Source organism: Columba livia, chromosome 5 (assembly GCF_036013475.1).
Source record: "Columba livia isolate bColLiv1 breed racing homer chromosome 5, bColLiv1.pat.W.v2, whole genome shotgun sequence".
NCBI lineage: Eukaryota > Metazoa > Chordata > Aves > Columbiformes > Columbidae > Columba > Columba livia.
Window position 1 is genome coordinate 9841120 of NC_088606.1, and position 144179 is coordinate 9985298.

The 144179-nt window shown below is 43.9% G+C and overlaps 2 protein-coding genes and 1 long non-coding RNA gene across 10 annotated transcripts; 1 reads left to right on the top strand and 2 right to left on the bottom strand.

The window, feature by feature from the left end:
- Positions 1-4613: 4613 nt before the first annotated feature.
- Positions 4614-32171, bottom strand: LOC106145774 (inverted formin-2). 2 transcript variants are annotated; one of them, XM_065063334.1, is made up of 13 exons: positions 25245-32171; positions 24454-24952; positions 22917-23059; positions 22361-22422; positions 20832-20934; positions 20141-20226; positions 19002-19102; positions 17693-17763; positions 17491-17598; positions 16832-16902; positions 15096-15216; positions 14199-14363; positions 4614-9843 (listed from the first exon to the last, which is right to left on the bottom strand). In XM_065063334.1, exons 1-13 carry the CDS (start codon positions 25275-25277, stop codon positions 9721-9723), a joined length of 1686 nt encoding a protein of 561 aa, XP_064919406.1. In that variant the 5' UTR covers positions 25278-32171; the 3' UTR covers positions 4614-9720. The 2 variants fall into 2 exon arrangements, with proteins under 2 accessions (XP_064919406.1, XP_064919407.1); XM_065063335.1 differs by lacking the exon at positions 25245-32171 and having other exon boundaries at positions 23514-24596.
- Positions 24737-62951, top strand: LOC135579525 (uncharacterized). The gene is made up of 2 exons (XR_010472727.1): positions 24737-25059; positions 62758-62951. It is a non-coding gene; the product is annotated as an uncharacterized LOC135579525 (long non-coding RNA).
- Positions 33537-75550, bottom strand: LOC102095455 (inverted formin 2). 7 transcript variants are annotated; one of them, XM_065063328.1, is made up of 24 exons: positions 75389-75501; positions 73478-73624; positions 55939-56347; positions 54306-54421; positions 53609-53768; positions 51265-51298; positions 50107-50248; positions 49862-50003; positions 48408-49337; positions 47079-47224; positions 46931-46992; positions 46223-46325; positions 46053-46138; positions 45775-45875; positions 44419-44489; positions 44198-44305; positions 43150-43220; positions 42396-42516; positions 41664-41828; positions 40874-40976; positions 39854-40012; positions 38654-39415; positions 37141-37200; positions 33537-34840 (listed from the first exon to the last, which is right to left on the bottom strand). In XM_065063328.1, exons 3-23 carry the CDS (start codon positions 56330-56332, stop codon positions 37142-37144), a joined length of 4035 nt encoding a protein of 1344 aa, XP_064919400.1. In that variant the 5' UTR covers positions 56333-56347; positions 73478-73624; positions 75389-75501; the 3' UTR covers positions 33537-34840; position 37141. The 7 variants fall into 7 exon arrangements, with proteins under 7 accessions (XP_064919400.1, XP_064919403.1, XP_064919402.1 ...); XM_065063331.1 differs by lacking the exon at positions 73478-73624 and having other exon boundaries at positions 75389-75550; XM_065063330.1 differs by lacking the exons at positions 73478-73624; positions 75389-75501 and adding an exon at positions 75243-75260.
- Positions 75551-144179: the final 68629 nt, after the last annotated feature.

Consider the following 144179-nt stretch of genomic DNA (forward strand, 5'->3'; position numbering starts at 1 on the left):
TGGCCTGACACACACAGATGTGCACTCAGAGGGAGAAGGGCAGGCACACAAGCTGCTCTGGCACACACAGATCATGAGACACAAACATCCACCCGCTGGCCCAAGAATTACGGGCAGGCGCACTTGCATTTGACAGACATGCTAGCGCCTAAAATACATATGACTGTTGTTACTTGCCTGGCACAGACCCCGCTGACAGGCACATACATACCCTGTCCTGGTGGCCTGAGACACCCGAGCCTGTTTTGGCGAGGTACATGTGCACACCCACACATACCCTCACACACTGACCTGAAAAAACAGGACTGTCACTGCGACACAAACAAGCGAGGCATGTGGAGCTGTGTCACAGGGAGAGATTTATGTGCCTGCTTCCCTGCTGCGACAGGCAAACAGACCGTGCCTGGCACCCATAACCCCCTCCCCATGCATGAGCTGTGCTCTACGCTTGACTTCTGTAATGCACATCCTTTAGCTCCAGACATGTGGCACCACGTCCTTAAAAAAGCAATTTGGAAAGTGTGAGCTTAACAGACTGGTCTGAGGCCCATGGAGCTGCATTAGTATGAGGTGTATATATATATATTTATATGCACGTACATGTCTGTGCACATGCGCTCGCACAGAAGCAATGCACCAGCAGAAAATACCAGGTTGCAGCTTCAGACAGGAGGAGCTGCACCAGCCAATGCATGCATGTGGTTCCCAGCGAGAAAAGAAGTGACAGAAACTCAGCGTTTTCCAGTGACGTATTTCTTCTCTTACAGGGTGGCTTGGGTGAGATGCCATGATACACACGAGATCACACAAACATGTTGTGAATGCAGGGGCCAAAATGAAGAAATGTGCTCACACAATCTGTTACTCTGCTATAAGGATGAAAAGAAAGTACTGGAATACTTGGATGAACTACTGAGAAATAGAAATATAGCAGCATATACAGCCCATTTCAAACGTGCTGTGTGGGCTCTGTATGTGTGCATGTGTGCATATACACAAGCATCTACCCGTACATATACATATACATACACATATACATATACATATATGGTTTACATATGTGAATGTAGAGAAATAGTATAGAACATATTCCAGACTCCAGCACCTTGTAAGCATTCATGGTGACAAACAAAGCAGACATTTCCTCTACTAGCATTTGCAATGTTTCCTCTAGGAAAAAGAGATAGGGAAGATTTAATACTCTGTATGCTCCAGCTGAGTGTTTAGCATGGATCAGTGGATATGATAAATACAGAAGACTGGAAGGGAGCTCCCGGTGTTCATCCTTGTTTCCCCCACTACTACAGTTAAGTAAGTCATAGAATCATAGAATCATAGAATCATTTTGGTTGGAAGAGACCCTCAAGATCATTGACTCTGACTGTTAACCCAACACTGGCACTAAACCATGTCCGTAAAAACCTCATCTATACGTTTTTTAAACACCTCCAGGGATGGTGACTCCACCACTGCCCTGGGCAGCCTGTTCCAATGGCTGGCAACCCTTTTTCCAAATATCCAATCTGAACCTCCCCTGGTGCAACTAGAGGCCATTTCCTCTTGTCCTATCACTTACTACTTGGGAGAAGAGACCAACACCCCCCATGCTACAACCTTCTTTCAGGTAGTTGTAGAAAGCCGATAAGTCATACCACACCTCGCTGTTCCTATGATATAACTGTTCCGGAGCTGTTATAGTTGGAAACATCCACTAATTTCCAGCCTTCTGGCCAATTTATACCCATATGTTCTGTGCTGACATTGCCATTTAGTTTAAATGCTTCTTCCTCCCCCTTTCCGTGCCTGTATTTATAGGAGGAATTACATTGAGTCTCTGGCTTTGTTTTGCTCTGCAGAAAAATACAAGTTTTGCTCTTCACTAAAAACTGGCTCTCAGTTCGCTAGTCATTCTCATCTGCCTTCCCTTCACCTGTTCTGAATTCAGTTCATGTTTCTCAAATATGGGCAGCTAGAATTGTACATGGTGGTCGGCGTCAAGTTCCTTAGTACCCTCTACATGGGAATTAATGTCTTCTCCTTTCAGCTGGAAATATGTCACCTAAGACATTCCTGGACTTGTCAAGTTTCACATACCTGGCAGAAGTCAGCTCCTCTCCCACTCTTCTGCTGGTACCTGACACACTGATATGCCGCTGCCTCTTTCCACCGTTGATTCTTCACATGCACGATACAGCTACTTGGCATTTCATGTATATATTCACAGCCAGATGCCACGTGTGATCTAACATGGCCTGAAAGACAAGCCTCCAGCTCAGGTTTCAGAATTTTGCGTCACAGAATTTTAACCTTTACTTTTATTTTGACCATTGTTTCCGTTGTAGGAATGGAAGGTTACTGTGAAGACTTCTAAGACTTTTGGTTCCCCGGTTTAATACACACCAAATATCGGACCACAGCTCCTCAAGCACAGGCAGGCTTTATGCCAAACTCTGGGCTTCTTGCCCTGGTACCAGCCAGTTTAGAGCTGCCCTGCGTCCCAGACCAGCTGAGCTTGAACTTGTTCCACCTGGCATGGGAACAGCCATCACTGGCCGTGTTTCTCTTCCCCGTCACACACTGACAGCACATGGATGTCACCTGAAAAACTTCTGCGCTGCTCTATCATCTCCTCAACCATTTGCAGCCAGCCTGGTCCCGCTATGCAACAGAAATTCTTGTTAATGACTTAAAATTCTCTTTACCTGATATTTTGGCCCCATTTGTAATTGTACTCGCCTCATACTCAGTGTCACGGTGAGTGTCTTAGTGAAGTCCATGTCTACTGCATTTGGTCTATCTTGATAGCTGGCAAAGGAAGCTGATATCAGGGTGATGTGTTTCTACTTTTGTTTGCCCTTTTTGTATTTTATCTCAGTTTCATTCCCCTCCCAGCTTTTACTTTCTTTCAAAATTTCCTCTAAAGCTTTCCTTACTGTCCCATCAAATCTTTCAGGTCTTTTTTGCCAAATTTATTATTTAACGGACAAAATAATTTTGTCTATTAAACAATAAAAACTGTGTCTTCGCGTTGTGGAATAAGTATTTTTTGGGCATTATGTTTACAGTTGTTTTTACAACTTGAAAACACAAGCACCAAGTACAGGAAAATATAGCAGTGGTTTCACTCAGTTCCCTCACTCACACGCTAATTTGCCTCAAAATTGACAGCTTGCAGGTCAGCGCCACACAGCTAGAATATAAAAATACCCTTTGCTGCAAGAAATACGTGTTCTTGGTGCCATTCATCTGCAGGAGAAGCTGTATACAGCTACATTTCGAAGTCAGAGAGGATCCCAGAGTCATAACTTTTTATTGATTTTTACAGCATTTAACATTGCCATTCTTGCTTGCATTTTTTTCTTCTCTTTACGATTGTCTACACCTATTAGCATAGGAACTCAAATATTTTCCCAGAGTAATGTTATTGCTGTTCTTTTGTTTGCTTGGCTGGTTTTTGGTTATGCTTCGTCTGTTTTTTTAAAAGCCAGTCATCCTGGCATGACTGTATGTAAATTCCCCTGCTTAAGTACAGAATCTACCCTTTTAAACAGGTGATGACAACGTTTCCAGCTATTTGTTCTTTGTGGCTCTCAGCCAGTTGTATGTTAATAACTTTAATGACTGACTTGGTGGAAAATTCCACACTTTTTGTGCAAATAAAGGTGCAGTTTCTCTGCTCTTAACAGGCAAAAAGTATTCTCAAGTATTCTTGATTTTTCTTTTTATGTTATTTCAGATTTAGCAAATATGAAGATTTTTTTGGACATTTTCTTAAGTATTTCTGTAGTCAGATCCACTGTCATTCTGAGATGGACAGAAACTCCAGTTGCATTTTATTTCCAGTGCCAACAATATCAAACCTTCCATATGAAATTTGGAATATCTTTCTTTCATAGGAAAGAAATACTGAACACTTGGCAACAAAAAAGAGTTGACCAGGGGAACAGTTCTCTTCATAGAAGTTCAAAACATATCTCAGCATAGAAATAATATCAAGCAACTGATAACTTGAATTGAATAATTCTTCTTCTCAAACCAATTTGAAAACTAACTCAAGTCCATTGAAATCAATAGATTTAAATCCATTTTGATGTGCAAGATCAAAAAAAAAAAAATCAAACCTTCAAGGTAGGTTTTGCTCAGTTAAAAGCAAATGTTTGGCTGTTAAACTGAGTAATACATGAATTAACAGTGAGGTTGTGCAGGGTGACATGTGACGTGCAAGGCTGCAGGTTTGCAGTGTCCCTGTCCCCTGCTTGTCACCCGGTGCTGGGCACCGTCAAGGGAATGAACCCAGTATCAGTATCTTGGTATCTCAGGTCTTTTCCATTAAAACCAATTCACCTGACAATGCTTGACCTTTGCAATTTCGCATAAAAACTTTCAAGAATTTGCCTTCGTAGATAAAAAAACACAGTGCATTTTACTTCAGGGCAACTAACAGGAGAAAAATATGTCCACATGATTAAAGCACTACACTTTAGATTTACTGTAGAATAAATTAACCAAAACTACATTGTTTCTTTGCAGAACTACATTTTTACCAAACACTTGTTTGTTCACAGCTTGATAAAACAGTAAATTGGTGCAAAAGCACAGGAATAACTGTACTCTGAGAGTAGTAAAGAATGATTTATTTGGACAAAGCACACATCAAATCATAAGGGCTGTTTGTGGTTCCATTTTTTTTTTCTATCGCCATGAAAGATTTGGGAGTGTGCAATAGAGAGTGCACTTTTGAATGTGCACATGGAATGAAGCTGGAAGCAACAAGAATCCTGCTGGAGACCAGGATGTTTCTCTGAATAGGAGTCAAAATGTTGTATGGTTGCAAAAGAAGTCAAACATCATGCTGAGATGGAAGAACAACCTGTAAGATGCAGGAAAATGGCCTTTCACTCTTCTCAGCCCTGCTCAACCACCCAGATGGAGATCCAGCACTGTGCTGGGAGGAAGAGGAGATCCAGTTGAAGAAAATCTGGAAGAGAGCCACAAGTACATGAATACAGATTTTGAAAAGCCTAGGATGAAAAAACTAGGAAAGCTCCAGAATGAGGAACTGAAAGAGCTGGGGTTGTTGAGTCTAGGAAGAACAAGACCAGAGGTGACAGGATAACAGCCGCCAAATATGTAAAAGGCTGCTGCAAACTGAAATGGAGTGGTGTTGTGTCTTCTCTGCAGTGAACAGGATGAAATGAAGAGTTTGCATCTTTTGTTAGGCCAAACCAACTGATCTGGTAAACATGGACAAACTTGAAGGCATATAAAACATTATTAAGCTTGAAACAGAAGCTGTGAATAAGACCAACTTTGCTTCAATGCTACTTCTCAGGATGGCATTTTAGCACAGCAGCATTTTATAGAATCATGGAATCATTTCAGTTGGAGGAGACCCTCAGGATCAAGTCCAACCATAACCTAGCTTAACTCTAGCACTAAACCATGTCCCTAAGAACCTCGTCTAAACGCCTTTTAGACACCTCCAGGGTTGGTGACTCCACCATTGCCCTGGGCAGCCTGTTCCAATGCCTGACAACCCTTTCTGTGAAGAATTTTTTCCTAATATCCAATCTAAACCTCCCCTGGTGATACTTGAGGCCATTTCCTCTTGTCCTATAACTTGCTACTTGGGAGAAAAGACCAACACCAACATTTTAGCACCATCCTAGCAGAGCAGCAGCTTGTCCAGGCAGCAGGATTCCTGTGTCCTTGAGCATTTTTTGAGAAAAGATTAGGCAAAAATGATTCAGCATTAACTGCTTTGAGTTAGACCAGCTTTACTAAGTAAGTCCCAGTCCTGTAGGTCTTTTATGAAGATGTTGGCCCAAACTCTCAAAAGTTCATATCCATCTGTTTAGATGCCCAGGTTGAATACTTCAGCAACAATCAAAAGGCTGCTCAGCTGCCACCCAATTCTGTAATCACTGTGGGTGGGAACAGGAAATTTATTTCACATTTCACCTTGTGTCAAGCTATGAGAGGAGTCTCACATCACGTGTTCTGCTTTGCTACGAGGTCCCTCCCTTATGAACAGTGAATGTAACAGACCAGAGCAATTGTCCCTGAAAGTTGTATTTGGACTATCCCCACAGACTGGCTGAGGAGTTAAGGGTCTCAGCTGTGATGTGACAGGCACTGACTGGTTCAAATCTGTGCATTTTCCCCTGACTAGAGATGTGAACAGAAATGTTAGTCTCAGGCATCCTACGGTGAGCCCTCTAATAGCTGAATTATGCAGCATCTTTCTCTGGCTAATAAATAATGAAGCTGATACCAAAACTGGAGGCTTATTCACAATATTTCAGCTGGTTGAGTAAATATCATGCAAAGAAATAAGATTGCATAAAACCTATGGAAAGATCTTAAAACACATTTGAATGAAATGAGCTCAATTTGAGTCACCTCTCCAGGCAATGTAATGAGTTGGACATTCTATGAGGTGATTTATATTTAAAAAAAGAACTGTGAAAGAACTGTGGCAAACTCATTGAGCTCCAGGGCTCAGGGTCAGAATTAAAAACAAAACAAAACAAATCTTTGCAATTTTCTAGAATTCATGTGGAATTAATCTAACTGTTTAACAGTTTTATATTGCCAGATGCAGCTAAGAAGCTTTTTCTCATTTATTCACCATCTTATTTAGGAGATTAAGATCCAGATAGTCTATCTTTGCCCTTGTGCTTAAAAAGAAATAAAACAAAAACTCTGCAACCGCATTCACAATCAGCCCAAGAAACACAGTAGCTCAGAATCTTATTTGCTAGTATATGATTTAAAACCACAACTAACAAGCCTCACAGATTCAGATACATTTGTTTCACTCTGTTTACTAAAATGAACGTATACAAATACGAAATACATCCTGGATTACAAGTACATACTAGAGTACAATGCAGTTGTGAGTAAACTCTGCACTGAAGGTTGGACTTGTCCTAAATACAGAGTTTTTAAACCATTATGACATATTTTTAAAAAGCAAATTCAAGCAATACAACACTAACCCACTAAGCAGTAAATTTTTAGCAGCAGAACATTTGCTTATTTCCCCGGCTCTTGAAGACTTGATGCTTTTACTATTGCAAGACCAATTTATGCGGATAACATTTTATCATATATTGGTTTGTTACTTATAGCCACATGAATAAGTCCTGTGTAAGTAGAAACAATAAGGATTTTGCCAGAGAAAAGCTCTTGTATTTGGTGCTGCATGCATCAACACAAGAAACTGGACTGGGGGGATCTGCTTTTGCAGTTGTTTTCTATACGCAATGGTGGTAAATATGCTGTGAGACTCCTATACTGTTCATCAAAATTTACTTGCTCTTCATCTTTTGATAACATTTCATTTTCTGCTGCAGTTACGGTATTAGAGCTGCATATAAAATTCTCACCAGATATTTAACTGCACATTTTCACTCTCTGTTCTGAAGTGGTTTTGTTCTGTTGCTTACTGTAGTCATTAGCTGTGCCCCCAAATTTGCATTAGAAGCAGCTAATTTTTCCACTTGTTTAGCTAAAGAAACCTCTACATGTTATTTCTCTTGAAATAATCTTTGCAACTATCTGATATAATTGTCTTGAAGAATTTAACTGCTCAGTAATGGAAGCTGCTGCAAGAGAAGCTGAAGATAATAAAGCAGGATAATTGCTTAATCCAACATAAAGCATGGAAAAAACCCTTCATGTAAATACATATATAAACTAGTTCAGAGGAGCGAAAAAATCCCTAGATGTCTGAGTCTCTGGAATCAGCAGAAGCCTGTCACCAAAGTTTTTTTAGGGAAGCATAACTTAAAATTTATTCACAGGAAAGCTGTTTTTAATACATAGAATCAAATAGGATATTGCTCTGTTCTCTTAATCGTGCCATACATTTGAATTTTGGTAACAATTTCTGACTCAGCAATTTTCAGCAGCTGCAAGCCTTCCCTTGCAATCTGTCAATAAAATAACAGTGATGGGTGCTTGTGTCTTCACCTCTTCTGTTTGAACTCGGGAGAGCGAGACTATCGCCTGCCCTGAGAAACTTCACTGCTCTGTGCTCTGATCTGTCAGCTGCAGAGAAATGATCCTCAGACAACTGGATAAAGCAGATATTGACACTGACAGAGCACGTGCCTGGAGATAAGGTCAGAGATTCAAAGACATAGGATTTGGGCCTTTTAAGATTTATGCACAGGATTACCCCGTGTGCTGGATATCACCGGCCTCAAGGGAGATACCTGCGAAGTTAAAGTTGCTCTTGAGTCTTTGTGGAACCAGGCTCTGATAATCGTGCAAGCACATGATAATAGCGTTTTACCAGATTTACTGTCTTTTCATTCCCTCCTTATAAATAATTACTTAACTTGCTAAATATATAATAAAAAAAGGAAAAAGGTTTAACATAGGCAGAAGAATATTAAGATGGGCTCCAACATCCTGCCACGCCAGATCTGATACCCTCTATAATTTGTCAGCACCCCCCGATGGAGATTAAAATAGATTAAAAAAATGCCCAGTTCTCTTTGTCACTAGTGCTATGCACAGTTTTCTAAAATGAGTACTGAAAAATAATTCAGAGTCTAAATGGTCTCTCTCATATTTAAGTTTATACCCCAATAATTAAATCTACCTTCTCACAAGGGATCAAAAGCAACCATCTAAATTGCATGTTGGAAGTGCAGAAGGTTCTTCTGGTCTCTCCATGTCTTCACAGTGTAGAAGCACACCTTTAATCCTTACAGCTGCTGAATATCACTTTATAATTTTATTTTACCGTATACTAAGATACTGTTCTGTATTTACAGCAAGAAGGTTTTAATCTACATCTTTACGTTAAGCATGTTATAATTGCAAAGTACATAAAACCTTTGCACTGCAGCTTGTCACTTGTCAAGACAATACTGACAAGTTTGTTTTTGTCAGTTTTCAATGAATTTTATGTATTTTAAAAATTTATTTCTACAGATGAGTAACTGTAAAAGAGGAGCTTAAACAAGGCCATTTAAACACCAGATAAAAGGAAAAACACAGTCATCCAAGGGGTGAGCATCTAGCGTAATATTTACACGAACTCCACTCAGATTTCCTGATGCCATTATTGCAGTGGCTCTCTAAAGAATCAAGAATCAAACCCAAATGTTATTGGCAGAAATCTTCAAGAAAAGTGGATGAAAAGTATTTCCCAATATAAAACTTTTAAATATACACATGCCAGCGTTAGCACTAGAAATGCTTCACACCCAGGTAGATCCAGCACAGCAAATACTTTTCTGCATTTATGTCAATCAGCTGTTCTTCAGCAGAGCACAGACACTCCTTTAAGCACACGTAGAACCGCTTTAAGGAATCAGATCTCTAATCAGAAAAAAGCAAATGTTGCGGTAACAGTAACATTTGACACAACTCGCCTACCATAGTGACACAGCGCAGCTTGAAATTCAAGTATGTGCAACTTTCTGTACCCCTAAAAGTCTTCCAGTAACTGTTCAGACCACCAGCAGGATATCATTCACCTCCTAGCAAAATGGTAGTAACTTGCTCATCAGGAGTGATATTTTTTTCTAACATCCCCATCATGATTTCTTCCAAGCATTCACACACACTTGAAAATCGATATCTTACTATACTATCTGCTTGGACCATCCATGGCTAAATCACTGTCATTGTATTAGATCAGCCACAGCTAAACAGATAGTTTCCTCCTAATTAACAAAAGACTAGCTAGTAAAAGCAGAATTAATTTTTGTTAAATGTTATGCTCTTTCCATACTCTCCCTTTAGCCTCTTTGCATCTTCTCCTTTAAGCTGTTTCTTCCTTTTCTCAGTCTTTGCACCTTGCTTCTTCCTTTCTTCATTTTCCTGCATTCAGACAGAATAACAAATAAAAAAAGAAAAAGAAGAGTTACTGAAGGAAAAGCTGGTTAAGAAACTTCCAGTTTGCAATGAAGAGCTGTTGTGAATATGATCTATGCACACTTAAAAGTCTCAGCCTCCGGGGTTTGAGGGTAAATAGCAGAACAGAGCTTCTCTGTCAATCCCTTTGGCCTTCTCCATATGGTGATGTTACCAGCAAACTATTTCTTGAGCTTTAACTACAACGTTTGACTATGGAGTGAAAGACATTCTTCTTAATTAGTCCTTTTGTCAACAAAACAGAACGTTAGTTTAGCTTAATTTGCATTCTAGAGATTTATCCCATAGCAACCTTGATTTTATATTGTTTGTATTCAGGGATTTCAACCAAAAATTTCAGGAACTTTTTGGCTGTATTAAACAGGAATTCACAGCTTCTCTTCAGGCACCTGTTAAATTTGCAGCTGTATTTCTGCACTGGTGTTCAGTGGCAGCATCTGTTGGTACCAGTCAGACAACTGCCAGGATGGCATAAATCCTGCTGGGATTTACGCAGACAGGCAGGACTCTGGTTTCCACAGAGCTGCTGGTAGCATGTTGATAAGATTAAGAGAAAGAAATTGAAGAGAAATAAATCGAATGATTACTCCTGGTAGAGGAAGAACTTTACTCTAGGTTTTGACAAGTAGCACAATTGTAGGAGAGGGTGGTTCTGAACAACTGGGATAAGTGTAGCAGAACATCAGATGACAAAACCCATTTCCTTGAAAGGTTATGCAGTCCTTGTTCCAGAGCTGCAATCATCGCCAGAACATTGCCATCACCACCTGGAAGCTTGCCTACTTGTGACTGCAACCAGCCTGTAGCTAATCTACGTGTTATAGGTAGATCAGTAGGTGTTGGGCCTGCTGTCATAGAGATTTGTGACGTTAACAGTAACGTGCTGCTGTGTCATATTACAAAATTTAATAATGTCCAGGAAGATGTTGATGATGTGGTGAGTTAGGATTCTTGATGAGACATGTCTGGTCTCCCTTGCAGAGAGTCTGGCAGCAGAAGAGACATTTTCTCATTATAGTGATAGATTTGGTTAATTGCTATGGATCATCTGCTGCTATTTCCATAAAATGGGCTGAAGAAGTTCTCAGAAACATGCACAAGTTTCTTAAAGCCTTTCTAGAAATTTAAAGCCTAGGATTCTTTGGTCCAAAGACATTTCCAGGCAAATAAAGAAAACATGTGAACATTAATAGAATTAGTCTTTCTGAAATATAGCAGCATTATAGGCTCAAGGTTATGGGGACCTTCACTGAATACATAGAAAAGGAGAGAAAAATGGTGTACTTGTGACAAAGAAAGAAAAGGATATATTTTCCCTGAATGGAGGGTGCTTCTGAAAGAAGGAGGTCCAGGAAATGAAGTCTTATGGAGAGGCTAAAAGCCTTTCATCACTGTATGCCTCCTACATGCTTGCCTGATAATTCCCACTGTGCCTTAGGGTAATGTCTTTGAGATGTTCCGGCTGCTGAGGGACTTGCAGATCTGTGGGCCCTGGGAGAACGTCTCTATGTCATGTGCCACAAGAAATAAAGGAGGTGAATTCAGGGATACATTGTTATGCTACTCAAGCAGCACACAATGTACTGAAAACAAACCCAAATATATCAGGAATGAATTTATGTATTGAGGAAGCCTGAACCAAATTGTTCAGAGAAAATTAAAAAACAAAAACGACAACAACAACAACAAAAAAAACCCCAACAAACAAACAGAAGTAAAACCATAATTCAATGCAACCACACTTTTCAATATGAGAAAGCCCAACAAGGTAAAGGCAGAGGAGTTAATATTTATAATCCCTTCTCAATCTCCTGGATTACTGAAGGCAGCTGTATGGATGAGATTAAATCAAAGAGGGGTATCACTTCAGATTTGAACTTTGTGGGATGTTAGATACTTGTGTGACCTTTGAACTGAAGGATGCTCCATGACAACTGTTTATGCCCACACTATCTAAAGCACATCCCGTTCCAGCACCATGTGCACCCTGCGGAGGAACAGCTGCTCCAGCTCAGTTATCCCAGGGGAGCCCTCAGAAGAGCCATCCCCACGCAGAGCTGTCTATGTAACCTCCCTCATCAAATGAGTATTTCCTTCCTAGAGCAGATTTTGTTTAACATTTTTCAACCCTATAATCATACAGTGTTTCTTTTCCACACAATTTTACAACTCAGTTCTCAGTGTATCTCCAGTACTGTTTTTTTTTTTTTTCATCTTTGATCTAGGAAGCTATTTTCTCCCTTTCTCCTTCCTCCTACCATCTGCTCCTTTTATTTTTTGAGAACTGGCAAAGCAGTCGCCAGCCCCGGGTGATGAACTAGCTCCTTTTCACTCTGTCAGTTTTGGGGATTGTTTGGCTGTTTTAAAAGCCTGTTTTTTTTTTTTTTTTCCTTCACCTCTTCAAGTAGACGGAGAGGAAGAAGGTAGATTCTTGTTAAAGCAATTTCATTTGTGTAGCTCAGCTTTTGTTACCTGAAGGATGAGAAAGCAGAAAGAACCCTCAGGGAATGGAAAAGGATTTCGCTTAAATGAAGAAGTAACAAAATCAAAATCTCTCTAGGTAAGCTTAGGAGCCATGAAGAGTCACTATTTATCAAAATTATTTCCCTTCTTATTTCATGTGAGAATGGAAAGATAGCACTAATGGTTTTGGTAGTGCTAAGAGACCTGCTTTACACAGAAGACTCATCTCAAAATAAAAGTTACACCTTAGCCTTAAAGCTTCTGTCAAATTGCACTACAAAGAGATGATGCATGTGGCTGATTCCAATGTAAAAATCAAAATCACAGAACAATTAAATACTCTGAAAATTTAAACCTTCAGCTTTTCAGCATGGTGCTGTTTCAAGCACAGAGAGTATCTTTACTACAGTGACAGAGAGAAAGCAAGGCAAGACAGAGAGGAGTTTGCATTACAGGTCTGCAGTGGAGGTAACAGGGAAGCACACGATATGGCTAATGGCCGTGGTACCTTTAAGGTGAGGTGCTGCTGAGAAATGGAACAAAAATAAGGATGAAAGGGAGTCTACATGTTGGGTAGATAAAAATAAGCTTCTTGCTAGTTGCTCCAGCCTAGCTGTGAGCAAACAGCACCCAAAAAAGTAGTTCAAATTTACTGCAGCTGTACTAGGACACAACATAACCTTTATTGGGACTGTTTCTTCAAAAAAATTTGTTGGATTTACCCTTCACAGCAATTTTCCAGTGTAGCTCTCCACAGCTGCTGAGCCATGTTGTTCTTGACTCTTAATTCTTTCCTTCCTGCCTATATTTTTAGGAACTCTGAGGGTCAAGTATGTCATCAAATGATCCTTGGTTTGTTGGGTTTATTTCCCAGGCTATTTATGGCGCTATCACATCATTTTGGAGACTGTGTAGCTGTACTGTTGTGAAATTGAAGGCCAGGGCCTCACAGGAGAAGCCGTGGGAATATTACAGGATATATTTTTCATCTTCCAACACTTCGGAAGCTCCTTTGTTTTCATCTGAAACTGCAATCTGCCTTTAAACACTCCTTAAGCCTCTTTTGCCTTGACATTGCCCAGCAGAGTTGCCTGTGTTCCTGCAACACATCTTGTGACGTGGATGGTTCCCCGGGCAGAAGGCGCATCCAGTCTGGGGCTTTCCTGGAGTCAGCACTGGAGTGGGTGGGTGATTGTTGCTGTTAAAATATATAAATGTGCAGCCACTCTCACCTGGTATTAAGAAAACCCTAGAGGAAGTTCAATAGTTCAGGCGTGAAGTAGGTAGCAGGGGATGCGAAATGAAGGTTTACTGGAGGCTTACTAATTAGAAGGTGCTCTACACAACTTTTATGGTGAAGTTGCTCTTTTCTTGCTCCTTATTGCTTGCAAGTGAAGTCTTATAAATTAATAAAGTGCCAAACATAATCTCTTGGGAGATTCAAAGTTTTACAGGGGGCAAAAAACAAACTGTTTTGAGCTAACTAGTAAAATGAAATACCTATATGTAAACATATTTTCCGATTAGGCTTTGCCTATAGGAAAAATTATGTTTTGCCTATTGGCAAAGCCTATAAAGCATGTCAGGTTGCTCCTTCTTTCACACACCACTAAGCTCTGATTGCATTGAAGCCCGATTAATAATTTTACAGTGGGAACAACAACTTGGAGGGTTCTGCACAGAAAAAAAATTAAAAAAAAAAAATAATCACATTTTATGTTTGCCCACATAAATAGTTACTTTCAGTAACCCAGCTTGGAGAAGAAGAAAACAACTTCTTGTTTGCTTAACAATAAAAGTTCTCAATCTATTTCTAAAGAGTCACAAATGCAAACCACCTGTAAGGCCTTGAGGAAGAGCTCTCTGAAGGTTTTCATTGTGTTGAACACATCTTCTAAAGACAATTTTTTTCGGTCTTCACAAAGATAATCAGCAAGTTCTTCCTTCTTCTTTTCAATGGTGGCAAACTCCTTCTGCAGGTCCTTTGAAGCATCGAGACTGCCCTGAGACACAGTTTGCAATACAATTCATGCATATTAAGAAGTAGCTTATTCTGAGCTGCCCAGAAGACTCAAGCCACTTAACACAGAGCAATCAGTTTTTAAAAAACCTGACAATTAAGACTGTTTCACAATATGGGATATTTTCCTCTTAATTGAACTGTCTACCTAACGTATTCCCTGGTTTCATTTGCCCCAAAGCAGCTCATTGCTTGTTGACACTTTCATCACAAAACCACGTGGAAATTTGGTACAACCTGGGATGACTGATCAAGGAAGATACAACACCAGGATTTCTGCCTTTTAGCTTTAGTTAAATTACCCTGTTCTCAGAACATGAAAAGCTAGGATGTCTGGAAATATATGGGGGAAAAAAAGAGCATATTGCAAATCTGTTCACTTCCCCCCCGCCCAAAGAACAGTGAGACAAACCATGTTTCTGTACTGCGCTGCATGCATTTATAGTTGCATCCTACGTTTCATTTTTAGGGCTTTCTTTTCTTTTGCCCACGCACAAACTGACTGCTCCTCTGCTGTTTCCTTATCAAGATACCACCAGAAGTGGAGCAAAATCTGGGATGCTCCTTCCAGCAGGGCACAGGGGAAGAATGTAGTTATGTCCCCTTTCCCATAGAGCTCTATGTCCTTTTGCAACCTGAATTACAGTGCCGTTGAGAAGACATTTAAAGTGGTTAGGAAGAAAGATAGGAAGTGCATCACACCCACGTTACCTACTTGAACAGATTTTGCATGCTGTATTTTTAAATCGTCTGTCGACAGAAACAAACGCTTCTCTATTTCTAACAGTTTCTTCAAATTGGCACTTGCCTCGGCCCGCAAAACGTCCAAGCGGATTCTGAAAGGTCCACAAAAGGGGCAGTACATTGAAGGGGTATTTTGTTTTCATTAAGTTAAAATATTATTATAAATGATATAATCTGTGCAAATGAATGTAGAGTTAATCATCCAACCCAGGCCCTGCCTTTGCAGGTAGTTCTCTATATAAATCCTTTTCTATGTGCTTCAACCCTTCACTAAGAAAGAATCTGTACTTCTGCCCTCACTACCTCCCTGGACAGACTATGGAAGAACCTCGCTGTCACAGTTTTCAAAAAAACTCCAAAATTTCCTGCCTATTTTTATTCACAGGCAACACACATTCATCTCCCTTGTGCCAATACTGTGGTTACTTAGCTGGCTCTTTTTTCTCCTTGCCTTTTCTCCCTAATCTAATTATAGTCCAAAATCACATCTCTTTTCAGAGTTCATTTGTTAATAGCTCATGTGGAGACTCAAACACGTTACCCTGCCGAACCAACATCATCTGTGGTTCTGACCAGCTCTTTGTGCCAGACAGAAAATACTGAATTGGCAAAACCTGACACGGTGCATCCAGATGTGAGCAGCACTAGAACAGTCCCTTGCAGGATTTGCATTGTAAACAGTTCTCCACAGGTTGATTAGCAAATCGATTTTGGAAGTTTGAGAGTTGGATTAAACTGGAGGCCAATTACTTTATAAAAATGAACATATACCATCATTTATACCATCACCACCATTTATACCATCAACAGCAAGATTTAGTTTTAGATGACAAAAGTATTTCTGTTATCACACAAACCCAAAAGAAATTCATGTTTCAAAACAACATCCAAATTAAATTCTGCACAGATAACTCACAAAACTGTAATACTTTGTTATAGTAATGAATAAAAATACTTTTATATTCGATTATTTAACAGTTACTTAACAATGTCAGTCCATCTCCAGATTACCCCTACTTCTAGATAAAAGCAAAACTAAAATACTGAGGGTTCCTATGAATTCATAATAGGATTAAAAAAGGTTAATCCTCATGCTAAAGATCTGGATTCTGATTAGTGTAATTTAACATATCACCATGTGATTCTTTTGAGCTAAACAGAATAAGCTGTCATTAGACTCACGAGGCTTTCAGGCACATGGAAAAAAAGTCTGCAGAAACTGATTTTTTTCTTTCTACCCAAATACATTGGAAACTTGAGCTGATACTCAACTCAGAGACTCCTGAGATCCCCCAATTGCCAGTAAATCACCCCAATCATTCCCTCCTTACACCATCTCTGCACATGTACCTCCTGATGAGCTTACACATGAATATCACTGAGAAATGTCAGGGAAGATTTGTTTCTATTGCAATATGTGGAAGGAGAACCTTGTCCTTGAAAATGAGGGAGTTCACTATTCACACAGTTTTACTTTTAGGTAGTACTGGAGCTTCAGAAAGAAAAATCCCACTGAGCTCCACATAAAAAAGCCTTAACTAGGTTGATTTATAAATCTCAAAACTGTCTGGTGTTAGGAGGGAACTTCTCTCCCACAGCAGACAAGTCCTGTGACCTTATTACACTACCATAAAATGACTCAGCCCCTTGTTGGCTTTAAAGAGGTTGGCAATTCATACACAACATAAACAAACAATAATGTCCTACCCTGCTGCCTTGGAAACAAAGTCAAGATCTCTGGGAAGCTGCAGCAAATCTGTGTGATTTTTTTCAATCTCCTAAAATTGAAGTGAAAAATAGTTATCCTGCACAGTCAGTCAAAGAGTATGAAAGATTTTCAGCTGGACAACATCAGGACCAAAAAATTTACACATCAGTTTTCATTCTTATAAGCATGGGGGTAAATTTAGTCTTGTTAATTATTTTTCTCATGTTGGGACCCATAGGGAGTTAAAGATAGCAAAGGATTGTGTTAATTACTCAGGCTTACATCCTATATGCTGCCACAGTGCACAAGCTGACCTGAGATTTTTGTCTTCAAGCCACTAAAATGAATTTATTTTGACAGATGTGTTTGGGAGGCATGTCAACACCAGAGAGCAGTTGGAGAAGAGAAAGAAACAGCAAGCAGACATGTGAAAAAAGCTTGAGAAAGGAAAGCTAGTGTTAACTTTCTAAATATTACTGCATATTGATTTGATCCCATTTCACAGAGAACAGTGGAAAAATTTTCATTGTATTTCAGGCAGAGCCACTCAATCTCCAGATACCTACAGTGGGGTGCTACTGAGGTCAAAGCCCCTTAGTTTCTGGACCATTAGTATTTTAGGATAATGCATACAGAAATAATTTCAGTTTTGTTGTACCTCCAAAATATGGTGAAGCAGAGTAATGTGGCTTTGGTTTGCTTTTGTTTCTGTTAGTCTGAGCAAGGCACTAATTTTAAAACCTCCAGCATCTCCAGTGTGATGCCCCTAGAAGAAGAAAGTTCCTTCAGTTTCCAAGTCTTGCATTTGTATTTTCTGTTATCTTTAGAAATACAGCGATGAAAGAAAACAGTTTACTTACATAGTTCAAAAAGTTTCCAACTTTAAGAATCAATTGGCAGAAAACCAGCAGTCGGTGACTGGTAAGAAGCACTGAAGAATAAACAGAGAGACATTTTCAATAGATTAAATTAAATGATCTGAAATAGGATTTCCCTTAGGTTTGACAGTGAGGCTAAGAAAATTATCATCCAAGAGTATGTCAAACCATTGTTATGGATTTGGAAATACACCAGTACAGGAATAAATCAGCTGAATGGAAGTGGAATGAGTAAGTTTCTATTGAAGTCTCTTCTCTACAAACTAGTTTTCCCATCAAGTTTGGAGTATAGATGTGTCATCCCTACAGCCGCTTAGGAAGGAGAACTGCACATGGGAAAGTCTATAAACTTGTGAAAGACAATAGCTCAAATTTCCAGCACATATTATTCTAGGTTAAGAAAAGCAAAAGGTTTTTTGCCTCATTATCATCCTTAGTGAGAGTGATAACCAGACGTTGTGTGTGTTTTGCTGGAGAATCTGGAGTAAGATGAAAGTTTTTGTCAAAACTGGAACAGAAACTCTGACCCATGCAATGGGATGGAGCGGGGACAGGGACGACAGGGTGAGACTGCAGAGAGCTGTTGATTGCAACACAGTGAAGAGAGATTATGGCACTGACATCAGATAGCCAGGTATAGCCAAGTTTTATGTGCAACCATAAACAGAAGTTTTGCAGTTTAACTCTTCAACATGAGGTCAATGACTTTCTTAAAATTATTGAACTGAAGTGCAACTTCATGAACAAGTCAATTTAAAACTAAAACCAAGGCTAATTTTATGTGGAGGGGGTTCCTGAAGCGCTGGTGAACACCATCTAGGACGTCCACTTTGTAAGCCAAACCAAATTCTGGTAGGTCACTGTGGACTGCTCCACTGCAGAGCTAAGCTGGGCAGCAACCAGTGTGTACTAGAGGACAAACTGGGACTGATTCACTGTTACGGACAAAAATCTTCACTGCATACAGAAAAAAACTAGCCTGTGTTCAAACAGAATCTGTCACTGACATAAAGGAAATTTCTTCTCTGCAGAACCACTGATATGAGAGAGGTTTGTGTTATTCATGTTGACAGAAGCTCCACTTCAGAACGGCCAGCACAAATTGCAGTTCTAGAGAATGAATTCTAGAAGCAGGAATTTGCAGAATAATTTTGACATTCAGTACATATTCAGCAATTAAAAGGTTAATTTTGATTAAATTATTGCATATGCTACTACTTATGCTATTCAAGTAGGAAAGAGGCTTCCTATAGACTGAGCCTGGGCACAGGCAGTAGACTGATGTACTTACTTTCACAGGCTGTCCTGATGGCTTGTGCTTTTGGCCACAGACACTCCAGCAGAATTTTTGTTTCCTCACAAATCAGCATACATTCAATCCGCAACTGGTAGCTAAAAGAAATCAGTGGAAAAAAAAACCCAACAAACACCACAAAAACAAAACTCTCAAGCCTGATTAATTGTCTTGTGTCCAACAAGAGAATCACCCATTTTAGGCAAAGCTCAGTACCAGCATTGTTATGCTCGCTTTAATGCTCTGACACGAGAACTGGATTATAAATAAATCAAACACTTGGATATTTCCAAAGATGTCCTAGAAACAATTATGATCTCCTCTTTCAGAAAGCAATGTTGCACTGACATCTGGCAGTGACTTCCCAGCATAATGAGGCCATAATTTTTGACAGTTCCTGGGCAGCACTAGTCAGGATTTTCATTCTTCCCTTTAACTTCCCATACAGAAATTCTAAATATTTTTGCAGTGATGTCCTTTAATTATCTTTATGCCCCACTATGGATTAATGTTGTGGAAGAGCTATGAAAACATTTTCTAAAGTACTTTTAAAGCTGGCTATAAGCTTGAGAAAATGAAAAGACACATTTTCAAAAACATGTCTCAGTCTGTGGCATGGCAACTGATCAGATTTATGGAGAGCTGTTCCTATGAATTACGACACATCACCATGTTTTTATGGACAGCATAAAGAGTCCTCTGTGCTCACCTCCTCTGACTTGGTAAAAATCAGGGAGGTGGTGAAAACACCAGCACTGCTGTGATTCAGCAATGGCTTTGTGGGCTCCCATTGGAGCTGGAATCTCTAAACCAGGGGTGGAGTGAATCAGCAGCCTGGTGGCAGGATTCAGTCTGCAGCTTCATGCCATACAGATAGTAGCTCTTACAAGAGCCAAGAGTTTTCTCACTAACTTATTAATTTATCTGTGGTTTGCCAAAGGTGTCTGAAAGCCCCTTTGGCCTTTAAGAGGGAAAAATTTCTCAAACCAGCTCTACAAATAGTAGTCAGATGATTTACCCTGAAGGCTGAATGTCAGGAACATCTCTTTAGCACGGGAAACAGAGGCCTTAATTCTTATGGATAAATCTGATAAGAACCACACTCATGGGTTGAAGACAAGGAAAATTTTGCTTACCTAGGAACTTCCAAGAGATGAAGATAAAACTGATCTGCATCTGCTAGCTCTGATTTTTCTTCTTTGCAAGATTTGAGGCCATTTATCTAATGGGGAATGAAACAGTAAAATACTCGCACAAATATTTCTGCTTCCAATTCACTTCACTGGCTTTTCTGAACTTGCTGTGTGACTAGGCAATGGGGCTGAGGCAGATGAACAATATATTGTGTATATAAACTGATTTGCAAGGGCTAACGTAACTTGAAACTCATATTCATTTGTACAACACCTTGATGTTGAATCCTTGATCCTCAGGCTGGACTTCAGCAAGCCACAATGCATCCAAGCCTAGCAACCCCTTTAAAAAGATGAGTCCTTTCTCCTCATTGAAACCTTCTCTGAAAGGCTCTTTATTCACCTAAGTACATAAATGCTAATTTACATCATCCATCTAATTAAAATAACAGGAATAGAGAGCAGCAGTTGGTCTACACCTGTGTTGAGTCTCCCAACATGCTGTTGCCCAACCTTTCTATGAAGAGCCCAGACCATTGCTGGGGCACATCCCACCACCCTACCTTGGAAAGTCATTGACTGAGATGGTGCAGGAGGATGTGGGATCTGGTCACAGGTTTATGGTTTAGCAGTGCGAGTGTTTCAAGCTGAGTCTAAAACACACTGAACTCCATCAGAACAACACAATATGTACCTCATGGTCATCAGGCAGCAGTTTAAGTAGCTGCTTCAATCTCTCAGCATCCAACTTGGATCTGTCCCCTTTCTGAATCATAGCAACAATCTCTTCATTAGAGCTGTAGGACAGAGAGAGGTGCTGTAGAGCAACAGCATAGGGAGGAGTAACATGATGAACAGACGAGACCTCAGTCTCTCAGCTAGCACTGTAGGAGTAAATGAAATAATTCTTCCTGTACTTGCCTCCCATTACATTTTGGATTTTAGTCATCAGAAGTACAGTGGAGATGTGAAAAAGCAAAGTATTTTTTTAAGCCTAAAGCAATATTCTTTATAATTTAGATGTGTTTCTGGGCTTTGTTCATCTTTACACAACAAACCCTGAAGGTTCTCCTTTTACTGCAGGTGTCTAGTGTCACTGAAGAGAGATTTCCTTTGAAATTCTCTACTACTTGCAGCAAAGCCAAGGCTAAACGAAATAGCTCTCCTCCTCCTGAGAAGTATTTATAAAGATCCCAGAAGATTTTACCCAAAATCCTTCCCTGAAACTTTGGCAGACAACGTCTTTGAAATTAGTCCAGACTGCTCTGGTTTAGGCTCTGGGGAGCTTGGGTCCCTCCAGCCACCAGCATGAATATAAGCAGGACCTGGCTGCAGAGCAGCCTCATCCCTCACGAGTGCAAAAGGAGCTCAGCTCTGGGGTCCCACAGCTGCTGACCGCTCCCAGGAGAGGTTAACCACTGCTCAGGGATTCATCTGGAGAGAGGAAATAGCAACTGGATGGGGCTATGCACAGCCCTTCCCCACTGAGAAGCAGTTTGCAATGGAAGAAATAAAGTAATGATAATAATTAATTAAAAAAAAAAATCCTCTGACTGATTCCGATTTATTCCTAACACAAAGGAACTTCTAAGCTGAGTTTCTTTTTGAAGCCCTTGTAACATGGGCAGGGAGAGCAAAAAATCTGTCTTTATCCTGCAGTAGCTTCAGGGAATCTAAGTGTAAAGTTAACTTGCAGTTTGCCAAAAAACTAGTACAGATTCATTTCTTTTGCTTCCTTACCCACCCCTTAAAGACTTGGTAAATTTCCATTTGTTTAATTATCAAAACTGTTTCCTATTTATAGAAAAACTGTGAATAAAAATTATATATAATTTTGGATCCAAATTCCTGAAGATATGGCTTTAAAGTCAATAAAGTAATTAGAAACTTTCAATCAAGAATCTTCACTAACAGATGCTGCCAACAATTGATATTTATGTCAATAATACCAAAGAAAAATATGTTTACACATGATTTTGCTATCATTGATGAATACTGTTGCTTTAGGAACTAGTGGTGGTGAGTCTTAGGTTTATCAGTTTGCAACATGATATGGCCTCGAAAAATACTGCCACACCTCATTAATTAAAAAAAAATAATGACTTCTCACTGAAGAAAGATAGTCATTGTAAAGTATTTCTGCTAGATTTGTTTCGTGCGACGACGGAATAAACACATACACACATCAAATAAATAATTCAGATGGTAGTCTCCAAATCTTACCACTTAAATTGCTTCAGAAATATACTCAGAAGAAGGCTTTTCTTTGGACCTACAAATGTGATCTGTCGAAAGACGAAGAAAAAGAGGAGCCGGCTAGAAACACATTTACCTTGACTTTAACAGAAATTTTACAGCTTTTGTTTGTTGGGCCAGATTCATTCTCCTCTAGTAATAACATTATCAACAATATTCATTGATCAAACTTAGAGGAATTTACAACAGTACAGGACATTAGATCTACTACAGAAAGAGAAAGAGACAAAGTAGTAGAGAAGGGAACTGATTTGTCCAAAATATTCCAATTTATACGAATTAGTACTGAAATTCCCACAGCCTCCCTCTCTCAAAATAAGACCTATACGTCAGCAGAGTCACTTCAACATGTTTAATTCTAAACCTCTTCTGTGCTTTTTTTAAGGCAGGCTTAGGCAATGGATATCAAAAACCCCCAAACTTTATACCTCTTTGTAATAAGATTGACAACAATAAAGACTGAATAAGCTTGTTACTTCAAAGAATTATGCCAGGCTCTACAAAGAGTGAGCAGTCCAAGTACCTCTTTTGATTTCTTCATTTTTGGCCCTGGTTTCTCCTTAGGTGTTGTTGGTGGGACACAGAAAAGAAGCTCCAAGCTTGCGTAGTCAGGCTCTACGAGGTCCTTGCTGCTGCTTGGCATCACAGCCCACATGGAGTGGCTTTCTGGAAGAGAAAAACACTTCAAGATGGACCATGGAAGTTGAGGAGCACTTTCAAGGTAGCATGATTTGTGGAAGGGAAAACACTTTAGAAAATGAATGAAATATGACTCTCATTATTCTTAGACAAATGTTAATTATTTAAGAATTGCAGCTCCCGCAGACAGTATCCCAAAGGTTTGAAGGCTAATTAAACCTGGAAAACTACCACATCATTAATTCCACTGAACTGAGACAGCAGAGAAACTTAATGGACTACTCCAGATTCTTTTTGCTATTGCTGACCAAACATTGGAGAATTGTGGTACCCAAACACAGGATATTGCATCTGATTAGGTAAACAAGGACTCCCAAGCCCAGCATTATCACCAAAATCATTAGGAGCCATCCAAATAACACATGGCACTTCAAAACATGGCTTTGTTTACAACACTGGAATTTTTAACAAAGGATCTCACCTCTTCTTGCTTTAGGAGACGTTGCAACATTTGCACTGAAGACATTGGTTCTGAGTCTAAATGTCTATCTCTGCCCAAGAAGGCAGAATGTGGCTCAGACTGATTTTCTCCATGCATGTTTATGTATTTTACCACAGCAACAAGTTCTTGCCACCTGGAGTGTCCCCTTTGTCGGAGCTAAGCACAAAGTAGAACACCTAAGAGTTCTATGTTGTGTGAACTGAGTGTGAAAAGCTGCAGTATGAATGGAAACGTGTTGACAGTCTCCTTGCTGAAGGTTGAACAGGCCTTGCAGTCTCCTTTGGCAGACCACATGTTAACCGCAGACCTTAGTGTTATTTTGTGGGGGGGAAAAACCCACAGAATCCACGTGGCCATGGTCAGTATGAAATGAAGTTGGAGGCCTCAGCCTACCCTGAGGATACACGTTCCCTAGCCCTGCTGACAAGAGTTTTCAGTCTTGAATCTTGGCTGATGTATCTTCTGGCTGTGCAAGGAAATGAAAGTCAAAGCTTCAGCTGAGAAGACACTCCCCAGTGATGTGCCAGGAGCTCATGAGGAAGAACCATGGAGCCTGAGTATTAAAGAGATCCTCCCACTCAACACAATCAGAGTGTTTGGCAAACTTTAATTAGTGCAGACTCACAACATCACTTTAACAAGTAACAAAGACTGAAAGGTTAGAAGAAGATAATTTTATCAGCCATAAAGCTTCAGTTCAGTGCTTCCCCCAAATTACCCTTTCCTCCATTTATTGGCAAAGGCCCAGCTTTCCATAGTTATTTGTGATTACTAATTTTTTGTAGGACTGAGAGGAAGCAATGGAACCACCTGTGTGACCTGACTTACTGAGTCAAGGCCTAGTGCCCCAACATGAGCATCTTTGTTTGGACGCAAAGTAAATGAACCAGTCAGCCCGGTGTTACAAACAAGCACGTACGTCTCACCACATCAGAAGGGAGCTTCTGCCAGTGAAACAACTTCATCCTCAGTGTTGGCATCTTCTTAGGTTGGGGCTGCTCCCCACATCCACAGGTAAGATGTTTGCACTGGGGATTACTGCATGGCTGAGCAGGTGGGAGTGACAGGACATTTATGCCAGGCATGGGAAGGGGTGGAGGAGGCACCTTACACCCAGGGGGTAGGGGTGGAGGAGCTGGTGGCAGAGCTGGCATAGCAAACTGTCCTTGGGAGGGTGAAGAAACACTTTGCTGGGAAGGTGACACGTTCCCTGGGGACTGCTGCAGCTTCCTGGAAAGGCTGGATGTTGGAGAAAGGCTCAGGTCTGCACTGGGGTTCCCCTCTTCCAAGTCCATATCAGCTTGAATACATTTGTTCACCTTTTGAACAGATCTTCTGGATGCTGCTTTGTGGTGATTCGGGCATTGCATGTTTGATAGCAGGTCCTCTGTATCTTGCCCCAGTCCCATTTTCCTGCTCTACAAGACAAGGAGGAGGTGCATGAATTAGCAAAGTTCCCCACAACCGCCAGCTACTGCCGGCTCCCACAGAGAAACAGAGAAGTAACAATGACCTTCCCACTAAGGTAAAAATCAGAAACATTTCTATCTGCTCTACGAGAGACATTTCATGGTAGTTTCAGCTTTGTGAGTCAGGAGCAAAGCAGTACTGCTGGCCATAAGACTCCTTTTTACCTCTTCTTGATCCTTCTACCTTCTTGTTATGACACATAAAGGAAAAGTAAATGCTATCAGCATAGTAAGTCTCTACCTGGTTGTTTTTTTCCCCTTGTTGCTCAGCCATTCACTGGAATTTTTCTTTTGATGGGACAAATGGATAGCTCCTATGGAAGCTGCTACAGGTGCTCTACAAAGGGGACTTCTGAGACAGTAGGAAGACAGTTGCTTATTCCTGAGAAACCATTCTACCACAAACTTACCTTGAGTGCAGAGAAGGGTGGGGATTTTGAGAGAAGCTTGCAGAATAGCCTAATGAATAAAACAAGCTACAGCTGAGGAAGACTTGGCCTGAGCTGCTTTGGGATCTGTGACTATACAGAGAATTGACTGGTAAGCATTAAAATGAATAAGATGGTTTTACTTTGCCCTTTTTAACCAGATTTTAATCTAGGATGAATCTTTACATTTGCCCTGAGAATATACAGTTTCACTCAGAGCTTTATGCAAGAAACTATGCAGAAGTCCCCGTCTGTATCTGTGCCCACTTTTAAACATGGAAGTGGACCTACCCAAATCAGCAGAGCTACTTGTTGGCTTAGGACTTGGCTTTGTTTGCCAGATTGAGTGAACCTTTCTTTTGCAAATACTTGCATCTCTTGTGGATGAACGGTGTGCTGGCACACTTACTTCCAGTAGCAGTGGCTGTTTTGTGATTTCTCTCTTTAGCTGACTTCTATAGCAATGTTCATCAACAACAGTAGGAACATGTTAAAGAAGGAGAGATGAGTAGACAAGCAGTGCTCTAGCAATGACACAGGAGATGCAGCCTTTCTAGGGACTGCATGCAGAGAGAAACTATGTCCCCAGTCATCCGAGCCCTTACACGTCTTTAACAAAATGTACATTAGTAGCATCAGCAGTTTTAAGGGAGTTATCTGGGAGGGTACTTTGATTTTTATGTTTAATGCAGGATCAGGGACTTACTTGATACATGCACCATGTTTATGTTCCCAAAGGACTAAATTAATACTTACGAATGACCATTTTCCTCATCACACAGCAATTTTAACTAATGAGTTAGACAGAACACTGAAAGGGAGCTGCATTAAAATCTACAATTGATGCATCTTCAATCCATAGTACAGCTCTGAAGTGTCTCCTATAATTTGAAACAGTTTGACTTCGAAACGTAGCAGTCCGTACTGATGATAGCACCCAGATCTTACAATAGCCTAAGTAAAATTTTGAACCTGTGGATCCAAGGCAAAAGAAAGCAATAAAACTTTTGATTTGTGTTTTAAATCTTATTTTAGTAAGAATGACTTACATTAAAAATGTTAAATGTTAACTCAACCAGAAAATCACACTTGATTTACATATAACACTTGATTTACATACAAAATGGAAGCGGTTAAAATAGCTAAGCCAAAGGCCTATAGTAGAAAATGAGAATTAACTATATTTGCTGTTTACTTGAATTAATTTGCTGTTGGTTTTGATATTTTTTTTTTTTTTCACAAATAAGCTCTAACACTTTCCCAAAGGTAAAACAGGCTTACATTTAATTTATGTAAACAACTTAATGTATCCCCTTTAGGACTTCACAGTCTCTGTGCTAAACTTACACAGATGTCTATAATTGCCCTAGCAGGACAAGTGAGGGATTCAGCACTCTGAAAGAGCCTAATGAGAAATAAGCCACTTTCTGCTAGACATATGAGGACTAAAATGAGCTGATTAAAAAAAAAAAAGTCTTATTAGAAATAATCATGTTAAAATTCTGCTGCTTTGTTGTTTTAATTAAGCTATTGGAGGAACCCGTAAAAGACTATTAATTAGGAAGCTCATTTTTTTTAATCAGAGTGCTCATCTGAGTTGCTACAGGGTTTGTGTAGTGGAAAATGTTGTTTTTTAAAAATTCTAATAAACAAGGAATACTACACAAGAAACAGCTAATATGCTTTGAATGATAAATAGGCTTATAATAATGTACCTCCAAAGATTATACTTTTGAGGCTGTGTAGAGAAATCCATGCTCTCTAGGAAGATTAAAGCTTCAGTATAACTTCAAGGCAGCTGTAACTTACATTGCTGACACTGTTCAAATAGGCTTGTGGGTACATAAAAAAAAAAAAATAAAAACCTCTATGTGAAATTTCTCCTTAGAAAGTGCAAAAATCCACCTCTGGTAAATATACGCATGTATAGACACACATCTCAATGCAACCAGACAAGGGCTGGCATGCTGTAGAAAGCTCCCAAAGCTCAGAAATTGGCTGGCAGCATTTGGGCAGGGAACAGAGGCTGACTCAATACATCAGCCCAACTCTGGTGATCCAGTTGAAATCAATTAACTTGCAATTAACTCAGAAGCTGTTTTCAGTGCTCTGCTACTCTAGCTTTTGTTTCAGTGGGAAAAATGCTGATGTATTGTGGCAGTCCTCAAACAGGCTTTTGTTTTCATCTGCTTAATGACATGCTAAAAATAGGCACACTTCTCATTAGCCTAGAAAAATAAATTGTGTTTTGATGGCATTGGGTTTAGATTTTTAAGTTAGATCCACCAAAACATCTTACCTCTGTGTCTTGGGCCACATAAGCATTCTCATTTTTTTGCTTCTAGTGTTGCTGATGGGCTGATATGGGGCTGTGGTATTTTTGTAAAACTTGATTGTCTTCCTAGCTGAAAGTTCATTTGTTGGTCATTATTATGTTAGAAACAAGGATTTCAATGAATGCTTCAGAAAACCTGTTATTTCCCCTTGTGCGCTATTCCCAAAGGCTGGGGATTTTTTGCAGGGGATGGAGGAGGGTTGAAGTTGGTTAAAAACTGTGTTCCTAGGCTCTTTCAAGGTAACCTACAAAAGCGTAAGCACAAGAGTTAATATCTGCAATGCAAGATATCTTCAAGGGTAAGATGTGCTGCTAGCCAGATGGCTGGAAGGGAGCTACAGTGAGAGGGTTAGTGCCTTTGTTATGCAGAAAGATGGTCCCTCACTAATACAGAGCTACTGTTTGTTGCCTCCCAATGGACTACACTTGGTGTGGTTTGGATTCAGGGACCTGCTGGCATGAAGAGGCTCCCAGTGTGATATTTTTCACTGCTGACTGTTCAACAGGTGTAATTGATTTTCAATGTTCATGATTCTTACAAGGATAAAAATAAGAAGTAGAAGATATGAGAGGTCTTAATCCTTCCTTGCACAAGCAAACTTGTTGCTATAAGGGTCACTGACTTCCTTTCAGATACATTCCTAGGGGTTTCCAAGGATTTTCTGCAATCTTGGTTCAGAGAGGTCTTCAGGAAACAGTAGTTCCTTGAAAGTTTCCCTCTTCCTTTTGTTTTGACTCTAATATGACTGCAAATGTGTGTTATGATGTCAGAAAAAATAAAAAGAAAATAATTATTTATTTTTTCTTATTGCTAACATTTCTTTTGTGGTGTTTTTCATCAACAGTTGTCAAAGCCTTTCAAAGCATACCATTGCCTGCATTTTGCAGATGTGGAAACTGAGGCGCGGAGAAATGGCTTGCCCACAGCCAGTCAAGAAGCCAGTGGCACAAAATGAGTTATCCCAGTAGCCCAAGTCTCCGGCATTTTGTTTCAGTGCTCTGGCAGTAAAAACCTGTATAGTCTTTGCAATCTACCCACCTCTCCTTTATTAAGATCCAGCTACTGCTCTACCTTAATTTTCTCATACCAAAAAGCTGGAAGCAGTTTGAAACAAAGCAAAAATGTATACTTTTCACTCTTTTACTGCCCCTGCTGCTGTCTGGAGCATGGCTGTGAAGTCTACATGCTTCATGCTTATGGGCTCAATCCTAGCGATGGAGTGAATGAAAAAGCCCTCTAAGGAAACTGGCTGAGCTTTTTGGCAGCTGGTGAGAAGGCAGGAGCCTTGTTGTCTGCTGGAGATGGAGCCTGGACCAGCAGCAGCAGCTGTGGGTGGCAGACATTGGGGAGACTGCTGCTAAGACCCCTTTACTGGTCTTTGTGCCCTGCAGCAGAGCGGTGAGGGAGCTCAACCAAGGAACCGTGCAAAGGTGTATGTAGGATACAGGGATGGGCTGTGAAAGGTAGGAGGCTGGAGGAGGTGGACTGTAGGACTAACTAAGGGCTTTGTAGAGAGTAGGGATGAACTCTTCAAAATGGATTGTCCCACTGTACTCGTGAGGCCCCACCCTGAACCCTGTGTTCAGTTTTGGGCCCTTCACTACAGGAAAGACATTGAGGTGCTGGAGAGAGTTCAGAGGAGGGTGGTGAAGCTGGTGAGGGGCCTGGAGCACAAGTCTGATGAGGAGCAGTTGAGGGAACTGGGGCTCTTTATCCTGGAGAAATAGATGCTGAGGAGAGACCTTATTGCTGTCTACAACTACTTGAAAGGAGGTTGTAGCATGGAGGGTATTGGTCTCTTTTCCCAAGTAGCAAATGATGGGGCGAGAGGAAATGGCCTCAGGTTGTGCCAGGGGAGGTTCAGATTGGATATTAGGAAAAAATTATTCCTGGAAAGGGTTGTGAAGCATTAGAACAGGCTGCTCAGGGAAGCAGTTGAGTCACCATCCCTGGAGGTGTTTCAAATACATATAGATGCGGTTCTTAGGGACATGGTTCAGTGCGAGAGTTAGGTTATGGTTGGACTCGATGATCTTGAGTTTCTCATCCAACCTAAATGATTCTTATCATTCTATGAATTTCAGCAGTTACTTTAATTAGGGCTGGTATAGCTGAAGGAATTAGTGACAAGATATAATAGCTTTAATCTTTGCATGTTTGCTAGGCTTGAGATAGGTGATGGTTTGGAAGAGATTACCATGTTGGCTGTCACTTCACTGATATGCAGTTATATTGTGGTCTACACGCAGACTCTGCAGGCAGCTGTATGTGTCACAGAAATTGCCTTTTAGAGGTTAGGGTCACTCCTCTGTCCTCTAGACATCTGCAAGTGAAGAAGGGCAGCTGAAAGTTCCTGGAGGGAGAAAAACTCTTCTGTTCTCCCTGGGCTCTCTCCAATCAAGGAGGTATTTTAGAAAAGCAAACTATTTGTCTGTGATTCAGGATGGGTTTGTAGACTGCTGCTATGGTGAATGTAGTCACTACTCCTGGGGCATATTCTGAGTGTATGGTACCAGTTCACCAAAGAGGTTTAATGTATACACCTGAAAGGGTTTCTGAACTTCTACTACGCTTGTCTTTTCTGAACTACTCTGCTTTTCTTGTGTCTGGTTCTTGCTGAACAGAGGATCATAGGAATGTTCGTTGGGAGGGACCTTGGAAATGGTCTTGTCCAAGCTTCCCTTTGGAGGACTATCACCACCACTATATATCAGATGAGCTATGGTTTTGCCTAATTGAGCTGTGAAAAAAATAATGAAGACTACAAAACAAGGCAAAGTGTATTTAAAAAAGTCTGCTGGCCTCAAAGGATCACTCCTGGAAATTGTGTACTGCTGGGGGTTTCATTTAGATGACCAAATTGAGTAGCATGTTGCAAAGGAACATAGCAGTAGACATAGATCTGTTACCCCTTTTGCCTGTGCTACCTCTTCATTGGGCAAACCTTATCTTTCTGTGGTACCTCTGACTTTATCTATTCTGACTGATTGGTTTAGTAGTTACTTGTCACCCATTTATAACTAAACTCATTGCAGATTATGTTGTGTGAAGCTGTTTAAGTATTAAATAGACACATCAGGTTCTGCCTGACCAGAGCAGGACAAGCCAACCATAGCCATAATGTTGGTGTCATCGCTAATCCTAGAAAAAAGCTACTTTTACAGGCTGGGAGTGTATCTAAACTGACTTGATAGGAGCTGACTGTCACAGGGTGATTGTTGTCTTCTGACTTTGTGTAATGTTAGCTGAGTCTGCATAAAGTCTCCGTTAGGGAAGAGCAGAGCTCCTGCTAATTCCTACCAACACCTGGCTCTCTATGAATTGTCACACACAGATCTCGCAAGAGTTGCTCATGCTGCAGCACAGAGAGTGCTGGAGAGTCCCTAATGTGATTTAAGTGCTAGCACAGCACAGATGATGGAGTGAGATACACTTATAATACTCAGTATGCTGGTGAACTTGCAGTGGTCAAATTCTCCACTGGTATTGAAGGTCTGGTACCTGCTCTACACTAACGAGTTGGAAACATTTTTCTTTACTATGGACCTGCATTGCCATTGCAAATCCTGCAAACAATGCAGGTATTCTGAAACATTGTCACTGTGTAGTAGTTGCAAACAGGCAGCAAGGTCCCTTAAGTGTCACTCCTCATTTTTAACCCTCTGCAGTCACTCTTCTAGACATGGAAAAGCTGTTTTTCATATCCTGCCCACAGCTTGGTTGTGAGATGACCAAACAAAACATGGTCTGTGATGGAGTTGGCTCATGACTGTATTTGTTTCCAGATGCAATGTGAATGTAACGCCATGACTAAGGTGTTCCTCCACATTTCATGGCTGTGACTATTACCGCATAGATAGAAAGAGTGAGCTAGGATTGGTACAGTACCGACTTCTGGTTTTGGTAAGCTTGTGTGTTGTACTCAGTTGACCACTGTGGACAGAAAAGCAGAAATACAAAGCTGTAGATCCAGGCTTTATGTTTAAAGAGAATGAAAACTGGTTACTTTTGCTGAAACAGGCTCATGCATTTGTCTTTTATTTCAATTTATCCTCTTCTGTTCTGGTTCGAAAGAATTTCTCAGCCCTCTCTGCTCTACCAAATGTAAGAGAGGAACAAATGGTACACTCAAAGTGAAAGGTACTGGCATAACTTTGGACACAGAGATTTCAGCCATGCCCTAACTACAGTGCATCACTGTGGTGGTGCTCAGGTACTAGATATAGCTCCATTTATCCACCTCTGTTTCTTTGAGAAAAGATAATGGATAATTGTTACTAAGCATACACAACAATGATATGCTCAGTTGCTTTATAAACTACATGGAATATACAGGACTTTGATGGACATATTCTGGTGAATCACAGGCCTTCTCCATGCCCACAAGAGAAAGCAAATTTGTCAAGTACTTATTTTATTCTAAACTTTGAAATACTCAAAAAACCCAGCAAAAAACAAACCCTGAAAATCCATCCCATTAAACATATCTGAATTCTGATGTTAAATACTTGGAAAAGATTTCTGCTGATTTCTTTCATAACTTCATTTTATCACATAGCCAGTTCTTAACTAAGTAATATGCAGGTACTTGGCAGCAATATAGTGTTGACAGGCTGGTTTACATACTGGACTCTATGTGCAGTTGCTGTAATATACCACAAGAATTCTTTTTTGAGGTCCAAACTCACTGTTGGCTTAAATGACCACAAATCTGCTGAAGTAGCTGCAAGTGACATTGTTTTTACTAGCAATTAAATTGGCCTTGCAACCACTGAAAAATCTTCATGATCATGAGCTTTATTTCAAGGTCGCAAATGGAGCAAATCTGCACATCCCAGTTGAACATCTTTCTTTGAACTGCTCTGGTTCTGTCTCCCTGTTCTTCTTAAATAATCACTGTAATGGAAGCAGAGTCACTCTGGAGTAATAAATTATAAATGCTGTGCTTCAGCCTGCTTATTGGGATGTGATTGTATAGATAATTTAATATAGTTTTCACAGATGACTATGGAACAAAGAGCCAGCAGTGGCTCAAAATAACCCATTTCTCCATACAGTCTTGATGGCAGTCGAAAGATAATGCCCAATGCCCCCTCTTTGAAGACCAAGGTAAGAATGCAGAGTGATAAAACCTCTGGCTCTGTGAAAAGAACTGCTCTCTCTAGGCAGAAATGGGGGCAGCTGAAAGACCCAGACCCTGAACTGGACACTTGCTGCAGCATCTGAAGAGAGCAGCCTGCGGGGCATCAGCAGGTAAAGTACTACCCAGAAAGTCTGCTCCTGAGTCCCGAATCTGCAAATGATGTTGTTCCTATTGATAAAGCAGTAGAGTGGGGAGGAAGAGGCTGGTTGCTCATTGCTGGCCTGGGCTGCGGACTTTTGCTGGAAACAGGGAGGTTGCAATGCTGCTGGGAAAATGTGTTTGATAGTCAGATTTTTGTAGTCTGGGGGTCTAATCTGAAAGCAGAGAAGCTGAATTAAAGAGAAAAAGGGCTGATGCTTGGGCGATTTGCTCTGAGACTGGAAAAGAGGAGGAAAACAGCAAGAGGAAACCTGTAAATGTGACAGAGACAGTCCTGCAAGTCAAACGTGGGGTGGGTGATGTGGTTCTGCAGGAATCAGTGGGCTCTGCCTCTTTTGTCCAGCTGGGGACAGGGTTTCAGCTGCAATGGGGCTGTGCTACTCTGCAGGGTCCCCTGAACTGAAGCTGCCCACTCATCTCTCATCTTTGCTTTTGTTAACCGATTCTCAATATGCTCATAGCAATACTTTGGTTAAAATAAACCAGTGATTTAATTCTTGGTTTAACTTCTGACTTAGTCCAGCGAAGTTTTCAGTACGACAAGGACATTACAAGTCCTGTTAAGCGAAGTAAAATAAGCTTTAACCTGAATATTAGTCTAGTCACTGTGAGTTACCATATAAAGGCATAATTCTTAAATGCACTCAGTCTTCCATTTGATTCATGTTACAGCAAAATATCACACCATAGATTTAACAAACATAGATCATTTTAAATGGACAGCTATGTACAAAACTATGATACAATATTATTATAAAACTTGAGAAATAAAGCTCTGAATTTTAAAAACACAATACTGCACATTCCAAATTTTAAAGCAAAAGTAACACAAATTGACACCTTCTGCAGCTTGAACACAGAGGCTTTTGAGTGCAAGCAGCTGACAACAGAATTCAAACCCAGAGATTTACTAAAGGATGAGCTGAAAAGAAAATGTGTCCGATAGAGCATTCTGGATAAATCTCTTTCGTTTGCTTTAATAAGAGGAACTGGGGCCTTGAGTCTCCAAAAGCGGGTGGATGCATCTGTGCATGTGAGAAGATTGCTGCAAGGCTACTGACATGCTTCAACTTAATTGCACATAAGCATGATGTAGGAACTGGACACTGTTTATATGGCCATATGCTCACTAAAATACATACTTAAAAAAAAAAAAAACAACCCACAACATTTTTTTCCCCCTGTAACCAGTTTCCCTTGCTTTAAATGACTGAGAATAAAAATACATATGTCTGATTTTGGTCTTGGACCTGGTCCAATATGAATCGTCAGTGGGTGATGTGAAGAGGGAGTAACAAACTTCCACTTATGATGACACAGCCACTGCTTAATTTATACCTTAATTTAGTTGAGGCACTGCTATTTTTAAAATTTCTCTGAGGGCTACACACTGCAGTCCTTTCTTGGGCCACACTCAGCTGTCATTTCAAGTGGAGTTTGGCCTAAGAGCAAGTGGAAAGACTTAGCTCTGAGGACAGCAGGTGGCAGGTCTGACCCTTTCAGGCCACCAGAGGCAAAACTGTGCCTGTCCCCACAGGCACCTGGCGTAAGGTACAGGCTGAGGGGGCCAAAGTCTCCAGGGACGCTCTTTGCGTCGTGGGGAGGGGAGCGAAAGGCTATGGGAGGAGAAGCGGTGTGTCCTGGTGAGGCAGAGGTGGCCGCGGTGGTGTTTTGGCGATGCAGAACCCGGCTTCTGAGAAGCTGGCAGCGCTTCACGGATGCGGGAGAGGTTTGCTGGGTCTCCATTATATCTTCTGCCTCGCCGTGACACCTGCAGGAGAAGGGAGAAATGCAAACTATTTACAGCTATAAAACAGAAGTGTTGTTTTTTTGCATGTGTATGTATCTAACGTTTGGGGTGCTACCAGAGAAACAAGTTGCATATTCTTCAGACAACCTGAAAACAGGTAAAGCTAAATCTTTATGTACTTAACAAAGAACTCATGTTTCCAGAACTGATCCTGATGTTCAAGCATTTGGGCAACTTTTCTTTTAAGCTGGGTGCCAGTTCAGTCCTATAAGATGAGTCTTGCATTTTCTAAGAAGAATACCAGAATACGATTCTAGATATTACCTTGCTGAATTTACCAAATCCTGGTGGATTTATCAGGACTGTCAGAAAGTCGGGGCAGCACACTGTCATTTTCAAGATCCTATCCCACTCCACAACCAAAGCAAGTACCATTCTAATGACAGACATGAAGGTAAGGACACCAGGCTGCTGTCTTCGAGCACTGACCTATGCTCCTGGTTTGGTTTGTTCTTTTGTTTTCTAGGGAATAAATCAGGTACACCTGTGAGCAGGGAAATGGCCAAAGCCTGGTTGCTTATGGACTTATGCTTTCAAGACTTTTCTTTCCCCTAACTTTTCCAAGTGACACAAAGACAGGAGCAGAGGAAAAAGGAAATTAATTTCAGGTTTCAAGGTGCAGCTCTTCTCTGCCCTGGTGCTGAGGCACAGCTGGGCACTGCTGGTGTGATGCAGCTGTGCCACACGCTGCGTTTCCAAGGATGCACTGAAACTCCAGCCTGACTCGGTCACTCCATAAAGATACTGCTTTTCCATGCTTTCCTCTGTATTGCTTTTATATGTCTTCTAAGGTGAATTCAAGTCTGTCTGAGCCTCTAATTTTTTTCAAATATGACTTTTTTTAAGCCTGCATGCTGGAATCCCTGTGCTTAAAACATACATAATCCGAGTTACACTTAACTTTCAGCAGCCCTCCCTGTGCAGCGCAACGACTGGTCCTGACATATTCCTTACTCGTGCCTCACTGCTACAATTTTCTGCTCTTGCTGTAAATCTTCCTTAGTATTTTTAAACCAACAGAGCTACTTCTCTTTTCCACTTGATGTAATCCCATGGCACAGCACGGAAAGAACCAAGAGGGGGGGCAGGAGCAGTCAGGACTACCAATTCATATCTCCTTTTCTCTTGCTAGCAATGATGCTTCAGGTACAGGAACAAAAGCAACCCTGTATGGAAATCCTGCAGAGATTCCTCTGTTCTGCCACCCCAGGGGCTGGGACTCCTGGGCTGTGTGGGACCAGGGCTCCTGGCTGGGCTCCCAGCCCCAGGCACTGGGGATACTGGAGAATAAATACATTCCTTTCAGGAAATGAGACAGTGAGAGATTTGACATTATTGATTCAGTTCATAAGAGATACTCATCAGCACGGAAAGGACAATGTGTAACTATGCAATTTCAGTACAGTGGGTGTTTCAGTTGTTTCTTTTTCTTGCTTTTCTTCCCACTTGCTGTAAAAACATGCAAAGTTTTGCAAATGAAGGTCCCATCCTGAAGTGCCTTAAGTTTTCTTTTGAGGGTCAACTGTATGTTGCCAGCATCCATGAAGGATGCAGGGAAGTCGGTACACAGTTTATCTAGAAGTTAGGCTTACCTGTATTATTTTTTCGGCGGACAAAAGCCAAATTACACCTCATCGCCCCCATCCCAGAAAGCTGTATGAATGCTCATAAGTATGCACCGTCTGTTTGCACAATGTGAAACTTTGCGTTCAACACTGGAATTGAATTTGACTTTGAGCTGGAGCTGCTATGTTGCCCCAATTAATACTCCTCCCCAGGTCCAGTGTTTTATTCCCTTTTCCAGATACCTATATTTAAATGGTGCTGTAGGACCTGGCTAAAAGCAAGCAAAACAAACGTTGTTCTTTGCATAAAGTAGGTACTGAAATTGCATTTTTACAGTTTTTGAGAAAATAATGGTATCAAAGCAAGGACTTTGTTTATCACATGAAGCTGGATTCACTTGGTTAGAATAATGACTTTTAATTGTCTGCAGGAAAGGAGGTTTGGCGGCTGCTGCTGACACAGAACACAGACATGAGGGCTGCGACCTTGTGTCAAAGGGAGATCAGCACTGACTCCACTCAACACAAGATCAACACCCTGGAGAGTAAAAATCAGAGTAACAAATTTATTTTACATGTATTTGTGATTAGACACAAAGACAAAAAGCTTAGCTGATATGCTGAATACTGATTAGGTCTGTAAAGTCCCAATGCTGTGGTTAGTTCACATAGAAACACCTTTGTGAGTTTACATACCTCATTGTACCACACAACCTTTTTTTGTTTTATTATCTCCAGTATCAGTCTCAACCTCTGCTTTTAAACAAAAGAGAGACACTAAATATAGCTGATCATAGCAAGGCAAATTTAACAACAGGGAACTTTTTACGATGTAAACATTGTCTAGTAGCAGAGAGGTTTCAATGATGCCACTCCAGGATGCCCCAGGGAGCCTCATGGCTTTTGTGGGGGGTCAGTTCTCTAAGCCAGAAATACTAATTTCAGGTGTGAGGAGAGCATCACCATGGCTGGGAGCATGGGGTGCTCCCAGTGATGCAGCTGCTCCTGCTGCCTCCTGGGAAGCAAGTTTGGGAACCACTGCTCTGGGAAACCACTTCTGGTTTGTGGCTTGGTTTTTGACTAGGGAAAAGTGGTATGTTTAGAAATGTAAATAACTATGGCCCCAGGGTGTGCCAGCATTATAAGGGTAAGTCCCTCATGGAAGATGCTCAGCCCATGCTGCCTTTCTCAGCAGTGGGTATTCAAAACCTCCTTTCATCTCTCCTCCACTTTCCTTAGAAGGAAAAACATTAACCATTGATCAAAACAGACTTCCATCACATTCCTGCCCATTTTCTTGACCCCAGGATCTTGCAAAAAAACAGGCTTTGGACAGTATTTTGCACCTTTCTAAAGGCTGACAGACTCCTGTGCCTTCCCTATGAGGCACATCTAGTTTGGGATTAAAGTACCCACCCAAGTGTGGCTTCAGCTCGGGAGAGCACTTCCCAGGCTTGGGACCAGCTGTGGACATTCACCATGAGGCAGAGACCTGGGTGGCTCCACACCCCTGGCCAAGCTCTCTCCCAGCACCAGCCCAGTGTGAGGGACCAATTCATGCAGTCAAATATGATCCTTTGCAAAAGCATCAGCAAGGTGCTCTTTTTTTAATTGTTGGCTTTCTCTCCTCACTCTGCAGTGATGGCTCCAGGGCCTGATGTTCAGAAGCCACCTCAAGTATCCCTGGGGCAGGCTGTCAAGTTACTGCAGGACACATGCTCTTGAAAGGAGGCTTAGGAGGGAAAACCAAACAACCCTAAGGCAGTGCTGATGTTGCTGGTTTTATGTGTTTATAAGTAGTTGAGACCGGGTGATTGCTGATTAAGTACCCAGTATTAACTGCTCTTAATCACTGCTCTGGAGTCCTAATGGAACTCTTGTTTGCACATAACCATGCCTTGTAGCTGTCCTTAGCACACTTGACAGATGTGCTTATTGCCATCTTTACTGCATATGTGTAATGGACTTTTTAATTATTGATTCATCATTACCCCTTTATAAACTACTTACAAATGTCAAGAGAACAAACAATGCTACTGTTTTTCTTTTTACATCTCTTTCGGGTTTAAAAAATGACAGCTCCATGAAACAGTGTGGCTCTAAGGGCAGGGGGCATTGGACCTCAAAGTGGGGAGAAAGAGACACAAATATATGAGGAAGCCTACCCAGTTTAACTCAGTTCCCAAGGACTACATACAAAATAGGCTACCTGAGTAGTTTTTGCTGTGCCTCTTCTTCTTCCTCCGTTTTCCAGGTGGCCTCTGCTTTTCCCTGTCGGTGTGAGTGTGCTCCGGGGGGAGTGTTGCTGAACACGAGGAGTCAGTGGCTGGTTCCTCTGAGAAGGACTTCTCTTGAGAGGTGTCCAACAGTGAGTCTGTTCCAGGGTCTTCATTTTCCTTCGCCATCTCTTTCAACTCTGCTTGATGATCCTCATCACAGGGAGCAGACTGAGCACTGCCAGAGTCAACTCCAGCCTTGCTCAGCTGGGTTTCTGGCTCCTGCACCATCCTGTCGCTCTCTGACCCATCAGCTGGGTATTCCTTGTCCTGCCCTTCTAGGATGGATCCATTGAGTTGGTCTTTTAGAGCAGCACCTGAGCCACTGCTCACAAACCTTATCCCGGTGCCTACATTAACAGCAGAGAAGGCAATGGATCCGCTCTTTGTGCTCGGCTGGAGGCTTGCCCAGCTCTCTGCCTGCTCCATCCTGGCACTCCGCATGGGCTGACTGGTCCCATCAGCTTCCACCAAACTTACTGAGGGGATTTCCATCTGGGACTCTGGTGGCAAATTTCCTCCAGCTTTGTTTTTAGATAACACATGGTTTGAAGCTGAGGCATTTGTAACTTCACCCATCTCCATCAGGGCAGTGGTTGAGGTGGGAATGCTTTCTGAGGGATGACCATTATCATTTGGTTTGACCTTATCATCAGTCTGCTTTTCTGCTGCTTGTGGATCCTTAATGCTCTTTCCTTTAAACAAAAAACATGCAATTAGCCACAGCTGCAGAGTTGCAGCTGGGATCCACCAAGGTGTTTCTGCCACTGGGAGAGGTTACAAGCAAGCAGGTGCCTGTGGAGGGACAAATGACCCTAAAGTGGCTATGCCAAGGCAGCACCATTTTATCCACCTTATGCTTCCCCTCCTCATACCCCATGTGGTCACCACAGGTGGACTCCAACCTCCAGCCCAACCTCCTGCTCTGTTTTCAGCAGGTGTTCATGTGTCTTTGCTGCCAACCATCTGACTTCCATGGAAGTCCTCAGACTTGCAAGGGTGCCTGAAAACCTATGGCAGGAGAAAGGAACCCACCTGTAAAGTCCTGAACCAGCTGGGATTGCTGGCTTGGCTCAGACTCAGAGGCAGATGGGAAAGTCTAACTTCAGGTACAGTCGGGTCTGTGTCCTTACCAGACTGGTTCTCCTCCGGGCTCTCTGCAGGCAAGGTTTTAGGAATTGCGTCTGACTCGTGTCTGTTCTTTGTCTTTCTCAGCGTGAACCCTTTCCTGATGTCGGCTAGCAGTGCATCGATGACACACACCTCCTCCTGCTTCACCATCCCCTTCTTAACTGGGATAGAGAGAGATGGGTGTTAAATCTGCCCAGAAGATGGGGCAGAAGGACACTTTGCAGTGAGGCTATAGCTTGGGGGTGGGTACTGCTGTCCCACTGAAAGCAACCACTGGGCAAAAGCCAGGCTCAGATGCCGGGCCTGGGGGCAGCCCATGCTCCCTGGCCCCACAGCAGCATGTTCTGGCTGAAGTCAAAGGATTTACCCCAAAGTCTGGTGCTACGGGCTGGCATGAGTGGCACCAGCTCTGCCCAGACTTGCACCTGTTTGTACCATGACCTTGAAACAGCTCCTGTTTGCTGTCCATGTTGGTGGAGGCCTTTTTTTGCGGTGGGGGGGTAGGGATAGAGGGGAAAAAAATGCTTTCGTCTCATCTTCTTTCAACTGTACTTTTTAGTTGTGCCTTTCATCTTGATCTAGAGAAAGGCAGACTGAAGTTATCTGCAAGATTTTTGAGACATCAGAAGTCTGTGGTAAAGAGCAACTATTCAAGTGTATAGAGGGATTTTGGAGAGCAGGGAGAAGTCAAATGTTGCTTGTTAGATTTGGGATTCAAAAGCTATGTTTAGAAACTGAAAAAGTTAACAGAAATGTTTCAATTTGATTTTTGTTTCTCTGCTGTTCAGTCAGCAAACCTAAAATTAACTTCTCTGCCCAGCTGCAACTGTGAAAAGTCCATCTGAGCTATGGCTGTGAGACATCTAAAAGCCTTTAGTCAGCCAACACCTGGAAACCCACAAAATAAATTACCACTACTGGTCCATTAAAGCAGGGTGAGCCAAGAGCTCCTGTCAGCTCTCCCAGCCAATTTGGAATTGGAAGTTCATCTCCCTTTTTTTGAAGCCCTTTCATATACTCACTGACTTTTCCATTTTCTCCCTTCTGTCTCTTTCCCTCTTCCTCTTCCAGCTGCTTCTTCCTCTTCTCTGCTTTGGCAGCTTGCTCCTTTCTGTCCTTGTTTTCCTGCGATGAGGTAACAGGGACATAACAAAGTTGGCTAAATGTCTGCTAGAAAAGTCAATGAAGAGAAACATGATCTACAGATGGTTGCAAAGCAGGAAGAGAAATTCTGGCCTTATCCTGTGCAATAAAAAAAAGTGGTATGGGGAAAAAGGCCTGTCTTGCCAAGAGGGTGAGAGGGAGACCGCTGGCTTGGGCAGGACTCTGCCACGTCCCAGTAGGAGGTGGCAGCAGTGATCCGCCTAACACAGCTGCTACCAGTGTGCAGATCTGCCTGACCTTTAGTGAGGCAAAAATGGAAGGTTTTGAAGCCACGACTTCCTCCAAACTGGTGGCTTTTTTACTATCCATCCCTTTTCTGAGCCTGTTTGTTCAGGTTGGAATGAAGGGTTAAGTTTTGTAAGCCAGTTCCTCTAAAACTTATGAACTTGACTCCAAAGCATCTTTGCAACTCTGCACTGAAATAGCAAATCTGGACCAGGCCAGAAGCACCAGCACTGCATAAGGATGCAGTGGAGCAGGGATCAGACACCCCTTCCCCAGGTGACCTCTTGCCAAGTGCTGAAAGGAGAAGGCCATAACCAGCACCTTTCCCCCACCAAATCTGGGTGCCTGTCCCACTCCTGTCTATCAGAACAGAGGTGTGCACCAGAACTAGGGATGCTCGTTGTCATGTGTGCAGACACCAACCTTCAGGGCACGGATGAAGAGGTCTCTGAAGGTCTTCATGGTGCTGAATATGTCCTCTAAGGACAACTTGCTTGGATCTTCACAGAGATAATTTGCAAGTTCTTCTCTCTTCCTCTCAATAGTTTCAAATTCTTCTTCCAGCTTTCTGGAGGCATCAATGCTATCCTGAAATGCATTTGGTAAACACAGTAAAGCACCATCCAGAGGACAATGAGGGAAGTACAAATAAAGAAAAAAGGATATCAACATTGAGAGCTTGGAGCAAGACCCTGGGTCCTGGTTTTTAACTGCAGCAGAGCTTATAAGGTGGGAAGAAACTGTTTTGCAGATGACTTTTGCTCCTGGTGACTATGCTGTGCCAGTTTACAGGGGTGGCTTGAGCAAGACATGGAAAGCTCAATGCAAAGCTTAATCCTGAGAGAAGGGCTTTACTCTGGTGATTCACACAGAGGGTGAACATCTTCACTTAAAGTAAGGAGTCACACAACAGCGTCGAGAGAGCAGTTGGGACAGGGGCCTTAAGAAATGGCCCTGACAATGGTAACTAGGTTTGGGGTGGAGGTGGCAAACAAACACTGATGAGCTGTGTGGCATCACAGTCTATTTCCAAATCTGAGAGCATGTTTTGTGGCAATGTTTTCCACCCCCTCATGAGCCTCCCCACCTGCATATGTACCATGCACTGCCTCTGTGTGTGCAATGTGGGAGACATGAGGGAGCTCCATTACTGACCTGTATAGACTTCTCATACTGTTGTTTCACATTGTCGCTTGATGATAAGACTTTTCGCTGAAGCTCCAGCAGCTTCTTTAAATTGGTGCTGGACTCTGTGCGTATAATATCAAGATTAATTCTGAAATGACACAGAACCTCCCGTTAGTTGACACTCCAGCATCCCGTGCTGACCAAAGAGAGGACAAGTCTGAGCTGCTGTTTCATTGTCCCTCTGCTTCCCACCACTGCACTGAACTGAAACCTGAGTTCTGAACTCCGTACAGTGCAAGCTCATGAAAAACAGCATTCTTCACGGGGCTTCTGAAAAAGTGGCCAGGTCTACCTACAACTTTGTGTATTGAGTAGAAGAATGCCCCCCACCTCAAAAGTCTGCTCATTCAGAAGGCTCATTCACCATCAGAGCTCAGCATTAGCTTATTTCCCCTGGTTGAAGGCCCTTCAGGAATGCTTTTGGGTAGCTGGCTGTCAGGAGCTCCTGCTACCACAAAGGCAGTGCAGATTTTGGAAGGGCCTGGGAGGCAGAATTAACTGAATGTTCTGCAAGTTTCAGCCCTAAGTGTTGCCAGCTGTAGTAGAACTATTATATATTAAAGGGGTTTCAATATTCATCAACCAAATCTTTTTGGTTAAAACTAAATAAAATGCCATCTTGTTAATATGCTATACCAGCTGCGCGTGTCCTAATTTCTGGTACATTGTTGATGTGTATGGGATTTATTTTTAATTCGAAGGAAATGACACACAATTTTACCCTGCTGCTTTTGATACATATTCAAGATCCTTTGGCAGTTCCAGTAGGTCCGTGTGTCTGTTTTCTACTTCCTGAAGTGGAAGAGAGAAAGAAGCGTTATTTGCTGGGTGGCAGGAGCTGAGAAAGGAAGCTGGGGGGAAAAGAGATGGGCAGAAATGCCTGGGCAGGATGACTGTGCCACGTCCTGCTGCTGCCACCCCTCTGCAGTTTGCTTTGCCTTGCACAGCCAAGCTGCATTCAAAACAGGACTGCACATTCCGAAAGGGAAGGCATTGCTCCAGGCTATAAAAACATACAAGAGCGCTCAATATTGAGAAACAGTTCAAAACAAAGTTGACCTGCTGCTGAGCTCTTCTTACCCTCTTCTGAGACACCTACTCCCGGCCATGGGAGGAGGCAGGACTGTGTTTTGATGCAGTCTGACAATTCCTATGGTCCCAGGAGGGTATCAAAATGGCTTGAATCTTATTTGCATAATTTACTTTCATGGTTGTGCTTGCTGAAGCTGCTGCCAGCTAAAGCAGGGCTTGAACATGTATAACTGGAATGGAGAGACCTTGGTGAATGAAAGTGGAGGCATGGAGGAAAAAAGGAAAAAACCCCAGCATTTCATGGAAGAAGAAAGCAATGGGGGCTTGGAGAAGAGCATGAAAAGCTCAAGCATAGTCTAGTGGAAAAGGGAGAGGCCATGGAAAGGCAGAAAGGCTGAATGGGTACAGACCAGCCAGGACAGCTTTGGTAGCTCTGTGGTTTGCAGCTGATGATGTGCAGGTTGCACAAATACGAAAAAAGGACATTCCAGCCACTGTGGGAAAAGATGCCAGAGGAAAACAGAACAAGCCTTCAAATAAAGAGCTCCCTGAGTAGTGCCCACAAGCAGCCTACATCAGCCCAAGTGAATCAGAGGCTCCCAACTTGTGACACTCTGCAGCTGGCCAGGGAGAACAGGAATACTCGTGTGGCATTAACCAAGAGTAGAGCAAGAGAAATAGTTAATCCATGATAAAATCCTCCCCGTTCCCTATCACCCAGGGCTTGGCAGTGGTACCTCCAGTATGTGATGGAGCAGCGTAATGCGGGTTTGGTTTGCTTTGGTTTCTGTTAGTTTGAGTAAAGTGCTGATTTTAAACCCATCGGCATCGCCCGTGTGACTTCCCTACAAGACAGAAAGAAAGCAGATGTAACTCCCATGTCCACCCAAATTAAAACCCTAAAGGAGATCATCCACATACTGTAATGACAGGAGAACATGACAAAAGAAGTCCTTACATAGTTCAGAAAGTTTCCAACTTTGAGTATCAGTTGACAAAAAAGCGGCAGGCGATGACTGTTCAGAAGATCTGAAAAATATAAAGGACTTTTAAACAAAAGCCTCTGTTACCCCAGAACATTTCCTAAACTGCACTGAAATTGGGATTCTGAATTCCAACAAACCAAACCTGATTTTTCAGCTTTGGACTCAGTGGCTCAACCTGCAGAGAAATTGATTCTACATACAGTTAGTTCCACAAGTTGTAAAAGTTTTTGTTGACTTATGCTTCTTTCTTTCTTTACATCTAGACTCATTCCTAATGGAAAAAAACGTGGAGTTGGACTTGCTAAAAGCCACTAAGTCATTGCTTTCCTTAGAAGTACTGATTTACCCCGGTGTGGGTGAGGGTAACGGGGCTGTAATTTTAATTTTGCAGAGACTGTTCAGCTGTGCAGTGAAGCCAGTTCTGACAGCCCTGTGATTACCTGCCAGCTGCTAAAACCAGACATGCTCACCCTGTTCCTGGTCTCGCATGGTGGAGGTGATCATCAGGGCATGAAGGGCACAGTCCCTGTCCTTGCTCTTACAAGAGGGTGCTGCAGTGATGTGCTTTCTGAAGCACTCAGATTTGAGGCCCGAATAGCTTCAAAAAGACAAGCGGGCTGCTGGGAAGACACTTATTGGTGGAAGTTTCAATTAATTGCAGCAGGCAGTTGTAATTCCATCTGGAGAAACCCCAGCAGGAGTTGGGAGAACCACCTCTTTAGGACAGGTGCCACTTGACAATTCTAAGAAGAGCATCCCGATCTCAGCAAAGTGGGACCTGAGGTTTCTTTCACAGGAAGCTGAAACCTATTGCATAATCTCTCCACGTACTCATAAAATCAGAGCATCAGCGATTTATAGCCCATAATAAAAAACTTTCTCTTCTGGTTCCATTTGTAGGCAGGGAAAATCTAAAGCATCACTACTTTCTGGAGGAAGTTTGGGGCACGCTTTTCTGGCAGCAAATTGCTGTGAGAAGGTCTTAATGTGGCAAATAATGCTGTATGAATTAGCTAGAACAGGGCCAGCTCTGCTGCCTAAATTCAGCTCCTTTGAAAGGGCTGACAAGCTTCCAGTGCTTTACCATTGGAAGTGTTTCAGAGGAATACAGCTGCCACAGAAAAAGAGGCCTGAGGGTGAGGGAAAATGATCTCCAGTCCCACGAAGGGCTCTGACCATCAGTGGAGATACCTAGAGCTGCAGCCCATATTCTGCAGGGGAAGATTCTAGGGGCTGGGTAGACTCATTGCAGAAGTCCAAGGGAGTTTTCTGTCGATTTACAGCTTCCTATTATAAATAAGATCCAGAAATCAGGACAAGTAATTTACCTTCACAGGCTCTCCGGATGGCTTCAGCTTTTGGCTGAATCATGTCCAGCACAACGGTGGTCTCTTCGCAGATCAGCATACATTCAATGCGCAGCTGGTAGCTAAGGATAGAGATTGATTCAAAGCTTAAAGGCATTGTGATCTTGGCAGGTACAGCAGCCCTCTTCCCACATCACCATGAAGTCTGTCAACCCCACAACATCACTAAAATGAACTTAAACTTCTCAGAGGTAAACCAAGAAAAAGATCGGGCTGAACTTCATGACCAACACACTTACCTGGGAATCTGAAGGAGGAGAAGATAAAACTGGTCTGCATTTGCTAGCTTGGATTTCTCTTCTTTGAAGGCCTTCAGGTTTTCTATCTAATGAGAAATAAAGAATCAAGGCTGCAGGACTGCACCGCATGTTCTGCTCTGTGAACCAAGGGTATCATTTTTCCTCCTGACCTCATGCTTTTCAGGCAGCAGCTTCAGCAATTGCTTGAGAACCTCAACATCGAATTTGGTCCGGTCTCCATTCTGCACCATGGCAACTACCTCTTCGTTGGAGCTGCAGGGAGAAGAAGCACAATCAGCCATCGCCCAAAAGACCCCTCTTTCACAATCCTATGGTACCAAGATTTATCTGTGCAATTGCTCCATGCTTTCTGCAGTGAGAGCCACCATAACCCAAAAGGAAAGAGGTGTCCCCATGACTAACCCAGAATTGGGACCAGGATCCTTGCTATGGCCCAAATTTTGTTTCTGGCCACGGTCAAATTACTCAAGGCCAGAGATCAATCCTGCAACTTAGATAACTGTCTCTGCACATCTGATTGATTATTTAATTCTTAACTCCTCCACTGGCCCTGTTTTGAGGAGGGGTTCAACCTCCAGAGGTATCTCACAACCTAAGTCACCTTAAGAGTTTGTGCCACAACTTCATCTGTAATACGGAGATGTAATGCTTTTTCCAACTTACAGGGATGTTGTAGGTAAAATACTAAACCCAGTATTTTAAAGACAGTATAGGACAAACTGGGAATATTCAGATGTTTCAGTAACACAGATCACCAAAGCAGATTGGCTAGAATAGATTTCATTAGGACCTTCCAGACACTATACAAAACCTGCTCAAAGTTTTGTCAACTGTCACAAAAATTTGCCAGATCTTACCATTTAAATTGCTTCAAAAATATGTTCAAATTGAGACTTTTCTTGGAGTCCAAAAATGTGATCTTCATTAAAGAAAAAGAAGATATCTCATATTAGATGAGCTGTCTGCAGCGATCTTTATTCGAAAGAACGGGAGGGACCTCCTCACCTCCTTGGGTTCTGCCTTCACTGGTGCAGCCATTTTCTCCTTGGGGGTAGGTTGTGGAAAGCAAAACAGCTGCTCAATGCTTGTGTAATTGGGCTCTATAGTTTCCTCACTGCTGCTGCTCACTGAAGCCCACATTGAGTGACTTTCTGAAAAAAAGACACAGAGTTCAGGCTGGCTACAGGGATGGCTGAAAGCTCCTGGCTTTTGGGGCAATGTGAGTTGCTCAACGGGACACTTCTCAGATGGATGAAATAAGAAAAGACATATAAGTCCTGGACAAATGATAATTAGAAGGAACAAGTCCCACAGGCAGGATCCAAAGGGCCCGAAGAGTAATTAAACCTGATGCTTTACCCCAAGATGTGCTGGAAAGGGGATGCAACACTGGGCACACAGAGGTCGTCTAGCCCCATTCATCCCTATACAACTGCATTCTCCCCTGGAGCAGGCAAAATGGACCTCGGCCTTTTCTAGTCCCATGGCTGAGGTGATTTTTACTTCCTTGCATCCTAGCTGAAAGACTGGCCACAACCTGGACATTTTCTGACATTGGCCTTCCTCTATTTTTCATTTTATAACCAAGCATCCTTGTATAATGCTGGCTATAGGACTCCCTGACTTAATTACCACTGCACTTTTTTAAACATCTTTTTAAAACAAACAAACAAAAAAAATCACCCAAACATGCCTGTAAAAGTCTCTGCTGAAATAATCCCAACAATTAACTGTTCTTGTGACTGAAAACAAGCCTTATTTAGACTCCGCCTGTGCCAGCTTCCGTGCAGTGGATGCATGGAAGGACAAAGCTGACATTGCCTGTCCTGGCTTCTCCTCACATTTCATGCTGCTCTTTGGATTCACTAGGAGATGGAAATGTGATCCAAAAATCAAGAGACAAATCAATGATTCTCATGGCTTCCCAATTCTTTCAATGTCCTTGGACTGTGATGTGATCCTTACTCATTACTTTAATATAGACAGATGCAAGTATAGATGAACTAGGGAATTGAAGTTTGAGGAACCCAGATCAGAGCCTGTTGAGAACTCAAGCCTAAGGCATGTCAGGTGGATTAGGGTAATATTCCCTTCTTTTAATTTCAAATAATTTTAGTTATAAACAAGATATTCCTAACTACTGAGTTGGAATGGTTATTATATTAATAGTTTTGTGTTACTATTACTCATTTAAGGTCTGCAGGTCAGATGTAATAGAAATCAGGGAAGTTCTGTATCTGAATGGAGTCAACCACACTTGACAAATTCAGAGAGAGTGTTCCTTGCCCTGGATCACCCCTAAAGCAGCAGTGACATTATGCCAGAAGCACCCACCTCTCACCACGTTGGAGGGCAGCTTCTGCCAGTTCAGCTTCTTCATTCTCAGCGTTGGTGTCTTCACTGCCTTACGGGGAGGTCTGCCCAAGCCGAGAGGGCAGCTGACCTGGGAGGCCACTACGGCTTCTATATGGTCTCCTGCCATGCTGGGCAGGAGGGGTGGGGGAGGAGGGATGCCCCCCATACCAGGCAATGGGGGTGGAGGGGGAGGGATGCCCCCCATACCAGGCAATGGGGGTGGAGGGGGTGGGATGCCCCCCATGCCAGGCAATGGGGGTGGAGGAGGAGGGATACCCACCATGCCAGGCAATGGGGGTGGAGGAGGAGGGATACCCACCATGCCAGGCAATGGGGGTGGAGGAGGAGGGATACCCACCACGCCAGGCAATGGGGGTGGAGGGGGAGGGATACCCACCATGCCAGGCAATGGGGGTAGAGGAGGAGGGATGCCTCCCATGCTGGGCAAGGGGGGTGGAGGTGGGGGGATACCTGCCATGCTGGGCAATGGGGCTGGGGGTAGAGGGATGCCAGGGAGTGGAGGGGTTGGAGGTGCATTTATCATGGGAGATGTGGGGGTCACAACTGCTGTGCCAGAGGGAGGGGGTGGAGGTGGTGCAGGTGGAGGTGCCTGGGTGGGAGCAGCATTCAGTGGAGGGTTAGATGTCTCTGGCAAAACAGAGCAGCCTGTGAACTGGGAGGATGAGATCTTCTTTTCATTGGCAGGTGGCCCTGAGGAAGGTGCTGGTGTCTTGGTGGGGTTTGATGATCCTGCTGGGGTCCGAGATGTACGTAGACATGGCTCCAGCTCAGCCTGGATGCTTCCATTTGCACTCCCGGACAGCTGGTTTTCAGCTCGCTTTTGCTTGTTTGGATGTTTCTTGATAGACAGCAGCCTCTCGATGACTTCTTCAACTGTATTTGCTTGGACTAGAGAAACAAGCCAGTGTCAGAGAAGGGGATGGGGCCCAAAGGTTGATTCATGCTATTTGACACCCACCAAGGAGCAGATCTGGAGCCATAGTGCCCACTCCCTGGTGTCACTTTACACAACTGCACTTTTAGCTTCCAGGCAATATCCTTCCCACAGTCTTGGCCCATCAATGCTGCTTTGAGCATGCCTGCCCCTAAGACTAGCCAGCACCAGTGTCAGGATGCCAATGAGAACGGATTCCCACTACCCAAAGCTCAGGACTCAACCCTCAAAGTAAGATAAATGGTGAATCCTGAGCCCACTTCTAAATGACCGGCTCCCACTGGCATCTGCATGGCTGGAGTTTTGCATCAAGACTTGACCCTGTGCAGCAGGTGTAGCTATGTCCCAGATTTTGTTCAGCTCTTAGAAAGTCCCACAGGTTATTTCTTGTGCATTTGGGAAGGACTTTTGCGGGCTCTGGGTGGGATGAAGGGAAAGAAGAGGAGAGTGCAAGACTGGATGAAAATGTAATTCTTACTGTCATTTGCAAGCAAAAGGGCTCTGTTCACTACTGCGTCCAAGGACTCCCACAGCAGGAGGCTGGAGTGATGAGATGGTTCCAAGTGCAGCAGGCTCTGGAGGATGGACAGCAGCTGGATGGAGACCGGAGACCGGCTCACCTGGAAGACAGGGCAGCTTTCCATCATCGCAAGGCTGGTTCCAAGCAAAGTGTGTTAACTTTGCCATTGCATGACTTTGCGCCCCACATGAGGGCCTGCTTACTTTATTGAAGAGAGATGAAAAGACTTCATGGTGATCGTTCATGTTTATCCCATCACATATCTTTAATAATTCCTCATCATCTTCTATCTTGAACTCCTCAAATGTGTCACACTGGATAAGCAGATCCTCCTCCTCTATGTCTCTGCAATATTACAGCATTCATTTTCATTATTTTTTTTTAAATGGCTTTTATCTCTTTGCCTCTCAGACTCAGCCAGTCAGTGTTGAAAGTACCCCAACTCTACCTTACTTATAATGGATCAAATACCATCAGTGCATGCTTTCTTGAACTGAATATACCCCTTTACAGTCAGCACATACAAATGAATGGGACCTTTCAAGGCATAACCTGGCCCAGTATATACTTTGTATCAACTTTTCCCTGGAGCTGAAGCAACAGAGTGGCATTTCCACCTTTTGAAACTGGGCCACCTTCTCTTTTTTAAGGTCAGACAAATTGAAAGCTTTCCAGTGATGTTTCTGTTTGAAAAACTTCCTTCTCTGTTACTCAAAATTGGATTAAAAAACCCCAAACACCCTAAAGCAAAATTTTTCAGCACTCTCGAGATCACTCGGTACAGGAACTCTGCCCTTGCTAGTTGGCTGTATTGAAAGATCTTCTTTTCCCTAATTATATGGGGTTGAATGAAGCAATTCCAGTTATACGGAAAACTGCAACTCACATATAATGCATTCTAGAATTTATCATGGGTATTTCTGACAGAATATATTTTTTTAAATTAAGAAACTGAAAAAACAGGTATGTCCACATATGCATTAGTAAAGTGTCTTAGCTGGATGCTTCTGGGACCAACACCAGCAGTGAAGGGGTTTGGATACAGCAAATTGCTCAGTGATCCCACAGCATCACTTCAGGCTCAGTCTAAAAAGCAGCCTCAGTGAGGATGTTGCTGAGCCTTGCTCCATCTGTGCTCAGGGCCTTTGTCAGTGACATCTGCACCCGTGACACTGTGGTTGGTGAGAGTATCTTAATGCTGGCCTGATGCCTCCGATTCCTGTGTAATGGGTGCACACTAGCATGGTCTACCCCACCCGCGTACACTTCATACAACTGACACCTGATAAGTATTAAGTTTCCGTGAATTTCACATTAACATGAATGTCATTTATAAAGAAAAATTAAACAGTGATCCTTACCTTAGCTTGTCTAAAATATCCAACAACTGAAGTCCTAGAAGAACAACAACAAAATATTAGCATTGTGATGTACTTGGCACTGATTTATTATGATCTCAGACATAGGTTTCTGGGGCTGGATGGGATTCATCCAAGGGTTCTGAGGGAGCTGTCGGAGCTCCTCACCAAGCCACGTTCCATCATTTATCAGCAGTCCTGGCTAACTGGGGAGGTCCCAGTAGACTGGAGGCTGGCAAATGTGATGCCCATCTACACAAAGGTTTGGAAGGAGGGTCAGGGGAACTACAGGCCTGTCAGTCTGACCTTGGTGCCAGGGAAGGTCATGGAGCAGGTGATCTCAAGTGCCATCAAATGGCACATACAGGACAACCAGGCGATCAAGCCCAATCACCATTGGTTTATGAAAGGTGGGTCCTGCTTGACTAACCTGATCTCCTTCTATGACAAGGTGACCTGCTTAGTGGATGAGGGAAAGGCTGTGGATGTTGTTGACCTGGACTTCAGTAAAGGCTTTGATAACATTTCCCATAGCATTCTCCTGGAGAAGCTGGCAGCTCATGGTCTGGGTGGGTGTACTCTGTGATGGATAAAGAACTGGCTGGATGGCCAGGCACAAAGAGATGTGGTGAATGGAGACTAATCCAGTTGGTGGCCTGTCATGAGTGGTGCTCCCCAGGGCTCAGTATTGGGGCCAGTTCTGTTTACTCTCTTTATCAATGATCTGGATGAAGGGATCGATTACACCCTTGGTAAGTTTGCAGACGACACCAAATTGGGTGGGACTGTTGATCTGCTGGAAGGTAGGAAGGCCACACAGAGGGATCTGGACCAGCTGGATTGTTGGGCTGAGGCCAGTTGTATGAGGTTTAACAAGGCCAAGTTCTGCCTTCACTTGGGTCCCAACAACCCTGGCAGAAAGGGATCTGGGGTTGTTGATTGACAGTCGGCTGTACATGAACCAGCAGTGTGCCCAGGTGGCCAAAAAGCCCAAGAGCATCCTGGCTTGTATCAGGAATAGTGTGACCAGAAGAACTAGAGAAGTGATTGTACCACTGTACTCGGTGCTGGTGAGGCCCCACCTTGAATCCTGTGTTCAGTTTTGTGCCCCTCACTACAAAAAAGACATTGAGGTGCTGGAGAGAGTGCAGAGAAGGGCAATGAAGGTGGTGAAGGGTCTGGAGCACAAGGCTGATGAGGAGTGGCTGAGGGAACTAGGTCTGTTTATCCTGGAGAAAAGGAGGCTGAGGGGAGACTTTATCGCTGTCTACAACTACCTGAAGGGAGGTTGTAGCATGGAGGGTGTTGATCTCTGCTCCCAAGTAACAAGTGACAGGGCAAGAGAAAATGGCTTCAAGTTACACCAGGGGGTGTTTAGATTGGATATTAGGAAAAAATTATTCACAGAGAAGGTTTGTCAAGCATAGGAGCTGGCTGCCCAGGGAAGTGGTTGAGTCACCATCCCTGGAAGTGTTTAAAAGATGTGTAGGTGTGGTGCTTAGGGACATGATTTAGTGGTGGACTTGAAAGTTCTAGGTTAATGGCTGCACTCAATCTTAAAGGTCTTTTCCAAGCTAAATAATTGTATGATCCTATAATTTATATGTTAATCACATACATCCTTTTTCTTCCAGATCTAAAAAGTGAAAGTATCCTCAGATGGATCTGTCAAAGTGGGTAGCATCATTTGGTAAGAGAGCCATAGTACACATGTCTGCAGCTGCATGAGCCAGTGAGCATCCCCCTGGAGTTACTGAGGGACACAGGCACTTTTGGAGCATGATTCACCTCATTCCAAATTAGACATCTAAAACCAAAATCAGTCAGATGAACAGTGAGGTCAGAGGTCCCTTGCTTTCCACAGAAGAAATGGAGCCCCAGCTCGCCAGCTCAGGTGTGCACAACACATCAGGTGATTTCTAACAACAGTACTTAGGATCCTGGTATTCAAGTATTGGAAAGTATTTTTGAATCACAGGGCAGCTTCTGTGGCTCAACTGAGTAGATGCAGGGCAAAAAAACCTTATCTGCTCTTATAAGGAGTTGCTTCATAACGAAATGTGGCTACGTAGGATGGTTGGTTATATAAATGTATTGAACAAGTTCAAGGGATACAAAGCTGCTGACATTCCAGAAAGGATCAAAGCTATGGGGAGGCAGTAAAGTGAAATAACTCTAGTTACAGAAAGGTTGTTGAAGAGAATAGAGACCAAAAGAAAAAAAACACTTTAACATTTGCAGTTTTGCACCCCAGTTCTCTTTAGTCACCTTACAGATACATCTGAAAATAAAACTTCTTGACAACTGATTTTCTCCAGGGAAAGTTAAGTGCAACAACCATTCTTACCTATGAACTCGTTTCTGATTTGTGTCCTTGTTCTTAGTTCTTCTTTCCCCAGTATGATGGCATTGATAGCACTCAGCAGTGTCACCATGTACGGCACGTTATCTGTGTTGGAGAGCTCGTTCATTATGACGCTGAATCGATACTGCTGGTTTTTCACACTCTGTTAACAACACAAGCAATATTTCTGTTCAGACAGTTCAGCAATGTCTACCACTTTGGTGCAGTCTCAGATGGAATTAGCATCTTAAAACCACTCAGTTTATCCCATTGTGCACAAGACAGGATGACACAGGTAAAAGCAGCACTCCTCCATTACAGAACAGTGTCTGGTTGGCAGAGAAGTCAGTGAAACTCCTCTTGGATCCCTTTACGCTTTCTGATAACTGATGCACCTACCTGAGCTTGTGGCCAGTGAAACCCACAGATGTGGCATCATCTGTTTTCCTAATCTGGTAGTGCTTTTCCTGCCAGAAATGACCTTGTGGCTGGCAGTCATCTGTCCAGACAACTCACAGAGCAGTATCGTGGACTTACGCTTATCAGGCCAAATTTCCTGCAGTTTTCACCTTATAAATCCCTGCCTCTCTTATCAAAATGATGCAAAATGACCATCATTCCCAGTCCTTTTCTGTGGCACATGGATCTACCTGCATAGAGCAGAGCAGAGCTGTACCTCCTGCTGAAGCCCTACACTTGCCTTGTAATGGTCCAGGGCATCCAAAGCCAAAGCGTGGCCATCTGATGAGTAAATGCACAGCGCAGCCAGGAGCTCAAATACTTGCTTTTTGACCATGACATTAGTTGTGTCGAGTGCTGGAGGACAAAACAAAACAAGATTTTATAATTACATTAATGTTCTAAATTTCAGTGTCTGCTGCTACAAAGCTTATGACCAGTGTTAAAAAAAAGACTGAAGGAGTGAAGCCACTACATGGAAGATGGAAAGCAAAATATCCCAATGTAGATACCCCATCCTGATAGCACTATGTGACAGTAACTTCTTGTGGGAACAGTAAATGCTACAGGTACCCTATTGGCATTTTGGTGCTGCTTGGAGTTGTTAATCTCTTCCAGGTAGCAGTGGCATGCTGCAAGAGCAGCACAGTCACACATTTTATTTCCCATTTACACATATGGATATTTTCTAGAACAGCAGATGAACCATTTTGCTCAATTAATGGGTCTTATTTTTAGTGCAGAAACATCCGATGTGCATATTAAGTACTCACATTGTTCTAACCCATCCTCATATATTCTCTTTTTTCCTTTACTCTTTCTCTGTGAGCCCTGGGAGCTGGGAGGGAGTGGATTAGACCATCTTAGTTTTCCTTTATTAGTGCATAAAGGAGCTTGACCACTGAAAAGCCCTGAGTGCGCCACTGTTTTTCACAGCACAAAAATGCCAGCTCTGTATTTCACCCTGGTTAAGAAAATACAGGGTGGAGAGGAAGGAAGAGGACTTCAAAACTGAAGAGGGGAGCAAGCTAGCCTTCAAACTAAATGCCTTTTAAAGAGTAATTAACAAGGGTTTCTGAGCACAACTGTGATCTCAGCTCTGTGGAGCAGCAGTTATCCTACCAGCCCCACCATCATTAAGTGATGCACAATAAGTCTTAGGAGATGCCCTGACAAGTGTCGTACCTAACAAAGAGCCAAGTGAATGGCAAGAGAAAGTGACTGTTATTACCCACCATCTTCTAGAAGGAACAGACAGAGCAACACAGAGAACAGGCTCTTGAGTCTAAAACATGTCACCTTCCCTCCTCTTTACAGGCTACAACTCTCCAAGCCCTTTAAATTCCTCTCCCACTGTCCTTGAAGCTCAAAAAGACTAAATAGCAAATGCCTGCTGACAACTGGAGGGTCAAGAGCTTCTCATGCCCACGTATGGCTAAGGCTGGGTTTATCCCTGGCCTCTCAGTGAACTATGAAAACATTTGTGTGGAGATCACAGAATCACAGAATGTTAGGGATTGGAAGGGTCCTCAAAAGATCATTCCGCCCAATCCCCCTGCCGGAGCAGGAACACCTAGATGAGGCTACACAGGAATGTGTCCAGGCAGGTTTTGAATGTCTCCAGAGTAGCATTCTCCACAACCCCCCTGGGCAGCCTGTTCCTGTGTTCTGTTACCCTAAATAGCATCTAAATAGCATCAAGTGGCAAAGGCAAAGCCATTTCTAAGCAATATGATTTTAAAGAATAAAATTATCTTTTTCATTAATCAATTGTGATCAACAACTTGCAAGGAGCATGGTTTAGGAGGACAAACAATGGGAAAGTCCCCCACCATGCTGCATGTGATGGGTGAAGCAGGAAGATGTCTTCTCACCTTGGAATAGTTTCCTGACATAGCCCTCGTTGCTCACAATGTATTCGATGCCTTTGTGTGAGTTCATGACCGCTCGCACACAGTTAATGCAGGTGAGCTGAAGCAAGGCATCAGAAATCCTGGCCACTCCTCGCCCAGACAGCCTGTCCAGGGCCTCCAGGAGGAGGTCCAGACCACACAGCTCCAGGAACTGGACCATCCAGGTATCATCACTGTTCTCCAGCCGCTTCTTCAGCCCAGAGTAATTCACCACTGATGGCATTTGCAGGAGACGGATGCACAGCTCTGGTTCTGCATTTTCCAGGTTGGCCTCTGACTGGTCAGTCTCCTGGGGTCCAAGTTTTTCCTTTAGGGCAGCCCACTTCTTGTGGGCACCTTCCTTTTTGACTGACATTGTGAATGATTTGTCCTAAGAGGAAAACAGAAAGTGAGAAGTTTGTCCAGACTGACCAACAACTCTTCAGCAGTCCTGTTTTTTCTCCCAGCGATTAGGATGTAAAGTTCAACTGCAGGAGGTCCCCAGCTCTCCAGCACGTACGGCACACACTGGAACCAGTCCCCTGCTGAAGTTACTCAATACATTCCCTCCTTAACCACACGCATTACATTCAGGCCTAGAAAACTCTGTAGTGGGACTTTTACCACATCTAAGCCAGAAAATACAGCTTTAAAAGTAGCCAATTTAGACCAGTCAATAGCCACTACCTATTTTCATGCAGCAAAAGGATAAGGTTGGAAGTGGCATTATCGGCTCTGAACTCTTTATGCCCATTAAACCACTTTAAAATCTCACTGCACTGGAGAGGCTGTGCAGTTTCTAAGCATTTGTAATGGGTCAGAGAAGTCATTTTGAGCATATCCTGCTCATAAGAGCATCCAATTACCCTGCTAACTTTTGCCTCTGTTTCTTTTGACTGATGTGAAGGTTAGTTTTATAGCACTCACTTAATCTCTTCCTGTCTGCTGTAATAGCAAATACGCTTGCAAAATGCAGTGCTTGTGCGTGACAACATGAGAGCCTGACAAGGCTGCAAGTGGAGGGACAGCAGCAAGAGGCTGTGGAAACAGCGGTGCATCCTTTTGGAGATGGGGAGCATGTCTTCAAGGCCATTCTCCCTGGAGGACACCGCTCGTCTCAGCCATGCTGTTAGCAGCAAGGGGTGCGAGGAGATGATTCAGCACAGAGAAACAGAAAAGCAAAGTCTAATTAATACCTGGTGCCAAATTTTATGTTTTTAGGCAGGATTACTATTTTTCAGACCCACAGTGATTAAGTTATCCAATGTAAGTCCTTTTCAAAGTTGAATGCAATCGTTTTAAAGCTGAATTGCTCCCAGCGAGGCCAGTTTGTCCCACAAAAGGGGGATAAACCTGCCAGACTCAAAGCCAGCCACTAACATTACCTGCCCTCCCTGCCATGCCACCAAGACCTCTGCTTCCCTGGGCTGGCGAGCCCACACGAGGCTCTAACTAACCTGGGGGCTAGTTGAACCACAAAACCAAGCACTTGGGGGACTGAAGAAACTATAGGAGAGTCTCACTTTCCCTCACCAGCTCCAGCACAAGGATTTCTAGCCCTGCAGCACACAAGGAAAAGGCTTGAAAAATTAAAACTGAGAAATCTCTGAAAGTTTTTTATGCCAGAAAGTCAAAATAAAGGACAGACCATTTTCAATGGTTGGAAATAATCTTGTTATTTTAAAGCCTGCCTCATGATTTTTCCTGTGGGCTGCACTGTTGAGAAAGGTCCTGGCTGCTTTACCAGAGCAGACCTGCATAGTTTCTGGTTTACTCGAAAGTCTCATTTTGGCAGTCACCCCTTGGCAAATATACAGCCAAAAAGTTGATTCATTAATTTGTGGTAGGCATGATAGTATAGGACTAAACATGACTCTTGGAAAGACGCAAAAAAGGATGGGGTATTTGAGAGAACTCGAACAATTCTGCTGGGAAAAGGTGATGGTGGAACTCTCTGGCAAGGCCACTCAGGTCCTAGCTCACAGCATCACAGACTGTGCTGAGTAAGGGTCAGAGGGGTGGTGGAGTCAGTGGAATATGGTCACAGAAAATCCTTTTAGAGAGCTCTGGGGAAGCCCTCTTGCAGAATCTCCCTTTGTTTCAATGGGAAAGAGCTGGCCAAGTGCCCAGTTGTTCACTGTCCTGTTATCTGAAAAAATGATGGTCACTATAAAAAACCATGAAAGTGCGAATCTGTGTCTGAGAACACACTGTACAGCTGAAAAGTAATAAAAAGGACGATATAAAAAAATCCAAAACCCAAACAACAAACCCTCCTGTTAAAGAAGAGCCTTGAGTTCTAAGATTTGTCATCACTGTCTGCAGCCCAGAACTGCTACTCCCTTCTGGTAAAATTCTTGTTGGAGTTAGTCACTCTTAGTCGTTCTGCTGCACCCAAGCCCAGGAATTTGGGTTAGGCTCAATGTAAAGGAGAAAAGAAATCCTCCCTCCCCAGAGAGGTAGAAGTGAAAGTGTCCTGTTCTGGGGTCATAGCCCTGGAGATGGGGCAGTGTCCCACACTCTCACCTCACCAAATTTACAGTCATGGGACTGAGAGGCATTTCTAAGGAGCTGTGGTCAAATCCTGCCCCATGCTGCGCACTGAACCCAGAGGTCCTCTTCCAGTGCCTGGGGTCAAGGCCAGACCTTCAGCCTGGGGCAGTGCTGAGGACCACCCAACCTTGCTGGGACCCATCCCTCCTCTTGGCTCTGCTGTAGCCCAGACTCTTTCCCCTCCCCAAAGTGAAAGTGTGCACCAGGCACAGAATCTGGTTCGTGGCCCTGTGTGTGCACAGAAGAGCCTGGTGGTCCCTCCAGGTGAGAAACCCGCAGGAGTGGCCATTAGAGGAGGATGGTGATCCCAGCTCACAGCCGGGCTCTGCCCTGCCCAGAGCTGTGCTAGGGCTCATGTTGCTCAGCCGAGGGGCTGCAGAAGCGGCTGCTGACTGCAACCTCCCTCTCTCTTGATGTGACTTTTTATACTCAACAAATCACTTTTTTTATTTGCATATGACTAAAACGCTTCTTATCAAACCAGATAACAAAGCAGGCTGGCTTTTTGCTCCCAGTTGTACAAATACTTTATTATATATCATATCAGCTATGGAAAGTCAGAGAGATTATGATAGCATTATTGACTTTAGACTTAGCTGATTTCTGAAAATTAAGCTTAACCAGTGCAACAGGAGACAGGAAATACCGACAGGGCATCCTGTTTACTGCTGGCTTTGCTCTGAATTATTCTTTCCTCCCCACCTGTTCCGTACAGATGTGAAGAGATGAGAAACAAACCCAGGCAGGTACCTCTCCAAACAGTAGCAGCTCGTGTTTTTATGCACTAAGCTGAGCAAATTGGATTGATTAAATATTCTTTGTCACAGTGAGTGCACTCTTTCTGTAAGAAAGAAGAAAAGATGGCTAATGTATCTAATTGTAAAAAGGGAATAAAATAAATCAGAGCTGTACTATATAAATGGAAAGGGAATAAATATGGAGGAGACTGCAGTACAATTCTGCAGATGGTGTGATAAATCTGTTTACAAACACAGATATGAGTGATAAATTATGAATGCAACATCTTTCCATATTTTCCATAAAGCACGGTGTTGCAAAGCCACTCAGACACATCCTGAAAGGGCTTGTAGTTTCACCTTTTATCTCTAAGCACAGGAGCTTATTAGCAGGTAAATAATCTTGGCAGAGTGAGATACATAAGGGATTAAAATGGAACACATTTATCTGGCTGTCTCATAGAGGCCATTTAGACCATACTGGCTGAGGAAAGTCCCCTGACAAAAACAGACAAGGTGTTAGAGCTAAAAGGCTGAATACATCTTGTCTCATCCTGGCAGAGGAGCATGGGGAGCTTTGGATTTGCTGCCCAGATCACAGAGAAGAAATGTCCCCAGTCTCTGTGTCTGACTGTGCTTGCAGCACCCATGGTCTGCCCTCCCCAGCTACATGCTCAGCATCAGTGCTGGGTGCTGCTCTCCGGGGCACATCCTGAAAGTGCATCTGTGCTTCTTGCCATGGGGACACCCACAGCCAGTAACACTCATTATGGTCAATGCAACCTTCTCCTCATCTTGCTTCTCACCCTCAGAGGTTGGTTAGGTCTGATGGGGAATGACAATTAAAGAAGTATCAGTATAAAAATACTCTTAATTTGAAGAGATTCCCTTGGGAAGCATAAAGGCATCATAAAGTCTTGTCCTCTTGCACCTGACCACAGCAACATTGTGGTTCATGGTGCTAACTTTTTGGATCATTGAGTTTGCGAAGCTATGATGTTCCCTGCAGCCATCCAACCCAGTTTATAAAATTTCCTCCTCCTTTGTTTTTGATTCAATTTTCTGTGCCCCTCTGTCCTTCAAATCAGCTCCTAGGGAGATGACATCTGTGGGAGATAAATCAGGGCACATCAATACTTTCTCCATCCTGTGAAGCTGTGAAGAACAGAGCTGCACAGCACAGCTTTCAGTCTAAGTTATTACATGCCTCCAGGATGACATGGATCACAGCAAGAACCTGGGACGACACGTAAAAGGAGATTTCTCAGGGCAGCTAAGTATAACTAAGTGAAACCAAAAGGGAAAACAATTACAGGTCAAAACTATCCTGATTTTTTGGGAGCAGACCCGCTGCCCATGCTGCAGGATGGAGGGGTGTGAGGGGAAACAGCAGTTCCTTGCTGTCCTTTGAGGGATTCTGATTGCTCTCGCAGCCCTCTGCTTCCCTCCACAAGGCTGCTGAGGCACACTGCTGGGCCCTAAGAAAACCTCTTTTTGGCTGCTCAGCCGCTCCTCCCTTCTGTGCCCGTTCCTGGCACTCCAGAGCCTGTTCTGCTGGACTGACAGCTAACGACAGGTTTTGCTTCTGGGTAGTTCCAGTTTTCACTCTGCTGCTGGGAATACACCAAGCCTTTGTATTTTGCAACATGTCAGACTACTCATTCACTAAAAAGAAACAACATCCTGGCTTCGTGCTTTCCAAAACCACTTCAAGAAGTGTGATGGGTTTGTTCCTCCCTTCCTCTTGCTTTCTTTTGTAGTATTGTGTTTTCCTGTGCAGCGTCTGAACAGCTCATGTACATACAGGCTAGTGAAATCATCCTCCCACACACAGAAAGAACTGAGTGGGAGACTACAAATCTCTTTTTTAGAAACCAACCTGACCTATTGGTGCAGGCCCATGTGTGCTGGTAGGAACGGGCAGTGTACTCAGTGTCCCAGGGGCGCTGACAGTAAGGATATGGTGGGAAATAGAGGTGCACAAACAAAAGGCACAGTTTGCCCGACAGACCCTGCCTCAGTGCACAAACCAGCTGCTGCTCCATCCTTGTACTGCCACAGCCAGTAGCCTCAGCTGCCTTCAGATATAGTTATTCTTGATCCTCAGCTGTATCAGAGGCTAGAAGGAGTGATTTATGATTAAAAAATTAAAACGGCTTGGAATAAGCACCCAACCTTGTTCTGCATTACTGAAGAAGTTAACTAAGTCTCCGGCACATGCTCTGCTTTGGCGCTGCCCACATGTGAGGCAAATGGGAGCACCCACAAAGCAGCCTGAGTGGGCTGTGTCCTCAGAGGTACCACATCATTACAGGGAGCATTTAGTCCTTAGCAAATGAGGGAGCATGGACACGCAGCCCACTGTGGCCAGCGTACAGGACCTGTGCCACGGCTTCTTCTGGCAGCGAACTCCCAAAAAAGAACTTCAGTGAACTGACTAAAAGGACCATGGCAATATTGGTATAAATGTATATGCACTATGCCAGTATAACTTATTCTTTTGCAAAGAAAGGAAAAAGGTGTTGTCTTGTTTCAGGCCCATGAACCTCTATTAGGATGCTGTGTGCCAGCACAGCTTCTCCGTCCTGTGCAAAAATAAGCCTTGATATCGAGTCATATCTTGCACAAGTGGTAAATGTGTCCATTCAATATGCATTGGTAGCAGTGGAGTAACACCATGATTAACTACACTAGTAAAAATAATGACCAGTGCCTTATTCCTCGTCAGTAAATAAACAAGTAAATAAATCATCAGGCTGCTACAGGTACTACATACAAATCAAGCTCAAGTGAGATGCTCAAGGATGTTTCTGTTAGGATCTTCAGTGGCATCTGAAGCCTAAAGGCTGCATTAGCTTAGCTTTAAATAAGTTTAAAAACACTCTTCACTGCAACAGTAACAGTCTGAGATGCTCAATAACCCATCTACCTTAACCTGGTAAGCCAGGTTTAAGTCATGTTGGTGCTGCTGTCAGACCTTCACTTCAGAAAAGGCCACTGCCACTGGAGAGACCTGGCCAGAAGCAAGTAACCAGCCTTCCCTATCTGAGTGCCCAATCAGCTGAACCAATGTAAAAAGCTTTCCACAGTGGCTACGAGCCCCGTGGCATCCTCGTGTGCTACCACAGGCCTGTAGAGGCACGGCAGAATTTGGGCTGGAGGGACACCAGGCGGTAGCCAGCACTCACCCCATGCAGAGGGTGCCTGCTCCCAACCGCACGGCAGCAAATAGAGCTGCAAACCCTTGGCCCTGGTCTCACCAGAGCTCCCTCCCTGCCATCATTAGCAGACCCATGGGCATCCCAGCCAGGCATCATGACCCCAGCCAGATTTGAGGGTTACACAAGAAGCAGAAATTGTTACCCAGCAACATGGACAGTGGGGTGGTTGGTAACTTTCTAAGACCCTCTCTGTTCCCACTCAGTGGGAAGCTGTCACATAAACAGATATTATCAGTGCCAAAACCCTTTTATTGTTTGTTTTGTTTGTTTGTTTTTAAACACCTCCACAGGATGCCAAGAAGACAGAGAAAATGGGCAGAGGGAAGAATTCGTACCTTGGAGCTGAAGCCAAATTATTCCCTTGTCTCTCTCACATGGAAGGATCCTTCTCGACCAGCTGTATGAGCCTTCACTTCCCCCAGCCAGCTAATTTTCTCCTTCTCTGCCAAGCAGCCTTCAGTCAATAAAAGTCTAAATCCCCAAATGAGCGTGTCTGCAAATCACACACTCTAAGAAAGTTCAACAGGATGTCGGCATCTAATAGTATGTAAATACCAGTCTTCGGAAAAGTGCAAAGAAGTGGCTTTCCTGTAGCCTCCAGGGAAGGCATTTGCATGTCATTTGTCACCCTTTTCATTCACTCTGCGCTGGCTGCTGGGAGGGTGACACTTCCCCATGGGCTGGGAGGGACGAAGCCTTGCACTGCACGGCACATCCATCTGCCAGCATGAGAAAGCAGTCCTGGCATGGGGTGACTCAGAGCAGGGAAATGATCTGGCAGAGGAAATGAAAAAAAAAAAAAAGAAAAAAAAGGAAAGAAAAAAAGAGGAAGAAGGGTGGCCCGGGGTGGGTGGGATGGAGAGCGTGGGGGTGGCAGGCAGTGGAGACAGCCCCTTGCACCTTGTGTCAGCCGCATGGGGATTTTTGGCTTTGTGGCACTGGGGCTTTAAACACTGCAAGATCTCAGAGGTCTTTGAAATGCTGGGAGAGCCAGGACAGCTTAAAATAATGAGTATGTTTGACCCAAGCCTGCCTACCCTGGGATGGGCAGGTAGGAGAGGGATGGCACAGCAAAGGCTGGAGGCTCAGGCAGCGTCCCCTGGGCAGGAACTCTGTGATGGGGATACTGCTCTCACCAGGGCACCCCTAAGGTCTGCTGATCTTCAGTCCAGCCTGTCTTTTAAGGGCTGAGCAGGCTCTGAAGACTTCAAAAAGCTCTTTTTAACAGGAAACATCTCTGCACGTTTCTGGTTGAGATTTCACGTGGAAACTAGCATCCATTCAGCCTCTCAGGAGGTGTTAACTGAAAGTCAGTTATTAAATTGTGAATATTTCAACATTGCCCATTTTAGCAGAGGCTTCCTGGCTGGCTCAGGATAGCAGTTAGACTTCAAATACTGGGTTTTTTTTCTTACTCCATAAGGCCTCTACCCTGAATTGAACCCCTTAGATCAAAAGTTGGAGCCCATGGCAAGGGTTTTCCTGCCTTAGTGGGAAACTCAACCCTTGTGTACATGACCACAGCTCCACCAATATTAGAAATACACTGATCTGTCTGCCTTTTAGTCCAAATTCAGCTAGTATTTAAGAGATGAACTTGCCCACATGCTTACTAATTAAGGCAGTTTGACCATAACAATTCAAAATCCAGGGAAATGACTTTGCACAGATCCCCATCCTGTTGTAGGAAGCTTCTGAGGGCGTGTTTATACAATCCAAGACAAACACTAATTCATGACAGGTTTTACATCAGCAAATGAATTTCACTTTACATTACGTGCACTCCTGACGTGTAATCCTCAGGTCCTCAAAAGGTTAGTTGCTAATCTGGTTCTTGGGAGCAGAATGGGGCTCACAGCAGGTTTTGGGGGAAAAATAAAAAGTTAAGAGAAAAAAAAAATCCTGCAAAGAAAGGATTGTTGCTGTTGTAAATTCCTGTCCTTGCAGCCATGGAAGAAATTTAAAGGGCTATCAGCTCCCGTCAGGTTTCATCTGAAGCCTGGATCTGTGAGATATACCAGAAATGTTTGTGTTCTTAGAAAGGCTGCATCGTCTCCCAAAAAAAAAAAAAAGAAAGCATAGAAATGGGCCTAAAAAGCAGAAAAACCAGCCATAGGGCTGCAGTGTCCCTCTGTGGGCCACACAGCACAAGAACAGCAGCAGCAATGGGCAGCAGCTCAGAAGAATGAGGGCATTTGGATCCTAGCTCCTGCATCACTCGTGCTGCTTCCAGGTGTGTCAGCCCTGCCTGCCTGCTGCAGGCAGCTGCCTGCAACACTCGCCATGCTCTGACTCCAGCCTGAGCAGGAATGGATGGATGGATCTTTCTGCATCCTACCAAGCTCAGCCCCCAGCCAAGGTCCATCAGCCCAACTATCCATAACTTGGCCCTAGCAAAGGTGTTTGATTTCCACAGCACAACCAGAAAGAGTCCACACATGGGCTGTGTCCGCAACCAAATGTTCTGGGCATCGCTTGGGGGGAGAGGGTTTCCTTGGCACCCCTGGCTTCCTCCTTCTCTGGAGGAAGCAGCGGCAGCCCCATGCAGATGTGCTTGGAGAGGGAACCATCTCTTCACATCTGAGCTTCTGTCCCAGCAACTTTGCTTTCAGGTTGCTCAGAAAGGGCTAATGGTTTTTCCCCAGTAAACCAGCCCTGTTTTACCCCAGTTTTCTAGCAGATGATTCTATAATCCTCTCAACAGTAATTATATCAAAAATCTGACAGATTAAATCAAGAACTGAAAGTTTAGTCCTACATTAGGAAGAGCTGAGAACCTCTACGGATCCAGCATCGCACAGCTGCCTCTGGATCACAGTGTGGTGGCTCCACTGCCCAAACAGAGAGTCAACAAAATGCAGGAATCCAATTAAACAGAAATAAATACATACCATTGCCCATAGGAATTAGATTATTCTTAATTACAGCAATCAGCATTTTCTCACTGCTCTACCTTTATGCGACAAATCAGCTCCCATGCCCATGGCTTTTCTTGTAAGTTGTGTCAAGGATTTTGGAAAGGAGACACCCAGTTCATTTCTGGCTGGCAGGGAGAGGTGCCAGCCAGAAGTCTGCTGTGATGGCTTTTTTTAGGTGATCCTGTCTAAAACGCCTAGTATTACCAGCTACTAAATTACTAAACATCAGCACAGTCAGTATTCAAGAATTACAGGTGTAATATTCACCTCCCCATCTCTGTGATCAGCTTGTTGGTTGGGTAATGCAGCTCCAAAGGAGCCAGAGAAGACAACCACATGTTTATAGGGCAAAAACTAAGGCGCTGGGAAGAAATCTGGATAATTCAATGACACTCCTTCATTCACCTGAGAACTGAAGTCTTTGTTAACCAGAAGGATCAGCGTCTAAGAGTGCTGCAAGGACACTAAAAGAGAGATTGGTCAGGTGAAGACATGCAAATTTAAGGGGAGAGGTGCCTACAGCCTGTGGACCTCCTGCATCGTAGTGGCTTTTAGGGAAGAGCTATTCCCTGCCTGAAGATCTTCATCCTTGTGCAAGTGAGGAGGGTTTGTGCCTATGCCAGAGGAGTACAGGTAAAACCTGCACAGGAGCTGCTTGCCTCTCCCTCTGGGGCAAGGCTCAAAAGGTCTTTTTTCTGTAATTACATCTTCTCATTAGTGCAGCACCCCATGCCCACAAGGAAGGGAAGGCATCTGGCCTTTGCAGCCTGACTTTGTGCCACAGGGATGGCAGAAGATGCCAAAATAACTGCTGGGGAGCAATTGGGATGGACCAGTGATGACCTTCCCAGATGCTGGGAGAACACAGTGAACACAGCCAGTTTGGCCGCTCCTTGGGGAGCAGAGACATCTGAGCATCCTCAGGAAGTCGTGGGAGCAAGACTAGAGTTGCAAAGCTGCCTGCTGGCTCTGCTGCTTACTGAATTTCTCTGCCCTCATCGGGCAGTCGGAGACTGACTCCTCTCCAGCCCTCTGGTAGCAGATCAGCTCTCTGACTGCTTTTCTGCTGGGTACGTTCCCTTTAGTCATAAGGAGAAAAAAAAAAGCCTTCTGAAGTAGTCTTTATCTGATGGATACTTCAGATGATGAAAATAAAGGACTCTGCTGCTGCCAGCGCATGCATATTTCCGGGAAGTTTGCATTTAATGGGGTCAATCTACTTTGTACCTCCAAAACATTCATTTTGCAGCTCCTCTGGTAGGAAGTTTCTGCAACAAAAGAACATCCTGTTCTGGGGAGGGTGCTTCCAGCTGGGGAGATTAAACCATTAACTGTGGGGAATTCAGTGCTTTCTTTGGAGAGGTGATGACAAAATTCTCTGCCAAAACCCCAGACTGCACCAGCAGTTCTACCCAGAGCAAAGGGCACAGACCTATGCACGGGTTTCTAAAGGATGTATGTGCTCCTAAGCACAGGCTGAGTAAAGAGCCTGATATTTATTCAGTTTATTTATCCTGCATACATATATTACATCCATGCTATGGTTGCAGGGTTCCTCTTAGGAATTGCCAGGATGAAGGCTGCCGAGGCAGCTGAACTCTGTTCCATTGCACACTCGCTGGTGCTGCACTAATGAGAAGATGTAATTACAGAAAAAAGACCTTTTGAGCCTTGCCCCAGAGGGAGAGGCAGGCAGCTCCTGTGCAGGTTTTACCTGTACTCCTCTGGCATAGGCACAAACCCTCCTCACTTGCACAAGGATGAAGATCTTCAGGCAGGGAATAGCTCTTCCCTAAAAGCCACTACGATGCAGGAGGTCCACAGGCTGTAGGCACCAGTAAGCTAAATTACTACTCAGATCCACATTATCATTTATGGATGTCCCTGCTGAAAAAAGCTACCGAGACACCAGAATGGTACATAGAGAAGCAGCGTTTTCCCAGCTGTTCTCCAAATAGGCTGCAGACATGACTCTCTCCTACGAAGATCAGCTTCTACATTCAGCTGCTGATGAATCATGGTAGCTGGCATCTCACCTGGTGAACGGCCCCAGAGCAAACATCCTGAACATTTTTGTTGAGATAAGGCTAAGCATAGCTAGGATTCCTAATGGCACAGGCAAAGTACATACTGCACATGTTAAGGAGAACAGACCCAGATACTGCCAGGTACTTTATTGCGAGTTTGTCTGAATATGAATGTTACTAAGAGTAACCAGAGATCATGCTCATCTGCTAATTCAAGAAGTCAAGCTTTCGAGATGTTTCCAATAAGTTCTTGCAGAAGAGTGGTTTAGCATTATTTCAGAACTAATCCACTCCAAAGTCTTCAGACTATTTTCTCTACTGCTGGGTGAAAAATATTGAAGTCCCTATTTTATGACACAGTAATCCCAGAACATTTGACCATCTTAACCCTTCACATTCCTACAGTTCTTGGTCCAGCTGTTTCTAGAGGACCTAAAGTTGTCCTCCTAGATATTGGGCCCCTCATCATAAGAAGGACACTGAAATACTGGAGAGAGTGCAGAGGAGGGTGATGAAGCTGGTGAGGGACCTGGAGCACAAGTGTGATGAGGAGCAGTTGAGGGCACTGGGGCTGTTCAGCCTGGAGAAGAGGAGGCTGAGGGGAGACCTTATCGCTGTCTACAACTACCTGAAAGGAGGTTGTAGCATGGAGGGTGTTGGTCTCTTCTCCCAAGTAGCAAGTGATAGGACAAGAGGAAATGGCCTCAAATTGCTCCAGGGAAGGTTCAGATTGGATATTAGGAAAAAAATTCTTCACAGAAAGGGTTGTTGGACATTGGAACGGGCTACCCAGGTCAGTGGTGGAGACACCATCCCTGGAGGTGTTTAAAAGGCATTTAGAAGAGGTTCTGAGGGATGTGGTTTAGTGTCAGAGTTAGGTTAGGTTATGGTTGGACTCAGTGATCCTGAGGGCCTCTTCCAACTGAAATGGTTCTATGATTCTACGATTATATTTCCAGTTCTAACTCAGTCTTGGAATAAATGTGAAGCGATTTTAACACGGCTTGACCAGCTGGAGGTTTATGATGGAAAATTCTCACGCTGGGGCAAAATGATCTTCCTATACTTAGGTCCAACTTACATGCAGGATATCTTATACCAACACTTTGACCTCTTTTAGTTTTTCCTGCATGATAATTTAAATCACTTTAGAAACAAGTAGTTGATATTGTTTTTTTTCTTTGCAAAGAAATCAGTTGTTCAGTCATATCCTCAGGTTTTCATAGTCTGAAGAGCTGCAGTGCTTTATGCCAGCTGAGCGTGTGGCTGTCATTGATCTTAAAGAGGAAAATCACTATATTTATCTGATAAATAAATATAAAACTAATATTAGGATATCATTTTATAAGTGATTCATCTCTACACATATGGCTTGCTCCAACACTTGCTTACAAGTGTTATCAGACCAGAGGTTTGGGAATTACATGCTTGTAAATCAATTTAGCTTTGTGACAGTCCTTTCCCCTTCCTTTCTTCTAGATAAATAGAGGCCATATTTAGGGCTTGGTAATGGCTGTGGAAGTTCAGTACATTTCCAGTAATGGAAATAACAAAACCCAGAATTTATCCCCAGGCTTATAAAAGAAGCCTCAGGACTCAGTAAATACAAAATAACTTATGAATATTGGACAGCTTGTTCTGAAATGTGGAACTACAGCCCATCAGTGCATAAACAAGTGAGAAAAGCCAAGCAGGCTGGAAAGCAGCTTTCCGAGGAAGAAATGGAAGTAATGGAGCTGCTCAGCCAGGCTTTGGATGCAAGCTACTCAGGGAGCCGGGTGCCACATCAGCATGATGTAAACCAGAAAGGAAATGAGTTATACAACGTATCGGGGAATAAAATATTTGTTCCCCAGTTCACCTTCATGGCGGGCTCAAATTTGCACCACTTGTCACGTAAGTCAATAACAAGACACATTCATGAATACTTCCTAAACTGCAGAACCCACCGCTGAATTGCCAGCTGTATAACACAACCCGCATTTACTTTTTCCATGCAAACTTTTTTGCCCTGGCTCAGAGCACATTTGGTTTACTGTATTGTACACGCAGCTGAAAGTTAAGCCGACCAACTCGAAAGGATTTTTTTTTTTTTTTTTTTTTTTAATAGCAGAAGTAATTAATCTGCTTCAGAGAATGAATCAGCCTTTTCTGAACTAGAAACACACAAAGGAGGAGATTGTGGCTGTTTCTGGGGCGGGCGGGAGGCTTACTCACACAACCACCGCGGTGGAGGCAGCTGCCTGGGTACAACAGCTGTGGGCAACAAAAGGGGAAAGGCCCCAAAGCCGGACCCTAGAACCCCCAGTGCCACCTTGTACACCTGAGGGACCCCCTGCACCCAAGGGAATGACCTCGGCGTTGGGCAGCAGAGCTGTGTTGTGGCTGGAGGAGACAGGCCAGCACAAAACCAATGGTACAGGGAGGGCTGTGTGGCTTTGCCTTTCCTCCTGCAGCCCCCTGGGTCCTGCATCCAGCCCATGGTGGGTACACCCACTCCTCAGAGTAAACTCTTTGGCAGTGGAGACCTTCCTTTTATTGAGGTGAAGTACCTTGATCTGCGCCAGGTGGTGGAAAGAGCTGTTTTGCCATGGCTTGGTTTCTTGGCAGGTGGTGGGAAGAAAAGCATCGCTCACAAAAAGCTGCTACTTTGTCCTATGGGAACCTCTGTTTTCACCTGGGGCCACTGTCAGAAAATAATGCTAATTCTTAGCTCGCTGCTTTTGGTGAACGCTATGCAATGACTTAACAGAAAAGCAGGATGCTCGAGGAGCAGACAGTTCCCAGATAGGGGAAACCAGCACAACAGAAGCAGCACAGAGATAGCCGTCTTATTAAAAATAATGCAATTCAACTGACAGAGCAGAGGGTAACAAAGTTATTCCTTAGCTACACCAACACAAACAAAGCCGCTCACCACAGTTATAAATAAATAAACAGAAATTATGCCATCCTCATTCATTGATTTGGGGAGAGGAACGGAGATCTGCTGCTATTGCTTCCCTCCCTTGACCCGCTCACCAGGGCAGTTGCAGAGGGGCCGTGTCTCCAGCAATGGTGGAGCTCACTGAGCAGCCCCTGGGACAGGTACCGGGACAGGGCTGGCATGTGTCCCCGTCATGGCACCAGCCCTGCCAGGAGGCAAGGGGGAGCAGGTGGCCCCAGCTCCCCATGGAGGGACTCGCTGCAGAGCAGACGGGAGTGGAGCAGACCCACGGCTCTCCAAATCCATCTGACCTCCGCAAAGGCAAAATCACCAACATTTTCCATTTTGAACTACAACTAAATTTAGAGGGTTTATAGTTGCAGAGTGCCTGTTTTCCCACACTTTCCTGGAGTGATATCTGAATTCCTCTGCTGTGCTCACTCGTTAAAATGTGACTCAGCCCTCCCAGCTGCAAAAGTGGAGACCAACACAGTCCCAAGGTTGCCTGCTGTCATTAGATGTGTCCTGCATCGGCATTAACCATCAGCTCGAGATAGGCAGAGGCAACAGAAGGCTTTGCATGCTGGATTTGGGAAGAAATCAGTGTTAGTGAACCTGTGGATACTCTGTGAGCAGCTACACAACCTATCAACTAGGTTTTCTCTCATGTCCTTTTTGGGGAAGTCCAAGGTTTTGGACTTAGCACCAAGGATTGACCAAGGACACCCGCACAATAGACTTTAATGGAGTAGCACAGCAAAGAGCAAATTCTTCCTCTGCCCTCAGACATTCCCCCAAATTAAAGCCACACATACCTCAGCTGAGGCAAAATAATGGCCATGGTAAGAAAAACAAATGGGAAGTCAATGCAAAATAGCACCCATCTGGTGACACCTACGATAACCATGCCAAATTGAACACTATGCCCTCCCAACTACAAAATTTGGCAGCTCTTCACTTCCTTTTGTTTTTTTTTTTAATTGGACATAGTGCTGGAATGATGTCTCTTGTGAAGCGAGCTGTTACTTTTAGGGTATTTAAACATTTTGGAATTGGCTGAATGACCCCAGTGCTGGGATGAGGACTTCATCTGCTGGCTCTCAGTCCTCATTCTGCCTTTGCCCAGGCTCCTTTATCAGTTCAGTACGTTTCCCAGAGCACCTTGATGTACACCGTCAAATCCTACAGAGCTTTTTGCAAACACTACTGCTTGCTTAAGATTTTCATTGATCTGTGGCTTCAGCATTCCCAGCACTTTTGAAATGTCAGCTCAGGTATCAAACTAGCAGAAACAGCTGAATCTGTGAACAATAACTGTTCGTTATATTGAATAGAAAAACCATCATGCTGTTAGACCCTCTCCTGATGCTTTCTGCAGATGTGAAAGGCTAGGTTGACAAAATGGCAACAAACGTTCACCTGCCAAATTGTACAACCACTTACTTTTAACTGCAGCCACTTTTGTAGATGCCAGGCTATGACTCAGGGGCTCATGAGCCCCACGCACCCTCTTCCTATTTGTTTCTACATTCAGTTCCATAGAACTGTCTCCTCATCTACCACTGATGACATCTGGTAGCAATCACAAGGCTCAGCTGTTGCTCACTAGTTATTTTTTCCCTAGGAAAAAGAAACCAGACGATACTTGCCCTTGATGAGGATCCTGAGTGCCACTGAAAAGTCACGCAAACATAGAGACCCCCTTTTTGAAGCATTCAAAAAGCGCTTTGCTCCAGTTCGTACAGCATGCCTGCAGAACTAGAACAACTGGAATGCTGCGACAATCCCAGACCAGACCTACCAGCACAATGCCACCCTCCATTAGAAGTAGGAACCCAAGGCCTGAAATTGGATGTAACTTTTTTCCTTCTCCCAATTTGGTCTTAGCATCTCGGTTAACAGCATGGGACCCAAGAACCCCCTGTATAACTAAAATACAGATTTTTCACCTGTTCTATTGTAGCACTTGGTGCTCTCAGTGCTTTTTTTGGCCTCTGGGAGATGAAGGCAGCCTAGGCAGTGCAACACTCACAACCACTGTATAATGAACTGCTGCACACACAATGCCGAGAAACACTGGAATAAACTTGAGTTTGGTGGATAATACCAAAGTGATTATAATATATTAGGTCAGAAGCAGGTAGTCATTCTCGAGCCTCCCTCCTGCACTGAACACCAGGGGTTATCACACTGCATGTACAACGTTAATGAACGGAACAGGGATAACTCCTGGTGATCTGTTTGTCCGCACCTACTAGCTGCAGTATTTTGCACCAAGCAGAGCTGGATTTGTTCTGTGCCACTGTGTGATCCTATGAGCCAACTTTGTTGATTCAGTGGGTGGTATTTCCTCTGAATCATTATTGATAGACCTTATTGCAAATATTAAGAGCAAGGATATCCAACTGGGAGTTCAATCTGAGCTCAGACACGAGCACTGAGTTTGTCTGAAGTTCCCCCAACTGTTTCAGCTCTATGAATATTGTTCGCTGTCTAATCTATGGCATTGTGTTATTACCCACAGCTGAATTACTCCCATCTTCTACTCATGGCTGGTTATGGCACAATGGTGGGATTAAAAATCCCTCATCAACAGAATAATCATTGCAGAAAAAAAAATAGCTGAAGACATGGAAGTAGATGGGGGGGTGGAGGGGAGGGGGAAGGGGGAAGGACAAAATATAACTTAGTTTGCTTTCATAAGAACAATTTTCTACTCAGTTGCTCTGGAAAACCTATCCATCACATCTGGCACATGAGAACGGGGTAGAATTCAGCTTCCAACACATCTGAAGTGCAGGAACTTGCTCCGTGAAACCAGGAGTTAAGACACAAAAGATGAAAATTTGTAATAAATTGGGTATAGACCTGAAAGGATCAGACAGCCAGTCCCGTGGAAGGGGCCAGTCTGAGTTTGGCAGGGCTCACAACCGAAAGTGAGGGAGACCCCATCCTACTTGACATCTTCCTTCACAACAGAGTGACTTGGAGAAAACTGGGAGAATATTGTGCCAGCACAGAGCAGAAGGATATGTGATAAAAATGGGATTGGATGGACACCTGGGAGTGAAAATCCCAGTTTCCCACCCCCATCACAGGACAGGAGGAGTCTGAGGAGGAGGTTAATAGCAGCACCTACCAGGTGAGGTGTTTATTTCTAGGTGTGGTGTCAAAACACGGGAGGCACTGGATGGACCTTTGAGCCTTGCAGCTCTGCTCATCCACAGGGAAGCTGGAGGGCAAGAAGCTCAGTGCAGGACTGCTGGGGATCAGCAGAATCCGGAGCCTGCTTCACGAAAGCAGACAGCAAGTTCTAGCTTGTTTTGCATTGCAAAGTGAAGAAACAAGCATGCAACTCCTATTTCTATACTGATAAGAGAGAAAAGCATCAGACTGGGAGAACTAAGCAATCATACTGCAAATACAAAGGAAGAGAAAGCCGTATATTGAAGAAAAAAAGAACTATAATATCAGTTCAGTAACATTCTGAAACTTCCCCTTCCCAGGAGTCCAGGAACAAATGAATTACAGTGGTGTGCAATAAGGCGTAATGTCATTCGGTGCTTAGATTTGCTGATCTGCCAGGTCCCTTCCTGTCCTACATTTAGATTTCTTTTACACAATGGGTCTTGCACACTGCTTGCATTTTTGAAGCAAAATTCTTGGACAACCGCCTAGAATGGGATTATTAACTTACAACAGGACAAAAAAAATCACATATGCTCATAGGTTCCTGCAATCCGCCATCCCACCCCCCCGCCCCCAATTTTGGCAGCCACTGCTCCTCTGTGTAGTGGAAAACCAAGCTAAGTGGATGGAAGAGAAATGAGATTAGTGGCCAGACAGCCCAAATTCTGAGCAAGTTCAGCAGGACAATTGCAACCTTACTGTAACTCTGCTGACTACAACTTTTCTTTTAACTGACTTGGGCCAGAAGTTTGCTCGTACTCTACCGGGGAGCCTGACGTGTTTCGCAGCCTGCAGCACATTTACTCAGAGAAATTCCCCAGTCTTAGGGATCCGAGAAAAACAACGTACAGTTCACAATGCTGATCTGGTACGGGGAGGGAGGACCATGAACACCATTTGGGGGCATTTCTCCTAAGATCAGTGTATCTGGGCACTCCTTCCCCACCCCCAAGCTCTGGAATTCAGCTCTGGGTGCTGATGTTGCAAGAAGCCACTTCATCATTGCAGTGCTATTGAGCAAAAGGGAGGATGAGGCACGAGAGAAGTATGCAAGTAAACCCTGGCAGGACTTGGGAGACTTTGTCCAAAAAACACTGGATAACAGAATCTTTCAAAATAAAAGTCTGAGAGTGGCCCAGCCCCAGGAGCAGACACATCAGTCATACGTTGCATGCTAGCAGATGGGCTGTCACATCCAGGCACAGCAGGACCACATCCTGCCTGCACATCACACCGTCACACCTGCAATCTGGACCATGTTTCACCTACACATCAACTGCAACTGCAGCAAAGCCTATGTCACACCTATACATTACATAGTTGCACCTGTGACCAGAACCACATCTAGCTCGTACATAGCATCTTCGCAACTGCAACCCGGACCAACTCCCACCTGTATGTTGCATCGTCGCACTTGCAATCTGGACCTTGTCCCACCTATACATTGTACTGTTGCATCTGCAATCTGGACCGACTCCCACCTACCCGATGTTCTGTCAAACCAGCAGTCAGGACCATGTCCCAGTGATGCGCTGTACTGTCACACCCGCAGTCCAGCCCAGGTCCCACCTGCGCCTCCCCACCCTGGCACCTGCCACCCCCCTGCCGCTCAGCCAGCACCTCTCTGCAGCGCCCGGCAATTCCGAGCAGCCCGCGGAGCGGCGGGCTGGACTCCGGTGGGGATCTTCCCTCCCCTGACATCAACCCCATCTCACCGCCTGGGAGCGGGGCAAAGCCGGAGGGAGGATGCCCAGCCGGGCTGCCACTCCAGTACGGAGTGGGGCCGGGCGGGGCAAGATTCAGCCCAACTTCTCCCGACGGAGACCACCCCGCGATCGGCCCCGGTGGGGCTCGGCCTTACCGCGGCGGCCTCCTGCGGGCGGGGGGCGGCGAGGCACGGCACGGCACGGCACGGCACGGCACGGCACGGCACGGCACGGCGGGCAGCGACCCTCCGCCGGCGCCCGCAGCCGCCGGGTCTGCCCGCCCGCAGGAGCCGCGCCCGGTTCCGGGGCGGAGCGCGGGCGGGGCGGCGGGGCGGGGGGTCCGGCCCGGCCCCACCGGGGAAGTTTCTCCCCACCCGGTAAATGGGTCCTGCTGTGCCGCATCCTGCCTCGGCGCCCAGCCGGGGGCAGCCCCAGCGGCGGCCCCGGGCCCCTCCACCGGGCTCGCCCTAGCAGAGGTCCGGGCGGAGTCTCCGCGTAGGAAGGGCCCTGCCCGGAGGCTACATGCAGGTTCCCCCTCTCTGGAGAGAGGTCTTGCCCCCCACCGAAGGGGATTCCTCTTCCTTTTGTCCCCTGTGGGCATCCTGGAGGCCAGCGCTGCAAAAGCTGCTCATTGCCCTACCTGTGCACCCCGCGCCCGGTCTAGGGTCCCTCTCTATCCACGGCCCGGGGCTGGGAGGTGAGCGGGGTGTCACAAAAGCTGGGGACAGGCTACCCAGGCGGTCAGAGATTCAAAGCAGCTGCGCCCTCTTCCAGGGACCCTGAGCCCTGGTCTCTGCAATTTAAGCGCTTCACTTTCTGCATCTTTCTGAAAAGACGAGAGGAATGGCTTTGCCTTTTGCAAAAAATGTCAGCTCTGCAGTGAAATGATGGAGCTAAGTCTACATATTATCAGTCAAGTGGGGACAGTTTGGTGGAAAAGTTTCTTTCCCTTCATGGGTCAGGAGTGCCGTCTCCTATAGGTGTTAGGGGCCAGACTCGGTTTTAGTTTCAGACAGAGCCGCTTGGCTTCGCCATCCGGAGAGAAAACCTGACAGGGAAAATCATGGGTGGGGGAGAGGGGAATAGCTGATGTAGGAATCATGATAAAATGTTTTGCAAAGGGCTGCTGCAAGCTGTTGAGAGCCGATCTGAGGCCACCGAGTGTTGTTACAGGACATTTGCAGGATAGTTACTGGGTAGGAATGCAGTGCCGAGCATCTCTGAGACTTCAAATTGGAAAATGAGTCCTGAGATTTTACTGCTTACTTGTGAAACACTCCTCTGTTTTTAGGGGAAAAGGAAAGGAATGGAAGAAGATCGCATGTCTCAGGGATGGCAGTTAACCAGTGTGGCTGATCAGCTTTTCTTTTACTCAAAATAAATGTTTCTAATTGGTATCTTATGCAATACTAAGGTGGGTACATAATTTGTTTTACAAATCTACATAGAAGGAAAAATGGATGTCTTCTCTGGAATTTTCCTCTGAGGATATAAACCTGATTTTGAATGAGCTATTTTTTTTTTTTTTTATTTTTATTTTTTTTTAGGAAATAGCAATTGTGTTTTATGCTGCTGGTTTATTTTAGCCTTTTCCCCTTCTCTGCAAGTTTTTGCCACTTTGGTGTGTAAAGAGGAACAGAAAACCCAAATCTTTTCTACTTGAATGCATTTTTCTTCGTCTTTGCGTTTGTCGGTTCCCTTTTCATCCTGGGGCAGCCCTGGCACCTGGGCAGGGTTGGCCGTGTGGAAAGCAGATAGGACACCTTGCTCCTGGCCATGTGGGTATCCATGGGGCTTCCCCTTGTGCTGCCTCACGAATAAGCCCATTTCAGGCATTTTCATTTCCCACTTGGTGACTCTTTGCTGGGGTGGTTGGCCAGTGGATCCTTTAATCTATGTCATATAACAGCTATGTCCATAGGACCATGGGGTAGCAGGAAGGCTGGGGATCTGTGTGATTTGCAGGGCACATGCACCTCGCTGTGACCTTGTACTTGGGGCAGATAAAAGACAGCAAGGGAGCTCTTCCCCTTCCTTCATTTTTCACTGCTTTACTCATCCTTACCCTAATGCTTGACGCTTGTCAGTCATGCTGCCTGACCTTGATATGAGTGGGATAGTACACATGGTCCTAAAAATTGCTTATGGAAGATAAATTAACTGCTGGGCTATGAAGGCTCTTAGCATCATGTAGGAGTAAGGAGCAAAGCTCAGCAAAGACAGGGCAAGTAAAGAAAATGAAATTCTGTGTAAATGCCCCTCATTTTCACCCAGATCCCTTTTGACCAAAGCAGATATGAGCGTGGGGGTGAACAGTGAACACACAAATGCTTCTTTGTTGGGATAAAGCCACATTGTGCATGTGTGTCCAGAGCTGGATGCACACGTGATGTGGCTGAGGGGACGCAGGAGCTGATTTTCTTCCCTGGACCTGTGTCTGCAGTGGGCTTTGCACACACCTTGCCTCCTCAAAAAGCAGGCTCAGCTCTCCCTGGGCTCTTCATCTGCCTGCCTGAAGGGGGTGTAATCACTGAAGGTGCTGTTGAATGTCTGAATTGCCATTCCTGTTTGGTGTGATCACTGCCAATTATACCAGAAATGTGTAAATGAAAGTCCACCAGATGGACCAAACTCTTTGGATACATCATGAGCCACTTTTTCTCCTCTAATCCACAGCTGGCCACTTTTTTGTTCTGGTTTAGGTGAAAAAGCTGATGGCGAGTCTGTTTATTTCAACACCACCCTTGTGCTGCTCCTTGGTTGCTCAGTCCCACAGCAGATGGGATGGAAAGAAACATTGCTGCAGCTGGAAGATGGGGGTTTGAATTTTGGTGGAAATGCTTCTCTGTCTGGGTTGAGCTCTTGAAAAGCAACTTTTCCAGTGGAACAAGCTACTTCCAAATCACTCTTAGCTTGTACTAGTCTATGTTGTCACTACCTTCACTAATATAGAATAGAATATTTCATTTGGAATGGTCCTACAATGATCATCTAGTCCAAATGCCAAATATTTGGATCAAAGTTTGTTTCTTCTGATCTCTTTTTTTTTTTCCTGTCCTGGAATTGGGATCCACATCAGGTTCCTGATATTTTACCTACAGTTGTGCCCTGCCCCTCAGGGGGACTGAAAAACCTTTATTTGCGGCTTATGACACAAAGGCAGAGCTGCAGTAGAGCTCAGGAATGTCTGAGAGACATGACTGTTTGTGTAGACATTCCTCTTCCTACCAATTAGCTGGGGTTTAGATAGAGATCTGCCATGCTGAGAATGTCATTACTGCACAGCTGCAGTAATTGTTGTCCCAAGGTCTGATGACGAGAGCTGGTTTTGTGTTTGTCCCTGCTTGGATTAAATCAGGACTCGTTTCCAGCAGTGGTGGAGGTGAAGGGCATGTACTGCACAGAAGGATTCCTGATCTTTTGTTTCTTCACTTCAGCCCTTTGCAATGCTTACAGTGAAGGTCAGAACACAGAAGGAAAGTGCTTTTTAGTTTTGAGCCACAAAACGCTAGCAGCAGTTGAATTTTCCTGAGGGAGGGGTCCCGAGAGAGTTAAGAACCTCAAAGATGAAGATATTATCTGTAATATCAAATGCACAATCATGTTTGTGCTTTAGTGTTCCCTGAACCACAGGAGATTAAGTAAGAACACTGGGGAGCAATCTAGCGTTTGTAAGTCAGTAATGGTGCGTACGTATATGAGGATTCAGACACACATTTTCAGTTGTTGTAATCGGAAGAAGATTAAAAAAAATATATATGAAGCCTAGAGACATGGAATGGGTGAAATGCCTCAGACTGTGTAATTTAGATAAAGACTCGCTGATGTCCTATTATATAATGCAGCTGAGCACAGTCAATTTTTCTAAGATGTTTTCAGTCTCTCTGCCTCATATTTTGTTTTGTTAGAGACAACACTTGGAAAGCAAGAGAGTCCTTTGTTTCATAAAGGCTCATCTGCTCCTCTTGCCTACTTCCCACTTGAGAGTGTTTTTTTCTTCATGTGCCATCGTGTTTATTTCCCCAGCAACAGTGATTGCATCTCAAACACAATTTCAAAGATGCTAAAAGCTTCCAAAACAAACATCCACTGCATTTAAAGAAGAAGCTGAAGTCTCCTTACCCTCACACGCAGATTTCTACCTAATCGCAATGTAAGATTAATGGCTGTGTTTTCTGTGTAATTGATTTTTAAAGCACTGTAGTTCTTGTGCTGATTATTCAGGCACACTCAAAGCATGGACTAACGGGACGTAATTTTGTACTGATTCAGTGCTCTGGATTTTCTATCAATCTCTCGCTCCTCGGTCTGCCTGCTGCTCTTCCAGGTACACAGCAAAGCCACACTTGCTGTCCCTTGCCATGGAGAAAGGAACCGGTTACAAACTCAGGAGAGAATATTAATCCAGGTATCGTGTTCAGTGGTGGGATAAACATCTGTCAGCCAGACTGGGGGTACATGTGACATGTGGCTCCCTGCCCCTATCTCCTGTCCAGATGGTGAGAAGATTTCTAAGTCTGCCAGAGCTTGGAAATGTTTCCAGCTCTGGCAGGAAAGCCTTCTGCTTTTATGTCCAACTTGCTTGAGTTCAGGTCCCCACTGCTAATAACTCAGCTAGGAGCATCCTTTGAAATGCTGTGTGCAATTCTCAATAATTCCCAGAATGATGGATTTAAAGTGGAACAGATGCTGAGAAGGGGAATGCTAGTGGTGGTTTACAGCGTGAGATTAAAAGACTTTGGCTGACATAGCGTAACAAAATGAGGGTTAAGCGGGGATGTGGTTGTCTCTGAGTATTTCAGGAAAGGTGTCAGTGCCACATAGAAGCAAAATCCACCAAGCTGTTTAAGCGTGTGAACTATACTAACACAAGAACAAATGGGTGTTAATGAAAAATGAACACATTTACATGGAAGAAAACAGGTTTTTTAATGGTCAAAAAAGTCACATCTCTGTCAGGAGATGAAAGACCAAAAATCCTAGGCTGAGTTAAAAGGCACCAGCATTGCTTTATGAAAAGTGATTGAAGAGGGGTTTTCCTGCAATAGCAGATTCCAGTTGTAGTGACCACAAAAGGGGTTTGGTCCTAAATTCTCCTTTCCTTTTACTTAAACATCTTTCTGTAGACTGAAGGAATGAAGAAAGGTTGTGATAGACAGGTTTGCCCTCCCATTTTGGGTAGTGATCAGGGATAACTGCTCTCACAGTGTAGGGTGGGGTGCTTTTGGACAGGTCCCTCTCCTATAGTTCCCTCCTCGTTCCTCAGATAATCACATCAGGCTTAGCCTACATCTCACGCCTTGGTTGTGGTTCACTGGTGGCTTCCTCCCTTCACACCCTGGATGCCTGGTGCATTTCATGTACTTTGAGGTTTGTAGGTTTGATTGTCTTCTGTAATGGAAAATCCTTCATCAATCTTTGGATGACCACAGACACAGCAATAAAGAGCATCCAACTTAAGATGTGTGTTACAGGGACTAGTTATAGCCAAATTACTACATTAATGACACAACTCCTACCTCTTCCCCTTCCTCGGAATACTGGAGATTCAAAATAAAAATAAATACAGTTACATTTCTGGGAAAGAATTTTTACAAATACTTGGGCCCTACATGTTGTTGGGCACTATGACTGGATCCTGCAAAACACAATACAGCTTTTTAGTGACTTCTCCAGCAAAAGAATTAGAACCTTAGAAAAAAATAGTAGGGGAAAAGTTCAGGGCAAATAGCAAGAGATTATTCCTCACACCATGTGATATAAGTTGTGGAACTCCCTGCTGCAAGATGTTATGGACATTAAAAATCATAGGGACAAATTAATGGAAGAAAAATAGACTGAGGGCAATGAAGATAATACTTCCGGCTCTGGAAGTTCCTCAGATGCAAAATGCTGGAGGCTGAGGAGGTGTTGTGGGTGGATGTCATTATATGCTGCACTTAGACAGGACTGGCAACAGTGAGACATCTGATTTGGCCACTTACAAAGATGAAATGTGGGGCTAGTTGGATGAAGACTATGGTATGGCCCAGTACAGATGATCTTATGTTTTTGGGCTTTCTTCTGCCCTGCTCCTCATAGGTAGAGGGAGCTCTCCATGATCTGCAGAGCTCAGTTCACTATCCATTCTTTGAAACAATGTCTGCAAAAGTCTTAGCTAAGTGACTTAGTCAAAGACTAATTAAAAAGATATGACATCTGCAAAAGTCTGTCTTGCTTCTTTCCAGAAGGTTGTTGTTCTGGCTTTGAGCAAAGCACAGGATTTTTTTGTTTGCAGGGTCAATTTGCGGCTAAACTTCTAGTGATTTAGCCAACTTGCTTGAGCTGGTGGAAGGATGGAAGTGGCATGGCAGGGCAAGGCATGGCTCCTTCTTTAGGATCATCCCTAGCCGTCCGAGAAGCAGCATTTTCTGCATGTTAAGTATCAACATGGCAACAAATTTCATGCACAGTTTAGATAAATAAGACCTGTGTTCTTAGCAAAGGCACCAAGACAGAGCCCTTTTGTGACAGTGAGACTTAGACCTAGTGTGCGCCTCTGGGAGAAATGCAGAATTCATTTGGGGAGGGGAACTGATACAAACAGCAGCCCATTTTCCTGGACAAAGGCTCTCTTTCAAAGCTGTTTCTGCATGCAGCAGAACAAAGGCTGATACCCTAGTCTGTACTCAACAGTAGCTTGGGATATTTGATAATTTGGCTATTGTACATGCATACATCATGTTTGGCTGTAAATAAATAGGGCCATGGTTGGATCCACTATGAGGATATAGTCAACCTGTCTCCCATTACCATTCTGGTTTCAAGGAAATGCTTCTTTTGCATTTCTGCCTTGTTCTGGTCAACCTAAGTCCATCTTGCTACAGAGACCAAAGGGCCTCAATTTCAAGCTCAGTAGCAAAGACACAAAAGATTTTGCCACCATTTTAGAGGAAAGTCCTTTAGTGATGAGAAACTGATTAATCACTTCTGTATCTTAACTCTGTAACTTCTATTTCTCTTGAGAACCTTTTTTTTGGCTGAATTCATGGCCAACAAACAAGTAGTGCAAAAAGAACTTGGGCCTTATAAGTAAATTGAGACCCATGCTGTGATAAAGGTGTAGACTAACTCTCTGCACTTCTGTTCCTCATGTGTAAAAGGAGGAAGATAAAACTTCTAAAGCCGATCCTCAGATGCCTGAGATACTCTGAAAACAGAATAGTGACACTTGCTCAAGCATGTAAAACTGGTAGTATACAGATTAGTGATAGTTTTTATAAGTTGTCCTCAAAGTTCTGTGGCAATGTAACATATTTGCTCAGTTCAATTTGTGGTTACGCTTATAATGCAAGGAAAAATTGAGTTGCTGTACTGGAAACATAAAAAATCACTGACTTAAACCACAGTGTGTTTGCAATGTAAACATTTGAGCCTTTGTTAATGTAATTGACTAACTGGAGAGGAAAGCAACCAGAATGAGACTTTTGCAGAGTCATCAGTTTTTTACTGGGCGAAACAATTTTTACTTGGACATTTTGATCACATTTAGTTCATTGATTAGCATTAGGCAAGGGTTTTTTGCAGTGGCAGTTTTCAGAGCTTGGCGTGAATGATTCATATCCTATGGCATAATGTCACATGGCATAACAACACATAAACATTTTCTAATAACATCAAAATCTTTGTGTATGTTTCAGTATTGAGGCCAAGAACACAGAGATCTGTTCCAGCAGAAGAGCTAGTGGCATGTGTGACTCAGTACATGGCATTACCTCTAAATACATAAACACTTGACTACCAGCAGCTTTTACTCTGAGGCTTTGTGACATTCCTATATTTTTTTTTTTTCTTTACTATTTACATTCCTCAAGTATTGTGAAGACACATGGTGATGAAGGGGCAGATATTCTGGAGAACTCAGCAGCCAGGTCCCTTAGGATGGAGATCTAGAAAAGTATAGGAAATCTACATGGGAAACTTCAGACCATCCTTGGAAAATTAGCAGAAAAAAATAACAGAAGACTAAATTACTGGTAAAAGTGGTAAATATAAAAGGAACAATCAACCAACCTATTAAAAGAAGCTGCTTCCATTGATTAATGACTCATTAAAGCAAATGAAAGAAAAACATTTCACAACTGAAAGGAATGGACTAATAGACTGCTATAGTGATTTATCTTTGGTTGCTTTTCTGTGTATTCATAAGTGATCTGGAAGAGGAATGAATAAGGAAGTGACAGCAGTTCCTGATGATACAGAGTTTACTGAGAATAATAAAAATTAAAACTGACAGGAAAGATTAACAGAAGGATCTCATAATGATTATTGGCTGAATGGTAGAATAGCAGATGCAATTCATGTACTTAAGGAAAACAAAACAATCTTAACCATGCACAGTGGTGAGGTCTAAAATTAGCTATTGCCACTCATAAAGAAGAGCTTAGACTCATCGTGTATAAGTCTATGAAAATGTCAACTCAATGCTCAGCAGAGGGAAGTGGCAAATCAGCAGTTAGGTATTGTTCAAACAGGAAAAGAGCATAAAAGAGAAAACGTAACAAGCTACTCTAGAAATGTTTTGTACTCATGGCTGGGATGCCACACACCCAGAGGAGCGTATGTGGTTCTTAACTACCTTGCTGAAAAAAAAACATAAGCTGAAGTAAAAAGGATGTGGAGAAAGGCAAAAGGAACAGTAAAAGGAATGTAACTGCTTCTCATGAGAAGACGTTTTACTGACTAGGAAGAGGGATGATTGAAAGAGTCTGTGATTGAGGCTGCAGCGTCACTAGTGCAATGGAGAAGGTGAAGAGAAAGCAAAATTCACTTTTGCACCCCAAGTGAGCACCTGGGGTCTTAAAATGAACTCATTTTTTTCAGTAATGCAGTTTTTAAACAAACAAAATAAAGTACTTTTTTTACACAGTCTGGCATTAAACTGCATAGCTCACTGTTCTGGTGTAGATGCGAAAGAATAAAGGGCTTTAAAAAGTGATTAGAGAAATTCAAGGGAGAAAAGGCCATTGAGGCTATTCATCATAAAGATCCAATACAGACTGTGGATCAGAAAGCCCATAAATTGCACATGGATTAGAAAAGTATTTGGATTAGCATGTCATGTCCTTATCGCTGCTTAAGTGTTCACTGCTGTCAAAGGTGAGATATGGTCCCATTACCATAGCTGGGGCATGTGTGGTCCCATAACAAGTGTTCTTGCATTTTTTTCTCCCTAAGCTGTAAGGAATTTAGTAAACTGAGTGCCATGCCTCTTCAGAAAACTGACCTTCAGATTTGTACTAGGCCTTGAAACTCCAACTTTTCCAAGGTTACAGAGGGAGATGGCAACAGATGACTCAAATGTCCCGTGTCCCCATGGGATTATGTACCACGGGACGAGGCAAACCAGCCCTCTTCCTCATGTACAGTTCTGCTTCTCTTCTTTGCAACTGAGGTACCAATCATCTCCTAGCATTTTCAAAACATTTGTCCCCTGCCACTGACAGGTTTTGAGCTAATTGTGGTACAGAGAAGCTGCTTTTTTGAAAACATCTGAAGACAACAGTCACAAAGCTGATGTGACAGGGAGTTTCCATGCCTTGCTCTCGCTGCACAAAGGTTTGCTTCTTATGACTCAACCACTGGTCTGACTTGGTTACTCATCAGAAAGCTACCTGAAGAAAAGACTAATTTTGAGTTGAATTTGATTAAAGGTCTGAATGGTGAAGCTGGGGTTGAGGCTCAGAGATGAGGTTAGTGGTAAGATGGGGTAAGGAGAACTGCCAGCTTTCTGCACGGTGCTGGTGCGAGCTTCTGCTTTCATAATAAACCTGTCCCTCCTTCCAACCACACAACAGCTGCACTGAGCCCCAAGGGATTGTGTTCACCTCAGAAAGCAGTGTATTCAGCCCTGGAGCCTGCTCAAGGGACCCTGCCTGTCTGTGTCCTCAACCATGTGTGGACTGACATGTTCCCTCCTGTGGCTAGGTGGGCTGTGTGAGGAACAGGCCATGTCTCCACCCCATGTCTATGGGCACAGGCAGCTGGGCCAGCATGGGAAAGGCTGTTATTTAACATTGCCAGGGGCCAGCAGTAAATGCTGCTGTCTGTTGAAGGAGGAAACCAGAAAGGGAGTGGTGATTCATGGTGAACCTCTGAGTCATGAGGCTTGCACGGGTTATATTAGGGTAGGGCAGGATATACCCTACCCCTTACTTCATGGCAAGACTTCAAGTCCCTGCCTAGCTGTCATTACTCTGCCATTAAGAGTCTGTGCTACCTTGTGCTTGTTTCATTTGTGCTGTATTGTCTTGTCCTTCATGCCACTGTTTTGATAAAGAGTGAAAATCATGTTGGTGGCCTTGGTGTTTCTTCAAGGCTGGACAAATCAGTCCTGTTCCCGCAAGGTCAGGCTCAGAATGAAAGATGGTTCATTGCAGGGGGCTCTTGTCAGCAACTGCAAAGCCAAAGCAGTGCTGGCACTTGTGTGCCCAGAGAAACTCATTGCAGATACAATGAAGATCTATGGGTCTGGCTCTCCTGATCTCTTCTTAATAAAATGTTTAGTTCTCCCTTTCTCCTGAGTGTCCAGCAGACATGGACCACCAGAGAGGACCTGAAAACAGGAGGGAGTAGTATGGCTGTGGACACTGAGGGAGCTTTGCACCTTGCCTCACCAGCAGTAGGAGATGGATTAGAGGGAAAGCTGGAGAAAAATAACTCTTCCCCAGAGCAGAGGAAGACCTGAATCCCGAAGGCCATCCTGTAGGAAGTCAGACGAGATCCTGCCGATGCTGCTGAAAGCTGCCACAGACTCCCTGAATATTCATGCAGCAAAGCATTTTTGTAGCTGTGATGCTCTAAGGATGTAAGCAGTATGAGACAGGCAGAGAGAGATATCTTTTGTTATATTGACTTCAGTTTTCTTTTATTTATTAAGAAATCTGTGCAGGGCTTAGGAAAACTGGTCTTTAAATCTGTCATCAGCTTTTGAAAAGATGAGCCCAAAAGCTTCAGCTTGGCATCGTCTGACAAATTTGTAAGAGGGAGGTATGTAGGTGCTGAGCTCCATTTTCCAGCTCCATGAATGGAGCTGTAAATGAACAGGGAAAGGGCAGCTCACATCTCCTACCCGCATCAACAGCTCTGCCAGAAAATGGACTGTTTCTCCCCTGTGCTCACCCTACTAGAGGTGGTTAGAACAGCACATTTGTCTGATCTCACATGCTGAACATGGAATTTACTCATTTGACTTCTTCTTTACATTCCCTCACTTGCAGATGCAACATGGTCATGGGCAGTATTGTACTGTGGTAGCTCCTCTGTGTTGGGATCCCATGTGCCTGATGCAGCTCCTCCACTTGAATTCCCCATCAAATGTGTAGAGGAGATCCCAGATAGGAAGATAGAAGGAGGCAAATTCCCTTGCAAATGCCTTGCATTCATCTTTCACTCCACAAAGTCCAGATGAGCCTTGGAGTGGTTTCTTATAGATTAGCATGTTTGCCTGAAAATGAGGAGCCTTTTCTCATTTCCAGAAGCAGTGTAATAAATATTTTCACTTCAATATGTTTCTTTTTTTCGTTTTTTTTTTTTTTTTTTTTTTTTTTCCTGGGAATCACTTTCATTTAGCTTCTTATCACAGTGACTTAGGGGCTAAGAATAACTAGAGTCTAGCAGCTCCTAGCTGGTGAGACATATATTTTGAGAGCTGAATTTAAACTTGCATTACTCATGACTAAAGAGGCAAAAGCCGCTCCTGCACTGAGCTCAGCTTCCTGTGGGCCTGCGAGAAAGAAGAAAAAGATAATTTTCTTTTACCTCATCAAAATTAAGGCCATCAGGAACATGCAACTACTGCAGTCCCTTTGCACTAAAGGAACTTGATAACAAGCTGGCAGTGATAGCTGCCTTCAGCCTTCTGGCTGGAAATAGCTGGTATTTCCCAGGTAGCCACTGCTGGAGATATCCATGCAAAGCTTCTTACTGAGGTGCTGGCTTTTGTTCTGAAGGTTTGTGAAAATGCTCCATGTTCATGTGCAGAGAAGCCCTTTGCAGCTGGCAGGTTTGCAGTTAGCTGGGAGCATGGCCTGACCCTCTGCCCAAGTGAGACAGCTGGAAGCTTCCCCAGGCAAGGGGGCTGCCTTGGACCCTTGGACAGCCACCCTACACCAGTGCAGCAGTGTGCAAACATGCCTATCTACACTGGCCAGCTTTTGTCATCTAGTGGCAGTCAAGTGAGCTGTGAAGACACAGCGAGGCACTGTCCACAGAGCACAAGCCAGATGAAGTGTGGGATCTGATGGCTTGGCTGTGGGGTGAGCTGCTTCCTCAGAAAGCTGGATTAAAGCTGGTGGAGGTCTCTGGGTTGATGTCTCACCTCTGTTTTACAAGGATGATCTCCAAGTTGATACCTTTGATTGGTCTTGGAGGTTTTTTTGTGGGATCTTCTGATGGTCAAAGGAGGGAGTAGGGAGAGAAGGCAAATGATCTTTGATTACAGGAGCTCAGCAGGGTTCTGTGTGCTCTGAGTACCCAGCATGGAGGCAACAGGGTTTTGGCTGGGAGCTGTTATGTGTGTCCTGGAGCTCCATGGCTGGGGGGTTGGAAAGCCTCAGGACCAGAGGTGGAGGCTGTGCTTTTTTGATGGAGAAAGGAGAGTCTTGCCTTTCCCTCTGGGAGCAGATGAAGACAGCGCAGAAAGGTCCGGGTCGCCTGTAACGTGGGAGGTGAGCAGAAATGCCCGAGGAGTCAGGCACTTGGAATGGGAGGGGGCAGATAAAGCCCGTGGGATTGCCCGCGAGGAGCGGGAGGCAGTGTGGGAGGCTTCACTGCCACCCCAGGGTCAGGGGAATTGTAGAGGGTTCCAGTTTTCAGCTTGGAGGTAGAATCATGGACCTCAATCCTTTTTGCCTTCTTCAGGCCAAAAAAAAATTCTTTTCAATTTTTTTTTTTTTTTTTCCCTGAAACCCACATTTTAGTGTGAACAGGGCATAGAAAAAAAAATTAATTTGTGTCAAATAAAAAAAAAAAAAAAGGAAGCAGAAGCAAAGATGTATGCCAAAGTTTCTGAAACATGGTATGCAATGAATGTTTGGAGTTACTACTGGGTAAAGGCAGTGTCATTGCACTGAGGTTGATGAGGTTTATTAGATTTCTCTGCCATGGCTGAGATTATACCCCCAAGAAACCAAAAAGGAAGCTATGAATCTTGACCACTTTAGAATCAGAAGTAAGTATAGGGAGAAGGAAATTTGGGCTTTGATTAAAACCAGGGAATTGCAGAGCCTGTGGGACCAGGGACTCACTTAGTGCAACACTCAGGTACGTGACACGCTGGTGACCCAGAGATAGGGGTATGATGGGATGCTCTTGAAATGAGTGCACTGCCAGCAAGCTGTGGTGCTCTCTGAGAGGGTGTAAGAAAACACCGATAGTGATCAAAAGCAGAGAAGTCTAAGAAGTTTTTCAAGGTTTTCACCTTGTGTGCAGGAAGCGCTATCACACTCCTTCATGTAGTAGGTATTAGCGTGGTGCAACCACTGCGGAAATGATGGGTACAACCAGGAAACAACTCAGGGAGTCAACATCTGGCCATACTTTGTACCTGGATGGCAGTGTAACTCTGGTTTCAGAGCCTGTTATGTGCCTAAAAGCCTTTGGAGATGTGTATCTTTGTCCCCATGCCCTTCCATTAAAGAGGGACATTCTGTTTGCCTCTGTTAAATGCTTTGAGATCTTCTGGGCTGTTAAGCTCTGGCTTATGATCCCTGCCAGCTTCTCTGTGGGATGTGAAAGGGTCTTGTTTGAGACTGTGACCACTCTGCTCAAGCCATCACTGGCCCTGGGAGAGTGCGAGCATCTATCCCTGCCAAACCAGGCACCAGGCACTGGTGTAAAGATCACAGAGAGCAGTGCACTTTGGACAAATGAATGAGTATTATTTCCAGGAAGATATAAAAGGGTTGCTGGCAGTTACAAAATAAACAGCTATGAGTTGTGGTATCAGGAGGCCTGAGAAGATGTCTGCACAATTTTTTTATTGTTTATTTTATTTTATTTTATTTTATTTTATTTTATTTTATTTTATTTTATTTTATTTTATTTTTTATTTTTTCCCCTTCATGTTTAGTAAATGCTAGTTAGGGAGAGCTTAAGCAACACCTTCAGCCTCTGCACTGTGCAGGTCAGAGATGGAGTTGATGGAATCAGCAGAGACTCCACTGAATTCCCCTCTGAGATCAATCTGAAAGCAGCAGGAACCCCAGCCATGCTGGTTAGCCTCAGGCCAGATGGGAATTTCTTGACACAGGTGGAAAAGTGAGCTTGGGAAGAGCTGGGCCATCCTTTTGATCTGAGAAGCAAGAACATGAACTTATTGTGCCTTTAACTGGATGTGAGCTCCCTTCTTGAATTCATGCTGATTTAGAGGAAAAAAGCCCCTCCTCTTGCTGTCCTCAATGAACAAGATGAAAATGTGTTTTGCCAGCTGATTTATCTCTTGCGTGGGGTTGGAGGTGAGCAGGCAGCTGTGTCCTCTCTGCTTCCAGGTCTCTGCTGCTCCGCAAAGCTCCGCAAGTACTGTGGGCAGCTGAGGAGACAGGGAAACCACAAGGCAGCCCCAGGTGCTGGGGAATGGGGCCCAGAAGCACATGATTCATGCACAGGTTTGGGTGCTTTGCTGGAGGGGTGAGTGAAGGTGAGAAGGTGCTGAGTGAGTTACACCAAACTGTGCCTGTCTTTGGGTACTCATGGTTCAGGTTTATGCCTTTCCTGAGGCCAGATCCAGTGTGTATGGGGCTGGGCTGGAGGTGAGGTCACTGCAGCATGTGTAGGCTGGCATGGGACACCCAGGGCTCTTGTTCAGCACAGGTAAACCTGGCCGGGCTCAGAAACCTCCAGACAGAGATGTGCAGATGCTCATTCCCCACTCTCCTACCCATCTGTGCTCTAGTGACCACAGACCAAGTGCTTTCTTTCTACTTCCCATTTTTGCAACTGTGGTTTGATTTCTCATGCAGGGCTGACCTTGCTGTGGGCTACGAGCACCCTGAGAAGATCCAGCTGCCCTTTAGGAAGGGCACCTGGAGTCAGAGCTGCAGGAGGAGTCTGTCCTTATGTAGCTGGCAAGAAGGGCCATATCTCTCACTTTTGGGTGAAAACTCTTCCTTCCCCGAGGATGGGGATGAAGGACGGGGTGCCTTAGGCCTGAATGGGAATGACTGAACACTTGCCTGTGATGCTGACGGTGTGACAGCACCACCTCCTTGGCCTGGGTAGAACCGTGCATAGGCTTTCTCATCAAAATTATGTCCCATGGGACAATTAATTTGCCTGGAAAGGCTCAGACATTCAACTAGGTAAGACGAAAGCCTGGTCCTGTGGAAGCCTTGGTGCTGCTCTGTGGTCTGGATCACTGTCACCTCAAAGCACTATGGGACAAACCAGCCACAGCCCTATTTCATTTCCCCATTTTCTGAGAAAGGACCAAGTGAGGTCCCTTAACCCTGGGCAACAGTCAAAAAAAGCACTGCTGTTCTCTGCTGCTGGGGCAGTGCTCTGCAGGGCAGCTGGGTTTCGGTTTGACTGTCTCCCCTCACGTCTGCAGCGATGTGGCTGTGCAGGTGTGAGGGGACTGGGGTAGTGCCAGAGGGATGGGAGCCCCGATCCCACTCACCAGCAAACACTGAGGATAATCAGGATGAACACTTGGACTAAAAGGGTCATGAAATCACTGTCTAAATCACCCACTTGCCATTTAGGGCACATCTAGAGCTCCACAAGGCAGTCGGGGCCAGGACATCTTGTGCTGCATGGAGAGACACGGCACTTGGGGGTTTCAGGATTTTCAGATGATTTTCTGTCACCAAGTAACAGCCCCACTTCCAAAATATTCCTCTAGATCCTGAAAATCACCTAAGTCCCTTTGAGACCCACGAACAAGTAAAACATGAGGCCTCAGCTTAACTTCAGCCTCATGGTTAATTGTCATACCTGTGAGTTGGAGTGTTTTGCTGAAGATAAGAAGGAAGTCTTCTAAAAATATGGCACTTTTGCACAAATTGTGATCTCTGGTAAACATCTCTTCCAGACATTTCACTAAGTAGAGCTGACAGATGAGGACCTGCCCATATTAAGTGTGCCTCGACTTGTCCAGCCCTTCTTTGTGTCAACAAGTGGGTGCCTACATCATTTTCCACACTGCTGGTGTCCCCGTTGATGTAGTGCAGCGCTCTCGCTGGGTACCATACTGGAGTACATCTTCCTTCTCTCTCATTTGCAAAGGAGTTATTTATTGCCCCCAGACTGCAAGATGGTGAAATGGCTTGTGGCAGCCATGTATTAATAAAATGGCTTACAGATCATTGATTGCCACAGATGAGAAGACAGCAATTACACTATTTACACCACAGTTGTTTTGTTTTACAGCCTGATTCTTGTTCATTTCCCTGCAACAAACTCACAAAGAAAAAGCACCCATTCATTGGTGTTACTCATCTGTATAATTAAACAGTAAGTGCCTGGTCTGTCAAATAGATAGAGGCTCATTCAGGTTTTGCTTGCCATGTGTTTGTTCCGTGGAAGGGTGGAACCCCTCAAAATTGGCACAGATCCATTAAACTCAGCTCTGTTAAAGTGATGAATGGAGGTCTAGGTAGTTACCCAGGCTTCTGTTACAATGGGCTAGAGTGCTGATTTCAGACAAGATGATGTTTCCTTAGGTTTTGGGCTGTATTAACACCCCCAGACTTCCCAGGTTGAGTGGGCTGAGCATTCAAGAACCAAGTGTGTCCCTCATCTCCAGACCATCTCCCTTTCCCAGAGTGCTGCAGAGCATGTAGGTGAGGATGACCTCTTCCCTTCTTAAATCAAAACTGGACAGTTTCAAAATAGGAATATCTTGTAACAGACCTTTACCGTCTATATCCTTTGCACTTGGATGGTGCATGGGGAGCGAATTACGCCGATCACACTAGATGACACTGCTGTTTGATATTCTAGTTTATAATTGACTTGCATTTCCTAGTTGCCATGTACTCTTTGCTCTTTATAGGGAAATCGCGTGGTGGAGCCATGGGGGAACAGCTCCGTTTCCGATCACCCTGTCTGTGAAATGACCTCATTGGAGACTGCATTGCTCTGACCACGTCTTTGTGGCTTCCTCTGAATCCCAAGGAGATGCAGCTATGAGGCTCTAATCCCTGCTGGCCTGCCTTGCAGTGGCTGATTTATCAGTGTTGCATGAGCTTTGCCTGCCTGTCTTGCATTGAGTGTCTGCATCCCCAACTGAGACTGAGATCCCTTTTAAGCAAGGCTTGTAACACTTATTCTGCCTCTTCTCAGGCCATTTGGATGACAATGAACTCACCATAACCATGCAAGACCATATACTCCTTATAATGATCAGAACGTTCCTCCTTTACACTACTTAGTCCAGCCACTGTGTTTACCTTTTCTGCACTTCATCCTGTTGCTTGATTTCACCAGGCCAAATCCTCTGAAGAGACACAAATCAGGCTACGCTGAAGAGTATTTGCACTGGCAGAAGACCAAGCTTTCAGCTTTGTAAGGGCCTTCCAAGGGAGGCTTATGGAACAGGCAGTGTCTATCAGATGCAAGGGATGTGCCTTTTGCAGACAAACAGAGCAGGAGCTGTGAGCACTGCATTTGTCATTTTGCATTTATCTAGAAATACTAAATGAACGCGCACTGAAAGCTGGGCCTCTGGAAAATAGCATTTCCTTCCTAGAATATGAAAACAGGAACATTCCGTTTTTTTTCAGAGTCCTCACTTGTTGTTGCTCAAGCTTCAGACTTTTTTGTGTTTGGGCATTGACAGTGTAAATGTCCTTGACAAGGGTGAATGAAAAGCCTGTAGATCCGTGTCAGGTTCTGCTCTGGGCTGTGCGTGGGTGAGTCTGGTGACCAGCCTTTGCTGTGAGTCAGCCTGGTGACAAAACGCCACCTTCATATTGCACAGTTCTGGTTCCATGTTTTATTTGATTTTTTTTTTTTTTTTTTTTGTTTTGTTTGTTTTCTTGAGAATCACAGATATAGCTCTGTGTTCTTTGGTGGTTTTCAGAGAAGTGATACCTTCGAACTAAATGTCCTTCCTGTGCAGGCAGCACTGGGGACAATTGATATTCACTTGAAATAGGTATGAATCAGACCTGATCTGCACTCCTCCGAACACAGAAGGAGGAACTAAAGGCACCAGAGATGGATCAGTCCTCCCTGTGTTACCCACATGCATCCTCCAAACTCTCCCCCATTTTGGTGCATGTACCCTTAGTGCAACAAATATATGAACTTCAGTAAGGAGGTATTTTACATGTGTATATATCTTTACATTTCTGTCTTTTCTACCAGAAACTGATCGGCAGCAAGAAGGCATATGCTCAGCTTTTAGATTAGATTCCTAATAAAACATTGGCTTGGGTGCCCAGCTTGTGTAAACTAAGCTTTCAGTTGCTTGGGGAGACATTTTTCCTACTTGTAAATATGGATTAGTGGGGTAAATAAACTGCATTTTTCTGGGGGGTGAGAGGAAAAGATCTGGTCGCTGATTGCTCTTGCTAATAGCTCCTACTTTGTAGACTTCCCTGTCTCTTTGCTTCTTTGATATCCCAAACCTCTCAGGGTTGCTTAAACTGAGGGTAACAGCTCACTGCGAGTGCTTGGGCAATTAATTCAGATTCTCCCCTCTGTCTGCAGTAATAACATTTCCTCAGCTTTCTGCTATGTCTCCTCTTTGAACAGAAATACCTCCTAAATGTATGGAGATTGCAGAGATTTCGGGTCTTTAATCTGCTTGCTTTCTTCCAGATCCCTACAGACCATCCTGCCAATTTGGATCTTTTTAGCCAGGAACTTAGGTTTCATCCATCCAGCAGTGTCTGCATCTTCAATTAGGGTTTAAGAAGCTCTAAGGGCAAGCAATGAATAGTTCTGGGATAAGGCCAGTGACCTGGAGGATTTCCCCAGGGAAGCCAGCAACCTGTTGATAGGCAGGACAAGACTTCACTGCCATTACCCTGCAAAGTCAGCCTAGTGCTCCTTTTCTCACTGATTTGCCCTTAATAACCTAGGCCACTCTGTGGTCGGCTTGTGAATCTGGGAGCTTAATTTAGGCTGAAATTCCCTCTGGACAGCAGGTTGCTTAGAGTGAGGGACTACAATGTTGAGTGAGGAAAGGCTGAATGGCTAGGGAGGCTTGGAGATTAAAACCTCTCATTTTTGAGTTTCCAATGCAAGATGCTCAGAGGCAGCTGTCTGCAAGGATCCTGCTGTTGGAAGCGTGTCTGTGCTTGGAGGGCAGCCTGGCAGCCAGCTGGGCTGTTTGGTGTTGCTGCAGAGCACAGCTGGGAGCATTCGGCTCTTCTGCCCATCAGGCTCCAGGGTCCCCAGGCAGCACCCGGAAAAGAAGGGATGTGCAGTTAGTGACTACTCATTGAAAGCTTTGCTTCAGTGGCCTAGCATGGCTAGGGCAGGGAGAAAAGCTAATTCCTGGGAACAGTGTTCAAATGCTTAATGAGGGGCGGCCCTCTCTCCTCCTGCAGTCTCTTTGTCCTTCTGCAAGCAGCAGCAAAGTCAGGAGGTAACCTGTGAACCAGCTAATCTGTGTGGGTTTTCATGGGTCTACAAAAACCTGTTTACAACTCAGAAGTTACTTCACCATCCCGAAACCATGTGAGAAAGAAAATTTTGGGTTTGTTGCATGGGTAAAGCAACATTTCCTCCACCTTAGCCTTGTTGTTGGAGAGTGATAAATCCCTTTCTGCCATGTTTCTGAAAACTAGACCAACTCCCCAGATGATCAGCCTAAACTGTGTACACAGTTCAGCCCAAACAACAGAGATTTGAACAGTTATAAGGAACAAACCCGAGGTAAGCACAGAGTGACGTTCCTCAAACCAGTCCTACCTAGCTGGTCAGTCCATGGCAAAGTGTTTCTCAATGTTCTTTCATCTGGTGTTCTTGGGGTAGGCACTACTCCACTTATGTGATTAGATAGTCTATATCTGCAGATCCTACTAAACACACATTTAACCAGAAGGTATCTTAAAAGGGGGAGGTTTATCTCAGTTCTCAGGCAATCTCTTTCTCCGTGTTCTTATCTTCTGTGATTTAAGATGTGACAGCAGGGAAATAAGCCACCAGAGTTGTTAAATTTAAACGTAAGTATCACTTCTCTGCTGTGATTATTGAGTAGAGGAAACCCAAAAAGAAACCCTAAGAAAATACTTCCTTAAAAGCTAAAACTAAGGAAGTAGAAACTAGGATATTTCTAATATACACCATGTGTCTGATGATCTCTGTATTTCTGTTGTTGACAAAGTTTACTGAAGTTGACTCTGTTCTCACTGAAATCTCTAAGAAGATTTCTGTTGACCTGAGGGGGATTTGATCCAGACCCCACACAGAAAATCAAGCAAAATAGTCCAAGAGTCAGCTTGTTACACCCAGTATCTTGCATCCCTCCCCTCCTCCTGCCCTCGAGAGGTGTCTAAGGCTGCAGGTCATACTCTAGCTGTTTCATTGTTCCAGGGTCTTGGGCCACTTGTCCACACTTGTTCCCTCTTGCAGCTTGTTCTGGCCTACAACTGACATGTTTTTCTTGTGAAGCAGAGTGTGTTGGTTAAGGGAGGGAATAGCACAGCTCTGATAGCAAACTGGGAAGTGGCTGCAATCTCAGAGCTCCCAGATACCTCAGCTTAGATTTATCATGAAAGTATACATGCAAGTCAGTTAAGGACTGCACTATTGCTCCTGCATTGAAAGTAAGCCAACACAGCCATGCTGATTTGTGTACCTTAAAAAACAGAGAAAGCAAAGAGAGAACTCTACCAGAAACCTGCCTTGCAGTGCCTCTGGAAAGGGAAAAGGTTATTACACTCAGTGTTGCCAAAATGGGAGAAGAGCCTAAGTTGGAGCTGCGATAAATTCACCATCCCTTGAGGTCCTTGAACCATGGGAAGGGCATTTGGGGGAGACCTGCTACAGCTTAGACAGCAATGGCAGATATTTTGAGGTGATGTTACCTGCAACAGTCCAGGAGTTTATAACGATAATTAACTCTTCTTCTCTGAAGGAACTTCAGGCAGGTGGCAGGTGTGACGTTGTTCATACTGAGCCTAAAGTGCATTTTGGAGGTACATCTGAGCAAAAGGGCTTTTTGATGACCACATCCTTCCCTTTCCCTTTTCCCTACTTATGCCTCAACCAAGATCTACACCTGTCTGTGTTGCAGCCTTCAGGAGCTCCCTGTCCCGAGGAGCTGATACAAGGGGCATAGACAGTCTGGGGAAGATGGCAGGGGCATGTCCTGCCAGAAGCAGCAGAGTAGCACCCTGCTTTTATGTCTCCGCTCATGGTGTCCTGCCAAGTGGACATTCGTCTTGACTTCTCCAGCAGAGAAACAGCATTTCAGTGCAAGGAGCTGGACTGGACCAGCAAGATAGCTGGGTCATGCTGGCAGTAAGAAACAAGGAGGAGGACCGCTTTGCTTCCTCGGCTGCACGCTGTGAGTGCTAGGCTGTTGTAAATACCCAAACCTCCTCCATGGCCACTCTCTGGCTTGGAGATGGTGCTCTGCTGGGCTGGGCACGCAAGCTCTGGGGCTGAGCCTGCTCTGGCAGAGCTGAGTGAAACACCGGGTTGCTCAGTCCTGACAAGCCCGAGCACTGAGGCTGAGTGCTGGTGCCTTAGAAGTGCCAAAGAAGAAAGTCTGGGTGTTTCTGTGGTCAGGTAATAACTGAATGGAAGCTTTCCTGAGCTGAAACCTTGGCTTTGCATCAAAATTTGGTTTCAATCCAGTTGTTGTATCAGTTCCTCAGTTATGATCACAGTTTAGCTCCCTGTCTTTGCTACATGTTAATATTTTCATACTTCTTGGAAATGCATGACATTTTCTTCATTATTTATCTAGTCTGACTCATTGCCTGGGTGTTATGTCTGTTCCTTGTTTGGGACCTTCCCCCTTGTGTGATGACAGCCTGAATACTTCTGGCTTGAATGTTTCAGTGAATACAAGTTCTCACCAGCTTTTGCGACACTTAATGTGTGCCAACATGCAGGGAAAGTGTGAAGCTGAGGTAGCAAATGCTTTGAACCAAATCTCATGAAGAAGGTTGTAGGAGATGTTTGTATCTGCCTCTAGTTTATCCAAACATCTGTTGGGAGAATGGGACTCTCCAAAAGCAGACATGATTATTAGTGAAAGTTGGTATTTGTGTGTGTTAGCCAAATTTCACACCTCACTCCAAGTAGTGGGGAAAAATAGTTATGCCTGATAATAAGAGTAATGAATACATCTGGTTTTTAAGAAGACATGCACAGCCACAGGTTGTAAATCGATCCCCTTTTTAAAACAAAAGGTGTTTTAGAAGAGTACAAACTATTTCAGTAGTTTAGTACTACTGGTCCTAAGATACTGTCTGAAATGCCAGTTCATCTGTGCTCCCGCAAGGCTTTTGCTTAGAGGATGCAAGAAACAGCATCCAGTGTTTGTTTTTTCTCTGACCTACTGCTGAGTAATTGAATCATCCCAAGCACCAAGCTAATGTTTTTCCTCCCTAGGAGAACATAATGTTAACAGGAAAAGGAGAGGAGGAAAAAAAATAAAAAGGCAGCTGCAGGTGTTTACTCCAAATGCCATACAATGTGGATCTGAGACCAGGAAAGAGATTTTGTAGCTGAAGAAAATATTCAAAAAGGCAAATGGTGATGATGATGCTGAATGGTGCTGAGCCCCTGAATCCAGTGGGGTCTAGGAGGGTAGAGCAGACCTGGCTCATGGCATGTACATGCAGATAGGAGAAGACAAAAATGTAGAACCTTATTTCTGGCATGTTTTTCAACATTCTCAGAGTAGATACCTGAATTATAGGTGTTCAGTGCTTCCACAGCACCAGCTCAACAGACTGGCTATTTCCACCCAGCAAACGAGATCCTGAGAGAGGACAACCAGGGCTCACTTTGACTCTTTGTGAGTACCCCAAAAAGTATCCATCTCCCAATGGTGTGAGTGGGCTATCTACTTTGGGCCAGGACCTGTTGCTGGTAAGTTTTTAATTCACTTGTGTATCACCATCCTGTGGGCAGGCAGAGAAACTGGGCAGAGACTCCTGCTCCACTGTTCTGGACAGAGGCTGGCAAACTCGCCACAGCTATTGTTGCTATCACCTAGTAGGTGCTAAGAGATAAAAAAAAAACATTTCTTTGTCATTCTGTGTTGTGGCCTTCCTGCCTTCAGGAGGAAATAGGCACTTACTGAAAGGAAATAATTTTTTCCAAGTAGTGTTGTCACACAAGAGCAGGAACTCTGGGGAGAAGGATCAAGAGGGAGCTACCAAACTGTTGAGCTGCATCAGCAAGAGCTAATGTGTGCATTAGAGAGCTTGTGCATGAGATCCAGAGATGTTACTGTTATACGGAGACTTTAGTTGTCCAAAAGACCCTACAGGGCAGAGAGACAACACTAACAGACAGGAAGCCTGGCAACTTCCAATTCACAGATAGGGCACGTCTGTGGCATTTGGACTCCATCACAAGCACATCCTCCCTTGGAGAATACAGAAGAAAGAGGAAATAAATGAAATTATTTGAATAAAGCAAGTGTTTCCTGCATGTCTGCTGTTTGCTGCTTCTATGGACAGGGTGCTGGGGCTGCATGAAAACTTCCAGCAAAGAATTTTTTATTTTGCAAAGGGAAACTGGGTTTTGCACAGAATGGGCATCTTTTGAGTGTCCGATTTCTGTAAAAAGATTAAATTGTGTGGTTTTTTTTCAATAGCTGAAATGTGTCCATGGGGTTTGATTGAAGTGCTGCCATTTTTTTTTGTGACTGGAAAGTGTCCCTGCTCAAAGCCTCATCCAGGAGGAGCCACCCCCGCGGCTGCTGGCTGGCAGTGGTGCCATGCTCAAGGAAGTCCCATGTCACTCAGCTCCTACACCCTGAACAGCATTCAGAGGTGATCCAAGTGGGCATGTATTTGCCCTCCTCTGTCATAACTGCTTCGCAAAGGGAGGATTTCAGCTCTCAGATGTGTCATTTCTGCCTTGTTCGTGAGCAGTCGTCTCAGCTAAAGGTATTAGTGTCATCTCAGAAGTTGTATTACTGTGGCCACCTGTGATTTCAGCTCAGCTGCAGCATCCCAAGAAAGCAGACTTCTCTGGGTTTCCAATTGCATTAGAGCACCAGCAAACAGTGCATATGGTAGTTGCGATGGCGGAGGGGGGTGCACATTACTGTCTCCATTACGTGGGTGTGGAGCAGAAGCAACTCAGCTGAGGCTGGTGCAATTATACACGCACAGATTGGATAAAGATCCAACCCTTGACATTAAACAGCCCTCTGATTTTATTTATTATTTTTTTTCCCAAACCCCAAGATTTGTTTCAGGATAATGAGATGAGCGTGCTAAATAAAGAGTTTTAATAGAAAAACATTGCAAAGATGCAATTTCCTGCTGCCAGTTTTTCAGTGCATATACATTTCAGAAGCATTTCAGATTTATTAAGGGTCCAGATGTAATTTGTTCACTGAATTGACAACCTGCTGGCACTCCTGGCAGGGACATGGGGACTTTCCATTTCTTCAGACCTCTTGTGTCCTGTGATTTGAAGATTTGGCAAATTCAGCTTTAAGGTTCCTGGTACCAGAACAAAAATACCACTATCCCATGCCATAAAGTGTTGTTGATGTTGCATAAACTCCTTCTGCCATCCAAGCCGTGTGCTGAAGGCATTGCTGGTGTGGCACTGTGCAGATGTGCTTTGTGTCACATCAGTTGTCACCTGCCTTCCTGCAGCAGGAGAAACAACAGACCAGGCTCTGACTTGTGCTTTCTGGCTATCTGGAGTCATCAGATGCCTGTGCCTGGTGCAGATTTACTTTGCTGAGTGCTGAGATGCAGTTTGGCTGCCTGGGCAGCTGCATCCAGAGCTGCAGACCTGGCCTCTGGCTGAGACTTGCCTAAAAACAGGCAGCGCAGCTCCACTCTGTGGGAAAGAAGGGAAGCAGCCGGGGAGGTGGCGCAGGGGTTTGCTCTGCTCACTGGCACCTCATCCTCTGCTGGGATGCTGAGGGGGATCTGCCAGCTCTCCACATCCTCAGGTGTCCCCCTGTCCCTCTGCAGTGCGGGGCTTGGAGCTTCACCCTTCCTCAGCCTGCTTTGGAAATCTCCCCTGGGATGCACTGCAGCTTTTTCCACTTGACTTTTTTTTGTTTGTTTGGTTGGTTGGTTGGTGTTTTTTGCACTTACAGGATTGGAAAAAAATGCAGATGACTTTGGAAGATTGAATATGGGACAAACGAAGCCCCATGGAGGACTTTGCTTTCCATCTTCAAAGGTGTGTTCCTGCTCACAGGGGTTGTCTGTGGCAAAATTCCCCTTGCCTCCATGGGGAGGCCTTGAGTCAGGGTTAATCTTCACTTGCTTCACCTGCTGCTGCCAAAACCACCTCTTGCAGGTGAGATACCCAGCCTTTATGATGGGGTGCCCACTTGCCAATGTGGCTCATAGAAATCTTTACTACCATGCTGCTGGGGCTGGCTCTGATTAAAACTCCCTGGGGTGCTGATAAGGTCTTGAGCATCCCTGGTCCTGGGCATTGCTGTCCCTGGCAGAGGGTCAGCTGGGTGAGGGGTGAACCGTAAGGACTAATTGCTGGTGACAAGGCCAGTTCATGGTGGCAAGCTGGGGCTGCCCGCTGTCTGTTAATGGGAATAAGTAGGCTGGGTACTGCCAAAAGACCTGTTTGATGCAATATTCCTGGTGAGCTGGGGAGTGTGGCAAAGGCACGCTTGTTATGGGATCATTTAGGCTTGGCTCCAGCAGGGATAACTCACAAGGCTGACCTGAACAAGTCACTGCTCCATGTGCCCATTTGAGGAGTGAGTGCTGAGAGTGTTTTGGGACATCCTGCAGTGGTTAGTCAATGACCTTTAGCAGCTGATTTCTCCTTGAGCAGTTTTGCCCTGGGTTGAAATTCTCCCAGCCTGCCCTTGGAAGATCACCAAGTGAATAGTGCAGCAATGTACAGTTTCAGCTTGGTATTATCCAATGGGTCCAATTGCTTCTCTGTTATTTTGGCTGACAAAGCCAGTTGTACCATTTAACTGTCACAGCTACCAGCAAGCTGTCTGCTCATCTCTACCCCTAAATGTCATCGGCAGTGACATGGATTCCTGAGAGTCTTGTTAGTGCATCTTGCTGGCGGCACCTCTACTTTGGATCCCAAATGACAGTCTGAGCCATCTGTACTTCGATCCTGGTGCTCAAAACAAGGCAAGGAAGCTGCTTTCCTTGCCTAGTAGCTTGTGCCAATCTCCATTACTGGCATCCAGTGCTGGGGATATCTTTTCCTTTTGCCAAGTCAGGTAAGGTTTCTTTGGTGGTAGGCACTTGGATGGAGTGTTCAGTGCTTGCTTGGATCTGTTCAAATGCACAGTTTGTTTTGCTGCTTGATAACTGTGCCAAGGCTGGAGACTCTGCTGTGAGCTGACTTTTGCCATTCATTGTTTTATTCTCCTTTTATTATCTCTTAACATGCCATGTAGTCAGAGAGGTACCTGCTGACTAATCACATACTTGAAGTCTGGAATCTTTGAGTAGAGTCTCTTAGTGGCTTGGATATGTGGAGACTGGGGATGTAGTTGGCTCCAGTTGCATGTTTTTATTCTGCTCATGCTTTTACCATATGAATATTTCACCCCAGGTTTGGCCTCCCTTTGGCCTCCCAAATCCTTTGGATTACAAAAATGAACAATTCTACTGAAGCTGTGACTGATGTGTCCAATACCAACGGCAGCGCTATTGCTTCTTTCTCTCTGCTCAGGCTTGTCATGTCCCAAAGCTGGAACTCAGTCATCGAGCTTCTGCTTGATGCCCTGTGGCAGCTGTCTCTCAGGCAGCTATTCAGCATGTTGTGACACCTCTCCAGGCCCTTCTCACCCACAGTGACACATCCAGTTTCCTCACCTGCTGCCAGAGAAGGTACTTGAGGGTCTGAACATCTTGGGTGTAATTTAGAATCTCCTCAGGGGTGTTTGGATCCCGCAAGCTTTAATTTTACTTTGTTTAATTGCAGGTTTGGTTTCTTTTCTGTGAGATGCTGAGAAATGCCTGGGAATCAAACCTGCTTACTGTTGATTCCTTTACTTGTTTGCTTTCTGCTTTGTTTTTGATCCTTATAACGTCAAATCAGTAGTACTTTTTTTTCCTCCTCTTTCCTGAAGCTTTGACGTAATGATTTCTCTTGCAGTAATTACTGTTGATGACCTTGTGTGTCATTTGCTGATATACCCTGCCCTTCACCATTGAGAAGTGAAGCACTCACAGTGCATTTTTTTTGCACCAGATTTTCCTCCTCTGCTTTGTCCTTTGTCCTCCTCTGCATTTCCTTGTAAATAGCTTCTGGTGCTGTTTTTCCATTTTCTGGGCTTTTCCAGGCTTGCTTAGTGAACCAGCTCTGTGTTTGCTTCATGCAGGCTGCCTTTGGAGGGGCTATTGTTAATTATGTCTCTGCACATATCCAACTCTTGCATGACAAATGGAGTCTCTCTGAGCATTTCTGAGCACTGCCCTGGCATCTCAGCATTGTCATTGCTGTCTGTCAAGGACAGGCTCTTTCTCTTCTGCTGTGAGCCCACAGACCCTACAGGTTTCTCAGCCAGTGCCTGAATTTGACCTGGCCGTGGATTGTGCCTTATCCATGTCCCAGGAGCACGTTTTCATGGTGCTCTTGTGCAGGTGCCAGTTTTGTGTGCGGCGGAGGAGCTGCAGCGTGTCCTTCTGCACGTAGCCACCTCTGCACGCAGCCATGCACAGCTGGCAGCTGCTCCCCCTTCTCCTAGATGTGACTCCAAGCAGGGACTTCAGTCACTGGCCTTAGGAGAGAGCAGGGCTGACTGGAGAGAGGCGTGAAGCTCTTCACAACACCAGGATGCTGCTGGAATCAGGTGTTGCAGTGCTGGAAAGCAGATGTGAACATGATTGTGGTTGCAGCACTCCTGAGATGTACACATCAGAGTTACGGGTAAGCTAGACCAAAACGCAGACCCAAATGCCACCAGTCACTCTTAGACAGGATGGGATGCTCTGTTGTAGGCAGAGCAGTGCAATGGGTCTTGGGTTCAGCTCTGCTACCACCTTGTTAAGTGCCTTTAAGTCTTGTCAATCCGCTCTCCAGACCAGGATTTCTCTGTTACATGGGGATTTGTGGCTTTTTAGGGTATTTTAAAATTAGTAGATTGTCAGCTGTACAAAAGATAAAAGCCTTATTCTTGTGTCAACATGTTTCCTTTATCAGGGCTAAACCTAAGCTAATCACTGATCCAGACACTCTTGGAATCAATGGGGGGTTTATACATCAGCTCCTTGCTGACCTGGCATCAAGTCCAAATGGTGATTTATTATGCCAATGCTCTCTCAACACCTTTCTAATTTTTTAGTAAAGATACTTTTGTAAAGTATTTATCTTCAGGACCAGCTTTATTAATGTATGTAAGGTATAAACAGATTAACTGAGGGAGCAATAGCTGTTTAGTGACTGCATGGTGTAGAAAGAAAACCTGTCTCCTCTGCAGATACCCCAGGTGGGGGAGTCAGGAAGGCAGAACAGCAGATTAGTAACCGCTCTGCTGATCTCTTCTTACTACATCAACAGTATATTGGCAAGGAAATTGCAAGCTTCCCGCTTTGACATAGTTATGGTGATAAATTAGGTATACAGAACAGCTAATGATGAAATTAAATGGAGTTATGAATATATATTAGAACTCTTTCCCAAGGTCAACTCTGGATGACACAGCAAAGATATTATAATAACAGGTAAGCGTTAGGCACTGATGGACAGTATGTTGCTGAAGCCTGGACTCTGATGTTTATTAAGGATGTACAAAGAGAAGGGAGAAGATAGGAGCTTTCAAGTTCATGGTATCTCACGCTGCTCTCGATGGAGCCCTGCTCTTTTTAATAGCCAATTTTACCTGTTGCTACCCTGATGATAAACTAGCTGGAACGCCCCTTACACTAATGTGCTCTGTTAGGAAGTTAGGAAGCTGTGTGGATTCAGGACTCAAGAGCCTGGTGCTGGGTGCTGCAGACACATGTCCTGTGGGGACGTCCAGAGTCCTAAAGGATGGAGACCGAGGCTTTTCAGATGATCCTCAGAAATTCAGAGGGCAGTTCAGTTTGCTTGGTGTCATCCCATTCTCTCCTGTATAACCCAGGGCAAATCATTTGGGTCCACATTTCAACAATGACTGGTGATTTTTTTTTTTAAGCACCTTTATGTTTGATTGTTTAAATTGGGGCCACTAAACTGGATTCAGGCCAAAGCTACCAGCCTCATGTCTGCAAGTAGGGTTCTCTCAAGTAACATATTTCAAATACAGGACTCAGAATTGCCAGTTGCTTCTGAAAAACCTGTCCTTACTTCCTCTGTCCCCCAGTTCCCTGTGGTATGCACAGAGGTTACTTCTTCCTTTGCCTCCAGGAATGCTGAGGGCATGGACACATGGACACAACAAAAGCAGAAGGGCACTCTCCAACTCAAGGGGATCAAAAAAGCATCTTAAATATATATATATATATATAAATATATTTTAGATTTTATTCCATTTCCAAAGTCTTTGTAATTACTAACATACAGAAGTCATACAGATCTTCAGGCTTTGCCCAAATACTGTCTGCTACGTCGTTGCAGAGGAGCTGCACACCCTGCAGGGAAACACTTTGTGAAGTGGTTCTTGAGAGACATCCCTGTGCTTTCTAAGTCATACGAGAAGTTTTATTTACATTTCACCAAGTGACCTTGCCCAGAGCTGCCTCTCTGAAGTAAAGTCTCTACAACTCTGCAAGTTGTGTGTATGCAGCAGATTTTTGTCTCTACTGTTTTTTAGGTGAGGATGTTCTTTTCTAAGGTGAGGGTATTAAACTGATCAGTTTTCACGCCATTTCCATTTGTACTTTGTAGAATAAATGGAAATGAGCTGGATTTGCTTTTAATTGGTGAACAAATGTGTCTGGTTTCTACCCCAATAGCAAACGGAGGGGATGTATGTTCCCGGAGGGGTAGGTGCCTGGGTTGTCCCAGGGAGGTGCCTGGGCTGTCCCACGCTCTTCCAGCTCTACGGGAGCTGGGAACTGCTGCTTCACAGGAAAGAAATTTTACAAACCAGTTCCATCTCATGTCAGGGCTCTGAAGTCCAGCCTTGGAGGAATCAGGGGTGGGGAGTGCTGGCAGTGATGTAGGGTGGTCTTGTGTGCATGCCGTTGCAGATAAGCTCTGCTTCCCTGGGCTGAGCTTAAGCTGGCACAACACTGTGGGCAAGTGTGAGCAGGTCATGCAGCCACCCAGCAAATGGTTGGGATGGGGATATCACAGGCCTGTATGCCAGACCAGACACTGACCTCTATTTCTCTCGTCCTCCCGAGTACTTTGTGACAGATGTATTGGGTTTTGTTTATTCCCTTAATTTCCAGCCCTTGAAAAGGCGCTTGGAAAGCTCTTCCCGTTGGGGATGCTCCTCTCCTCGTCATCTCTGATGTCTGTGTCTGCATGTGCTGAAAACCTCCCGAACCCTAGCAAAGCCGCACTTGCGGCAGTAGTCTCTTTGTGACAGCAGAGGGGGACAAAGGGCCGGGCGAGGGGCCGGCACAGCGAGGCCGGAGCTCAGTGCCCGGCGGTGCCCGGCGTTCGGTGCGGGATCCCCGGCTGCGTGAGCCGCCGCTGCCCGGGGCAGCGGCTCGACGTGGGTCAGGGCACACTGAGTGTCCCGCTGGGGCTTTCCTGACTCAATCATGGTCATTTTCACTCTTTCCTGGTGTGCACAGCTTTCCCAACAGCACGTTGCAGTTTGGGGACTAGTCTCAGGTTTTGTGACCTGTTTTCTGGATGCTGGCTCTGTACTGGCACGGTACGAACCTGCTGCTCCCCTGTCTCTGCTGGGCACACAGAGCTGGGGGTAGACAGCAAAGTATTCACTTTTTAGGGTAGCATATGATACCCTAATAGTAATTTCTGTCTCCTATCGAGCCAACCCACAAGCCATTAGCTGGATGAGGTGGGGAGGCATATGAAGATGTACCGGAATTTCAGGAATGGACTCCCTTCTACTTGTCTCTAGTGCCAAGTGTCATCTACATGGACATTTTACCAGGTAGGGAAATACAGTGTTTGCAATGTTATATAGAGTATTGATATTACTAGCCCAGTGAGAGGCAAATTCTGAGGCAGAACAAGTTTCAAGCCTGCTGATCCCAGGAGGTAGTGCTCCTGTGGATCAAGAGAAAAAAAAAAAAAAAAAAAAAAAAAAAGGAGAGCTAAAGGAAAACAAAGAAAAAAAAAGGGGAAAAAAAAAAGAAAAAAAAGGAAAAAAAAAAAAAGAAAAAATAAGGAGGAACAAGAAGCCAGTAGCTGCTGATTAAGAGATCACAGCACAGCCAGCAAAACTGAGAAACCACATCCTTGTAACACTGGCTTTGCAGTCAAGAAGGAAAGAGGTGCCTTGGTGCTCTCTGCAGATTTTCCAATCCCCTAGAAAGAGTTTTGCAGCCCCTCAAAACCCCAACTAGCAGGTGCATGCTGCTGCAGGCTGGTGCAGTCACATCCCTTGTCTTAGGGACACAATGTTCCTGTGAGGTGCAGTGAAGCTCCAACTGTTGTCAGCCCACATGAAATCCCAGATGAATGTTGCCTCTCTGCAGTAATGGGGGATTTCTTTAAATGTCTCAATAACGCTACAGCTTTGCTATCTCCCCCTCTGTAATATATAAACTCTTTCACAGACCTAGATGGAATTTCTTTGATATCTCCTTGAATTGCATTGTTTTAAGGTACTTTTGCATTTTTATTGGCAACCTAGTCGTAATAGAGGGAATCCATATAACATCAATGCTGCTTTCTAGGAGATGCCTGCTAGCTGTGAAATATAAACCAATAAGGTTTTGAACTATAGCTTAATCTTATCAGCAGAATTCAGTTAGTGTGAGACAGAAATTGTGCTACTAACAAGAGTTTCCAGCCATCACTGCCTTGATGAAATGGGATAGAAAAAGCAGAAAACAGAGCTGTGTCTGGCTCCACCCAGCCCCTGAGTACAGCAGCACAGAGAGAGGAGCTGGCTGTGCCAGACAGCAGCCTAGTGATTAAAATATACCATTCTGTATTTCTCGGATGCTGTAACGCTAACAGTACTCTGGTGAGCCTCCCAAGTCAGGAGGCATCAATTCTCTTCAACTGTAGAGAAAAAAGACAAGGATCACAAGAAAATGTGGATAGTCTGCTGATAGTTTTAGAGACTCCTCTCCTTCAAGGTTAAGAAAGAAGTGAGGGCTGTCAATGTGTTGGGGATGATGGTGAGTGTAAGCCAGCACCTCAATTTGTTTCCATTACCTTAGGAGCAGAGAAATAGGTGAGGCATCATTTTAGCTGCTGGGGTTTAGTTCTCTGCAGGCTTTTTGAATAGCTGTCTGCAGGTTTTAATATCCACTTTGGAAGATGTGCAAAATCCACCCTAAAAGCTTGCCAATACCATCTCTTAATGCCCCCCATCTGTCCTGTCTAATTTCCTGCCCTGTGGTGCTGTGTGATTATTAGGCAGCTTACACAGCATAGTTTAAATAAACTGGAAGAATCTCTTTTTCTTATCAATTTATAGCCCCCAATTATTGGCACCCTAAGTTTGCACAATCCTGTGTTTATAAGCTCTTTGGAGAGCAGAAGGTTATTACTCAGAAATTAGTGCATTTAGCACAGAAAGAGCAGCAGAGAGATGCTTAAATGAGTCAATCCTTGGAGTGGGAAAGCAAGAGAAATTTTAAATGTATGTAGCCTCTTTGCTTCCTGTGATCTTAAAAGAGCTGAGATGTGTTCACTTCCCTTCTCCTGATGCAAAGTTCTGACTTTGGTGCATCTCAGACCCTAAGGTTTCCCTACTCCCAGCCCCGTAGAACCAGGCTGCAGCAGTTCCCTGACCCCAAATCCAACCAGAAGGGAGGCAATGCACTCACACACTCCAACACACCTCCCAGTACAGAAGGTACTCATCTCCAGCCTTGTAAAGCAGAAAGACATCTCTCTAAGGCACTACAGACAACATGCACATACATGGATGCCATGGAGGCATACAAAAACTCAACCCAGGCAGGTGGCAAGCTCAAAACAGGAATTTATTTTTCCTCTTCCAAGCAAAATAATTTAACTGGTGATAAAATGTACTCTTAATCAAAATTATTTTATGGCCTGACAAACATTCAGTAAACGACAGGTTTGAGATACCAAAGGGAATCCAATTACTACACAGCCAACTCAGATTCAGGGGATCCCCGAAACTTTAGAATGATGATTCAAAATGTGTGATCACTCACCTATATAAGATGAAGTTCTTAACCTCGAGGAGTTTCCTTAGTGGCATCCCTGACCTAAGAGGAGAGTCTCCAACTGCAGACCCACTGCTCTGAGGAAAACCAACTTGAAATGGGGTCTCTGGCTGGCTCCATTTATACCCTAGTTGAATCTGAGCTGTGGTCTAGAAATTTCTCTCAACTGACGCATTACATTGGTCGAAAACCCTGTCTGCCAACCAAAGGACATGTGCATGACCATAGTGATCCATTGGCCTAGAAGTTTCTGGTGCTTTAGAGGGGGGAGGAGGTGCACCTGCCACAATGTGAACACTATGAATAGCCTGATCTCATTCTTATTTGCCAGCAAATCAGCTCAAAGGCCACCAGCGGATCTCCTGGTCTCCTCAGGATCCAGCCCCTGGACCTGTGTTCTTTCAGGTGTCTGGCCCCAGACCTCTCATCCAAGTCATTTTGTGCAGCATCACTGTTGAACAGACATGTCCACTGTCCAGATGTACATGCTGTAACACTGTTCCTCTCTACCTCTACTCCTCATGTGGTCCTGGAGCTGTGAGATGAGCCCAACAGTGTCACTGAGGCATTTGTACATCCCTTGTAGCACTATTTGTTCCCAAGGACTCTTTCCTAACTGTTTAATTAATCCCTGCAGTAATTAACCATGTACCATTTGTTGTTCCCTTTCAGTTATTTCCTCAGCGGGAATCAGTGGCCCCTCAGAGGTATCACACCTCAGAGCATTACAGGGACCCCAGGGAAGAGGAATAATATGTAACTTGTGCTTTGGTGATGGCTCAGGCATTGTGGAGTAAAACAGACCCAGCCACCTGCTTTTAAATACTGAACCAGGGAGACTGAAGCTGGTCTAGAATGGTGAAACCGCACCTTGAATACTGTGTTCAATTTGGGGCCTTTCACAACAAGAAAGACATTGAGGTTCTGGAGAGAGTTCAAAGGATGGCGAAAAGGCTGGTGAGGGGTCTGGAGTACATGTCTTGTGAGGAGCAGCTGAGGGACCTGTGGGTATTTAGCCTGGAGAAAAGGGAGCTCAGAGGAGACCTTATAACTCTGCAGGTACCTGAAAGGAGGTTGTAGCATGGAGAGTGTTGGTCTCTTCTCCCAAGTTGCAAGTGATAGGACATGAGGAAGTGGCCTCAAGTTGCACCGGGGAAGGTTCAGATTGGATATTAGGAAAAAATTCTTCATTAAAAGGGTTGTTGGGCATTGGAACAGGCTGCCCAGGGAAGTGCTTGAGTCACCATACCTGGAGGTGTTTAAAAGGCGTAGAGATGTGGTTCTTAGGGACATGGTTTAGTGCCAGAGTTAGGTAATCATTGGACTTGATGATCTTGAGGGTCTCTTACAACAAAAATGATTCAATGATTTTTAGCTGGCACTCCTCTCTGTCTCTCCACTGTTAAGAGAGCTGTGCACACACCTCCCCTCAGCCATCCTGGTTGCAGGGAGCCAGGAAAAGCCTGTCAACCATTGTTTGCAAAAATGTATCTAGCCAGAGAAGCAGGACGATGGAGAGACTGATCCCAGGGCTCCTCAGCAGCAGCATTTCTCCCCTGCATGCTGTGACCCAGGCTGGGCTGCCAGCACACATGTGGCACTTGGGATGGAGCGTGTAACAAGGTTAGCCATTTGGCCAAGATGACGTTGTGCTCTTTCCAGCCTGAGTTTCCCAGTTGTGTGTTTCTGTGATGAGAAGCCCTGTGAATTTTTGATGTCATGCTAAAAATTAATAGCCCCCTTAAATGTGCTCCTTAGATATTTTCATTGGTTATAATTCAGAGGCTTGCTGCAGCCTCAGTCCCTGATTTTTCCTCTAACCAATGTGTTGGGGTGGGAGAAGCATCCACTGACTTTGGTGGGCGTTCGGATGCAGGGACTTCTTCACTGGCCAAAAGTGCAATATAAAAGGTGGCTTTTCTACCCAGGTGCTGCATGTTGCTTTCCAACCAGTACCATTATATACTTAAAGAAATGCCAGTTCTTGCAGACTGATGGATTTGAACATGTCAGCGTTGCTAAACACTCTGTTTAGATTTTTTTAAATGTTTAATTTGTAGTGATAGAGACTAAATTGAGAATTAAAACCATGCATGTCAGTCCCAAGGGAGTTCCCTCCTCCCCTCCCACTCCATCTGGAATGAAGAGGAGTTGGAATTATACATGAATTAATGAATAAATAATAGAGAGTCACACAAATAAATTTCAGATGCAAGCATTTTTTTTTTTTAAATAATCTACAAGTTAATATTTATTTATGTAACTCGCAGAACTGCAGCCAATGGCTGTATAAATATTAATTACTAATTAAACTTTAATAGCAAAGCAAAACCCTTGTATTTTCTAAATGTATGTATTAAAGGCATCATTATTTGTTTGGAGAATTGGATTTGTTTGAGACTTTGGTCAAGCAGTGACAAGAATACGATTTTAGAGCAAGAGGCACCCTGGGTTAATCTTGCTTTTTGCTTTGATTGCAAATGCTCAAAGAAAGGATGAATTAATTATTTTTTTTTTTTTTTCCTCCCATGAGGAGATGATAACAAATTTAAAAAGAGCCCTCGGCAAACCTGGGGCACCTCTGTACTCCCAGTTGTGCATCCTCACTACATTTTTGACTGATTTCCAAAACAAAGAGGAGGAGGATGGATTTTTGGCTAGTCAGCACAGCTTTGCTGGCTGCAGTAGCTGTACTCATTTAGACCAACTGATTCTCTGGCTTGTGGTGTTAGTTTAGCCTTTACATGCCTTTTGGCAGCCTGAAGGCTCACCTGAAATTGCAATTTTGTAGGCTACCCTGACTCCTTTTAGATTAATGTCTTGGGTCCGTAAGTCCATAACATCTCTGTGTATCATTTTTCAATGCACGTTGCTGAACCCACCTGGGAAGGAGGTTTGCAGAGATCATTTTTCCTCTTTGGCAAAGTGAGTGAGGGTGAAAAGCCAACGGGTCCTGACAGAGCCGTGGCTTACCTCCGACTCTTCCCTGTGATGTCTTGCACCACTTCACTGGCTGCTCCGGTTGCTGCCGTTTCCACTCACTGCATGTCATCTTACCACTCTGGGGAGCTTGTGAGGGTCTCTCAATCCTGTGGTTAAACCAGGTGTTGTCCCCTGTGATCCAGACTGGCTGCTGCTCTCCTGGTTCCCAAGCACCTCTTGCTGTGATTCGGGACCCCTGGGCTGTGGCTCCCTTGGGCTCAGGAGAGGGAAGCAAGCAAAGTAGCTCCGGCCATCAGGGACTAGTGACTAAAGTACGTGGCTGGTGCTACAGCTGAGAAAGGGGTAATTTTGCTGAGCTGTGGCTTCAGCACCACTTGAGCTTAGGTGGTGCATCATGAGGTGATATTATCAAGTGGTGCAGCGGACATCTAAGCAGTAAATAGACATAAGATGCTCTAAGAATTGAATGCAACTTTGGATAGACTGTGGTTTATAGGTATGTGTGAGTTTTTAAAAGAGGAAAAGAACATTGAAACCAAAAAGAGAGCACTAGCATCCTGTGTAATCTCCTGCAAAGAGTTGGTGGTACAGCCTATGATGCAGCCCTGCTCTGGGAGAGTCAGGGAGGTCCAGTTGTGCTGTGGTTTGGGGTAGGGCTTTGCAGCTTTCTTCTTTTAAGCTGTAATTACAGACTAAAGCTGGTGAGACCAACCATGAATAAAGAACATCAGGTCTTTTCATCCTTGCAGGGAGTCAGGGTCTGCCTCCTTGTACGATCCCACTGTGATCTCCTGACCCCATGGTCTGCTGTAACTACAGACTTGGAAGTCAATGAGGTGAGTCCCAGTGCTCACTGGGACATGCCTGTATAAGCTTTTGAAGGCTAAGGCTTTAATAAGGATTGGGAGCAGATAAAACATTTATTACAGTACTCTTATCTTGGGCCTCATTTAATTACAGGGACACTACTTGTTAAAGAATTTAATAAGCAATTTTCTTAACCACTTTGAGATTGATGGAGCATACAAAGACATGAGCTGATTAAAACCAGCCAAGCTTCACCCAAATTCAGTGATTGGTAATCTGTAAGGTCTGAAATGACAAGTACATGATTTAGGCTTCTATGCAATAGCCCCAGATATCTCCCCAATGAACTCCCTTGGATGTTGTGTGCTCTTTGGTTTGAGAACAGTGGATGGTCTTTGAGTGTGGCCATTTTAACTAAAAGAAAGAAACAGAGGCAGAAATTAAATTAAGATGGTTACAAGCACAACAAAATGAAGTGCACAAATTTAAATTTAAAACATCGAAAATGCACCAGAAGTAATAAAGACAAACCAGTGACAGGACTCTGAGTGGGAGCCCTAGCTAATTCTGTACTGCAAAGATATAAAAGAAAATCAATATTAAAAAAAAATGGGACCTTTAGCACAGATCCTGTTTAATGGCGTATGCGACAATTTAAAAGAAATAACTTGGAAGTTAGAAGTGCAGCATAGAAACATCTGAATAATTGACATTTAAAGAATTAACATAAAATTATTCCAAGATAGTGATTAAAGTAGTCAAGCACTCTTCTAATACCCATGTAAAACCAGGCAGCTTTTATAGTGCACCTTCAACCTTGAATGCATCTGCTTAACATTTAGGCCTGTATCCTAGCTCTCTAAAAGCAATGTAGGCATTTGGTAATGTGTGGACCAGCCTGCTTATATCAGATCTTTTTTCCTTGTCCTTGGCCTCACTATTAGGTGATGAAATGGCAGGCAAACTTGGGGCTTGCTCTATCTCCGTTTCTCCTGATATCACAGGCAAAACTCTGTATGAACCGAGAGTTAAATCAGCATCTCCTGAATAAGCCATTGCTCCTTTGGAAAATGGATTTCTCTGTCAGTCATTGACATAAACACATAGAAAATGCTATGGTATTGCCATGCACCCCTCATTTATCCAAATCTTAATTTCAGTATGGTGTTCTCCTTTTAATTAAACAAATACTCATTATTTAAGCAAAGGCAAATTTATCAGTTAATTCCTACAGCAGGTAAAAATTAGGAGACAAGACAAATGCTGGTGTGCAAAGTTCAAAAGGTTTCTGTGTTTTAATGACTATGCAGTGATCTTGAGTTGATTTTTTGTACTCCCCAGGCAGTTTTGGACTGGCACAGCCCAACATCAAACTGAGTGGCAAGGAACTTTAAACATGCAATGAAGTGAATGTACTCTAGTGGAATGAAACACCAATGACCAGACTGATGCCTGTGTAGGCAGACCAACTGTGAGCTGGTGTTTGCAGAACCAAACCCTTCATCCTTCAGGAGGCAAGATTAAGTCTCTCTCTCTTTACTGTGAGACTCCCACCAAGGCTCAGTGCAATGAGCCGCTGCACTGCCTGCTTCTGCTGTCTCCCTTTCTGTGTATACAAGGAGCAGTTAGCTCTGACAGACACAGGCAGTCCGGGGAGCAGAGGATGAAAACATCTTTTAACTGGTTCGATCAGTGCAAAAGAGGCTTTTCCCCTCCCTCAGAGAAAGATTACCAAGTGGCTGAGGTTTAGCATCCATCAGATCTTCTCTCTCTTTAATAAAATACACACCATACATCTAAATCCTGTCCCAGAACTGCTGGCTTGGCTTTTTGTTATGTAGCGGTGCAGGTAACATAACATCTGAGCAAGAAGGATACCAAGGAGCCACCTCCTGATGTTTGGGATTCAGGCTATTTGCAAAGCCTGGAATGCCTCAGGGACTCCTTTGCACAGGCTTCGTGTTCTCAGGGTTACCTTCAGAACTAGTGGGATGTTACTAACGAGGACATGACTTTGGCATGACTCTGTAATAAATTACAGATCTGTGGAACGAGGCTGACAGCCGATGCACTTCATACCTGTTATGAGTCCAGCACCAAGTCATGCCTAAACCAGAGCCTCGCTCTCACGTGGACTATCCAGCTTCTCCATGGGCTCAGACTTCAGCCTTTGCATTTGGGATACATCGTCTCTCTTGCCTTTGCTTGACCTCTTATTTTTCATGATGCTTGCAGGAACTTGCATATTTTTGAGACCTTAACACTCTACGAAATGTAGGCTTGATCCTTGGGTTTAGAGGCTACCAGAAGATCTATATGCAGTGTTAGGACTGCAGCCTTCTTGTTTCCTTGAGAAACCAGCCTAAAAAGGAATCCAGGAGCATTGTGGTGCCTGGAGGAGTCAGGAACAGTCCCACGGCTTTGCTTCTGTAGGGAGGAGAGATACAGCCAGGAGAGAGCAGCACACCTCGATCCCGGGTGCGCGCTACCGCTGTGAGCTTGGGCTGAACTGAACAGCCTTTGCAAAGCTCAGGTGCATCCCTGGTGCGATGGATGGAGCTGGGAAATCCCAAAACGTGGGCATTGCACTGCTCTTTCCATTTCCATTATCCATATTCTCAGATAATATATTCAAATAGTTTTATACCAATATTTTTGTCTGCTTCCATTTCATTTTTTTTTCCATTTGCAACTACTTTACACATCCAGGGCTATTTTTTTTTACCAGGCATGAGGTTTTTCTGCCATTTTTTCCCTTTTCATAAGCAGAGTTTTTCTAATTATTGTTATTATCTTTTTAATAAGATGGATTTCTCAAAGTCTTAAGTTTTACTCTGTTTTACTTGAAGTTTTTCGAGTGCTAGCTCTTTCTTTCATAGTTTAGCTGGCTTGGGGGCTGGGATATGTTAATTCAATGATTTAAGCGAAATATCAAAGGAGTTTTTATTGATTTGCATATAAAAGTTATGAAACCCAATATATGGCACAACAGACAAATTAGTAGGTCATAAAAAGCATGAGTGAATTACTGTTTTATTAAAGCTTTAAGATAACATGCTGTAGTATCTGGAAATAAAGGTCAAAAGGAAAAAAAAAAGGAAAATTTAAATGTGTGCACATTAATAGACTGGGGAATGTGGCTTTACTAATAACTTGTGTGCATAAAAATTTATATTTTTCAACACAGCAATCATTTCTTTTACCCTGTTGGGTATTTTAAATGTGCTCCTGTGTATATAATATTAATTTAGTCGTAAAATAAAAGGCAGTAATTCAGATAGTAGCCCATGTGAGCTATTAAATTCAAAGTACCGCGTGAAGTATTTGTGGTTATGGTTCCTTGCAGTTCTGGATAAGACACAAACAAACCACTCCTGAGAAGATGAAAGTGTTTGCTTTCAGAGTACCTGCCCGTGCTCAGCTCTGGGTTTCTGCATTTCCTCCTCCAGAGCTGACACTTTCTCTGATTAGGTTGTTTGGGTATAAATTATGAGAATGTTCCTTGAAAAAAAGCACAAAATGAGGATTTGTGCAATAGCCAGGCTTTTAAAGCAAGATTGTACATTCTCCGAATCTTTCTGAACTAGCTAATGTTATAGTTCACTTATTTTATGCTAGATCAGCGAGCTTTGCTGTCTTGGGAAGCGAAAAAGGTATTTTTGTTTGTCCTGTTAATTCACTAGTACAGGGCTGAGAGTTAACAAACAGCAAATGGGCTTGACTGTGAAGCCAGTCACCCGTGTAAAATATTTTCATGTTGTCTCTCTGAAAGGCTTGAAGCAAATATACCACCCGCTGCAGTGGCAAATTAATACACAGCAATTAATCAAAATTCTTCTCACTTTCTTTCTCTGTGCATGTACTTTTGCATTAAGTCTTGGAGTGCCTGGGTGTTCTCCTGTTAAATGGATCTGTGCTAAGGCTCAACACAAGTACTTCTCAGCAAGAAGAAATTAAGCCTGGACTCAGGCTGAATCCTTCGGAGATTTGGCTCAGCGCCTGCAGCTCAGCTAATCCGTATCTGTCAGCTTTCAGCCCTTAATAGTATCAGTGCAAAGACCCAGAGACTCCTGGTAAAACCTTTTCTACAGATTCTCTCTGATATTAGGATATATCATCATGTAGCACTTCAGAGTCATCTCTCACCTTTTAGTAGGAACGCCTTGGAGAGATATCTCCTTCTTGTCCTCCACTCCCCTCCCACCTCTCTGTACAGAGCATCCAGGCTCAAATCTGCTGCTGGGGATATCCCCTGCTACGGTGGACTCTGCAAGGAAAAAAGGATTTCCATGGATCCTCCTGCCTGCAACACACACAGCTGAGAGGCCACACAGCAGAGTCTCCTCCAAAGCTGTGTCTAGGCAGAGCACACACTTGTGGGGCAGAAGATGCACATTTGCCGTAGCTGAGATACAGCAGTGGTTACTTACGCAGCTCCTCAGTCCTGTAGTCCCTGAAAATAACTGTGCAGCATGAATCAGACAGCCAGGAACACAATAAAAATTATTTCCTCTCTCCAGTGCTTGCTTTTGACAACTAGGGGTAGTTTAGAAGTAGGTGTTGAGTTCAGTGCATGCTTTGCGTGCTTAATCCTTGGTCAAGGCACAGCTCTAGCAAGAAGATGATAGCAACTCTCTTCTTGCTGCCACCTCTGTCTGCTGGCTGTAAAAGAGGGGATGAGTGGGTTCCTGCAGGTGTCACAATGAGATTGATAATTGTCACGCTTCCGGAACATCTCAGAAAAACCGCAGCAGCATGTGTAACTCATTTTTTCATAGCCACACAGCAGTGCTGGTGGCTTCACCCAGGCTCCTTCCAGTGGTGCCAGCCTGTCTCAAACTCCTCTGCAATGCACCAGGCTCAGCCTGGGAGCCTCTGCTCCAAGCTGCCTGGGGTCCTTGTAGTCAGAACTGCTTGGGTCAGCCTGCTCCCACCATCATAGCTGTCTTCGGTGTCCCCTGGGCCTCACTGTTGCCTTTTAGGACACCAAATGGTCATGCAGGATATGAGAAATGTTTCCCTCCAAATTCATTCCTCCTATCAAACAGTGAAGGGAAGGATGGGTGGATGTCTGTACTGCTACCCCAGGGACTCCTCAGCCAGCAGTCTTCCCAGACAACTGGTCCTGTTTGCACTGAGACTCCCATCCCACAGAGAAACATGGGAGAGCTATGGTCAGCATGGTGGAGGTGGTCTGAGGGCAGGTGTTGTTGGTGTTTGTTGGTTTCAGTGGGGAAGAGATGAGAGCTTGGCTGGGGAAATCACTGAAGGCCAATCCCATACCTAAAATGAAGGGTTAATTTGCTGCCAGGACAGAAGAGATGTGTGTGAGCAGGCACAGCATCCCCACATCTGTGGTGAGCCAGATACCCCAGAGATTCAGCTGGCAGACGATGAAAGGGAGAAGTAGGTCAGAGCAGACAAAGACACTGAGGGATCCATCTGCTGGGTCAGACCAACTAGGAGATGGCAGTGGAGGGGATGTGACCTCCTGCATGGTTGATATTCAGAGTAGCAGAGAGAGAATTCATCATCCGGTGGCCTGGTAGAGGGGTGACATTTAATGACTGGCAGCTGGAAGAGCAGGTAGCAGGCTGAGAGGAAGGTGCATGATAGAGCTTCACCTGGCCAAATAGCTAGATAAGATTGCAAAGCAACAGGGAGTCTCTTAATGATGTGCTTGCTGCATCAATTAGTAAAGGCAGAAGCATTGGCCTGTCTAGTTTAATTGGCAGAGCTAGTGAGGAGGGCACCTGACACGAGCACCCTCAGCATCCCTGGGGACAAGGCAAGCCTAAATGATTGCGAAGTTGCAGGAGAGGAGCTGCAGCACAGCCTATCACTTTCACGCTGATGCATTACTGCGCTTAAAAGCAGCTCCTGCAGTGGGAGCAGCTGAGCTCCATACAGTCCTTGGCCATGAGGTCTGGAAAGGCTCACTTGAAACTGGTGAATACGCACAGTCTGAAGTATGTCTTTTAGGAATCACAGCTCCAGAAGGGAGAGATCAGCCTTTTTAATGAAAGGCATTTCTCTTTCCCTAGCAGTACTAATTCAAGGTGTATGTTGTTGGATCACCAGTTTATTTACTTTCTTTGCCTCCCTGGTGGGCTTGAGGTATTCCAAACACTGAAGGGAAGCAGGTGCTTCTCTGTAGAAGATGCAGCATTCGAGGCTTGTCAGTGCTCAGGGAAGTGAAGATGAATGACATCCAAAACAAGTGCACAGAATTTCAAGCCAGTTAAGTTCTTGCAGGGATGTTCTCGGTCAGGCTTCAAGTGACATAGTTTCTTCCTGTTTCATTCTCTTCACAAGAATAACGTCATTCTTGCTGATGATTTGTCTTGATTCTTCTGACCATCCCTAGAGCCGTTGCCTTAAGCTGCAGGAGGAAGGTCTGGTTGCTTTAGGCATGTCTAAGCTTGTACCCTCACCAAGGCCCCAGACAACATGTGGGTGATGGATAATTATATCCTCCTCTCTTTGGTAAGCAAAAAAAAAAACAGCACAGGCATTTGAAGATGGTTCCCAATGGCAGGATGAATGGGAGCTTGGTGCAGGAGTCAGAATGCCTGGAAGAACCAGGGGGAAAGCAGGGGCTGGCTGAGGGACCGCTCATCAGACAGAGCTGACATGGACATGGGGTCAAGTGGGAAAGCTGATATCTAGGTGTAAACAAAGGTCAAATCACCATACCAGAAAAGTGATAAGTATGTCTTTCAGGAGCACCTCACTACATAGAAATGAAATTAAGTCAGTGAGCAAACAATGGCAAACTGACAAACAATGGCAAACAATGGCAAACTGGCAAACAATGACAAACTGGCAAACAATGATAGGACAAGGGGTAATGGGATCAAGCTGGAACACAAGAGTTTCCACTTAAATTTAAGAAAAAACTTCTTCTCAGTGAGGGTGACAGACACTGGAACAGGCTGCCCAGGGAGGTTGTGGAGTCTCCTTCTATGGAGACATTCAAAACCCGCCTGGACATGTTCCTGTGCAACCTCACCTAGGCGTTCCTGCTCCAGCAGGGGGATTGGACTAGATGATCTTTTGAGGTCCCTTCCAATCCCAAACATACTGTGATATTGTGAGCAAGAACAAGTTACTGGCCGTGCCTTACGTCCAGTGGGGATGGGGAGATATGCATGAACCTGGGAGGTTAAGAAAGAGACTGAGATACTTCCTTCATCCCAGGATCATGAAGTTTAACTAGAAGTTCTTCTGAAACATTTTGCAGAGTTCAAGTCCACTCATGATTTCTGCCTCTGCTGTGAAACTCTCACTCTGTCACTCTGGATAAATTAGTATCAAAAGATTATATTGGGGGAAATTTTCAGCCTATACAAAAATGCTCATTGATGAAAAGCAAAGATAAAATCACTTGGCTATCTTGATCAGTGTGCACCTATAGTTGTGCAGATCCCTAAAGGATCTGTCCAACTATGATACCATCTGACAGTGGGATTTTGTCAAAAATAACAGTCTCGACTCTGGGACTTTATTCTCAGCTTCTTTGCACACATTATATTTGATAACAACAGAGAAAAAGGAGTGTAAAATGCGTCTTTTCCCACTTGAGAATAGTTAGTTGCCCATTTCATGTAGATTTAAAAATTATGGTGTGCAATGCAGCACAGTGGAAGATGCTCTGAAAACCCATCATCCCAAGAAGTGGATCTCTTTAAGAAAGAGAGCGAAAATAAAAGTGTGTTTTCTAAGTACTGAGACTTCTCAAGAGAGTATACAGTAAGAGCTTGGGTGGGAGTAACTGGGCTCACTTCAGTGGGAGCTCAGTGATGCTGGTGTTATTTGCTCTGAAAAATCCTGACTGAAGAAAATGGGAACATTAGCATATCCCCTGCAGCCAGAGCTAGGTTTTCTCCTATATAGATGCTCCTGCAAAATAGAGAAAATAACAGATTTTATGAGAGATGCTGAATTTATATCTCCAGAAGGGGATGTTAATGTGCTTGGGGTTGTGCTACCAGCAGAGTGGCACCTAACTGGGACTAAAGGAAGCTGTGATGACTTCTCAACATCTCCATGCACGAAAAAAAGGGATGCTGTTCTGCAGGGTGCCACAGAAGCCTGGTGGATGAAATGTCCAAGTCCTATTCCTCCCCTAAGTACTGAGCTTGCTGGTTCATGTACAAAAAAGCTCCAAACAAATAACAACAACAACAACAACCAAACCAAAACCAAACCAAACCACCGCCACCAACAACCAAACAACCAAACAACCCAGACAAACCAAACCGACCAAAAAACCCCAAAGCAAACAAACAATGAAATCAACAAAACCAGATTTGAGGGTGGATTTCTTTGCATAAAGTTTCTAGCTCTTACTGGAGCCAACTCAACCCAACCCATTGTGTTGTGTGGCTTTTCCTGAGGGTGCTCAGCTACTAGGGTGGCATGTGTCCTCTCTGGGGTAGGCTGGAGATGGTGGGGAGGGCAGCTGTGTGCTGGTGCCCATCACGGAGCTTGCAGCTCTTAGGCAACCACATCACACAGTCTCCATCTCACATCTGCATAATCCATCACTTTTAAAGACATTTCCTTATATCGGTTAATATAAAATGTTGTTCATTGTGTCAGCCAGCAGGAGGTTTCATAGGTCCTTTAGGCAACTTAAACAGTGATTAATCAAAAAACGCCTCCACCTTCTTCGTGCTGTTAATGCTGTTGTTAGGTTGCAGGCAGCATAATTTATGACATTTCCTGATCCTGTTAGCTAGGATGTCTGATTAATTTTGGCTCTGGGATTAAGTCAGCAAAGAAATTTGACTTCCACAAGCAAGTGATATATATCATCCACCCAAGTGCGGGAGGGACAGAACACTATCTTTCCACCATTTTTATTGTGTCCTCAACTATAGCCAGAAGGTGGCATTATGTACTCATTTTATTACTGTTGCTGGCTGGAGACTGAATTAATTTTAAAGCTCAGGGCATGGTCAGCTTCTTGATCTTGACAGGGAAGGGAGAGTGCTAGCATGTGATGCTGGGGACCCTGCCCCTTCTTCCCAACATGGACCACAGTGTGCAAATTGTCACATCTCACTCTTTTTCCTCCCAGATAGTTCAGAAAATGGCATATCCATAACTTAATTATTAGCCAGGATTTTGCATTTACGTATTTTTCATTCTTGGTACTCGGGTGGCTTTTTCGATGCTGCTGTTCCATTTTGCCCTGTTGCTTGTATCCTGTCTGTGTTTCTTGGGGTTAGAGGGCAAAGTTGGTGGATCACACAGATATTGCAAGTGTTCCCTGCCTCTCCTTCTGACAGAGATCTCTTATTTCATTTTACTTTTTTTCCTTATTTCCTTCCCTTTTATCAAGCAGGCAAAGGATCCTCTAGTAGCTCAGGGCATTTGTCAGCTGATGAAAGAATCTTGTCTAAGTGAGTTTCTCTGAAGTAGTTTGAGCCACTCCCAAATACACAGATATAACATGAGTGTTTCCACCTAGTAGCAGAGCATTTGGTCTTGTTAGGTGGGATTCTTACTCTGGGAGGCCTGGCAATACCCATGCTGCTCTCCACGGGTGCAAACAAGGCATGGCCGTGCAAAACACCACATTCCTTGCCCTTTCTGTGTCAGTCACCTCCATTCTTTCGTTTTGTGTAGCAATGTGCAGTTTATAGCTCTGTTTGCTCTGTCTCTGCAGGGTGACAGGAAAGGGGGAAAGTCATGTAGAGCTCAGGCTGCTGCAACTGATTCAGCCTTTTGATGGAAAGTTCAAGAAGAAACCTCTGTCCCATCTTGGCCCTACAGGCCATAAGGAAAGGCATTTCCATGCTAAAAGTGGAGGTGAAGCTGCAGCTTGGTCAAATGCAGCAGAGATTTGGATCTGAAACTCTCAGGAGGACACTATCAAGAGGTGACTGTAACCCTAAGATGCTGCAGTTTATATTCTTGCTCCATTAACTCTGACAACAGACTTCTGAGACCAGACTTTTCTAAACCCAGCTTATAAATCATGCTGGTAAAAATGCACTGGGATCTACTTGTGCACAGCACAGAGCTCTGCAAACAAAATTAACCCTTTGTTCAAGGACAACAGCTAGTGTGAAGCAGATGCTGGGCACTTAGTGCTAGACTGCTCAAATTTTGGGCTGGGTTTGTGGAAACTCGACAGCTGATACTGCACACTTTGAGTTTGGATATTCACTTCTCCCCAGCTGGACCCAGGCAGATGAGAAGTCAGAGCCGCTGGAATGAGACCAGCCTGAGCCTGGAAGCTGTTATAGACACATCAGTCCTGGACTATGACTGAATCATCTGCTTTTCTTCCCAGCAATTAATGATGCTCAACAACTTCCAGCCCTGAGCTGGACTTATACCTGCCTGCTTAGCATGGTGGAGCTTAGTAGTGTTTGTACCCAAAGGTTTACTCTGCCTTTGAAAAGATCAGTTTTCCAGAAGCTACCAAATGCTCTTTAGTGTTTTGTGAAAATATGAGCCTTTACAAATTGCTCATTTGGTCACCTAGAAAGAGACCTGCTTAAAATCATGAATTGTTTTTCAAGCCCCTGACCTTAATTTCTGAAGAGATGCTACCTTCTGCATAACTCAGGCAATGCTACCAGACCTATGTAACTGGAAGCCATGCCTGTGCACATCTCTGATGTGTTCAAGCTTTTTGTAGCACCTGCATGGCAGAGCCACAGCGGCTCTGCAAGAGTGAACCAAGTCACCTCCCGCCTTGTGCATCAGCAGCAAAATTGGGAGCTCAGTTCTTCTGGCAGGACCTTTATCAGTGGTGATGAATGGCAGAGGGGATTTTCATCTCTTTGATTAATTCTGCAAGGCTGACAGTTAGAAAGATCACATCTTGACTCCTGCTCCAGGAGAGTAAGAGAGTCCTTGGAGGTGTGGGTGGTAACTTTACTTCTGCAATGCCCAAACCTTGATCTCTCACAGCTCCTGCATGCCTGATGGTGGGAAGTGGGCACACAGCTAAACTGGCAGGCTGGAGGAAACCAGACTTGTGCTATCAGGCTGGGAAGAGAAACATTGATGGATCTGAAGACGCTGCCTTTGTAAAAGAAATACTGAGACAGGAGCAGCCCATTTTGCTCACAAGAGGAATTTCATTTTCTTCTGTGGGATGTTTGGAAAAAAAGAAGGGCAGGCTGGATTTCACCTCTCTTTTGCTGGGTATTTACTGGTTTGAAAGATGGAAGTTTGTGGCCCAGGGGCTGCTGTGGCTGTGCCATGGCTGGGAGGAGGGCAGCAGCCTGCAGCAGCTGGAGTGGCACTCCACGAGTGACACAGGGGACAGGAACCTGGCCTGAACTGGAGCAACAGCTGGACAAAGCCTCAGGGTGAGGGTCTTAAGCAAACATATGTGAGCTTTTCTTTTGCTCCTCACCTTCTCCTCTGCTGTGGTTCACCCATTCTCCCTGCCTTTCCCCAACACTCCCTCCCAAGTGTCTCTGTCCTTGGGCACCCAGGTTTCATATATAGGGCATTTCCTTGCTTTTCCTTCTACCAAAATCAATTATCCCTAACTTAGCTTATCCCTCTCTTACCTTCATGCCCTCCTCTGCAACCACAATAAGGACCTGGCTATCTCCTCTTGAAATATCTACCTATGGTCTGGGTCTGAACATTTTTTATTTGGGCAATGCAAATCTAATGTTACTCCACTGGCCAAGAGAAACTAGTTCCTGCATCCTTTAGGGAACTGTGATCTTTCTGATGCTTCAAGAGCATAATAAGTGAGTAATATTTGATGTTTCAGCTGGGACTGTGAACTCAACAGATGAAGGAGCCTTCAGTACTTCCACAAACACAGAATATTTTTCTACCCTTTATGGAAAAAAAAATCATCTTAAATAGATTACAAACAGTGTAGAATGATGAGCAAAAGGAATACGCCAATTTTATCCCAGTCCCATGGACATCCTAGGGTACTTCAGAAAATGAGTGATCTTGCACTTCGATTCTTTTTAGACTGGGGAGTCCCAGGCACAAACCCTGAAGAGGGCAGCAGAATCAAACCCAGACCTCTTGCCTATGGCCAGCTAAAGCGATGCTGGTGCTGCTAATTGAATGTGCTTTATGTACAAGTGCAGTTCAGTACATACACCCAGAACATGCTGCCTATCGTTTGGTGATATACAAACCGACCGGGACAATTTACAATGGTGATTTTTCCACTGACGGGTAAATTAATGCTCTCTATTATAGGCATTTAATCAATGCCAGCTCCCTAAGTCTCTAAACAGACCACCAAGATAGAAGATTGATTAGCCTGAATGCATCATATATAAAGTGGGAATACTTCATAAGAACATAAATGACGTGTTTGTTTCCCAGAGCCACAAAGACAGCTCTGTGGGAAGAAGGGTTGTCATCCTGCTCCTGAGACACAGCAAAGGGACAAGACTCGGGTTTCTTATGCGTTTTTTGTCTTGGGTTTTGTTTCTGATTTTTGGGGGATTTTCTGGGCAAGAAAATGGAAATAACCTAGAGATGGGGAGGAAGATCCTGCTAGCTCTGCATATAGCCGGCTATTTGTCTGGAAGGAATCCTGGTGATCCCTGCACTGCTTGTGTGGCTTATATAGATGCTACTGCCACATTGTGCTTCATGGCAAAATTAGAAGATCATTGCAGAGATCTGAAATTTGGTTTTGTATTTACATAGGTGGCTAAAACTCCAAAGATGCCAGTTCCCCACCCCATTCCCCTCATTAATGTATTTTCTTTTTACTTAGAACCACATAACGATTTGCTGCTTGGCTCAGCCAAGCTTCATTTGTAAGCCATGATTTGGACACTCAGCGGCTGCTGGTGGAAAAGATTTGCTGGGGCCCTGGGAAGCCAGAGTGTCCGTGAGTGTGTGTGTGCTCTTAGCTGGGACAAATACAGAGTAAAATGTACTAATACAAGTACCACTGAAAGAAGTGTAAACTGGCTCATTTCATCTCATGTGAGCAATGGGTTAAAACACACACACAGGGTCAGTCTGAGTTGCTTCCTGACCTTTGCAAAGTCATTAAGCTGAAGTACTGGGCACTGATTTGATTTTGAAACTAAGACCTTTATTCCTAGATGAATGGAATAAAATATACCTTTTATTGTTATGGCTAAACACACCTCTAGTTGCATAAATAAAAGGGAAACACATAAGGTGATGGTCACTGTCAGGATCCTGAACCCAAACTACCTGTGAAAACCAGTGAGACCAGGGAAGCTTAAGCACGAAAACCTTAATCATGCTAAAAGTGGGATTTAAATGTCCACATGCCTTGGAAGTTTATTTCCTTTGGCTTCTCTCAGGTCTGTAAGAATGTGATTAGGAAATCAGACTAACTTCACAGCTGGAAAGATTGTGACTGTAGTCCTCCCAGCTGGATGGTCCAGAGCCACTCTTAGTTTCTGCTGATGGAAAGCCACAGAGGTCAACAAATGAGACCTGTTGTCTTGAAACATCATTACTTTACACCCACGGAGGATCTTGTGTATGCCACTGAAATTAAGGAGGAAACAGGAATTTTTGGTAATGTTTCTGTGGTGGCAGGGAGGTAGTAGCAACCTTTAAATATATTCTGACTTTGCTCCTGCACTGATCCTGAGATCAGTCCAGGGATCAGTGCAGATTTTTATCCTTAGTCCTGAAATCCTCTGCTTTGTGAGCTGGTTTATCTTCTCAGTAAGGCACACAAGGGTGTCATTTACAGCCCAGTAAATCCATACCTTGCACATTTGGTGGCACATGGCCTTCGGGCTCCTGGTTAACAACACAGAAGCGTGACTCGCTGCACTGTAACTCACACTCTGTCACATCTTCTGGCTTAATTGCAAAGCACTAAAAAAGTGAAATAACAAAAATAATTACTGTAATAAACCAATGGAATAAAATAAGTTTTGCTGGAATTAAAAAAGTCTCTGTCCTTGCTGAAAAGTCCAAACATTAACCTGTGTGTAGGGACTAATTATGGTCTGAGGTACGTGACACTAATGACAACTTCTGTTGGACTGCTCTGCTTCTAAGGTCAGATCTTAGTTGTATGGGAAATATGTCCTTATGTTCATGTAATACTTCCAACAGATTTATTTTTCATTGTGGAAAACTGAAGCATACTTCCACGTTCCACACTGCTATGGGATATTTGCCCAGTTTACAGTGGACATTAGAAAGAGCAGAGACTATGTGCAAACTAATTTACTGCATATAACCACTCCTGTGTCTTCAGGCCTGATTCATCCTCTTCTGTTGTCTTGTCAAAACGAGCCGTGTGATGAGATCTTTGGAGCTGAACTCTGTGGTACAGGTGACCATGGGGCACTATATGGGACTGTTTCCCCAATTCACTTGTAGCACACATCATAAGGCCATAGGAGGAGGTCTGTGCAGGGAACGGTGTTGGTCACCTCACAGCCAACACCTTCTTTAGGAGCATCCACATGGAGCTTGTGAGTTGGTCTGTGCTGCCATTGCTATAGCATTGAACAGAAATGGGAGATATTCAGGTATGTTTGGGGATGGTGATAATTCCTGTTTGTAAGTACTAAAGTGCAATTCCCATCTGTTTTTTTTGTTGTGTTTTTGTTTTTTGTTTTTTTGTTTTGTTTTGTTTTGTTTTGTTTTGTTTGTTTGTTTGTTTGTTTGTTTGTTTTCCCCTGTTTTTCTGAAGGAGACTCTGCTGTAATGTGCCTTGTTCCATACCCCACCACACAAATGCTGCAGAGCTGGCAGCAAAGGAGGGAGTGAGGAACGTGCCTGTGGATGCAAAGATAATGTGAACACCAAGACATCTGAAACAGTTTGAATTCACTTGCATTTTTTTGGCTTTGAAATGCAGCCTTTAAGACATCAGCTACGTGCATCTGAGGTCTTTTCCAACCCAGTCAATTCTGTGATTCTGTGACTTCTAAAATCAGCATTTAGGCTTCTGAAATTGGCACCTGTTTGGGTTTTTTTTGTTGGTCTTTCATTTGTTTGTTTTGTTTGGGTTTTTTTGTTTTGTTTTGTGTTTTTTTTTTTTTTTTTGTTGGAACAGTGTCAAGGGTTTAGTTTGCAGGGTGACAATAAAACCCTAGCAGATGTATTGTTAACCTCCTCTTCCCTCCACTTCCCCCTTTTGCCCCTCTCTCTCCCCCCTTCCCACTCAGGACAGGCAATCGGGAGGGAAAGAAGGACAGAGAGAAGAGAGTTGGAAAAATTAACAATGTTTTACTAATGCTACTAATAAGAATAGAGAAAATAATACAAAATATACAAAACCAACCTTGAAAGTCCCAGCAACTGCAGAACCGGCAACCAAAGTCCTGGATTAGACTCTGCAGCCAACCAGAGCTGGATTCAGTCTGTCACTAGGCCTCAGTTCGCAGGGATGACTAGCAAGGTCCTCTCCTGATGTTGGCCATAAGCAAAAGGGAAAAGGGGAAAAAGGAAAAGGGAAAGGGAAAAGGGCTGAGATCCTCGTGATCTCCCACTTTTATATGAAGTATTCACGTGAATGGAATGTTATACACAGTTGGTCAGTTTCTTGGTCACCGGTTTCTCATTACCCCTCTCGCGAGATGTCCATCCATTCTTATCAATAAGTTTGCATTCCATTGCTAGGTTTACCAAAACATGTGTCTGGTTCTCCAGGAAAATGCAGCTAATATGAAGGCTTTAGCTGACAGGCAAAATCACTAAAAGAGAAACTTGTTTTTAACAAAACCAGGACAAACAGTCAAACGTGAGGCTTGCTGCACCTTTTGCACCAATTTGATGTATATTAAGCATCATGAGGACAGCAGTTTGCATTGACAATGCAGTTAGGCAGGGTCGAATTTGCCTTGTTGACAGGAGCTAAGATGTTTGGAGACACAAAGACACCAGTTGTCAGAGCACTGGAAGTCTCTGTCCAGGAGATGTGTCACAAAGAGGCATAAATTTGATCTGTAGCATGCAAATTAACTCTGAAACAAAACTGAGAAGTGACTGAAGCATCAATCTATTTGCCAAAGTTACATTCAGAGCAGTATCCCCATGACTTACAGGTAGAAATCCAAAACCTAAAGCAGTCCGGGAACAGGCAGCACCACAGAACTCTGCCCCTACCTGGCAAAACACCAAGACTAGAAATATTCTCATTGTCTGCTCATCTGACAGACCTGCCACAACAGTACTCAGCAATTTTTAATATTAACTTTCACAGAGGTAAATCTTTTTTCTTTAGGATTTTCGTGTTTTAAAGGGTTACATATGATCCCAGTTGTCAGACAGGCCCCAGTTCATCCATCACAGAAGGAACTTCTGCTTCTCCCTCGGTGTTATCTGGCCATGAAATAGAATTTGGGCATAGCAGCTACTCACCAACCTGTGAAAAAAAGAATGAGAATTGTGTTTAATGGGCCTCTTAAGTAATGCATGTACTCAGGGTTTCACACGTTTCTGGCATTACCACTGATTATGGGCTGCCATGCAGATAACTGCGATTTGCAAAAATGCACAATTGTTATTAGGATTGACTCTTGCTATTATCCATGTTTGTGTGTCTTTTACAATGAGAGCAGGTTTTAAAATGTAATTAAGGGAAAAACGTCACAGTTTTTACCTGCTCTTATTCTTAAACATTGAAGTTAAAATAAGTTATAACTGCGAAATGTTATATGCAGGTTTCAGCACAAGGCTGGGATTGTTAGAAAAGACAGCACTACAGCCCCGTTAAACTCCATCAGCATGTCTCTGCTAAATGTAGGGGGGCACCAGAATGCAGCCTTCTTCACACAGAAGCCTGGTTTCTATCTTGCTCACATGCACCCTAAGTGCCTGCAACAGTGGGTCTTCATTGCAAAATAAACCCAGCTGTAGGTTTGTGCTAGACACCATTAAGCAGAGAATACACAAGTGCCCTGGCTCGTTTCCCATCCAGGCTAACCAAGACCCCATGAAGGGAAAGCCTTTGTACTTATTCCCACAGGGTTTACAGCTTTTATGGGGTCTCCACAACAGCCATGTGTCCTTCCTGGGTTCACTCCAGCAGAGGTGTTCAACCTCTCTAAAGCTGCAAATAGAATTTAACTATGGTTTATGAAAAACACCCCTTGGGGACCAGAAGTCCCTCCCCACGTTTCACCTTGTGGAAGCCAGCCCCAGTGCAGCTGTGTCCAGCTGTGTGTTTTCAGAGGAGGTGCAGGAGGAGATACCCATGTGTAGCTCACAGCATTTATTCAAAGCTGCTGATCGCCCTTTAAGGTCATATTAGAGACTGGCACTTGCCTTTCCACAGATAACAAGAAATTTCATGTTTAGGATTATCAGATTTTCCAGCTACTCTGCAGAAACAGCTGTCAGCAAATCTGTGACAGCAGATGTTGGGATGTTATTCAGTGTACTGTGTGCTAATCTGCTGCTCTCCCTCCCCAGTTAGACAGTCATTTGTTGCTATCACAAGGGGAAGCTTGGACAAATACTGTTATAAGAACTTGCAGTAAAATAATCTGAGTCCTTCCAGAGTAAGGAGCCTTAGGCAGATGCTCACTTTTGTAGTCGATTGACCTGAGTTAAAGAGTCCTGTCAAGACAATCATCTAGTGCTTTGCTTTTTGTGTGCATTGTGAGGGTGGACTGTCTCAAAAGACCAGGGAGGAAACCTGTGGGGACAGGGACTGTTTGGAGGTGACAGCAAAGGCAAGGGACTGCCTGAGCTGCACTCCAGTAATCTCCAGCCACCTGAAGGGCATGATCACAGGCAGCTTGGTGTAGATTGTGGCATAACTTGCAAATAGCATCTGCTTTCTATTTGAGATACACTTTGTGCCTTTGGGTATATGTGAAAGAATCAGACAGCCAATCCACAGGGCTTGCTGCTCATGAAATCCAGGGTCTCCTGCTGTCCTTTGACATCCCAGCTGGAACTTTGGAGGCAGCATTTTCTTGTGCTCAGCTACTAAAATTCGAATTCAGAAAAGGGATCTGATGTAGTCTAGTTTCATATGCCTCTTTCTCAGCAGCAGTGCTGATTTTAGCAGATCTCCCTCTCAGCCTTAAAAAATCAAAAGGTCTGACATCCTCACCTTGAACAGTGTCTTCCCTCTTCGTGATCCAGAAACACGTAAAGCTGATCCTGCTAAAACAAACTTGCTGGCTTGATTCTTGCTGGTAATCTTTTAGACTATGTCGTGATGTCTCCTTGTTTCTCTGGTAAGTGAGCGTAACTCTTGAGTGCATTTGTACATGGACAAATGCAACACATGATTTCTGCATGCTTACTCGTAACCACATTATTGGATAGTCTGAATTTCAAAATGTCATGGAGTTTGTACAGTCTGGCAAAGCTCCTTAGAAACCTCAGCTTGCTTTTTATCACTGCAATTTTTGGAAAAATATAAAACTAGCAGAAATAAAAATAGTTGTTTATTTTTATTCAAACTAATGTTCCTGCATTATGGTAAACCCAGTCATTACAGAACTGAAATCACAGATGCAAAATTAGAAGCAAAAATTAGTCTGGTTTGCTGGATTTTCTCTGTCCAGTAAAGTCATGTAGAAAAAAGCCACCTATCACCTAGCTTGTAATGTCTATGTCTACCTCTGAGCAAGGCCCATGCTACAGTGAATGGGAAGAAGGTAGTTAAGGCCATGGCTCACCTCATTTGTTTTAGAATGAGATGAATGATGCCTTGGAAGTACTTCTGTGTCTGCAGACAGGGTCAAGGTGACTGGTTTAGGTATAGAAGTCATGTTACTGACTTCTTCTTGTGGTCAGAAAAATCCTGCCTGTGGTGATGGTGTAACTGCATTTGGAAAGATACTGTAGAAAAACACAAACCAGAGAACAAACGGTTATATTTATATTCTACGGCATTTTGTACTCAGTTATTACTAACAGCAAATGCACATTTTTAAAACAACATTTTTAAAACAACTCTTAATAGAATAATCTGTGTGAGCTGACAGGAAAGGTCCACAAAGCAGCTTTTCATAACTTCTGGTGAGGATGCTGTGCAAACTCATTGTTTGCCTTGATCTGGAAAGAACTGCCCCTGGAGAGGAAGAGGAGGAAGCAAGATACAATAACTATGGTTTCTGAGAAACTTTGCAAGTAAATGAAACAATAACAGAGTAGAAGATCAACAATTCCAGGTAAACAACATGCCGTTATTCTAACTTTATATGTATGGGAATTTTCATCCTTACATTATTAAACTCTGATGACAAATGCTGTGATTAGTGTTCTCCTTCCAAAACAAGTTAGAGGTTAGCTGCAGTATCTGTGGAAGGGATTGATATGAATTCCCATATTACACATAAAAAAATAATGACATTCTGGATAGAAAATTCACTTCTTTTCCATTTCCACGTGAAAACACACAAACATGTCTTTTTTGTTTCAGCAACACCTGAGGTAAGTCTATACCACAAAGTAAGGCTGTTACTATCCCAAAATGAACTCTTTTGCACTTGCTCTTCATGGTAACTACTGTACTTCTGCAGACTCTTGCAGTTTTATCCCACATTCACGTTTGCAGTCATTCAAAAAGCTTTCAACTCCAGCGAAAAAACCCTCTAGTTTCAGCTTCCATCCCTTTCATCCCACAGAGAAAGCTCCCTTGTGATTGTTGTCACCAAACTGGTGATTTCCTGGTTGGTTTCTATACTGGTAGAATTTTGGTTTAGAAAAATAGTTTTACTTTGGCCATGGCCAGATGTTTTTCTGCTAAAGCATGGCTGCTCACTGTTTATGGTCTTGACAACCTCCTATTTCAAAGATCATCACTTAGTTGCAATCCCATCTCTCCTTAACATAAGCTGTGAGCCTACAACAAATGATGATCACAACTCATAAATGCACAGAGAGCTCATAAAATCACAGCTGGAATTCATAAATTGGCCATAGGTGGTCCCCAAGCTGTCACAATGTGTTGGTCTGTCTGTCTCCATGGATGTGCTCCCTAACCCTCTCTGTCTCTTGACCAAATGCTGGTCAGATAAAGACTTCTTTCGGGACCCACAATGCAGTAGTTAACACTGAGATTTATTTTATTTTGTTCTGGTAAGCTCACTTGCTGCTCTCTCTTGCATAGAATACAAGATTACCCTGAAGAATAAAATAAAGGAATTAATTGACATTTTAATTAATTACAACTTTTAATTAATATTCACCAGGCTGACAAGTGCCCTGGAATGCAAAACAGGAGTAATTCCTAAGGAAAAAAAGAGAAAGGCCCTGAAGTTTGTGTTCAGGTTAAATGAAGACCATGTAGCTGAATATGTGATTATATCAGGTATCCCCTGACTCTGTTCAATCCATGAAAGTTTTGTTCATTTTGAAACAGCATGGAGAGTTTTTTATTAACAGTATCAGAGGCTGAGAGTGGGTCTCAGAGGCAGAGCACTTTACACAGAAAGCGTGGTCCATAACCTAAATAACTTGATGTCTAAAAACCATGGTTGAGCTCAAGCATTGTACCATAGAAAGAGGCAGTGAACATGTCAGGCAATGGACATGACAGGTGTTATCTCCTTCTACTGCTGTTGACAGACCACCTTCTACCATGAGCTGAAGAAACCCATGTAGGAGGACACAGGAGACCTGCAGGAGCTGAAGGATTCCCCACAGCCACCCACCACCCATCCTCGCAATGAAATCCTGATCGAGGTTATCATGGAGTGTTGTATGGGCATGCTATATTTTATTTGCATAGTGGGGATCCCTTGTTTGAATTACTGTAAAAAACTGTCCTATAATTTTCTTCTGGGCATGAATTATATCTCTTTGACATGCCTATGAAAGATGGGCTCCTTTTACTTACTGGTGGCATACAATGGAACATTCTCCCTGTATATCATTTAGTATTCACTTTATAATGCAGTTTATATGTTAGTAATACTCCACAGAATGCAGGGAATAGTTGGTGCTTTCAGGCTGTGATCCTGCAGGGTGAGGCAGGGCGGCACTAGAGGCAGGAACAGGAATGGGTGTTTCGCAAAAGAAAGAAACTTTCTTTTTTTTTTTTTTTTAAGCTGAACTTAAACAACTGTGTGGAAAGAGAGGAACTCAGAACAGAGGAGAAATCCCTCTCCTGCCTTTCCAGCATGGGTATCTGTATCTTCTGCAGAGATAACTACTAAAACTGAGCAGTGCCAAAAATTAAGAATTCTCCCTTCTTCCTCTCTTTTCCTTTCCTCCCCACCCTCACCTGCTCTCCAGCAGCAGCCCTATCATGAACCTTGCATGAGCTGACTCGGCTTTTTTTCTGAGTTAGTTTTCTGCCAGGTTACGACTTCAATCAAGTCAGCGAGGACCAGGAAAACCACCCTAGTCACAAAGACAGAAGCAGAAGCACACAGCTGGGAGCAGGACAAAAAGAAAGGAGGGAGGCTGGAGAGAAAAGGACTGCCCTCTCTCACCAGTAGTGACCATTAGACTACCTCAACTGTATAATCCAAAGGTCTTGGAGATTATTTCACTTCTCAATAACATCCTGATAGCAACAGTTGGGATGGTCATTTACTAGTTCAGAGAGGGTGTTCTCATCTTGGCTAATGTTTTAATCTGTTGGGGTGCTACAAGAAAGTTAGACTGTCATACTGTAATCCTTTCTCAGACAAAACTCCCCAGGTCTGCAAAGGAGACGCTTCAACAGCAGAGCAGTCAGTCCATGGCAGAGGCTGAACCTGCTTCTTTGGAGACCATAGCTCAGTTTACTCTTTTGCTGATGGTGGTGACAGTTTCAAAGCTGCCCATGACTTGTCCCAGTCCTTTAGTGACCTCCAGGTGGTAAGAATCTTTTTGTGACAAGTGTTAGGTCTACACTCATGTGATTTGGAAGTGGTCTGAAGGAAGCTGGACACCCTTCTTGGGCTTCTCTGCTGATATTCATTGTGTGATGTTACCATAGTGGAGGAGGAACAGATGGAGTTGTGCTTCTCTGTTCATCTTGGTTGACAGCTGGCTGAATATGAGCCAGCATTGTGGCCAAGAAGGCCAACAACATCCTGGCTTGTGTCAGACCTAGTGTGCCAAGCAGGATTAGGGAAGTCACCATCCCTCTGTAGTCAGTACTGGTGAGGCCACACCTCGAATCCTGTGTTCAGTTTTGTGCCCCTCACTACAAGAAAGACATTGAGGTGCTGGAGAAAGTTTGGAGAGGGGCAATGAAGCTGGTGAAGGTTCTGGAGCACAAGTCTTATGAGGAGCAGCTGAGGGAACTGGGCTTGTTTAGCCTGGAGGAGGCTGAGAAGAGACCTTATCCCTCTCTACAACTACCTGAAAGGAGGTTGTAGCATGGAGGGTGTTGGTCTCTTCTCCCAAATAGCAAGTGATGGGACGAGAGGAAATGGCCTCAGGTTGCACCAGGGAAGGAAACATTTCTTCATGGAAAGAGTTGTCAGGCATTTTAACAGACCGCTCAGGGCAGTGGTGGTATCACCAGCCCTGGAGGTGTTTAAAAGACGTGTAGGCATGGTGCTTAGGGACATGGTTTAGTGGTGGACTTGACAGTCTTAGGTTAATGGCTGCACTCAGTGATCTTAAAGGTCTTTTCCAACCTAAACGATTATATGATTCCATGATGCTGTTCTATGACCTAGCAGCTATGCTGTAAGTTATGCTCTGAGGCCGAGAAGACTTGTTGACTCTTACACCAGAAGGAAAAGATGAAGCTGAAATCATTGAGGAGGTGAGCAGGAAAAACAATCACCAGACCTTGTCTTGTGGCCACACCAGCAACTGACTTCAGGATGAAAATGGAGACCCTTCTGTGCATCAACGATGCAGAATCAGACCCTAAATAGCAAAGGAATTTACTGCAATCCCATCTTTGCCAATTAAGTGTCTCCTGCTTCTAAATCGAAGGAAGCTTCAATGTTAATTTTAAAATATTGCTGGCATTTATCACAGTAATTACTTTAGCCATGTAAAACTCCAGACACTATAAATAGTGTTGATACTATAGATTAAATGCTCCCAAGGTACATATTACTGATGCTACAAAACACACACGCAGACAAGGATATTCTTCTCCAAGCTCAGTGTTTGTTGGGCTCATGCAAAACCATTTGAGCAGACAGTTGCCTCATCAGATATCTGAAAATGACTGATGTTCCTTGTCAAAACCCATCCATCTTTACCAATGACTGTACTTTAGAGGAGCAAAGGAAGTATACCTGTGCAAACACACTCACAAGCTGTAATATGAAAACATGTTTCATTGCAATTATATTTTTCAAGTAGTAATTTTAAAGGTGGGAAAGGTTTATTTCATGGACTTTAAATTTCTGCAGTCTTCAGTTTCCAAATTCTCAGTCTCTGAAAACAGGATCTCTTTGATCAAGATACTGTGGGTATATAACCCATAAATGAATCATTTGAAATTAATAATCAGTGTAGAACATATTCATCTTAATCTACTGCCATGGAACTCTGCACTCAAAGCAATAAAAGTTGCCTGTGTATGTAGGAAAACCCAGAGTCTTTATCAGACAGGCCTCCCTGTTATGGACAGGCTTGCGCAGACAGGTATGAAAAGGTGGATAGAGCAAGCATTTAGTGACATCAGAAACAAGCTAGAAACTGGCAAAATAGTAAACTGTGAGGTACTTGAAACCAGAAATTACGCACTGGCCAAGTTTATGCTTGTAAAGTGTTAGCATTAACGTAATCAGCTGATGTCAATGATAATTCTATTGATTATAGGCACGCCTGACTGGGAAATATATACTGCACTTCTGTGAACATTAGTAAAGGATAATGTCTCCAAAGAAGGTAAAGAAATTTCTGTTTATATTTGGCTCTGCTCTCTCCCTGCAGACAGCCTGTGCCATCCCCTGGCTGATGGTGCTGATGAAAGACACCCTGGGCTTGTGCTTTCTGTAGGTTTGCCTGTTTGCGGGAGGAGACTGTAGAGACCCTGCATACAGCAGGAGTTGGCTGCATCGCTGGAAGCAGCAATATACATATATAGTGATGGGTATTGCGCAAAATACACATTTATCACTCCATTGCTCTTTATTAATAGGAGAAAAGACACTAAAAAATAACTCAACCCCAAGACACAGAATGGAGATAAAGCTGTTTTATAGCATCTGAAAGCATGTGGAAAAATGGTTGCATAGCTGGAACTTATTTGGCACTAGGGAAACTATTTTTTGAGCTGCCAGTAAAACTGTAGAAGAGGAAATACTTATAAGAAGGCATCCAAACAAGCACTGAGCTTCCTTCCCATGAAAACCAAGGTCAAATAGAGCACTTGAAATCATTAGGAATACATGAAAAATGAGCCCATAGTGTCACTGGGAATGACTCAGACAACGGCTGGAAATACAACGCGTCTGTAAGGACTCAATAGCTTCCTACCACTCGGAACTGCTCAAAATTTATTTCTCGAGCATGCTGACCAGCATGGCTTGGGCAGAGTTCCCAAAACTCAGCTTGTGTGGCCTGAAGGGTGGCCTGTCTGTAATACCAGTGCTCTTGCTCATGGTGAACCCAAGGGGAGATTTCATTGCTTGTCAACTTCCACCCAACAGATGTGGTTTCATATTCTGGCACAAACTTGGTCAGTCCTGCAATGCAGTGATTCAAAGGCTGTATGGCTAATCTGACTTCTTAAAAGGATACATATTTTGCTGTGGAAAACTGCATCCAATTTGCTTTCATATGGAAGCATTAGCTTATCATTAATATTTTGTGTCTTGTGGCCACAGTGGCATTGTCCTAAATGTATGTGCAAATATTGTTGCTTATGATCTTTATATAGAAAATACTCAGTGGCACTAAGCAATCACAGGCAGCCAGCACACCAGAAAGTGTATTGTTGTGTGCTTTTATTGATTTTCGCTGAAGATACGCTGTCTTTTTTCAGATGACGGACCGACTTCAGAAACAAAAATAAAACTGTATTTTTACATTATTAAAAACCTTCTTTTACTTTGTGTTGTATTTCACATGAGAGAAAGAAGTCTTTTCATTTTTTTGTTTCCAAAGTGAAATATATCAATATACGTTTTGCTCTGTTTCTGTTCACTGTAACTAAGAGTCTGTGATCATCTTTTGCAGCCTGTATGTTGCTGGTTGTTTAAGAACTTGTGGTCATTATGGAAGATAAATGACAGTCCTTGGAGCTCATGGCTGAAGCACACATTAGTCACTAGTAAATGATGTATAAAAAATATTCGGCTTGCAAAAAGATAATGGTGGTTCCTATTTGAAAATGCAGAAAAATGCACATATCTGGAGCACAAAAGTGTCTCATCAATATCTCTGTGGGTAGAAAACTAACCTGTCAAGAAGAAAATGTTGAAGAGATGGAGATATTTATGCATTCACAGCACTGATCATAATGATGTAAAGGACTATTAAAGCAAACTTAAAATATTAGGTACTGCAAGTATACCACTTAATTGTTTTTTTGCCATGCAACCTCGGAATGCTCTAAAAAAAATGAGTAAGAAATTGCTCATTCCACATCTTTGACCTCCAGCGAAGCTGCCTTTCCCCATTTCATTCTTATCTGTAAATTTAATAGTCATTCCTGGTTTGACCTTCCAGTGATGGCAAAGTCCTTCACCCCCTCCAGTGCTGGAGCTGAGGACTGGGGCTTGCATGGAAGGAAGCCCAGAGGACAGAGTCTGTCTTGGCGACTCTGGCATTGCATCCGCAATGTGTACGAGCAGCATCCGCAATGTGGGGATGTGGTGACCTCATGGTTACACCCTTCTCCGGCCCTCTTCTCCCAGATGATGACTCCCAGATGATGATTCCAAGATGAGTTATCACCCCTGCATTACACAGAAAATCTCATTGCCCTCCCAGAAGAGGGCAATTCTGCCTTTTTCTTTGTGTGGAAATTGAGTGTAATTATCCCCAATTCAGGTCTCCAGTGCCCAGGCTCTGTTTGGCACCAGGCTTTGCTGAGTGAGCCACGTGGCAGGACCAGGCTGTTGGTGTGTCATGGTTGAAGGCCTGTGGTGGAGAAGGCAGCTGCCTCACAGGAGAGGGAAACTATTTATAGCCAGTGGCTTAGGTCCTTATGGACCTCTTTTCCTTATATATATATACATATATTTTTTAGTAGCTACAAATTCTGCTGGAGAGGAGAAAAGTGTCAGAGACGGGCACCTGTTGAATGTTAAAGCTATGAGGGAAAGCTACTTGTATTTGTTCCCTACCAATACATAGATGTAGTTTAAACTCCTTCATGGGAGGTCTTTCTGTATGTGTGATGCTCTCTGTCACTCTGTGCAGCTACTGAATGATAAATATTCACCTTTAGTTCCTTCTGGCACTCTTTGTTTTGGATTATATGACACCACAACCTGAAGGGTTATATACTTCATCTTTTACAGGAAAAGACCGTAGGATGCAAAAGAAAAAATTGTTCTGAAGATCTGGACATCTGTAAGTGACATGTGTTGATCAGTTAGATGCTGCCCCGCTGCTCAAAACAGGAGTTGGGGTCTTCAGCTGCTCTCAGCTATGCTTGAGTGGTCTGTTGAAGCTGTCCTGTTTTAGCAGAGCTAACTTTATCACCGAGTGTTTTTCTTCATCCCTTAAAGATGCTAACACTCTGAGCATTTTGAAATATTGGTGTTCAGTCCCTTCTCCAGCTTCTATAACCCATGAAAATAGGGAGATATTTTGCAGAAAGGGAAGCCTAGAGAATCTTCTGCTAAATCTTGTCTGTGTGGTCTGTGCTTAGGGGAGGCTGAAGGTTAGTTTAAGTTCCTCAGCATTACAAAAAGCTGCTTGGCACTCATACACTGAAACAACAAATTGAACCTGCCCACCCTCTGACCTGTTCAACTCTTCCGTAATGAAAAACAGTCAAATTCAGCACATAGCAACTTCATTATCAGAAAAGAGAGAGAAATCTCTTTGGCGACACTTTATTTACTTCAGAAGTAACCTTGAGTTGTCAGCTGAAGAGGAATATGTTCCCTCTCTGTATCCACTTCACATTTCCTTTGCTTCCAAGGTTCAAATTCAAGGCAGCTTCTGCTGCTGCAGAAGGAACAATAGCGCGTTGCTGAGTGCCTGGTGAATACATTTATACGTGCACATTTAAAGCCAAAGTTTGCACTGTAGCATTATGTTTTCTAGGCATAATGAACAGTTACATGTTTTCAGAGAAAAAAGTTTTTTATTTGAAACAAAGACACGCAGTGCCATAAAATGTACAAAATCAAACCCAGCTTGCTGAGCATTTTGTACATGAACTCTGCAACAGGAACCATGAGAGAAAAACTGCTGCTTTTCCAGGAGTAGGAGAAGGGACTGTAGGAAGTCAGTCCCCCACTAGCAAAGGTAGTTATCTCACAGCAGACTAGGAACAGGTTAGGAAAGTGTACGAGCTCTCATTCATAGCATTTGTATTCTGAAACAGTGTGTAACCAAAGTCTCTGAAGTTTTTATTGGAAATGGGGAAGGTGAGTTTCTGGAAATGAGACACTCTTGTTCATACCTCTTCCCTTCCTCTGTCTCCTGGCTGTGTTTTTTTACTGCCACACCTCTAGGGAACCTGAGGTGGAAATGGGCTTTGAGGCTGTGTTACTTTGCATTAAAGCTTTTTATATTTTATATTTATATTTGGAGCAAGCAAGATAGATACAAAAAAAAAAAAAAGGTTGAATAGAGGAACAATTAAATAGACTGGAACTCTTTAGCATAGAAAACAGCTGACTGATTGACATCTACCTACCTGGATTACCTATATAAAACAAACAAAAACAATTAATTGTTAATTGTGACATATTTTTAATTGAATATATCATTGTGGTTCGAGTAATGTGGTCTCTTCCACAATCACTTGACTATGGAGATTAAAAAACTTATTCCATATAAAGCTCAGCCAACAGAAGTCATTGCTGAAAATGTTTTACAAGTTCCATATGTGGGGTGAAACACAGCTATGTAGTGTTATGGGGAAAATAAAAACAGAGTCAGGCAGGATGTCAAGAGAAAGAGAAGTCCACTAATTTTTCAAAGTTTCTGCCTATGACAAATATGATTTTATAAGGTGAATTATCTATTACACATCTCTACGAGGTGGCCCTTAGCCATTGACAGTCCTTTTAGCTTATGTATTTTTCCCTCCTTCCACTTGCTTCTCCTTTAAGGAAGAGAAAAAGTGACCTCTGAAAAGTCTGGTTTAAGGAGACAGCAGCCGGGATGCTGGAAGCAGTCCTGTGGTGGAGTTGATTTGATGGCCAAGGGTGCACTTTGGGAAGAGATGCTCTGCTGAGGTTTCTGGCCCTTACCAGTCATAGCAAACTTCTCCTGGCGGTGCTTGGAAGAGTACAAACTCCTCTCTAAAGGAACAATATGGGACCCTGCCCAAGGTTCACAAAATACACTGGAGATAAGACTGAGTTTATGAGTTCAGGCAAATTATTTAGCCTATGATCACTGGCTGGAAAATAAATTTACAAGAGAGGCAGTGTCTTTTGGAAAAGGATGTCCTGTAAAATGCTAGAAGTTGAGGCTAATTAAAGGTTCACCTTCCTTTGGTCATTTGTACGTTTCCTCCAGGACTAAAACTGAGGCTAACTTTGGCTTTTGGTGGATTTTTTGTGAACAGTGATGAATAGTTTATGTATTAGTATTAAAACATCTTCAGGATTACAACTTAGAAATGGAAATGGAGAAAAGAGGCAGACTTTACTGGAATAAATAAAACCCTGTGGTCTGATTTGTCACTTGAATAAATTATATTAATTGCACAATGTCTTGGAATTTTGCATGCTGGGTTTTGACAGGGTTGGCCTCCAAGTTATATCCTACACTGGAGCAGTTATCATTAGATTGAAGATTCTGAGTCACATCAGAAAAGCAGCACTACTTGCAACATATTTTTGCTAATAACTTCTGTTGCAAAGTCAAACAAAGCAATACAATTGCAGTCTGACAGCGGAAAGAAGGGCAACGCAAACAGCCTCTGCAGTACTCATGCTATCCATTAAGCACTAACCCAATCAGAGAGACAGGAGGTTTTTACCATGGCAGATAATTCTTCTCCCAGTGGCCAGGAATTAGTGCAACAGCAATGAAATGAAGGGTGTTTTCATTCATTCAGACAGCTTCTCACTCATCACTCTCAGCTTTCGGGAATCCCATTCCTCCCTGCTTAATAATCCTGTGGCACTGAGAACTGTCTCCTCTGCAGAGTAGGTAATCCCACCGCTGTCTGGGCATGTAACATCTCCCTTGCAATACCTGAGTCACGGGGGGACTGCTTCTTTATAACTAATTCCTTCTCTTGATTTCCTTTTTAAAAAGTACTGATAACCTGAAAGCCTAACTTACTTTAACAAAACAAGAAAGCATGTGAAGCAGCTTTGTTTTGAAGCTGGTCTTCTGATGCACTGGAGGGAGCATTTGGCAATTTCTGTCAGGAAGAGCAGCCCTGCCCAGATAGCCCATAGTGAATTAGGGAATCCTAATTGTGAAGCACCATCATATATTCTCTGAGGTAGACACGTTTCATGCTTCCCCATCTCTAAGACCTTTCCTATCTCCATACTGGAGGTTTGCAGCAGTAGGGATGATGCTGAGAGCTGACACATGCTGGGACAATGACAGCCAGGTTTGCAAGCTGAGTTGGCAGAATCCCCCCAGCTCTGGTTGATGAGAGCAGAGGCTTTGTCATGGGATAATAAAATGCTCGTGCGTTTGGGAAATGTATATTTCCCTCACACTTGGGCACTGTTCTCAGTGACTGCAGTGCAAATCCCAAGTAGCTCCTTTGGTATTGGGGTGCATGTCTGTGTCCGTGTGTGTGAGATTTTGGTTTTACACCAGTGTGAGAGGTATTAGGAAATCTGATGCCTTCTAACAAAACTATTTGGAAGTTGTTGGTTTAGGAGGAGACTGGCATTAGTAGGCTCTAGGGATTACTATTTATACACATATTTTAAACTGCAGTTGTACTCAGAAAATCCACTTTAAAAATAGCAATATGCCTTTGTATTCCCCTGATTGCCATATGAGATGCCATGTGTTCCCAAGGATGTACTTGGGTTTTTTTCCTCCCTAACTGCCAGCACTAGAAATTCAATCTCAGATCTGAGACCAAACAACATCCTTGTCTTCTCACATCTCATCACCAGTAATAAAAACCTGAAGATCAAAGTGTGCCCTTGGTGACACCTCTACAACCACTTTATCTGCAAGCGATCAGCTCTCAGTAAGAACCCTGCCAGCACTCATGTCCTGGGTGCCCAAGAAAGCGCAGATTGCTCTTTGAATTGTGTCTTCCTTGACAACAAAAGAAAAACAAGAGTGAAACAATTACTTTTAAAATGGAAGCGGGGGGGGATGTGATAATATGTAGTATTAACTCACTGTTACTAGATGTAATATTGCACCAATGTTATTCATCTGTTGCTGGTGCTGATTTTGCCATTGTGGACAAGATGTGCATGTCAATGCACTCAAACTCACAAATGTCAAAGTCTGATGTTGCTGTCACTGTGTCCAACAAGTCTCTTTGATGTGTGAGGAGTAGGGGAAGCTAACTTTGAAGCCTCTAAGCCATTACTTTAAACCCAATGACTTTAAACCCTGTTGATTCTCCCTTGAGTTGTAACCCATTCTCTGCTTTTCACCCTGCTTTCTTGGTGCAAAAAAGACATACTTATGCTGAAAATAAGGTATTGCTGACCCTGATTACACAGAGTGCTTAAGCAGTTGACGAGCATTTGAAAAAAACATGCTCAAATTTTAGTATTTATGGAAACGTCCTACTGGCAGACAGGGCTTTGCTTACTGCTCCAGGGGTTGCAGATGGGGCTCATGGTGCCCTGCAGGCCTGGTCCACTCCTGGAGAGTCGTGCATCCCAAGGGATGCACACGCTGTGCTGGCTGCAGGTCCCAGCCCTCATCTTGCTTGCACCAAAGCCGTGCCCAGCCGTGGGTGTAAATTTAATCTTGTTGGGAGCTAACGGAGTGAGGAATTCAACACACCTCTTCTCTCTCTGTAGATGGAAGCCATATGGCTCCTGACTCTCACAATGTTCCTCGATCTGAAGATGAATGAGCATCAACATATGTTCTCTGGAGTAATTAAAAATGTGATCATAAACATAGTCTGATGCACTGAAGGTAGAATGTGTTACCAGGGGACCCAACTCCAGCAGCGGGGCAGGATCTTTGGAGAAAATTAAGGAAACAGGAATTGAATAACTCTTCGGGGGTTGCCAAGCCCATTCCAATATGAGTTATACTGCAGCATTTTAACTCTTTTTCATATTCATGCAAAATAAGTTTGATGAGATACAGGGAAGCCTGTTTACACTTTGTCACTACAAAGGACCTGTGCAGATTGGTTTTGCTGGAGACAGCTACTGAAAACTGAAGTCAAGCCAGTGCTAAAGGGACAAGCACCTATCTGTGGTCCCAAAGGCAGCAGTTTGCCTTCAGCCCTTGAAAGGAGGGCACCAGGAAGAAGAAAGTCTTGCTTTGCATAAACCGCATTAGCTTAAAGCTCTCTCAAGGAAGTTTGAGTAAAACTGTTTTAAGGTATTTGAATTAAGACACACTGTGGTGTGGATAGAAGTGGCTGCTGCAGCTCAGCTCGGGTGAGGTAACTCACTGAGCCAGAGCAACTCAGTTACGTAGCTGAGTCCTAAGAAATTCCAAGTGCTGAGCTAGATCTGAATTTGAGGGATGTTTGAGAAATTCCCTGGGAAGTACCTGAGGACTGGCTATCCCTGAAGATAGAGAAGCAATCCCTGCGGCTGGTGGAAGAGGTTTTATGCTTCCCTTACAAGAGTTATATTTCATGGACTCCCTCTACCAGCAATATAATAAAAGATAATATCACTTTCTACAACTACCTGAAAGGAGGTTGTAGCGTGATGGATGTTGGTCT

Bases quoted from the DNA above. Each gene is read 5' to 3' on its own strand.
- LOC106145774 (XM_065063334.1), bottom strand. From the start codon at position 25,277: ATGGCTGAGCAACAAGGGGAAAAAAACAACCAG. The intron at 14,364-15,095 runs GTAGGTAACGTG...ACTGTGTCTCAG, and splicing joins AGCATGCAAAATCTGTTCAA to GGCAGTCTCGATGCTTCAAA. The intron at 9,844-14,198 runs GTGGTTTGCATT...GTCTGAATGCAG, and splicing joins TCTTCCTCAAGGCCTTACAG to GAAAATGAAGAAAGGAAGAA.
- LOC102095455 (XM_065063331.1), bottom strand. From the start codon at position 56,332: ATGTCAGTCAAAAAGGAAGGTGCCCACAAGAAGTGGGCTGCCCTAAAG. The intron at 50,249-51,264 runs GTAAGGATCACT...GTAATATTGCAG, and splicing joins GATATTTTAGACAAGCTAAG to AGACATAGAGGAGGAGGATC. The intron at 37,201-38,653 runs GTAGCCTATTTT...TTTGTTTAAAAG, and splicing joins GCACAGCAAAAACTACTCAG to CAGAGGTTGAGACTGATACT.